The 144,179-nt window shown below is 39.6% G+C and overlaps 2 protein-coding genes across 3 annotated transcripts; one reads left to right on the plus strand and one right to left on the minus strand.

Moving 5' to 3' along the window:
* Window positions 1-12,410: 12,410 nt before the first annotated feature.
* Window positions 12,411-19,643, minus strand: LOC145991653 (uncharacterized). The gene is made up of 3 exons (XM_083127717.1): window positions 19,543-19,643; window positions 13,884-14,010; window positions 12,411-12,732 (listed from the first exon to the last, which is right to left on the minus strand). The coding sequence occupies exons 1-3, from the start codon at window positions 19,558-19,560 to the stop codon at window positions 12,524-12,526; spliced, it is 354 nt and encodes a 117-aa protein (XP_082983843.1). The 5' UTR covers window positions 19,561-19,643; the 3' UTR covers window positions 12,411-12,523.
* Window positions 19,644-42,367: 22,724 nt separating this feature from the next.
* Window positions 42,368-97,756, plus strand: Nt5c (5' nucleotidase C). Of its 2 annotated transcripts, XM_083127291.1 has the most exons (10): window positions 42,368-42,487; window positions 46,805-47,032; window positions 49,594-49,608; window positions 60,188-60,322; window positions 61,406-61,563; window positions 74,577-74,763; window positions 85,142-85,282; window positions 86,143-86,294; window positions 88,563-88,787; window positions 94,542-97,756. In XM_083127291.1, exons 2-9 carry the CDS (start codon window positions 46,889-46,891, stop codon window positions 88,765-88,767), a joined length of 1,137 nt encoding a protein of 378 aa, XP_082983417.1. In that variant the 5' UTR covers window positions 42,368-42,487; window positions 46,805-46,888; the 3' UTR covers window positions 88,768-88,787; window positions 94,542-97,756. The 2 variants fall into 2 exon arrangements, with proteins under 2 accessions (XP_082983417.1, XP_082983418.1); XM_083127292.1 differs by lacking the exon at window positions 49,594-49,608.
* Window positions 97,757-144,179: the final 46,423 nt, after the last annotated feature.

Here is a 144,179-nt window from a genome sequence, read left to right on the forward strand (position 1 = left end):
CCTTTTAAGGAGAATATATAAAGCTTTTTTTCCTTTCTAGATGTCGCCTGCTAGATCAATTCGAAGTTCACTGTTATTATTTATTTACTTATTTATTATAAAACGTGAATACAAGCTCAATGGGTGATTTGCTGAGTGAATTTTCTGCAAAGCTACATACCTTTCCAATATTAAAGAGTGATTGTGTGTGAAGTTTATTTTAAATCCACTATTATGCACAGGTAGGGGGGCCTACAGATTTAAGTGGGATCCGAACCACTGTGCAATGTGCCTCCACAGGGTATCGAACCCGGAACCCCTTCATTACAAGGGCCATGATACCGCTACGCCAGTTGCCCTGTCTCAGGGGGTGATAGCTTCATTTTTCACGTCACAAGGGTTGAACATTATTTACATTTTGTTAATTGACATTTAATGTTGGATTTATATGTCTGGAAAGGGGGCAGTCGCTAAAATACCTTTTATCAGTCAAAATGGATGCCTAGAATACTGCCTGCTCTCCCCTCCCTGCTAATCCTCTAGAACCGCCTTTGATGTTCACATAATGTGTGTGATTTCCCACCTAAATATTAGGCGCATCCAGAAAGTAAGTTTCCCACTCGCCCACATGTGGCAGACCATACGTATTGAAACAGGTTTTGCCCATGCGTGAGAGGCACATGCCCTGGCTAGTGAATGTCCTAGAAAACACTTCCCGAAAGTCCTCAGTAGCGTCGCGGCAGCGAAGAAACATGGCGGCTCTTATTCCATCTCCCGCCGCGTGCGAGGTTGGTTCGGTGATCATGCTCTTGAACGTACAGAACATACAACCGATCGAAATTCATCGTCAGCTGTGCCAGGTGTAGGAGGGGCCAGACGTCATGAGCAAGCAGATGGTGCGTCGTCGGTGCAGGACATTTACTGAAGGCCGGCAAAATGTGCATGACGACGAGCGCAGTGGGCGGCCATCGGCCGTTATGGACGAGCTTGTGGAGCAGGTGAAGCAGCGCATATTGGAGGATCGTCGCGTCACGATTACGGAACTCAAGCAGCCATTTCCTGCAGATTTCTCAGTCGTTGTTGCACGACATTGTTACCAAACGCCTCTTGTTCCGGAAATTGTGTGCCCGGTGAGTGCCTAAACAACTGACGCCCGAACACAAAGGAAAACCCATGGGCACGGCGCTGACATTTCTGCAGCGTTACCATGATGATGACGATTTTCTCAACCCGATCATCACAGGTGATGAAACGTGGGTTGCATACAGCATCCCAGAAAGCAAGCAGCAGTCCATGCATTGGCGTCACAGTGGATCTCCATGCAGGACGAAGTTCAAACAGACTGTGGCGGCGCGAAAAGTGATGTGTACAGTGTTTTGGGTCAGACAAGGCATTCTGCTCATCGAGTTTCTGCCCAGAGGTGAGACTGTGAACGCTAACCGTTACTGTGAAACACTGGGGACATTGCGACGAGCCATTCAGAATAAGCGACGCGGTAAGCTCGGTGCCGGAGTGATCTTGCTGCACGACAATGCGAAGCCGCATATGGCTAGGCGCACTGCAGACCTTCTGGACAGGTTCGGTTTTGAGGTGTTCGATCATCCATCGTACAGCCCGGATCTGGCTCCCAGTGATTACCACCTGTTCTTGCACAGCGACGAAGAGGTTGAGACGGCTGTCACACCGTGGTTCGGCGCCAAGGCGGCGGACTTCTACGACGCAGGTATACAGAAGTTGGTCCCACGCTATGACAAGTGCCTGAATTCCGGCGGGAATTATGTTGACAAGTAACTGGACAAGTGCTGTATCTGTGGCAATGAATCTTTGAATGCGCCTAATACTTTATATGCTAATCCCTGTGTCCCGAGAAAAATATATTGCACACAGCAATTAACACGGACAAGTTTATCGTTAATGAAGCAAATTAGCTAATTAAGATAGCTGACAAGAGCGCTCCAAGCGGCAGAAACCTGAAACTTGTTTACAAGAGATACATCGAGGGGTGCGGAGGTAGGTTGTTTATTAGCAGTTGTAATGTTAAGAATGATAATAACATACTCCACAATTGCTGTCCCGATATATGAAATAATATTTCTTGTTATGGAACAGAACTAGAATGCATCGCCGTAGGAATGTTACCATTGAATTCCAATGTTACGCAATAATTTCGGTAGGCCATATTGTGTCCTTGGACCGTCCTTGTCCCGTCCAAGCTAGGAATTAAACTTGCAGTGAAAGAGTAGCTCCATCTATACTTGGCCGAAATCAACGAAGCGTTACTTCATCGCATGGTAACGGTAACAGAAGACAAACACAGGTAATTACACTGGTCTTGCTCAGACAGCCATTTGTTTTATGATTATTATGAACCGCCCTATGATTTCGTGCTATTTGCGAAACTGGTTGGCGCCGGGGCACGCTGCCAGGCTTTCTTTGGAACCTCTAGTCCATCTATCGGTTGTTCGTGGAGGAACAATGTTGGTGTTTTGGGAATGATAATTCGAGATTCAAATTAACACTTTGGCGCTAGCGTAGCTCCCATTGTGGCCGTTATATGTGGGACGCATCTGCATTTGTCAGTGAAATGGAGGAAATTTTTATTTTGTGAATATTTAAGTATATTCAATGGCGGCCCGAGACTTGTGTGCTTGGGCACTAGTGGTTTGTCAACCATTTTAATGAACCATGTCTTCAAATAAAAGCGTATTTTGAAATTTGCATTATTATTACGGGATCCAAAAAGGAAGTTTCCCATTATACCAATCATTAGGACTGATGGGTCATTGGCCAACCTTGGTTCAGTCCCAGTTCTATTGTAAGTGACCAGTAAGTAGGGACGAAATATTTTAAGCAGTAGCAACGATTGAGTGCCAAAACTGGGGGGTGGGGACAAGAACAGTTTACTTTCTCTTGGTGTACTGCGAGCGCAAAAGTGGCAAAAAGTGGGGGGCAACTGCCCTGATTGCCGCCACTAATTTTAAGATAAGCTCTGTTTCGGTCGTCATGGATACTGAACTTCTTCTTTCTGTCTCCTCTCTGACTTTATCTGTTTCTGTTCGTTTCCTTCTCTCTCTCTCTCTCTCTCTCTCTCTCTTTCTTTCTTCCTTTCCTTTTTATACATTTTCTCCGTCTGTTTATCCATTTCTTTCATTTTCTCTCTTAATTTTGTTTCTCTCTGTATCTCCTCTTTCTTCCAATGTTGTTCTAATTCTTCCAACTTTACCCTGTTTGCACTTAAGGCAACTTTAAGACCGATAAGAAAAACGATACTGGCCTCCCCGATGGCGCAGTGGTAGCGTCGTCCCCTTGTAATCAAGGGATCCCGGGTTCGATACCCGGTGGAGGCACATGGTGCTTCGGATCCCACTTTAAACTGTAGGCCCAGTCCCGATTAGCCCTACTGTGCATAAAATAGGACTTAAAACACCAACTCAAACGAAACAAAGACAAGCGATACAGGTATTTCACACAGTGACAAGCAACTGTAGGCCCAGTCCCGATTAGCCCTACTGTGCATAAAATGGACTTAAAACACCAACTCAAACGAAACAAATACAAGCGATACAGGTATTTCACACAGTGACAAGCAACTGTAGGCCCAGTCCCGATTAGCCCTACTGTGCATAAAATGGACTTAAAACACCAACTCAAACGAAACAAAGACAAGCGATACAGGTATTTCACACAGTGACAAGCAACTGTAGGCCCAGTCCCGATTAGCCCTACTGTGCATAAAATGGACTTAAAACACCAACTCAAACGAAACAAAGACAAGCGATACAGGTATTTCACACAGTGACAAGCAACTGTAGGCCCAGTCCCGATTAGCCCTACTGTGCATAAAATGGACTTAAAACACCAACTCAAACGAAACAAAGACAAGCGATACAGGTATTTCACACAGTGACAAGCAACTGTAGGCCCAGTCCCGATTAGCCCTACTGTGCATAAAATGGACTTAAAACACCAACTCAAACGAAACAAAGACAAGCGATACAGGTATTTCACACAGTGACAAGCAACTGTAGGCCCAGTCCCGATTAGCCCTACTGTGCATAAAATGGACTTAAAACACCAACTCAAACGAAACAAAGACAAGCGATACAGGTATTTCACACAGTGACAAGCAACTGTAGGCCCAGTCCCGATTAGCCCTACTGTGCATAAAATGGACTTAAAACACCAACTCAAACGAAACAAAGACAAGCGATACAGGTATTTCACACAGTGACAAGCAACTGTAGGCCCAGTCCCGATTAGCCCTACTGTGCATAAAATGGACTTAAAACACCAACTCAAACGAAACAAAGACAAGCGATACAGGTATTTCACACAGTGACAAGCAACTGTAGGCCCAGTCCCGATTAGCCCTACTGTGCATAAAATGGACTTAAAACACCAACTCAAACGAAACAAAGACAAGCGATACAGGTATTTCACACAGTGACAAGCAACTGTAGGCCCAGTCCCGATTAGCCCTACTGTGCATAAAATGGACTTAAAACACCAACTCAAACGAAACAAAGACAAGCGATACAGGTATTTCACACAGTGACAAGCAACTGTAGGCCCAGTCCCGATTAGCCCTACTGTGCATAAAATGGACTTAAAACACCAACTCAAACGAAACAAAGACAAGCGATACAGGTATTTCACACAGTGACAAGCAACTGTAGGCCCAGTCCCGATTAGCCCTACTGTGCATAAAATGGACTTAAAACACCAACTCAAACGAAACAAAGACAAGCGATACAGGTATTTCACACAGTGACAAGCAACTGTAGGCCCAGTCCCGATTAGCCCTACTGTGCATAAAATGGACTTAAAACACCAACTCAAACGAAACAAAGACAAGCGATACAGGTATTTCACACAGTGACAAGCAACTGTAGGCCCAGTCCCGATTAGCCCTACTGTGCATAAAATGGACTTAAAACACCAACTCAAACGAAACAAAGACAAGCGATACAGGTATTTCACACAGTGACAAGCAACTGTAGGCCCAGTCCCGATTAGCCCTACTGTGCATAAAATGGACTTAAAACACCAACTCAAACGAAACAAAGACAAGCGATACAGGTATTTCACACAGTGACAAGCAACTGTAGGCCCAGTCCCGATTAGCCCTACTGTGCATAAAATGGACTTAAAACACCAACTCAAACGAAACAAAGACAAGCGATACAGGTATTTCACACAGTGACAAGCAACTGTAGGCCCAGTCCCGATTAGCCCTACTGTGCATAAAATGGACTTAAAACACCAACTCAAACGAAACAAAGACAAGCGATACAGGTATTTCACACAGTGACAAGCAACTGTAGGCCCAGTCCCGATTAGCCCTACTGTGCATAAAATGGACTTAAAACACCAACTCAAACGAAACAAAGACAAGCGATACAGGTATTTCACACAGTGACAAGCAACTGTAGGCCCAGTCCCGATTAGCCCTACTGTGCATAAAATGGACTTAAAACACCAACTCAAACGAAACAAAGACAAGCGATACAGGTATTTCACACAGTGACAAGCAACTGTAGGCCCAGTCCCGATTAGCCCTACTGTGCATAAAATGGACTTAAAACACCAACTCAAACGAAACAAAGACAAGCGATACAGGTATTTCACACAGTGACAAGCAACTGTAGGCCCAGTCCCGATTAGCCCTACTGTGCATAAAATGGACTTAAAACACCAACTCAAACGAAACAAAGACAAGCGATACAGGTATTTCACACAGTGACAAGCAACTGTAGGCCCAGTCCCGATTAGCCCTACTGTGCATAAAATGGACTTAAAACACCAACTCAAACGAAACAAAGACAAGCGATACAGGTATTTCACACAGTGACAAGCAACTGTAGGCCCAGTCCCGATTAGCCCTACTGTGCATAAAATGGACTTAAAACACCAACTCAAACGAAACAAAGACAAGCGATACAGGTATTTCACACAGTGACAAGCAACTGTAGGCCCAGTCCCGATTAGCCCTACTGTGCATAAAATGGACTTAAAACACCAACTCAAACGAAACAAAGACAAGCGATACAGGTATTTCACACAGTGACAAGCAACTGTAGGCCCAGTCCCGATTAGCCCTACTGTGCATAAAATGGACTTAAAACACCAACTCAAACGAAACAAAGACAAGCGATACAGGTATTTCACACAGTGACAAGCAACTGTAGGCCCAGTCCCGATTAGCCCTACTGTGCATAAAATGGACTTAAAACACCAACTCAAACGAAACAAAGACAAGCGATACAGGTATTTCACACAGTGACAAGCAACTGTAGGCCCAGTCCCGATTAGCCCTACTGTGCATAAAATGGACTTAAAACACCAACTCAAACGAAACAAAGACAAGCGATACAGGTATTTCACACAGTGACAAGCAACTGTAGGCCCAGTCCCGATTAGCCCTACTGTGCATAAAATGGACTTAAAACACCAACTCAAACGAAACAAAGACAAGCGATACAGGTATTTCACACAGTGACAAGCAACTGTAGGCCCAGTCCCGATTAGCCCTACTGTGCATAAAATGGACTTAAAACACCAACTCAAACGAAACAAAGACAAGCGATACAGGTATTTCACACAGTGACAAGCAACTGTAGGCCCAGTCCCGATTAGCCCTACTGTGCATAAAATGGACTTAAAACACCAACTCAAACGAAACAAAGACAAGCGATACAGGTATTTCACACAGTGACAAGCAACTGTAGGCCCAGTCCCGATTAGCCCTACTGTGCATAAAATGGACTTAAAACACCAACTCAAACGAAACAAAGACAAGCGATACAGGTATTTCACACAGTGACAAGCAACTGTAGGCCCAGTCCCGATTAGCCCTACTGTGCATAAAATGGACTTAAAACACCAACTCAAACGAAACAAAGACAAGCGATACAGGTATTTCACACAGTGACAAGCAACTGTAGGCCCAGTCCCGATTAGCCCTACTGTGCATAAAATGGACTTAAAACACCAACTCAAACGAAACAAAGACAAGCGATACAGGTATTTCACACAGTGACAAGCAACTGTAGGCCCAGTCCCGATTAGCCCTACTGTGCATAAAATGGACTTAAAACACCAACTCAAACGAAACAAAGACAAGCGATACAGGTATTTCACACAGTGACAAGCAACTGTAGGCCCAGTCCCGATTAGCCCTACTGTGCATAAAATGGACTTAAAACACCAACTCAAACGAAACAAAGACAAGCGATACAGGTATTTCACACAGTGACAAGCAACTGTAGGCCCAGTCCCGATTAGCCCTACTGTGCATAAAATGGACTTAAAACACCAACTCAAACGAAACAAAGACAAGCGATACAGGTATTTCACACAGTGACAAGCAACTGTAGGCCCAGTCCCGATTAGCCCTACTGTGCATAAAATGGACTTAAAACACCAACTCAAACGAAACAAATACAAGCGATACAGGTATTTCACACAGTGACAAGCAACTGTAGGCCCAGTCCCGATTAGCCCTACTGTGCATAAAATGGACTTAAAACACCAACTCAAACGAAACAAAGACAAGCGATACAGGTATTTCACACAGTGACAAGCAACTGTAGGCCCAGTCCCGATTAGCCCTACTGTGCATAAAATGGACTTAAAACACCAACTCAAACGAAACAAAGACAAGCGATACAGGTATTTCACACAGTGACAAGCAACTGTAGGCCCAGTCCCGATTAGCCCTACTGTGCATAAAATGGACTTAAAACACCAACTCAAACGAAACAAAGACAAGCGATACAGGTATTTCACACAGTGACAAGCAACACGGGTCATTACATTCAGGTATGACTCATCGCACGCAAGTCAAACACCTTCTCGGCCAAGCGCCGTATTTCACCTGACGCAAGCACGGAATGCTTTCCTGGTTAGATTAGGCTTGATAGGTCAGAAAAGGTAATCGGAACTGGACCTACGGTTTAAAGTTGGATCCGAACATAGGCGCCGACTCCATGGGGCTTGGGGGTGCTCGAGCCCCCCCCCCCAATGTTAATTTTGTGTAGGCAGAGCCCCCCAAATAATTTTGCTTAGAGGTTCTAATGTATTGTTTTGCTTCTCTCGTAAAATTTACTCTGAATTGTGCCACATGAACTTAACTTTAAATACACATTTGAAATATTCTAGAATCTAGACCATCAACTTTGGGGAGCTGAGACCGCTAAACCATCAACTTGGGGAGGGGGGGGGGGCTATTACCAGAGACAGCAAAACACATGACTTATTACTAGGGAGACAAATTTATGGTAAATAAAAACTGAGGAGAGCGGTAAATAAAATGTTAGATCAGCGGTATATACCAGCGGTGGAAAAAAAAATTGGCACACACTTCTTTGATTGTGATAGGAAACAACATAGAAAAGAGCTATAAATTGATAAACTACTTCATTTTTATATACTGTACACATACACAAGTACTTAGCTGTCCAACCAAAAAGAAATCATCAACAGAAAATCACTTCATTTCTAAATTGCAAATCTCAAGGGATTTATTCTTTGTATGTGTTTAAAGGATATCCTTGCTGTCCAACAAATAAAATAATCACTACTGCACATACACAAACACATGTTAAAAATCACATGATGATAAACAAAATTCATTCATGACTGAACACAAATGACACCATTGTTTCCCTTGATGTGCGGGAACAGACTAATCTTATCGTTGCTACAGCTAGCAAGTTCAATGAAACTGGAAGTTGAGTAGACATTCGGGGGAGGAAAGGAATGCAGCTTGACATGAAGCGAAGTTTTCGAACTGAGATTATGTGCATGGGAAATCCAAATTTGCAGCATCTTCCAGATGTGATCGAAGATAAAACGTTCTTCAGCTGCGAGTGGTAGGAAACTTTAGGCAAACGTTTCGTTACAAATCGACAGTTTTCGCGCAAAACCTTGATTGCCGGTTTTTGAGTGTTTTCTACTTAATTTGATGATATTTCACGGTTATTTCGCAAAAAAGCGTTCATTTCGTGGAAAAGCACACCTTTCGCATTACTTCGCGAATAAAACTCATGAATATTTCATCATTGGGGGTGTAGTTACGTGCAGAATGTTCAAAATTGCATCTTTTATTCACATTTCGCGATTTCGCGCATCGCGAAAATTCAGTGTCCCTACTTATTACTGTAATTATGAGTATTGTTAAAATTTTAACTATAAAGTGTTTCAAAAGACGATGTGCGTGAACTAGGAGAGTGGATGGGACGTTTGGGCTACAAAAAATGGCTATCACGTGACATTCAGAACGAGAGCATTGTTGTCATCTGTGAGTTTATTTATCCTAAAAGAAACACTAACATAAACACTATTAGCGAGTTTACAACTTTATTTTCACTACTGAGAACACGAGCGGCTGGAGCTATGCCCCATCGACAAACGCAAATGCGCGTTCGAGGTGCGCGAGTTTCAGTACTGTATATTTTGGCTCACCGTATTAGGGAGATCTGTTTTGCGCTCCGTGGTAGCAGATATTAAAAGTCTGGAATATTTTGCTATTATGGTTGACGAAACTTGTGACATATCCATCCGTGGACAATTAATATTCTGCATTCGAACTGTGAATAAAAATTTTGATATTTTTGACGAATTCATGGGCTTTTATGAGATTCCGAACACTGAGGCCACTGGATCCGAACCACCATTTGCCTCCACCGGGTATCGAACTCGGGACCCCTTGATTACAAGGCGATGACGCTACCACTGCGACATCGGGGAGGCCTACTGTGCAATGTACCTCCGCCGGCTCTCGAACCCGGGATCCATTGACTACAAGGCAACAAACGTACCACTACGCCATCGGGGAGGCTTTGTGACGAATTTTCGTCATCACAGCCGTCGTTATTGCTAAGTTCGTCAAAGAAACTTGTGGTTGTGTGGAAGAGAAAGGAGAGGATTATTGAGGTGACGCAAGTACTGTTTCATTGCTTGGTAAAGTAATGAGAGTATTTCGGGAAGACATTCTTTTAAATGCACATAAATACTTATTTTTCCTTGTTTTTTGGGAGAGGAAGCGTCCGTCCCTAATCTTATTCTTTTACCTTCGCCCGACCCTGTGGCCGAGTGATGTCGACCTCCTTGGCGGAGTGGTTAGCACAGCGCGCTGCAACGCCAGGGGTTCCGGGTTCGATTCCCGGGTAAGGCATGGGTATTTGTGTTTGTCCAAAAAAACGTGAAAAACTGAGAATACTATAAAAATTGAAAAGTGTAAAAGTTGAAAAAGTGTGAATGACGGGGGATACCACCGCGTAGGGGTATTCCCTTTGTTAAAAATAATAAAAAGTGGTTAGCACATCGCGCTGTGACGCCAATGGTCCCGGGTTCGAATCCCGGTCGTGCTTGGTTGTTTGTGAATGTCCATTCATCAATTTCATCATTTCATCACTCATCCCCATCTTCGCAAATTAGCCAAGAGGCACAAAACGCGAAGTAAAATAAACTAAATCAATCAATCAATCAATCAATCAATCAATCAATCAAATCTTTTTGCCTTCACCCTCCTGTCCGGTATCGTCTCCGGCGGAAACTTCGAAAAACTCAACTGAAAGGCCGACGGTCCACCTCTAAGGTTCGTGTTAAGAAAATTGGCCGCCAGATGGTACTAAAGCTTGTATCTCGTAAACACGTCCATGGAGAACCATAACGATATTTGCACTGCAGTGCGCTCTATCGAAGAATTCAAGAACTGCTAGCACTCTTCAAAAGCACGCCAGAATCTTCTTTGGTATATTATATAAAAAATAATAATAAAATAAAAGGAAACCACCTACATGTGATTATATCAAATAAATGCATACACATACGTACATTATCTTATTTGACAGTGTATAAATAGTTCAGGTTTGTTGTAGGTGATATGTTGAGTCACTATGTACAAGACTAAATAAATATATACATCAGAGTGTTTTACATGAGCTGATATTGCACTCTTATAGCTCGCCCTGCAATACACATGCAGCTTTAGATCAGGCCATGAAAACCCGCAGGATTGTTTTCCAGAAAGGGACAAAGCAAGGTATTTTTTTCCAGGGGTGGAGCAAATAAAGCACATTTTCCCTCCAAAATAATGTTGTCCCATAAAACAACATTGCTTCAATTTGGAGTTATCATGTTGATGCAATTATTAAAATATATTATTGTGGCTGAAGTGAAATTATATGTATGAAATATATAATTTTTGTTTGACTTTAATTTTCCCCTTGCCCCCCCCCCCCCTTTCCGGACGTCCATGGATCAGGTCCGTAGTGATGGGTAGGCTGGGGGAGCTGAGACCTAGGGCGCCATTCAAAGTCTTTAAAAAATACAACAAAGTGTGAATATGCAACGGAGAAATTTACACTTGGCAGAGGAATATACTCTGCTAACACACTGCGGTAATTTTCTGCTTTCCAAGGTATTACTCACAATACGCTTTTAAAGATATTCTTCAGACACTAAGACATAACTGAAATATTGTTAAATATTGCAAAAAGTCTTTGCTTTTATAAATTTAGCATGCAACGAAGCCTAGCTTCCTTGCAGTTCACGATTCTATAACCCTTTCACCATAGCATCCAGAGAAGTCACATAATTGAAAACAAAGTTTCAAAATTTAGCTCTTCCCCTATGTAACAGATTGTCATGGTATCAATTAAAATATTGTATAGTAATTGTTGATAACGCTGCTTTTGTTTAAAAAAAAGTAATTATGTTACAGCTACTTACTGTTAACAGTAACTAGTAACAAAATTTATCAAAAGGTAACTGTTAATTGTAACAGTTACAAGTACAGTAGAGCGTCGATTATCCGAAGTAATTGGGGGACATGGGTGTTCGGAAAACTGGTTTGTTCGGATAATCGAACTGTACATGTTTATTTGCCAAAAAGAAGTACTGTACAGTAAATTTATTCATAAAAACAGGCATCTCTTTAAGTATGTATTACAAAGTAACGTACAAAGGCAACTTTGGTAGGAATATATAGTATGTGGTACAGTTTATTAAACAAAAATATGTACATATTACATACGCATTTTGCATGAACAATACACACAGTACACAAAATTAACGTTTAAAAAAATCCTTTATTTTGGTCTGTCTAAGCAAGCCTACACGCTCACGAGCAGCTAAGTCACGTACTTTTTTCATTACAGATATCTGAAAGTGAGCGAGTACACAGTTCGGTTAAGCGGTCGTTCGGTTGACCGACGTTCGGATAATCGACGCTCTACTGTACCTAGTTTGCTTCAAACACTGATCTACAAGATATCTCAGTTTATACTGTAGCATTTATGGCTAGCATAACTGAGTTAAGAAATACCAGTGAAATGCTTCCGGTTATTCCGAAAAAAAGGCTACATTACAAAAAAAAAGAGAGAATGTTAGCAATGTTTTTTTTTTAGATGATTTTTATTTATAGATTTTGCACAGCAAGAAGCTACTGGATAAAACAGACAAATGCACATCGAATGATTACAGATCGTGCTATAAGGCTACACTCGTCTTCTCACTTGTCAGATTGCGGATGAAGACCTCAACCATAGGCCTGTTGCGACTGGCCTCCATACCCTCCGAACCCGGTAGAATAAGGGTTGGGGTTGCTGGCACTAGCGGGGTATTTGTTGGCTCCTGGGAATCCCCCATAAGCTGCCGCCGGTGTGTAGGGGTTGTTGTAGGCTCCGTATCCTACCCCATGTTGTCCGCATGGGCAGTTTGAACCGTAGGGTCCGTACGCCCCTGCAGCTACAATGAAAACAGCAATGGGTTAAATAAACATTTTATCAAATAAGGTAAGCATTGGCCGTCTACACATCAAAAAAGTAGCTAAGAGTACTACGCATTTCAACTGTAAAAAATACCCATGGGCAGGATTTTGGCGGAAAGAGAGGGCAAAGGATATGTAATGTGGCACGTCTATAATGTAAAGTCCACTAAAAATTAATTTATGACACTGTTCTGAAACATAGTGCAATTTTTCAATTCTGTTGGTTCATAACTGGATGATTACCATCCTATTTAAAATAAATACTTCTAACAATCTCTTTCAAGCTCCATCTGTTGGGAAAAATTATATTCTGGCGTACATTCTGTTTGACGCAGTAGGAAATTCTTTGTAATTGTAGAGAAGAGTACAAGGTACTTTTTACACTTCTTCAACAATTCAAGCGCAGGAGAATTCTATTCATTTCCACAACGCTCACTTTTCGCACCAGTTGTGCATTTATTTCAATATCGTTGGAATTGGCAATGCTACTAAATATAACCACGACTATACAACACATTATAAATTTCTCCCCATGTTAAAGGTGGAAGCGGTTTCTCAAATTGATTGTTAAGTTAGACACGATGTTTGAAAACTATGATGAATATATATGTTCAATCCCATGCATTCCTTATGAATGAAAACCGATAAACCGAAAAACTTTTTCGATTACAAATAAAATCTTCAACGTGTCCTCTTTCCGTTCATGTGTTTTTCTTCGCCATTGGAAATTTGATATTATAAAGAGAACAAGTAAAATAATACTCCCATAAGCATAATGCTAAGTGTGATTTGAAAAGTCTTTTGGCCGTGCAAAGAATCGAGATTATTACAGATAAAGAATACGATAGGGAGAAACCATAATACATATAATTTTAAAACAAGATATATTGTGAGAATAAAATTTTTCTCTATCAAAATAGCTTTATTAAAGCAATAATATCGTCAACTTTTGACGAGACTTTAGTGAGTCAGCCTGAAATGCTGCTGATTAAATTTTTTTTGCGTGTTTTAGTGAATTTAATGTTAGTTTTTTTAATGAACAAAGCGCAACAAGAAGAATTATTCCAGTAACTTCAAAACATAGTATGGTTATTTGAATTATAGGCTATAATTAATTGTTGTAACTTACCATAACCACTGTGGGTATTGTAAGGGTTGTTGTATCCCTGCAAAGCGTTGTAGCTCGCTGGCTTGTCCTTGCTAAATACTTGAGCGTCGGCTACAGTAGCGACAACTACAAGCAATGCGGCGAAATGCTAAAATACAAATAAAAATATATTGTTTAGACGTTGTGTAAAAATATATCAGTGAAAAGTATTTGTATTCTTTCAATACCGATACGAACGGCGGCCGGGGCTTGGTGCTGATCACATCACATCCAAAATGGCCGAGATCGATAGAATGCCTGGGGCCCTACCCTCACATACCCCTATAGATGCCTCACGGCATAGTGCAAAGGAACTTTATACCTTTTCTTACATACAGCCACAGGCAGGGCTGGATTATGGTGGGTGCTATTTATGCTGCAGCATTAGTCCCATTCCTGAAATAGGCCCAGATGAAAACGGACGAGAATTTTCCGAAAGCTGAACAGTTTTCTCTTGCTATATTAACCTGAAAATAAATCTTAGAATGAAATTTGGAGCCCTAATTTCGGACGCCTAGACACAGCGTTACTCATTATACAGTTACTATTATTCTTTGCGCTGTGACGTAACTGCAGGGTGGCTCAATAAGTCACTTAACACCCCCAGTACAAGGCCACTGTGGCATGGAACGTAAAAATGGCGATGACCAATCGTTGCCTGGCCAAGGGGGAACCACATTGACGTCACAAGCATGGTCGGCAGCCATCTTGATGTCCGCCATCTTGAAATTAACTTCAGAAATTTAAATGGGAAGGGGGTCGTGCGATATATCAAAATGGCCTAGATTTTAACCAGGAAAACAACTGTGACATTGGTTTTCACCTAACTTTAAATTTAAGGGCGATTCCCGCATGGGAGAGTGACACGTCCTTTCCTTTTTGCTTAAATGTTTATTGTTCAAATTATCGTTAGTATGTGATTATGTGGTATTTATTGTTTAGACCAATCACTGAAAATGTCCGTATATTGACTTGCCGGTATGTACATATCTCGTAGTATTGGTTGACATGGGAATTACGATTGTGTTTTTTCTTTACATAAATGTTTAAAAGAGTAATGATGTGAATTGATCGTGTCAAGAGTAGCACATGTCCTTTTTCACTGATCTGAACGAAAATGCCACTAACACGTGAGGAACGGATTGCCACCATATTGATGTCAGGGGAGAGAAATACGCGTGACATTGCCGCAGACTTCAATAACCACAATCCTGCAAGACAACCGGTGTCACATGTGGCCGTCAGCCAGTTGCTGGCAAAGTTTCAAGATACTGGATCTGTGGACGACAAGCCGCGACATGGACGTCCGAAAACAGCCACGGATGAGGGTACTGTTGTAGCGGTGTTGGCATCATTTGCAAAGTCCCCAACCCGTAGGACACGGAGACTGGCGCTGGAAAGCGGTGCCAGCAGGGGTTCAATTCAAAGGATTGTACGTGAACACCGCTGGCATCCGTATAAGATACAGCTGCAGCAGCACCTTAGTGAGGACGATCCAGACAGGGGTTTGCAGTTTTTTGAGTGAACTATAGAACAACTGCAACGTGACCCTGTGTCGATAGCAAGATTCTGTTCAGTGATGAGGCTAATTTTTATGTGTCGGGGGAGGTGAATAAGCAAAATCTGCGGTACTGGTCATACGAAAATCCACATTGGTCGGATCCCAGCAAGGTGACGGGAGGCGGGAAGCTAATGGTGTGGTGTGGTACTTGGGGTTCCCGACTTGTTGGTCCATTTTTCGTTGAGGGCAACTTAAATGCAGAGGGCTACGGGAGCAGATCTTACCATCCTTACTGTCCGAGGATGGGAGCTATCCTGAATTGTTCCAGCAAGATGGTGCTCCATCGCACTATGGGATGATAGTCCGTCAGTACCTGGATCAACAATTCCCTCACCACTGGATTGGTCGCAGAGGGACTGTGGAATTGCCTGCACGCTAACCTGACCTGACACCATTGGACTTTTACCTCTGGGAACACCTGAAAGCCATGGTGTATGCTACGAAAATCAGATATCTGGCCCATTTGCGCACACGCATTGTGGATGCCTGTACTGCAATAACTCCTGAGGTTCTTCAGAATGTGGTAAGGTCATGGGAGAGACGATTACACGTGTGTTGCGCAAGATGGACGTCATATTGAGCATGTGTTATCACTTTGTGGTACTCTTAACTCTGCAACAATTAAAGTTAGATAAAAGCAAATGTCACAGTTGTTTTCCTGGTGAAATTCTAGCCCATTTTGATATGTCGCACGACCCCCTTCCCATTTACATTTCTGAAGTTTATTCCAAGATGGCGGACATCAATATGGCTGCCGACCATGCGGGTGACGTCAATGTTGTTCCCCCTTGGCCAGGCAACGATTGGTCATCGCCATTTTCACGTTCCATGTTGCAGTGGCCTTGTACTGGGGGGTGTTAAATGACTTATTGAGCCATAACTTTGTGGTATTGTTAACTCTGCAACAATTAACGTTAGGTGAAAACAAATGTCACAGTTGTTTTCCTGGTTAAATTCTAGCCCATTTTTATATGTCGCACGACCCCCTTCCCATTTGAATTTCTGAAGTTGATTTCAAGATGGCGGACATGAAGATGGCTGCCGACCATGCTTGTGACGTCAATGTGGTTCCCCCTTGGACGTCAATGTGGTTTTCCCTTGGCCAGGCAACGATTGCTCATCGCCATTTTTACGTTCCATGCCGCAGTGGCCTTGTACTGGGGGTGCTAAGTGACTTATTGAGCCACCCTGTATAACGTCGTTGTGTTTATTGTTCACCGACGATTTCAAGCATCAGGCCCAATTTCGTCTTAATCCGGCCTTGGCCACAGGGCGGGCATATGGTACAGTGTCTCTCCAAAGTTTTAGGACAACGACATTTTAAACTAGGCAACCCAAATTACCTAAGGCGCTGGTGGGTTGCGTGTAGCCTTAGGCTCAATTTCAGGGTTGCCATATGCACAATAGATATTTATGAAATACGCGGAAGGAAAAAAAAAACAAGTATTATTGTATAAAACTCAAAAAAGATATCAGTATTACATTTGTCGCAAATAAGAAATAGTTTCTGAAAGATTAAAAAAATCGATTTTCTAGTATTTCATTGCTGATGAGTCTATACAAAGGAAAAAAAGAGAGAGGAAACGAAAAGGGACAACAAATGAGAGGAGAAAGGAGAGAGAGCGAAAGGGGAAGAGGAATAGTAAAGGCGGGAAGAAAAGATAGGACAGATGTGGATAGGAGAAGTAATGAGAAGAAAGGGAAAAGATGCGAGGAGAGATGAGGAAAATGGAGCAAAGAGGAGACGAGAGGAGGGCAAGAGAGGAGAGGAGAGGAGGAGACGAGAAGAGGGGAGTTGAGAGTAGAGTAAAAGAGAGAACATGAGAAGAACGAAAAGAAGAGGAGAAGAGTGCAGTGATGTCGGAAATCTAAGTGAGGAGAGAAGATGAGAGGAGTGGAGAAGAATGGGATGGATACAAGAGCCGAGAACAGGAGGGAAGGCTATATGACATATAAGCAGAGGAGAAGAAGGGGAGAGAAGAGAAAGGAGACGAGAGGAGATATGAGGTATTTGTAGAAAATATCTTCTCAGCGTCAATAATTGAGGCATTGATCAAAATATCGACATGAAACATTCAATAATATTTTTAAATGAATTGGAGAATGTATTAGATCGGTGCGAAATGCCTTTTGGCTGAGATCAGAGCGAGATAAAATTTACCACGTAAGATCTTTGATTTTACCTGCGATAATACCACTAAAAACATGAATGTAATTTTCATATTTATAAGAAGTATCCAATTTTTCTTCACTTCTCAGTTCGTTGAAATGGAACTTTTGTTATTTAACATTTCTCCTCCCCCCATTGTTAATTCGAAACAGCATCATTCCGTTTCACACTGCGTGGACAATGAACACAATGGGATAGGTCTAAAACTTACGAAAGTTTTCTGCCACCGGAGGGGTTTGAACCTACGACCATCAGGTTGACAATCTACAATGGTAACCAATACACTACAAACTTTAGTTCTTGAGAATAGCTAGGAGGAGCTAACCAGTGTGAAATGTAGATGCAACACTCCTCCAAAGAATACTTGTTTGTAACAAAGGGAACGAAGGTAGTACGAATCGGCTTAAATATTATTAATGGAGAATTGCACATGATGAAATCTTTTCATTCGATATTTTCGGAGGTATCCTTGCATTGAACTGGAGTGAGTTAAGAGGTAAAATTAGTATGTCCTGAATTACCACAAACATAAATAGTTATTTCATTAATATTTGTCAATGTCTTTGAAGCAGTACACAATTATCGTTAGAGTATCATAATTCACGATCTTATACGTAAAAATATTCCTTTGAACACGTGTCAATTCATTTATTTATTTAATTTCTTTTAGTAAATTCCAGATGCAGAACAATGTAGCTACTTTACACTGCTATTACAAATAATGTTACAATGCTCTTGTATAATAAAAGGAGAATTAAAAAAACAACACGTCGTAAGGAGACTCGAACCTGGGTCCGCTAGATGCCCAGTCGAGAACTCTAAGCACTACACCACGCCTTTTCAAACAACAATTTTTATATATTCAGTCACTCCAATATTGTAAATGTCGTTGGATATTCATTTAGTTGAACTTTTACTTTAATTTTGAATTTCTTTTCTTGTATTAGCAGCTATCTTCGAGAAAAAAAATCGAAGTGATGAAGAAAAACTAGAATATTGGTACCTGTTTTGTAAATGCGAGTTATTTATTCTAACTTATTATTGTGATTAGACATTATTAATGGAAAATATCTAGAGGCTTCTACACTGCAGGACGATGTCTCTTCCTGTGATACTGCAACAGACGAAATGCCTTGTGTACTGACGAAAGTATCGTGTTCAGCACAGAATTATGAAATTTATTTGCTGTTGCGTAAGGAAACGCAAAACAAAGATATTCTATATAATAGTTATAAAGTGCGCATTTCATTTTTAATAAAACCACACAACAATTTTTCCATAAACCTGTACGTTAAGTAGGTTCTAATTTATGTTTCGCCTTTTATCATTCTTTATAATTATCATTCCAATTCATCATAAACATACATATGCCAGTTGATTTTTAATTTCACGAAAACGAGAAAAGCAGGCACTTCTACACATGCTGTGCAGGTAGTTTGAGGATTCGCAGGTTGAAATAAAACTTACATTATTTATAAACATTCAAATACTTCGAAGCCTCCCAGATGGCGTAGCTGTAACGTTGCCGCCTTGTGATCAAGGACTCCCGGATTCGATACCTGGTGGAAGCACAATGTAGCCACTTTAAACTGTAGGTCGAGAGCCGATTAACCTTATTGTGCATAAAACGTACTTAATGCGTCCTGCAATGTAGAAGCATCTAGATATTTTCCATTAATAGTGTCTAATCACAATAATAAGTTAGAAGAAACAGCTACCAATATTCTCGTTTTTCTTCATCACTTCGATTATTTTTTCTCGAAGATAGCTGCTAATACAAGAAAAGCAATTCAAAATTAAAGTAGAAGTTCAACTACATGAATATCCAACGACATTTACAATATTGGCGATTAGGTCCAATAGTGGCAGAAAAGCGAAGTAAAATGAACCAAATCAAGCAGTATACTTACAAGTTTCATTGAAGCCATGGCTAGTGTTTCTGTGTCCAGAGGAGCTGGAGAGTATCAGTCGAAATGGGTTATGATATGTCTTGAAACAATCGACTACTTTTATACGATTCTCTGCTGCTGCCCCCTCCTGCCCCCTTTCCGCCCACCTACTCACACCTCGGACGTCTTCATCGGGCGTAATCTCCCCTTGGCATGTTTGCTTCTACTTTACAAATACATTTCGCAGAAGCGGAAACGTTGTGAGGCAACCTCGGTCGTGATCCGAGTTCTTGGAAATTATCTCGTTATAAACTTCGAGGTTGTCCTTTCCCGGGTCCTAAAAGATGGAGTGCTAAGTGTTGCCAGTGACGGGATTTTGAAAAATATGTAATTTTGGGCCATAAAGGTGCATCAGTAAACATTTGGAGAGGATTTATTCTCCAGGGGGCATGGCCAGCGAGAAAGCCGACGTACCTGTCAACCCTTTGGGTAAGATTGAGACAAGAGGGCATCCAGGGACGTAGTTAGGTTATTCACTTTTGGGGGTAGGCGAAATCTGAAATTTTGAAATTTCTTCCTATGAAACTATTAGCAGAAACGAAAGCTAAACAAAACAACAATAACTATTGTTGGCGCTAGTATGATTTGTTTTGGAGCGAATTGACAATATAGAGAAAGTCTCCAATTTTGTTAATTTTCGGTATACTAACTAATTTTGGCCTCCTAATCACGAATCTGTTGTAAAAAACCGGGGGTCACGTCTGGAAATTTGAAAAAAAGCCGATTGACTTTTTTTTATATGTAGGTGTATATGCGTAGTTTTACGAACGAAAATGTAATCTCCTGTCATTGTTTCCAACCACGCCGTTGTTTTACAAGAAAATGATTTATGATGTTCAATTCTAGTACGAACCCTATTTTTTCGATGAATTTAGGGGTGAAATGAGTGCTAACCTAACCTAACAGGCCTAACCTAACCTCGTGTGAATGGTTTTTTGGGCTACCCGTGGATGGTTTTTGGGGCTAACGTCAATAGTTTGTGGGGCTCCCCGTGGATGTTTTTGGGGCTAACGTCAATGGTTTGTGGGGCTACCCGTGGATGGTTTTTGGAGCTGACAAACAATGTTTCATCAAAATGTACAATTTCCAGACGTGACCCCCTGTTTTTTACAACAGATTCATGATTAGGAGGCCAAAATTAGTTAGTATAACGAAAATTAACAAAATTGGAGACTTTCTCTATATTGTCAATTCTTACCTTTGTTTTCAACAGCTCCAAAAAAATTGATTGTTATGTAAAAATCACAAAAAAGGGACTTTATCCGTTAATAATGGAGACGTACTACAACACTTTAGAACTACACATTGATCGCACCCACGGCAACTCGAGACAAGATACTTGCAAGAACACAAAGCTCCGAAGTTGAAGCAGGAATAAATTTTAAATCTCAGAGCATTATCAGTTATTGGAGAACCCCATGTATCACTCGATCCCCTACTGTTGACCGCTCAGCAGAGAGTTTCATTCCATCTGTAAGGGAAGGGTCATTTGTAACGTAAAGTTCGAATCTCTGGTTTCTGAGAACTTGGGAAAGGGTAACCTCAAGACAAGCAGATTATAATACAAACCAGCAAGCAACGAAGGAATGGAAATTTTGGTGTCCTACATTTGCTTCTAAAGATTTTATTCAGAATAGCAAGTTTGTTTCCTGCGCAGTGCTCCAGTTCTGCTTCTGATGCAAATTTCCCTGAAAATTTTATGTAGTATTAATGAATTTTTAATCGATCCAAATTTTGTTTGTGGGGGGACACAGTTGCAACTGGTGGGGCAAGGGGCACCCTTGCCCCTCCCCTAATGACGTCCCTGGGGGTAGCTATCTATAAACATTTACACGCTTCCTCGCAAATAGATAATAGTTGGGCTGGATACCCTAACATGTTCTGCAGCGAAGCACTGGTGTGATCAGGGAGGTATTTGTAGGGGAGGTGAAAATATTTTAGAGCATGATATAGTCCACGAGGTGGAAGGACAGAGCTACAGTCACCTGTAACAAATAATTTCATCGCATAAAAATAGCATCCCGGTCAATTTTGTTAAATAACTGTCATTGCAGCCATAAGAATGTTTGTTCTCGGCTTCCAGGAGGTTAACAAAAAATATTTAATTTGTACATGTTTTGAAAATTTCTTGAGGGGTGAATGCCCCTTTGTCCCCTATAAGGCCTATGGTTTTTGATTGATGGATGGATTTGCATTATTTTACTTCGTCTCTGTGCCACTTTTGGCGATGAGTGATGATGTGATAAAATTTATGAATGGACACTCACGAACATCCATTCTCAGGCCGGGATTCGAACCCGGGACCCCTGGCATCGTACCGCGATTAAGACCTAAGGGTCGGTAAGGTGTTGTTACTTGATTGTTTTAGCCTCAGTCATGTACAGGGTGGTATTTGAAGAGTGGATGAGGCGGAATTCACTAATTGTGGTTGCTAATTTTTGGTACTTACTCGTTATTATTAAATATATAACATCTACCCTTTATGGAGCTTTCAGATCGAAGTGACAAGCGACATGTGTCATTTCGAAACGAGCCTTCATAAATAAATGCAAAAATTTCTTACCGAAGTGAAAGGACAAATTGCATATGGTTCTCGTCGCTCGGACTGGGGCGTTTTATCAATATCGTGCATCGTGTCGCCTCGGTCTGTTGGTCACGCATGCGCATTGGATGTTTTTTTTACAGGATGATATGATATGATTTATTTGCATCCAAGGACTATAATTTTGTACAAGTAGGTACATCTGTAGTATAGGACATGTCAAATAGAAATACATGATAATAAAGTTTGGTAATTTTAACATAAGATACACACATATATATTCAAAATTATTTGGGGGGGGGTTCTGATCACTGAAATAAATTAATGAATGACTCACTCTCACCCTTTTTTAAGTTTTGGCCTCAGTGTTTGGAATCTCATAAAAGCCCATGAATTCCTCAAAAATATCAAAATTTCTATTCACAGTTCTAATGCAGAATATTAATATTGTCCACGAATGGATATTTCACAAGTTTCGTCAACCATAATAGCAAAATATTCCCGACTTTTAATATCTGCTACCACGGAGCGCAAAACAGATCTCCCTAATATATCAATGATCTCGTTCTGAATGTCATGTTTGAGCCATTTGTAGCCCTAATGTCTCATCCACTACCCTAGTTCATGCACATCGTCTTTTGAAACTCTCTTTAGTAAAAATTTTAACAATACTCATAATTGCATACTTAGTAATATAGTAATAAGTCATGAGTTTTGCTGTCTCTGGTCATAGCCCCCCCCCCCCAAAGTTGATGGTTTAGCGGTCTCAGCCCCCCAAATTGATGGTCTAGAACATTTCAAATGTGTATTTAAAGTTAAGTTCATGTGGCACAATTCTGAGTAAACTTTACAAGAGAAGCAAAATAATACATTAGATCCTCTAAAGCAAAATTATTTGGGGGCTCTGCCCCCACATCGTTAACATTGGGGGGGCTCGAGCCCCCCAAGCCCCATTGAGTCGGCGCCTATGTATATATTGGTGTATCATAACCCTTGCATATAAAGATATGACAATTTCAGTTTGATGTGCAACAGCAAGCTGTGCATGTATGGTAACTAACCATACCTTTTAACATTTATTCTGATTACACATACGTGGCTTGTGTCTCACTTTGGTATGAAACCTTTCATCGCTTGTAACTTTAGTCTGAAAGCTGACAGAATCATTGGCATGTCTTATAACCACATAGGGAATCGGCAAAACCTTTACAGCGATAAAATAATATCTGTACAACTATTCCCAGTAAAGCTGCATGAGTTATGTAGCAAGCAAGATTTGAATTTGTTAATCGAAAAGAATTTGCAACGTGAACTCTGTATGGAGTCTTTTCTGATCTGATATAGTTAATTCTCCTACTTGTTGTTGCAAAGGGTTTATTTATTTATCTTGAGAAAAAAAACACATTAACTTTGTAGAGTTGATTTAAATATGTTACTTTTGGTTAGGTTATATGTGGTTCCCCAATTCCCCAATAATTAAGTTTATATTTTTTCATGAAGAGAAATGAGTCGGTGAACCGTTCGATATCCGGTGGAGGCACATAGTGGTTCGGATCCCACTAAACTGTAGGTCCAGTCCCGATTAGCCTTACTGTGCATAAAGTGGACTTAAAACACCAACTCAGTCGGTGAACATTTTTTTTTCTTTTGAGCTCGAAAAGTGCTAATCCACCTTGTACCTGCAACGCTGCGGAATAATCCTCGTGATCGGTCAATCATTGGAAGCAAGCGCCATCTGTACCCATTCCCTGGATGCAATCACTCGCAGGATCCCATCCTTGAGAGCAGAGTCGTTAGCAGTTCTCCCGCACCTATGGATGGCGCGGTCACGACACGACAATGCGCCGCCGCCTACCGTGGCAATTAGTAGCGTCCATTCTTCCATCAGACACCCTCCCATAAACCCTCCCCGGGACCTAATGATGGTAGAAACTCGTTTCTCATTCACTGCGAAGATTCCGCTTCCAGTTTTTGAAGGTTTCAACTTAAACTACGCAAGGACAATGATTGATTGCGTAGATCCTTGATTTTTTTTTTCACGGTCGTGCTACAGGGTACGTTATTGCGTTTCATATACATGACCTTTCGTCCTTCCCTTTCTTTTCCTATCACACGTTGCAGGATGTATAGACACTAATTATATTTGCAAAGGAACAAAATGTGGAGTTAGGCAACATGGGAAAATATTCGTCTCGAGTTGTAAATGCCTCTCTCATTCTAGGTTTCTTACCGGGTTTGAACCCCGGCCTGGGCATGGGTGTTCTTTGTGAGCGTCCCTTCATATCATCACTCATCTTCATCTTCGCAATTATCCAAAAGTGGCAGAAAAGCGAAGTAAAATAAACAAAATCAATCAATCATCTCGATTAATAAGCGTTAGTCTTGTTCTTGAAAGGCAAGTCTAAGTCCAGGGTGCGAAATCCTGGGAGACAAGGGGATTTCCCCTCCACCAACAATCATGGCTTAAATAATCCTCCCACCAAAGAAATCCAGAGGGCGAGAGTTTTTATTACTCCCTCTGTCCTATAATTATTGTCCGGTATGCCAAAATGGTAGTACAGGAATTACGGACGAAGAGACAGATGGAAAGCACACGCATGAGGAGAGGCACAGTAGATCAGTCTTCAAGATTGTGAAGAGAAACAACGTGACCTTATCGCAACGAGCAAGAAATACCGCCCAGACGATTACCAAAAGGAGGCGCTGGGTTGCAACACACCGGTACGTGTGAGAAGAACAGCCATGAACACACAACCCATGACAGGAAGCGACAGGGGTAGCAAGAACCTCACGGACAGTAAACGACAGGCAGTGTACGAGTTTCTCTTTGAAAACAGTACGGCTGGCGTAGTGAAGAAAGGTGCCATGACAAGTGCGGCTGAGAAATTGCATGTAAGTACGAGAACAGCACGTCGCATTTGGCAACAGGGGCGGCAATCGTTGAAAAATGGGGCCATTTGTGCTGCGGTTGCATCTCGGATGAAAGGCAAAGTCGGATCAAATCAAAAAAGAAGGATCTCGCCCTACAACGACTACAGCACCTACCGCTGCGAAAGCGGCAGAATATTCGTTCAATGGCAGTGGTGCTAAATGTTGCTAAGAGTACCCTACACAGGCGTGTGAAGGCAGGAGAGATCAGAGTTCATACGAATGCGCTGAAGCCATTATTGACCGATAGCAACAAGGCGGAACGTCTAAAATTTGCCTTGTCAATGCTGGATCCTACCACAGTCGCTTGTCCTGAAAGCGGAAATCCGAAGTTCAACATGATGCTGGAGACAGTTCATGTGGATGAAAAATCGTTCTACTTGATGAGGATGGTCAGAAATTGTATTTGCTGCCCAACAAACCAGGCCCCCAGTGAACATGTAAAAGCAAATGTTTTATTCCCAACATGTTTCTGGCTGCCGTCGCCCGGCCTCGTTCGGAGTAAGTTAGGCATTTGGCCGTTCGTCAGCAAGGAACCTGCCAAGAGGAACAGTAGGAATCGTCCTGCTGGTACAATGGTCACCAAACCATTAACTGTTACCAAAGATGTTTACCGGAACATGCTCCTCAACAAGTTAATCCCAGCAATAGATGCACAATGGCCCCGTGGGAGAATCCAGGTGTCCGTTCAGCAGGACAATGCGCGTCCGCATATCGTTCCCAATGACCGCACCTGGATGGATGCTGCAGCGGCCAGTGGAATCACTTTGGATCTCGTATGCCAACCGCCAAACAGTCCGGACATGAATGTTTTAGATCTGGGGTACTTTCGGGCAATTCAGTCTCTCCAGCCTCAGGCAGCTCCACAAACTATTGATGAGTTGATCGCCGTCGTTGAAACATCTTTGTCAGATCTGACACGCGACAAGCTCAACAACATCTTTTTCACTTTGCAGTCCTGTCTCATTGAAATTATGCGCCTCCAAAGGTGGGAACAACTACAGGATTCCCCATATGAAAAAAGCACACTTGAACCTCCGAAACGTCCTGCCATCTCGCTTGGAGTGTCCTCGAAACATTTTCGACGAGGCTACAGCAGCACTGCAGCACTAGATCTAGCTCGTTGATGGGATGACAACCTTCTTGGACCAACAATCTCTTTCGTCTTGATGTTTTATTTTGTCGAACTTCTTGGTCACTTTGTATTGATCCTGGATTGATTGCTTTTTATTTATGTTCTTTTGGATACTTGATCGGCCAATTTGTACTGATCCTTGAGTAATAAAGTTGTATGACTCATTCCCGTGTTTCATTTTCTTCTTCTGTATACACCAATGTCACATTTTGAATATCGGATAATTATTATGGGACAACAAACAAAAGTGTACCGGACAATAATTATGGGACAGAGGGAGTATAACAACAGAAGGTGAGAAATTATATTTTACTTCAAATATACTTTACAAAGGATAATATCGAAAACACATACAAAGTAGTGGGTTTGTGAGTGTTGCATTCACTCATTCTCTCTCTCTGTCTCTCTCTCTCTCTCTCTCTCTCTCTCTCTCTCTCTCTCAAGATACTCTTAACAGATCCACACCAATAACAATGCAAGACAAATATAACTGTGAAATCTATGTGATTTATATTAATGGAAAGCAAAAACTTAAACATACCTAATAAAAATATTTCAATCATTTTGCAATTTATTGACATACTTAACCAGTTACTAAAGGAATTATTTGCTACTTTAGAAATATCTGATGCATATAAAGGTACATATTTAATAATAATAATAATAATGTATTTTTAAATATTTATTAATTTACTTTTATGTTATTATAAATTATACATTTGTGTGTGTATGTGTGTGTAGATTATAATCTTTCTTCCCTCCCACCAGTCTTCAATGATTTCGCACACTGTCTAAGTCTCATGTACAGGATTTGGGACGTTGAGGGACGAGGTCCTCCAACCTCCTCTCGCCTCTCTCACAACTTCACCTTCTCTCTCAGATTTTTTTCTTCGTTGTTTGCATATCGAGCTTAGTTTTTTTTTTTCTGAGAGCGGTTTCGTCCCAATTATGGATTATGGAAATCAGAAAGAGGTTATTCATTATGCAGGTAAAGAGATTTACAGCTTGGTAAATAGGTGAGGACAGGGAAAGGAGAGTGGGTTCTATACCTTGATACCTATGTTATAAACCAAGGTGTATGTACTAATTAGTTATGACTCAGAAAGAGAATATATGAATGAAAAGAAAATAAGCAGTAAGTTAAGATGTTCAAAATGTAATAAGTATTTACTAAATTAGTCCTTAGACTAAGTGTTAAGTCTTCTAAATTTATTTGACTGTGTAATCTAATATATATTAGATACACTTTAATAGAGAAAATATTATAATATAATAATATGATAGATTATGTAAAATACAAGATATAAATATATACAAGAAAATAACAGTGTACAGATAAATAGATAATATATATGCATTACAGGTCCTTGGACCTAAAGCTTCCCGAAAACAAGGGAATTACCCAAGGAAGGACTTTCCCGAAGTATGGGAAGTTCCAGTCTTGTAGTCATCCTGGCTTCTGGTGGCTTCTTGGCTTCTGGTAACTTCCTTCTAACCTGGGTGGCACACAGGGAGCCCTAAGGCACCATTGGCATTGGAGCTCTGGATGGATCATTCGGCTGTGGATTCAATCTGGCTTCTTAGTGTAACCTTAACTCTTGAGGGTTCCATAATTTCTTCTTCATTTTCAATCTACTCCCTACTCTTCAAGGCAGTGGAAGATGTTTGGAAGTCGGACTTCTTGAATAGATGATATGATAAAATTCCTTATCCTTTCACCTTCGGCTTCCCTGAGGGAATTTCCAAGGGAAGAATAGTTCCCAACAAGGGAGTTCTAAGTTCTTAAGTTGTCTTTGTCCATGACATTCATTCAAACTTCTTCCGTTCTAATACAGCACTTGAATCCCTCGAAGATTTATCCGGTTAAATCTTCAAAAGGGTCTAGAGCCAAGTTGGCAATTCCACACTCACACGAGCCTCAATCTAAGAGCACTTTGCATACAGTTCTTCCAAATCAGACTTATCACTTAAGATCACTTAGTTCCGTTATTGTCTCGGGGCCAAATAGTCCGGCACCCACCGATTTCACTTTGATCTACTTGACGTAATATAAAATTTCCGTCTGTTTATGCAAGAGGGACCTTCATAAAATCTAGTCTAACACTGTTCAGGGGATTCTGTCCTGAGTGATCTCCTTGTCATTGATCTTGTATTGATTGTTCTCACATATGTAGGAACAGACGAAACTTCATTTTGTTGCGACGAGGATCTGACACTATAATTAAGTTCTTCCATATATGAAATTTCAGCAGATAGTTTATTTAGAATATTAAACTTAATTTGGCTGTCAAAAATTGTCTCCTTATTGAACTGGCCTAGGTTACGTCTAAGTTCACTCACATATCTTGAGGCGTGTTCCTTACACTTTAGCACCTTATGTTCGGGTGTGTCCAATTCGCCACAGTTATCACAGGTGTCGCTATTTCTCAGGTTGAATCTCCTGAGATACATTTTAAAGGGCCCATGTCCTGTTATAAAGTGTGTGAGACCTTTGGATGGTTTAAAGTATACCCACTTGTTCCTCTTACCAATGGTCGTTATGAAATTCCTAGTACGTATTGAAGCATCTTGACTCCATTCGTGCTCCCACTTATTTGCGAAGAAGGCTTTAACCTCTTGTTTCCTCATAATATTAATATGATGGTTCGCAAGGAAGTTCTGTCCCGTTCCTTTGGTAATCCAATACTTGGTAGCCGCCTGCTGTACCTCAATGTCCAGGGGAAGGACCCCAGCAATCGCAATAAGTGAGAGAGTAGGAGTGGTTTTAAAACCTCCCAAGATCCGAAGAAGGACGTTGCGCTGCGCTGATCTAAGTTTGGACTTCACCCGTTCTTCAAAAGCTATATTAGCCCAGGTGCTGGCAGCGTATGTTATAATTGAGAGAAAAATCGCTTTATAATAAATCAATGCGATATCAAAAGGAACCTTGAAGACTGTATTCCCCATGCTCAACGTTCGATGTAACTCCGTCTTTGCTTTTTCTATAACATAGTCAACGTGCGATCTAAATCTTAAACCGGAGTCAATATATACTCCTAGGTATTTAAGGGACTTAACATTCCGAATTGGTCTACCATTAAGTTTTACACTAGGAGATCTCATAAGCTTCCCCTTTAGTAATACTGAGAGAGTTTTATGAGTTGCAATGGTAAGTTTTGCCTTGCAACACCAAGCATCTAACTGTGTTAAAAGATTCATAGCCTTTAGTTCCAGTTCTCTTCTATTGTTGGCGCCTACCATGATCATCAGATCATCTGCGTAAGCAATTGCTCCAATGGACAAGGGATTCTCATTCAGTTCTTCCAGCAGCGGTTCTATGGTGATGTTCCATAACTTGGGGCCTAATACGGAGCCCTGGGGACATCCTTTATTGACTTCACGATGGACACTCTGATCCTGCCAAACGTAGTTGACCCCTCTGTTATTTAGATAATCACTGATCACGTTATAAAGAGCTGTTGGGAGATCAAGTTCCCTCAATGTAGCGAGTGTAAAGGGCCACCATACGTTGTCAAAAGCTCCTTTTATATCAGCAGCTATTCCAAGTACGTACTTGTACGTGGATTCATGGACTGTTCTCTTAACATGGTTAATAGCATCCTCCGTTGACAGTCCTCTGCTAAATCCATATTGCCTTTGTGGTGTGCCTCTGAGGAGCTCTCTTTCCTCTATCCTTTTAAGCAGTAGTTTTTCTAGGATCTTCCCAAAAGTGTCCAGCAGGCATATTGGTCTATAAGATTTGACGTCAGTTCGATCTTTATTTTTATTCTTCAGTATTAGGGTTAGATTGGCTTCTTTCCAGCATTCTGGAAAGACACCCTTTATTAAACATAGGTTGTAGATCTGTTGAAGATGATACGATATCTCATTCTTAGAAATCTTAACCAATTCATTCGGGACTGCATCCGGCCCAGACGCTTTCTTCGGCTTTAATTTATCTATAACAGAAGCCACCTCCTCAAACGTAAAGGGTAACAAAAGAGTCTTTGATGTATATATTTGATTTCTTCTTCTGCTTCTTATTTCAGCTTGTATATCATTATCATCTTGGGGATAATCCAATGGAAGAAGATGTTCCATGAGGTAACTCACCGTTTCCTCCCAATCTTTAGTATACTCACCATTTTCTTTCTTAATTGTTGTGAGTATTATTGATTGCTTTAACTTGCCAGTCACCATCCTATAAGGAAAACTCCACGGATCTCGAGCCAATTCTCTTTTAACAAAGTTCGCCCAGGATTTCTGCTTATGTTGTTTTAGCAAGTTATTATACCTCCACTTGGAGTCCCTATATTTCTCTAGGAAAAACTGCTTATCTCGGAATGTCTTCGCCTGTTGATATGATTTCCTTAGTTTTCTGGTTGTTTGTCTCCTTTTTAACAAGTAATCAGGCCACATGTTAGTGTTTTTGCGGTTTCCAATCTTAATTTTTGCTACTTCCATTTTTAAGATGGAATCCATTACTTTATAGAGTTCTTTGATTCCTTCTTCCAAGTTCGTTAATTCCTTCCGGGGCAATTCTGAACTTATGTGTCTTCTTATATTTGCCCAGTCTGTCTTCATCCAGTTTACTCTATGGTATTGTGTGTTCCGCTTTTTACGACCTTTATTTTGTATTGTTATTCTAATGAGATTATGATCGCTTACAGTCTCATTATCAAAAATCTTCCAGTCTATATTATTTACTGCTCCTTTTCGATTTGTTATACTGATATCAATATTAGATTCTGCACCCTGTCTATTCTTAAACGTAGGTATGTTTGATTCTCTGTTTAATATTATTAAGTCTTTTAATGCGATACTGTCCTCCATTAGTCGACCCTTATCATCAGTTGTCTTACTGTGCCATAATTTTGATTTGGCATTACTGTCAATTGCTATGAGTATCTGATTTGTTGAGTAGCAATCAATTATTTGTTCCATGACGTTAAGGAACGGGATAATTGGATCTTTGTATTGACAGTATATACTGAGGAAAATCCAAACCGAACTCCCAGTGTCTATTTCAGCCACTTGGCAATGTGTTGACGACAGGTTTTTATTCCAATGCACTCTGTAATTATTATTAAGTACAATTATCGCTGCTTGCGGTTCATTTCCATGAATTAAGATTTTAGCTGTCGTTGGGAATCCAACTATTGCACCTTTGACCTGATAAGGTTCTTGAATGAGTATAAGATCGGTATTTGTCTGTTCACTAATATGTCTAAGTTCTTCGGTAGCCATCCGAGACCTGCCAGCATTTAATTGTAAAATGTTTATGGCTTCACTGTTGTTCCTATAAGATACATTTTGATTGCTAGCCATAGTTAATTTTACTGATTGTCCTTTCCCACAAATCATGAAACGTTGGACAGGCCTCTTGATTACAGTTACGCCTTCTATACTTGCAAGGTATACATCTCTTGAAGTTCTTATGTTCCTTACATTCTTGGGTTCTGTGGCTTTCTCCACATCTTTCACATGCTGGTTCCCTCTCGCAGTGCTTATTAACATGACCAAGGTCATGGCAGTTATAGCACCGCGGGATTGAAATAAAATCCTTGGTATTGTGTATCGAGAATGGAAGATAGATCTGCTGTTTGTTCTTAAACATGTTTCTAAAAGTCGGAGTTGTCTCAAGCACAATATGGCTAGCAACGCCATCCCTCCTACCAGTCCTAAAAGCAAACTTGACATTTTGTTTGAATTCCTCCAGCGAAGTTGATGTTTCAAAGTTGAGAGTATGAATGTTTTCGATTACTTCTTCATCCTGGTAGGACCTTGGCACATCATAAATGATGACCCGAGGATTTATTTTCTTAATTGGTTCTGATGTGATGCCTCTTGACACCAGTTGATTATGTGTTTTCAGTTTTGTAGCTTCTTCCTCGGTTGCCACATCTAGTATTAGAGTATTCCTATTCGATCTTACATTTCCAATCTGTATCTTTTCTTTAGCTGGATCGATATACTTGGTAACGATTTCTTGTATCTCTTTTGGAGATTTATCTTCAGATCTTAGGAAAAGTGTTGCTCTTTGCGTCTTTTTGTTTTGAGCTGGAATGTTCTTTGGAGTATGAGTACTCTGGACAATATCTGTATACAAGGGCTGGTTATTTATACCACTTGTGCTTTGTTTTGTTAGTGCTTCTCTAGTAGTTCTTATCTCTCCCTGTAAGAACTTTTTGTCCTCTTTTATTTCCTTGTTCACAGCATTCAGGGTTTCAATCTCCACTCTGCTGTCCTCATAAATGGCCTCTAGTTTGGACAAAATAGTTGTAAACAAGGTCTTGCTAGATATTGTCAGCTTTTCTCTTGCAATACATAGTTGGAGTTCATTTATCATAAATCTAAAGGTGTTAAGTTGATAAGCAGAATCATGAGTGATTGGAATCTCTCGCTCTCTCTCTATCTCGTCTCCTAACACACCGGTTCTAAACGTTTGGTTAAGTTCGGTTCCGATTTCCTCATTCACCTCTCCCTGGTTCCTCTTCTTAGATTCAGGCCCATCAAGGCTCATCCTTCTCTTATTGGAATCCTGTTGATTCATCTTGACGATTACACAAAGACAGATTATACAATATCAAACATACATTTAAGACTCTAGAAATATCGATTGAGCACATTTTAGCGACACACTTTAAAACCTCTCGGGAGAACACAAAATTCAGACACTAACCAGATAGTATTGAGTGGGGAATGATGGTGAACAAAGATGTATTTTAGGGGAGGTCCAGGGGGTCCTGACCCCCTTCCCCGGTAGAGTATTCGGATAATACCTAAGAAATTTAGCAGCTATGTTCCATAGGCGGGCGCAGTCCCTCTGATATGGTGAAAAAAGATACGATACATAAAATATAGCCTGAAATATACTGAAACAATGTGTTTTAGTCCAGATTTCTATAATTTTTCTTAGCTGAGTTACCATAATTATCGCAACTGTCTGCATAGGCCAAAAATGTTGTAAGTCTGGAAACAAAACTGGCCGCCATTTTCAAACGAAGTCTAGTTTTAGAAAAATAATGCCTGTTTTAAACTACCCGTGTACAAGGGTTACAACGACAAACAAATGATGTTTTAAAAAATGTTCGAGTAACCAGTGCTGGAGCATTTGGTACGGATTGACCTTGAAATTTTACGCAATGTTCAAAAAACGTAAAATTTTTATTAGGAGTAAACAATTTTGTGTAGAGAAATGGCATGTCTTTGCAATGATTTTCAACATGAAAAGCTTTTTGTTCCATCAAACCTACATGATGAAAATTCGGATTTTCGTAACCTAGTTTTTCCACCACAAAAATTAGGTTACAAGTCCATTATTAGTATTTTTATAGGCATTTGTAAACTTTCTTGAGTGCTGATGTATTTTTCTCCGAAATCCTCATTATTTCATTGAACTTTGGGTAAAATTTCAAAGAGATCTGATGATTGGTTAAGGAGGAAAGAAATAAAATGTAAGGAAGGGTATCTTGTGTGGAGGGTCTCAAGAGTGACAGACAACACTGATTTGATGACATTTCAAAGTGCTGTAAAATGAAAATCGTTTGAGATAGAGTGAAAAAGGTTTAGGGTGTTTCTTTCAACCATAAAGGAAAGGTGTATACCAAATTTCATCTAAATCGGAGTTGGTGGGTGTCAAAATCTTAGTATTTTACGTTGATTTGATGTGGAATGACCCATTGCTAGCTGAGTTAAATACCAATGTGATTTTCGTAACGTCACCCTGGGAACATGGGCTGGGATACCTTTAGCTCACATGCCTAAATCAACAAGGGATCAAGGCATGGCAAACGCTCCTAACAAATTTACCCATAGTCCACGCAATTGAGTGCCTTGCATAACCGGGTATTGTGAGCAAACAAATGCTCCACGCTCAACCTGTTGACGAACGCACTCAACAACACAAGGGGGTGCTTCAAGCTATTTGCTTCTGATTCTTGAGGTGACGTTCGGTCATCAGACTGCCATATTCAATTGCAAATCCGCATGGACAAGTCTTTTCAGCTAATCTTGCATGCACATATGCTACGGCACTAATAATATCCTTGGCTCCATGGCTTAACACTTCCGAGGGAAAGCATGCATTTTGACTGGTAAGTTGCTCAGAAATGTAGCGTGTTACACTTAACGTTTCTTAGCTTCAAAATGTAACGTGTTACAGTCATGGGCGTCCAGAAGGGGGTGCAAGGGGGCCGTGATCCCCCCCTGGAAAACGAAAGTCAACCAAAAATTACATATTTCACACATATAATTTAATTTCAGCCACAACAATGTGTGTTAATTATTGCACGAACATGATAAATTCAAATTTAAGCAATGTTTTTTGAGGGATGAACACTATTATTGGGGAAAATATGCCATGTTGGCCCCCCCTGGAAAAAATACCTTCCTTGCCCCTCCCTGGAAAAAATCCTGCGGACGTCCATGGTTACAGTTAACGTTACTCAGCTTCAAAATGTAAAAAGTCTGTAGAAAAGAGATCGCTTTGGAATTTCATGACTGCCGTATTGGGTGTTCGTTGAATAAAAGATGCGAACACATCTTACCTTGTATATATTCCACTGTAGGAAACAAGGGCGTACAGGAGAGGGATGAAGCCCCCTACTCTCCTCAATACATAAGCGTAAAAACATTGAGAAAATATGTGGACAGTTTGTAGGAATACTCATTCATACCTTGAGAAAAGTACAAACTAAAAAAGTATCAACCAGCGTGTTGAGTGCCATCATCTACGTTGCGTGGTTTTCTAGAGCACGGGTTTCCAACAGGCGGCCCCCGTTGCCTTTTTCTGCGGCCCGCGAAGCCAGTTTGCAAAATACATTAATTTTTTATTTATTAAAATACGTTCTCTTTTTTACTGAAGGAACGGATGCTCTGTGAAGAAAAACAATATCACAGGCAGAATTGATTTTGCAGTCAATAATGATAATCAGAAGAATCTAAAGTGTAATTTTCTCTACACACCATGCATTCCACCCCTTCGCTACGTGGAATGAACCAGGCCCGTAGCTAGAGGGGGGGCAGGGGGGGCAACTGCCCCCCCTGAGAACCTGCTTTGCCCCCCCTGTGAAAAATACAGAACATATTCCTACTGGAATTCTTACTAATCTTTCCAATTATATCCTCTATTAGGCTACTCTAGCAACATAACAAAGACACTTATTGATTTTGTGATTTATTAACGTGTGTGGGATTACGAATAATGTCGTACTAGGATTAGGTGGAGAAAATCCCTTCTAGGTTCGACTTTGGGAAATGATTTCGTAATTTTCAGTACCTAGAACAGTTGTGACATTTTGAGAAGTCTTGTATGAAAGGTACCTAATGTGTTTGGATGTTTTTGTTGGATGTGTTGTTATGAAGTTTGAACTGCTTTATCTTTTGTTTCCGAAGTCTACCTATTGGTAATAGTGATTCATGTGGGAGAGAGAGGGAATGGATGTTCGATTTTTGTTACTTAGCGTTGCCTTTCTGCCACTTCGAGCTAAACGTGACAATGAGTGATGACGTGAAATTGATGAAGAGACACTCACAAACAGTGCTGCAACCACAGCGGGGGACAGGGGCATTATCACCCCCCCCCCCAATTTTAGTCGGAAGTCTAATCTAGGGGGGGGGGGAAACATTGAAGTAAAGAATCATGACTAGCAGAGTCTAAGAATAGCAGTACAAATGGATATTCAAGATGGAATTAGTTTTCAAGTTTTTCTTGCATTTTTCTTCCAGACGGCCAAGAGCAGTTGCAGGGGGCACAGAAGGGCAATTGCCCCCTCGCTTTCAAATTTTATACAAATAAAAATACATTTCGTAAAATTTTCTTGCTCGCTTCGCTCGCGATTACACATTTTCCTATTCTTATAGTCCAAAGCCCTGGGAGCCAAAACGATCTAAATAAAAAAAAAGTTAAAGAGAATGCCATGGCACCCCGTGAAATTATTTGCGCCCTGTTAAATCAATATTGTTTCAGTTTGCATATATTTGGATCTAAGATTTTCCTGCTCGCTTCGATCCCAAGATGATTTTTCTCTGTAATGCATTCTAAATTACCCGAGAGAGAAGTAAAAAAAAAAAAAAAGTAAAGTGCTCCCACACTTTCTTCATCCGGTCGTGAGTGGGGGTGATGTGATTAGCATCACGCCCCTGACCGCCTTTAGCCCCCAGGGTTTCCCTTAGGTATCCATGTCATTCGACGCTGGGTGGGTGCCGGGGCCGTTTCCAACGTTCCATAGAGAGAAGTAAGGCCATATATATACTTCAGATTGTTGCTGCTTAAATGAATGAACAATTCTTTTGAGGAAAAAGAGCGTGCACATTTGAGAGAAAATTTGGCATATGAATTGATCACGTAATGTATTTTCATAATATATATACCCCCACACCCCCTATACACCTTCATGGCGTGGTGCTATGCACAGGGGCGCACTTTACTTTTTTTTTTATATATATATATATATATATATATATATATATATATACAGGTTTAGTCAAAAGTATCGGCACAGGCCAATAATAATGAGATGCGTGGACGGAGGAAAATCACATGTTGCAAGTGGGTATTGGTGCGGAAACTGCATTGAATGGGGGTGTGGCCATCATGGCAGCCATCTTGGATTCTGCCATATTGGATATCACAGACTATTTTCAAATAGAAAGGGATATGTATGACACATCAATTTAGGCTACAATCGTCCCACAAACGACAATCCGAACTCATTTTGGACCTATCGTGGAAGAGATAGTGTGTGCTACGTTTGACTGCAAAAAATTAGATTTGTCTGAAAGAATTGTTCACTGTATTCTTGTGGGTAACTGTACACTGCAAATTACAGAGAGCATGAACAAGAAAACATGACATTGACTTACAGAATGCCTCAAAGCAAGTGCTCACTCTGACAATGACAAATGACAATTTTCCACATAAAAAGATGAATTGAGAAAAAACTGATCATTGTATGGAACTTATTTCAGCGTTTTCTGATAGCTAACAAATAAGTGGTTCGTTGAAAAAAAAAGTTTTTCCCAAATAACAATCACATGTAAGTAACGGGTAGGTCTAAGCCTACTAGTGATGATAAAAAAATGCACTCTTACTTTACTTGGCAACGTATTAATAACAAAAATGGTATGACACGAAGCATACAAATTACTTAAATTACTTCCATGTGTCATCTGCTATCCAACAAGGTACAAATGTTGCTAACATTAACATTTGTGTACAAGAAATAATACTTCATTCATCTTCATGTGAATGGAATCAATGAACAATACAATTAAAGAACATTACACGTCTTGCTCAAAGTTGGCACCTCCGTTACGAATGCAGGCACGCAGGTTTTAACGGACATTTGGTCTCTTAACTCGTGATGTGATGGTGTCCTTGATGTGTTGACCAGCTGTTAAGATCCTCTCCCTGAGCTCTTCTTGCGAGTTTACCGGTCGCTTGTCATGTGGCTCCAAATGTAAAAGTCGCAAGGCGTCAAATCCATCGGGGGATCGAGCTGGGCAGTCATCATGCTTGTAAATCATGTCACGTCTTGTAGCTAGAGGCACATCCTCCAACAACATTGCCATCCCGTTCCTCAAAAAATGTTCATAAGTGATGCCATTTAAGATTTGGGGCAGGAAAAATGGCTCGATCAAATGATTGTTGATTACGCCCATCCATACTTCTGCCTGGGCGTGCGACAGTGGCTGGATGAAAATTACCCAAAGAAATGGATTGGCCGAGATGGCCCGATTTAATTAATTCGATTTTCCCTGCATAACAACACAATGGTGGTGTTGGCTTCTCGTTAGATTCCTTTGTGCGTAAAAATCTTGCATACTGGAAACTAGAGGGAAACATTATGAAGCACGATTTATAAAGGACTTCCTTAATCAGTTCTGCAGAGAAGCCCAAAACTGTTGGTACATATTAATCGTCTATTAACCTTTTCGACCTGTAAACATAAAGTCGATACAGTCGCTATTTATGTTAAACTTTATCTTTGTATTCTTTGGTATTCCGAAGAGTCATTTTTTTGTTTATTGGAGTTTAAAGATATCATCTCTTTCCTGTTACATATCACTTTTGGAGGAGGGGGACAAGTGCCCCTCTGTACCCTACTATATCTGCCAATGCAACACAATATATTAAAAATTTGCCCCCTCTAGGATTGAATTTGCCCCCCCTAGTAAGAATTCCTGGCTACGGGCCTGGAATGAACTCGCCTGCTTCCGCGAAGGCTTCACTCTTTGTGTTCAGAAACAAACTGCAGAGCGGCGCTATAGAGATCTGTTTTATTACGCACGAAGTACGAAGAGATTTCCAGTGTTCCAACTCGGATTGTACTGTGACTGATTGTTAAAGTTTGTGCAAATATCGAAATGAGCAATATCTCCAAAAAACGTAAGATTGAAAATTAAAATAGCTTCTCTCCAACTTGAATTGCGTGATTTACAAGGCGATGTGTTCCTTCAAACTAGGCAAGAAAAGGGGCCAGAGTTTTTCAAATACCTTTCAAAAGAACGGTTTCCAAACCTTCTTAGTTTTGGGCAAAGAATGACATCGATGTTCGGCAGCACATACACGTGTGAAAGCGTTTTTTCTTCAATGAAGTTCATCAAGAACCGCTACAGAAGCAGACTGGCAGATTCTTCACTGCTTCACCTTCTGAGACTTTCAAATACAGAAATTCAAATACAACTTTAATAAAAGAAGTAGATCCGGCTCAATTTTCACATTGAACACTTACTATGAAGGATTCTTATTTGTATGGTGTATCTTTAATTTCTTTCAATTCATCAATAAGTATTGAGTTTTTGTGACATAAATTGTAATTATACAATTTTGATTTGTAATTCCATTGTTTTATTGCCTCACTTTAGAAATTTAGGTCATGCGAAAGTACTACATTTTCAGTTCATTACTTACAATTTTTGTAATTTTTAATCCCCCCTCCCAAAAAATGCGGCCCGCCTGTTAACTGCTGGATATAATTTTGGCCCTCGGACCTTTTGAAGTTGGAAACCACTGTTCTAGAGCATGGAACAGACGCACACGTACACTCTTACTGTGCACTTAATGATTCAATGGATGTGGCAATACAGATCCGCCCACAGGCACAACCAAAGGGGAAACGAGAGGAGAAAACAAATGACTGTCCAATTTAGTCAGCGAGTTTGCCAGGGGCCTTTCTCTGCTCGAAAGAGCAGTAGCTGTGTGTTTATAATAGTCGTGATCAATGGGAGTTCTCACTTTTTTCTAACGATAGATAGGCCAGCAGCAGTTAAGGAAACAAAAACCTGATTTCGATTTTCGAAAATATATATTGCTGCAAAGTGAAACGGAGATGAACTCTTTAATATATTTATATAAGACAGAAACTTTTGCTTCACAGCCATGAAGGACAAAAAGTGAAAGAACAAATCAGCGGGTGGCATTGAGGCTCTTATGCTGTTTTTTTATTATCTTCTCTCAATATTAACAATGGGTAATTGCATATTATTAATATTTTAAGTACTGTTATTATAATTATTATTTGAGTGTGAGGAATGGTCATTATATGAACCTTACATGAGAGAAGGAACATCTCATTCCCCTGGAAGTCCACACTAGAGCCAGAATTTCTCGGTACAAACAGTTTGTACTACTATGCCTAAATAGATAAGCAAAAAAGACACACTGAAACTAAAACTAAGGAAAGTAAATAATATGCATGACATTAACTTTTAATATGATCACAAAGCCTAAAATTCAAAATCTCACATCCATAATTTAATACGTTCATAACGATAACCTTATTTTTTTAATGTGGTAGAGGATTGTATATTTTTTTGCATTATCAGAAACAATATTTTATATTTATACGTTATTTATTGGTTTTCAAAAGAGAAATAAATATGTTGAGAATTCTCACTTCTAAAATCTTCTAAAATAATATTAGAATTGTGACGTAGGGAACTACTCCAATCTATAGTATTCTGCAGACGTGAGATTAATGCAAGTACCGTTACAATTACTCATATCACTTCGTTAAAGCGTTATTAAGGCAAGTACGAAAAAGGTAAAGCGTTCAGTGGCGCAACCACAGGAGGGCAGGGCATTGCCCCCCCCCCAAATTTGGACGGAAATGAGTTCTAGTGGGGCAAAAATTGACGGGTAAAGGTACCTGCAGGGGCAAATTACCGTCCCTAATTTTATCAATTTCAGACCCGTAGCTAGAGAGCGGCGGGAGTCGGCTCTGGGCGCCGAACGATCTAAATTTAAAAAGTTGTACAAGAGAGAATGCCATGACGCCCCTTGAAATTATTTGCGCCCTATTAAATCAATATTGATTTCAGTAAAAAAAAATAGGATCTAAAAAATTTCTTGCTCTCTTCGCTCGCAATGTATTCCTGTTTTCTGTAATGCATTGTAAACTACCAGAGAGAGAGAGAAGTAACACTTCTCTTTATTGAATTGGTCTTAAATACACATGAGCAATTCTTTTGAGGTAAAGAAGCGGGCACATTTTAGAGACGATTTATATAAATTTAGCTTTTGGTTTATTATGAGGATTGTCCGGGAACTTTTCTAACGCTGGAAGCGGCCCCGGCGCCCACCCAGCGTCGAATAACATGGGTACCTGGGGGAAACCCTGTGGGGTAAAGGCGGTCAAGGGCGTGGTGCTAAGCACAGGGGAGCACTTTACCTTTTTTGTTGTATGTATATGTATCATACGTATTTTCTTATTTCACGTCGCTCCATGTTGCATATGTGTGAAACATATATCGTGCATGAAAGTTATACATGTTAATGTAAAAACAACAATTATATTTGGATTTCATTTCTCAAGCATTTTCTGTCTTTCAAAAATAATTTGTGTGCTTGATTTCCATTATTAATGTGAAATCGGAGGTGTTGAAATATTAATTCAAATCGTTTGTTCGAAAACAAATGCTTTAGCACCTACTTCTACCCCTTTTTTTGCGTAATTTACGAGGATAATAACATATTTGATACTACTACTAATAATAATAATGTTATAATAATATTATTATTATTGATACGTTTATCAAGGTACTTGCCCCCCCGACAAATATTCGTGGTTGCGCCTCTGAAAGCGTTACCGAAAAAGTAACAGGTGACTCCCAACTCGGGATTTATCTTTATCGATGCAATAGAAAGCCACATTGTTCTATGTTGATAATAGTTTCAAATATACTCGGCCTTGAAATTATGTCAAATTCCTTGGGATGTATTATGTAACATCATGCGTAAATAGAACACTACAGAGCACAGAGCTTACGCACGGGATGTGCTCTGCTATTGTTACATATCTTGGTGACATCTAGCGGCAGTTCTAGAAATCAGCTGCTGCTATGTGCTGTAGCGGTGCGTTCGCAAGGTTGCGATTGGGTCAAATATTATATCAATGTTCAAATGTAGAAGTTCCAAAGTCCATTGCTTCGTGTTTTCAATTACAGAAGAGATGTTTGTCGCAATCCCTTCTGTCAGAACAATACGAGAAAGCATTACGTTTATGCAAATGTGAGTATTTTCTGACGTTGTTAAATACTTCGCGTAACATGTTACAGATTCTGCTTCTTTTATATCCTGTTTTTGTAAATGAATTATTGTATGCAAATATTTTGTTTCAAATAAAATCTATTAAGCACTAATGTTCATGAAACTTAAATGTTATGTACTATCTGTAAGTGGTTCCATCTTTCATTAAAAAATTGAACCAAATATGTCCTTAACATAGTTGTTACAAGTATTAAATTTCATATCCTGCAATTTGACAGCTGTAGAGAGCTAAATGCATTATTTGATGGTAAGAATTATTTATTTACAGTGTGGAATAAATATAGTAAATAGTGTTTGCAGTAAATATAAATAAAAAAGGCTGATTTCATAATACATCTCTCCACCTTCGATTTACACATTTTGCATTTTAACTGGAAGCTAAAGGTGTATCAGGTTTATCATGGGCTCAAGTTACATACTTTTAAAGAATGTAAAATTTTGCATCTTTAAATGTTATCATTGACCCTGTGTGTGTCTTGTCACTTGAAGCTAATTGTATAAATATGTGTATCATAATAAATTTTGGGGCTATCAAGCTAACATTAAGATCTTGTTTAGAAGATTCTGTTTCTAATATTTCATATGTCTTCCAGCAAAGAAACTCCCACCTGATGTCAGTGTCAAAGGAGTGTTCGCCTGCAACGAGCTGGATCTTCAGGAGGTTGAAGTTTATGGATTTGACTATGATTACACTCTGGCATCTTATAAATCTTCCCTGGATTATCTCTTGTATAATCTTGGAAGAGATAATCTTGTCAATAAATTTAAGGTAGGAGTACTTCAGTTTGTATGATTACTAAATTGAAAATTACGGTTGTCATTTCTACTGTCATGTTTTTAAGTGAATAATTCACATTTTTCATATTAATCCAGTACCACACTTCATAGTTTATGCTGTCACGTCTTTTTTTTTAACACAAATGGCAAGACTCTCATTACAAAATGTGATATCTATATCTGCAGGGTCTAATATATGATTACTATCTTCCAAAGAGTGAAAATATAGATAGCTCTTCCATATTTCACATAAAAATTCATGATAAAGCCATTATTGTTAATGTATTATTATTTAAGAATCATTAATATTTTGTTAATTCTTATTGTGTGTTTGAGTATTTAATATACAGGCTGTTTCTGTGACCTCAAATCAAACTGGCAGGGTAGATGGAGACTTACCCAAGTACCAATATGAGATCAGGAACTTAGGTCCGGAAGTGCATCAATAAAAAGTTACAAGCCAAAACTAGTTGGGGCTGCCTATGGCAGTTCCTAGCAAGAATCCTTGCTGCCCATGGCCGTAGACAGGAAATGTTTTCGGGGGGGGGGGTTCATCCATAATTGTTCCCATGGGCGTCGCGAGAAATTTGAATAATAGTAATAATAACAATAATTATACAATAATAATTAAAATTTCATAATAATAAAACAATTTATTCCATAATGATAATAGGCCTAATAATAATAACAATTATTATTATTTTTATTATTGTTGTTGTTGTAACCGCCCCTGTTGTTGTTATATCCTTGATGGGGCTTACTCAATCTAGCAGACGAGTGAATATGCAGCACAAGTTGTTGTTTTTTTTACGTTTCATACAGTGTGTACTGAAATCCACAATTATTATAGTTTGTTATTAAATTTTAGATACCTTCAAGAAAAAGCTTTAAAAGTCTGATGAAAATTTTAGTCACAATGTTTTTGTTGTTTTACCTTAAAACTTAATTTTTGGAATTTTGAAAAGTGTGGAACCAGTTATTATTTTTAAAAAACTTAGCCTGGTGCATGGATTGTCTCAATCGCGAATGTAATGCGCTACAAAAGTGGAGATTCTAGGTTTGAACTCCTATCAAGGGGATTTTCAACTTTATCGAACAGGGAATTACAAATTTGGAAAGGGAACTTTGGGACAATCATAAGTGAATTTTCAGTCTATATTCCTTGTGAAGCAGGAACAAGACTGGAAAGAGGACAGCAGAAGTGAAAATGGAGGGGTCGCAGGCGAGTTTCGATTCCGGGAATAAATCCTGTTTCACTCAAGTTTCAGAATTCCAAATGTATGAAAATTCTAGCTTGATCGTTTCAACCTTGTCTCCTTGTATTTTGTGATGCTTTGGAAAAAAATTTGGAAAATGAGTTACAGATTTTGGTCTCTGAACTTCCATTAATACAACATGTCAGAAGGTTGGGGGGGGGGTTTCAACCCTAGAAACCCCCCCTCTAAATACGGCCATGTTGCTGCCTGTTATATTGTTTGAACAACTCCAGGGATGTTAGAGTTGATGCGATGCTGTCATGCCTGCATCAACATCGTAGGGGCCATTTTGAATACCTACTGTAACGACTTCATCATAGAATGCTAGGATACACTGTAATAATGTTCGTAATACATCTTTTAGTTGTCATATTCCGCAGTCATAAGCAGCCACAACTAGTTTTGGATTATTACTTTTAATGGGGTGTTTCTGGACCAGGGTTCCTTATTTCATATTGGTGCTTGGGTCAGTCTCCTTCCACCCTGTCAGCCAGTTTGTTTCAAGGTCATGGAAGCACCCTGAATAGTACCTGATCTATACACCAAGGCTTCAACTGCATATTATCCACTAGTTAGACTTTTAATCATTTTTCTTATAATTAAGTGTGCAAACACTTTATTTAAATACATTTAATGATCAAATTGTGATGCAAAATAACCTAATATAGTTATTTTTATTGGTTTATTATTATTTTTATTTCCTTAGAAGTGAAAAACTAAATATGCTGACCAAGGCAGTAATTTATTTGATTAAAAACATAAACTAAACGTAACGTTTCAACCTTCTAGCAAGGTCTTCTTCTGTATCAAGTACAAAAGTAACAAGATACAAAAACGGGGCATTATTTATACACAAACATTACTCCCTCCAGACTATTTAGAAAGTTGTTTGGAACTTTCTAGCAGGTGACTTTCACTTTCCAAATTTACTTTCACCTAAAGGGCTAAACACAATTACTTCCATATAGAATGTGGTTGGACTTTTAATCTCACGCTCTTTTCCCTTCATTTTTCTTCCTTCTCCTCTCCTCTTTCTCTCTTGTCCTTTCCACTCTTTATAACATCTTCTTCCATTCTTTGTTTAACTTCAATCCCCCATTCCAGTTCATTGTGTCTTCTTCACCTTTCTTCTCTATTTCCTTGGCTTCCTTCCATTTTCTCACTAGCATTCTCTTCTCCCTTCCTATCTGCTTAGCCTCATCCCACTCTATGTCATGTCCTGTTTCTCTCGTGTGTTTGAATATTGCATTTCTTTCTCTCTTAAGTCGTACATCATCCCTATGTTGTTTCAACCTGTCTTTCAGCCTCTTTTTCGTTTCTCCTATGTACACACTCTGACATTCTTTACATTTCACTTCGTAGATAATCCCTTCCTCTTCCTCTTCTCTGTTTTCCTTTTTCTTGTTTGCATTCCTCGCTATTCCTAAGATGCTTCTCCCTCCCTTCCTGTAAGTTTTAATTCCCGCTTTCTTAAGCACTTTGCATACCTTTTCTGTGGTCTTCCCCATACTCCTTATTCCAAACCTTCTCTCTTTTTCTTTCTCTTCCTCTTTTTCTTTCTCTTCCTCTTCCAATTCTTCCCTGCCCGTTTTCTTCCTTCTTCTGTTTATGTCCAGTCTATCCTGCTTCTCATAGCCATTCTTTTCCAGCTGTTTCCATAGGCTATTTATTTTGCCTTCTTTTTCACATTCTTTCATGCATATTTTCTTGATTCTGTCCTCCATATTCTTTATAAAATTTATTTTTGTCACCTCACTTACATCACTTCTTTTATGGCAGAATACCCCTGCTGCACACTTCTTCTGATGCCAAGCGGTTTCAATTTCTTGTCCTCTCTTCCTTTTCATCAATATATCTAGAAAGCTTAACTTGTCTTCTTCTTCTATTTCAAGTTCCAATAATATCCCTCTTTCTTCATCCTGTATTTCTTTGGCAAATATATCAAGCTGAAGACCTTGCTAGAAGGTTGAAACGTTACGTTTAGTTTATGTTTTTAATAAAATAAATTACTGCCTTGGTCAGCATATTTAGTTTTTCATAATCATGGAAACAAGGCTTAATGGTGTTATTCCTTAGAAGTGTAGAGTGACTGGCCATGTGACGTTGTGTGTAGTGTGTGCAAGTTTATCTTGGTGTAAGGTTGAAAAAGTCCTGGGAAACTAGGACGAAACATTTCAAGAAAAAGTAATATAGCACTAAAAATTACTGTGTTATATTATGTTACGGGAATTGGAAAAGTGCTTTTTGTATTTGAAACTGAACCCCCCCCCCCCCAACAAGACATGATTATTAATTTGTCCCCTTCCTACAGCAATTTCTTCTGCCTCCACTGGATAATCTAAATATTTGAAGACATATTATGTACCAACCAGAAGCACAAATATAATGCATGTAACTCTTCATATATTATTTTATTCCAATTAATGATCATCAGGTGTATGTAATTGTTTGCAAGAAAATTTTCAGCACAAAGTAACTTACGGTTACTTTTCAAAATGAGCAACTGTAACTCTTTCTGAAGCAAGTAACTGTAAGTAGTTACTTTTAAAAAGGTAACTTTCCGAACACTGGCCAATTGTAATAGTCTGTGCATAGCAACCATTGTGATCTTTGTATTGTTGTACAACTTAATGTCTATCTTTAATTGTTAGTATGTAAAGCCACCTTGTTATAAGTTCAAATATATTTATTTATTTATGAAGTTCTACTCTTGATATGTGTATTTCTGTTTGTCATGAAGATTAAGACATAGCTAACAGTTATGCGACCCTTTAAGAAGATTATCAAACTTTTGCTGAAATCTATTAAAGATTGAATATTTTTCACCAAAAGTGAACTTGCCAAAGAATTTCAGCATAGTTATTTTCTATAGATTTGTAAAATTTATTCCAAACTACAATGGTTTTTATTAATCATATTTGGTCACATGGAAATTTTATCTTGACTTGTTTTCAACTAAAGTGAAATAAATCTTTAAATTCTTTGCATTTCAAGCATTTTTGACTGTATTTTTGAAAATTGGAAATGTGATTCTAACATGTTATGGATTACAGTACCCAGAAGGAATTTCCAAATTGGAGTATATTCCAAGTTTTGCAGTTCGAGGGTTGCATTATGACATTGAGAAGGGCCTTCTTATGAAGATAGATACGTTTCTCCAGATACAATTTGGCAGCGTTTATCGAGGCCTGACACCCGTTTCCGACAAAGAAGTTATGAAGCTTTACAAGCATAGGATACTTCCTCTGGCATACGTAGAATCTGAAATGAGAAACGGACAAGTAAGTATTTTGGTTTCATGCACTTGTATTTGCAATATTCATGGTGAATGCGTTCATCCTGAAATTGATTTAGGTAAAATCTTTTGGATGGGTTTTGAATTCATATTTTGTTTCTGCCAATAGTTTATTTTGAAAATGTCTTGCGTTTTATTGTTTCTTCAGAAGTAATTGCTGTTAAATGCTCTCAAATTATCTATGTAGTCACATTCAGAGTAGCACTATGACGTGAACTATGGACTGGTTGAAGGACACACAATTAAAAACATAAAGCTTTACAAATCAAACTACAATTGTTGTTTGTAGTTTACAGAACAGTTGAGAAACAGAAATGATGTCGACAATAAAGATGAATACTTAAGCAGTAGTAAAGCTAATATTTATAACACCTTTACTGGCTAAGAAATGGAAAATATTCTATGTTATAAGTGACAACTTGAAAATATAATTATTCCTATTGAGTTGTATAATAGTTTGGTTGTGATTATTTGTGTAACTGTTATTGCATATCATTCTTTCTGTAACTATTGAAAAGAACATGTGAATTTTTGTCGGAACCAGTGCTCAAAGTGAGGGGTCATATGGGGTGGATGGTATCCCCCCCCCCAGCTAGGAAAATTTTTGCAAAGCATCCCTCCAGTTGTCTCACTGTTGCCATGTTAAAGTATATGAGCATCTCCATCCCCCAGCTAACCCCAAAGCTCGACCAAACATTTCGTCAGCTAACATTTTCCACTTCAAGCGCTGGTCAGAACATTGAGCAAGCAAGAAAAGGTGTAGAACTTCTGCTTTTATAGCAAAGATTAGAGTAAATTAGCTAACATGTACCATGTGATTAAGTTACACACACACAAAGGCAAGATTCTACTAGTCTGTTATCAATATTCTGTATTGATCATTCTCAGCAAATATTAATTTTAGTGAAATTGTAAGTATGCTCATTGCATTTGTATTTTGCATTACATATCTGCAATTTTTTATTAATTACGACGATGAGTTTGACAGGGTTCCCACAGACCTGGAAAAACCTGGAAATTTGAAAGAAGTAAAATTCTCAGTGAAAATCACCTAATTGATCAATGAGTCACATTGAAGACATCTGAAGTGCTAGAATATGCTTTCTTCATGCAAGCTGCATTGAAAACATAGGCTTGTAACATATGTTTATTTTCCATTACAGATTAATTGATATTATGTCCATTTGTAAATTTCTGTTTCTCAAAAGTGTGAAAATATTTCTTCTACATGTATGTGGTATGTTTGGAATGTTATTTTGTGCACTGCAATACAGTTGGAAAAGGTACTAAGACAAATATCTGTAACCGTAGTCCTTGATTATATGTGCACAAGTATTCTTCATTTAGTTTGATTTCAGAAAGTGAACTGATATGAAGTATTTCCTAGTACTGATAAACTACTGATATAAAATTTACTGATTCCGATAACTTGAGCCAATCCAAAATTGAAAATGATTCGTGCAGAACATTCATTCACCTCCTCAATTAATTATGTAACCAAGTTATTCAATATGATGTACTTTAATTGTGAACTGGCTTATTTAGACATTTACTTCACAAAACCATGACATACAAATTGTATTTTTTTATTCATAAAAGTACAGTAATAAATAAATCAGGGAAGATACATTCCAAGTTTAGATGGGATACGTGATTTGAGTGATGATAGGATGAAAATGATGAATGGAATTCACAAAGACCATCCATGTCAGGCTGAGACTCAAACCCAGGATCCAGAGGTCTCAGGTTCGATTTCTGGACTCTGTGTGAGTGTTCCTTAAGCAGTTTCATCATATCACTCATCCTCAACGTGGCAATTAGCCAAAAATGGCAAAAAATTGACACTAAATAACAAAAATGAAATTAAAATTAAACTCAGGATCTTTGGTTGCAAGACCGAAAGTCAGCCACAGAGATGGTGAGTATGCTTATTGGCTTAAGTGTTGAAAATTTTATTAATTAAAATATTTGAATGTATGCACATTTTTAGAAACTTTTGTTATCTGATGTCTAAAATCTGGCAGGGTGATCAAATACTTTCCAGTTGCTTTGCTATTTTCCATGGAGACAAATTAAACAGATCTCAGTGCTACTGGAAATAAATTCCTTTCAAGTATATACAGGGTGCCCCATAAGTCTGGACCCATTAGAAAGACATGTAGAATTACAGAGTCAGTTCAAAGTGTCTGCCATTGTATAGCATACTCAGTTAAGACTAAATCTGCAGCACTTTATGGATGACGATCTAGAAATTTGCTAACATGCCTGCACAGTGCATTCTTTAAGATGAAGAATACTCTGAATTTTGACCTTGCGCACAACGCCTTTCAGGTAGCCCCACAAATAAAAATCTAGTGCAGTGAGATCTGGGCTCCTTGCAGGCCACTTCATTCATCCTTGCTTCATGGATCATACATTTCTGTCAAGAGGCTTTATTCCTGACTGTACAAATGACCTTGTTGTAGATTTTTGTTATATGTAGTAATGCACATCCTTTTATTGCACATGAATACAATGTTTGATGCGAAGTTCTGTTTCTAATGGAAGAGGTTTAATGGCAAGGTGAGAATCTTCTTGTTTGTGTGTAATCTGAGTGTTGTGTTTGTGTGTGTACTTTGCAGATAATTTAAGTGAAGTTTGCACTCTCACATAAGATTAAGTAAGAGTTAGAGCAGGATTATTTTCATAACATCCCTTGCTGTTTTGATATTGGCAGCTACAGATGAAGTCTCATAAGTTGCTTCCTGAGATCAAAGCAACCATGCCTTGCCTTTTTGTTCACTCAATGCACTGTTGTAGTAGATTAGGCAGCCCTAAAATATCCCTTAGAACACCAGGACGTCTGGTGACCCTACTTACATATTATTGTTCAGTGAAGGTCATTCAACATTTAACCCTTTCTGGATGGCCAATGGGCATAGTCCATCGTACACTATAAAATTCTATTGTGAATGAATGTTGGACTATAATCGCACTGCCTCTCTTGTGTACATGTGTTGTAACCATTTCTTTCAAATTTCAACCGCTAGATGTCATGTTTTCTTGTTCCTGAATTTTACTTGTACTTGTGTTGAATTAATATCAACATTGTGGAAATTTCTTACTATGATTCCTTTTCGGATTATGCAGTTAGTGATGATTTCGATCCTAATAGGAAGTTTTTATGTTGTTTTCATGTCTGTAACATTTATGCAATGTTATAATTTTTTTACTCTAAAAAAAATGTTACAGAATTTTTTTTAATATAAAATGTAACATATTATACAGGGTGTATCATAAGTGATGGTCATAAATGAAACAAGAGATACATCGCGTCAAACACAGACGAAAGTTCCTCTTCCACTTTTCCAAGAGATGCTCAGTGTCGGAGCTAGACACTACCGAAAGTGTGGGAAAGTACAGTTCACACCTCTGTAGCACGAGTACTATGGCAGTTAGAACTGACAGTAAATGAAAGCAAAATGCTCATTGGCTGATGAATGTCATGGGAAAACAGTGTTTAGCTGTGGTTGGTAGTTTGTAAAAGATGGAAAGATTATGATGTGTGAAGGGAGTCGACGAGGGCCTATGAAAAACCTCCATCCCACTTTTGTAACTTAAGAAACACCTGTACAAAAAAAGAGAATACATAAGATGAAAGAATCAATACCAATACCTACAGTGGTAAAATGAATTGTGTTTTCCGATGGTCACTGGAGTTGAACCCTCAACCTACTGAATGTAAGCCGAACACTTTACCACTTGGGCACTGTGAGACAGTGATGTTGTTGTGTGAATGCAGGATGTAGGCACGATACCTATGTACATACGTACGTATTGTTAATTTAAGCTAGAGATGGTATCGAGCCTGAGACCAGTCTCGGTCTCGAATTCGAGACGAGAGCAAGACCACCACCCTCGAGACGTGTTCCAGACGAGACTGAGATGGCCACTGAGTACACGAGATGAGACCGAGATCACCCTTTTGAACTCGAGACGAGACAGAGACCAAGGAAATCTCGTCTCGTCTCGATACCATCCCTAATCAAAACGTACATGACATTATTGGAAATCACTGTACTTCATACTGTAGGTGCCTTTGAATCACGTAAAAAGGTTCGACATATTCTTCTAGTATTATGTAATACGTAATTTGCGTAGTTCCTATCCTTACCATCAGGTTGCAGCGTGACTTGCGTCAAGGCTAGAAGGCACACTGAGACGTAGTTGAGTAAGTGTGTCTATTCGAGATGGAATATGTACAATTGTCTGTCAGTGAAGTGCATGTACTTCGCAGTTCAAATGGAACGTGTGTACACTAACGAGGAATATACGGACATGCATTTCTTCTACGGGAAAGCAGACTGAATGCAGTGGAGGCTGCATGCCTGTACCAGGAAGCTTTTCCTTCCTGATGGCACCCTAATTGCCACGTGTTCATAAGATTACCCTAACGCCTCCGAGAACACAGGAGTTTTGAATATGGAGAAAGGAGCGGTAAGCCAACACGTATCACAGTGGAAGAAGAGGAAAGTATTTTACAACACGTTGAAGAAGCACCAGTAACGTCAACTAGGAGGTGCGAGGTGTTTCTCACAGCAGGGTGTGGTGCATTTTACACTGCCAGTTGCTCTACCCATACCATCTCCAACGCATACATGGTCTCCAAGCAATGGATTGTGAGGCCAGGGTTATTTTTTGTGAGTGGATGTGCAAAAACTTGCATTCCACCCACACTTTTTAGGTGACATTTTGTTCACAGAAGAAGCTGGATTCACTCGTGACGGAATTGTGAACTTTCATAATACTCATGTGTGGTGTGACAAAAATACATAATACTCACGTGTGGTGTGACGAAAATCCCCATGAAATGTTTGAGTCACGACATCAGCAACATTTCACCTTGAATATGTGGATGGGTGTAGTAGGTGATTTCATATTTGGACCTCGCATCCTGCCACCCAAACTCAAACACTATGGTTGACACTAGATAGGTCGTGCAGGGCCTGTATTGTGGGCACCACGGTCACCTGATTTAAATCCATTGGATTTTTGTATTTGGGGTCACATGAAGAGCATGGTGTACAGTTCTCCTGTTGATAATGTTGCCGAGTTAGAGGAACGTGTGATTGATGAATGTGCACAAATACAAAATACACTGGGGATATTGGAAAGAGTGCAGAATTTACTACACCGACGGTTGCACTGTTGTCATTTTGAGCACTTGCTGTAACTTCTTGTACAGTGTTCTACCTGTGAAGTAAAGTGTATCATACGTGTTCAGGGTATTTCTTTAAATACCTTCCTTAAATACCTCAAATAAACTGATTCCCATGGGAAGTCACATTCAACCACAATGTTTTCTATGACATTCGTCAGCCAATTGAGCATTTTGCTTGCATTTACTGTCGGTGTTGCTATGCTCATTGCCCCTCCGGCAACGCAACCATGCTAAAATTATCCCGGTTTCATCTATCGTGTTTCCGTAATTGGTTGGGTATCTGGATATCATGTAATTGACGTCCACCTGCTTCCTCAGATACCCCTTTCACGTATTCTTTCTACGGGAACCCTATTTCCTAAGGGGAGTCCCTTCCGCATAGGTCCCACAGATCTCCCATGGTGCGTTTCTGGTAGAGCGCATAAGATTCCTTTATGATTTCTTTGGAACCGCCTTTCTAACTGCCATAGTACTCGTGCTACAGAGGTGTGAACTGTAGTTTCCCACACTTTCGGTGGTGTCTAGCTCTGACACTGAGCATCTCTCGGAAAAGTGGAAGAGGAACTTTCGTCTTTGTTTGTATCTCTGGTTTCATTTATGACCATCACTTATGATACACCCTGTATATCTGTGGAAAGAGAAAGTGTTGTATATTTTAGAAAAGAATGTTAAATAATAGCACACTTAACAACATATTTTCTATGATTTTTTTAAAACATCAGGAAACCCCCATCTCGTGGGGAAAAAATATATTCTAAATCCCATCCGGAAAGGATTACTGATTTCTCACAAGATTCTCAAGGAACATAGTGGTTATTTTTAATTTTTACTTTCACTGAAAAGAATGCAAAAGGCCAAGACAAATATTCTGCTTTGTTGGTCCCAAATGATGCATTTATTCTTTCCCACTTTTCAATTTCATCTAAAACACCAGCCAAGACCATAATGCTCACCAAAACTTGCTTTTTTCTTCACAGAAGGACAGGCAGTCAGTGTCTGCATTTGTTTGTGCCAGTGCTTTTGATCTTGGCTACATCTCCAGTTTATTACTTTGACCTTTCTGTAAACCCAAGAATTTTCAGTTTTTAAAGTTTCTATCTAATGTTCTCCTTCCTTCCTCTTTTTATTATGCACATAACAGTAATCCAATTTTACACTCTAAGCATAATACGGTGAGTCGTAAAGTATCGAAAAGAAACATAATATATCTTGGAAAGTATTTATTATGTGCTGCCAGTTCACACCATTGTATTATGAGGAGAAACACTTTTTTTCATTGTCCTCTTTTATGTACCAGTTAGTAATCTTGGTAAAAGTTCTTTGTTTACTTACATTCTCAACAATGCAGGAGGAAGTTGTAAGCCTGCTGTGGATAGTGGACTTGGTTGTCACAGTTTTATTTTTCCTGGGAAGAAAGGTTCTGATGCACTTCATAAGTATTTACCATTCAATGTTTTCTGTGCAGACACGTACCTTAAAAACAATCCAAATTTTCAAACCCACATGGGGCTTCTTTAGGGATTGAGAAAGGAGTAACTGCTTCATAGGGTAAAACAGGTAATTAGTTAAAAATAGATTTCTGACACATGAAGTTATGTCCAGTCAGTTCCTCCTTCACTCTGAAGTATGTGGCCTGAAATTACTGCTTTGTAGTGTTCATTATGCTGCGACATGTGGGATGAAGTTCAACATTTTTTTTATGTTAGGTTTTATAGTGCCCCAAGCTATTGATGGAAATTTTATGATATGAGCTACTGAAAAATACTGGAGTATATTTACACATAATGATACATTTGTACATATTTAAGTTAGCCCACACAAAAAAAAAAAATTGCCTCCTCTGCCACTTGTGCACATTGAGTATTGGGCTCGCTATGTTACCTGGTTCAAGCCCTGGCATGGACATTACTTTGTGAGAGCCCTAATCAATTTAATCTGGTCATCATCATCAGAATTTACCTAAATATGATGAAGAGCTCCATAGGTTAAAAATACAATGTGAACAAATGTTAGTTTTTATTATCATATGCAAGAGAAGGCATCCATATGATATACTGTAGTATCCTGCCAAACAATAATAATAAAAAAAAAAAACACTTGTTTATGGATGTTTGCAGTGTCTTTTTAGAGTACAGTATTGGAACCTTCAACGTGGAAAAGTGTTTGATTGTGGGATCACAGACTGAGCAACATGGAATCGGATTAAATATAGTCACCATTGCGCTGCCACCAAAGGTGCCCACACTAAAATTTATTGAAATGTTTAAAACAAGACAGATGTTGCACACTTTGATTTTGTGGTGGTGTGAACCATAAAGTGTACAATAAATGCTTTCCAAAATATTACCTTCCCAGCCTCAGTAAGATGACACATTCCAATGCTTTAACTGGAAGAAATATTAAATGTCTTGCATCTTTACCACTTTTCTAGTTGTTGAAACTTTGATCTAGCTGTACTGCGGTCTTATATGCTAGCTTTAATTTCACAATTGGAAAAGTGATAATTAGTGTTGGGCGATATATCGTGATATTGAAAAAATATTGTCCAGGCGATATCAACTAGATGATACATCATCACAATATTTTGGCAATAAATATCGTGTTGGAGATATATATCGTGTAGGTGATATATCATCATGATATTTGGCGATGTTGGCGATATATTGTTACAATATTTGGTGATATATATCATGTTGACGATATATCATCATGATATTTTAGCGATAAGAAGATATATCGCCGATATCACGATACGGAAAAAATATCATATATTGTCTGTGACGATATTTTCTTGACCATATATTGTGATATCAAATTTCCAATATCGTCCATCCCTAGTGATAATGCCAAAAAGACTTTTTTTTTCACTATTTGACATTTACTAGCCTTTTAGGGGATTTCAGTTCTTTTATGTTTACGAGCCTATTTTTAATCCCATGTGGTTACTCTAACTTTGTAACATTTGTTATGTAGCGGATGTTCACACAGAAATCATAGTAGTTTGAGTGTTGCTTCAGTAGATAGAAGATGCACCCTAGAGTAGTTTTCAAGTGTTTAGCGTGAGTTGTGTGCTTCTTGTATCTGTAGGTGATGTAGTAGTGCTTGCACCCAGGTTCCAGTTGTGTAATTCTGTTACAATCAAGACACACATATTTTCTACATGAATTGAGTTCCGTGCATGTTTATAAGCACATACAGAATGGATTTTGTGATATTATCCATTGTCTGGTGATTTAAACTATACTTATTCTAACACTAAGTTTAGTCTTCAGGCGAAATTTCTCTTGCCAGTGGTGAAAATTGAACCTATGAGAGACATGTGATTTTTGGTAAAAATCTGTTGCTCTAACCAACTATTCCAAAGTGCCCCCCCAGAATTCTGTACTAATTTTTGCTCCAATCACCTGAAGATGAGAGAAGAGGTGCTCTTGAAACAAGTATAGTTCAAAGCACTAGACAAGGGATAATGTCCCATTAACATTGCATGCTAATGCTGAACCATTGTCACTAATGTTCAGAGAATTAACTGTTTTTTGTGCAGAACATTTTTTCTACCCCCCACCCCCATATGTTTACATCATCAGATTAGGTGAGTCAGGCTCAGTTCTCTTAACATTATAATTATGCTCCTATGTGCTACTGTGTTATTATTTATGCATTGTAAGTACTTTAGGATTATTAGATTTGATTGCTTTAGTATTTGCACACTTCAGGCAGTGCCGACTTACGAATGCAGTGAATGCACAACCTAATTTTCACGACACAGTTGATGGCAATGTGTCTTTAAAATATATAAATGAGAATTCTTTTTCTAGTTAATGGCTGTTGTAAGCATTAAACACACATTTTGATTTAACGTTTTGGGAGAACATGCTCTCTTTATCAGACATTTATTTGTAGTAAATATATCAAAAACTAAAAGAAACACTTGTACAAATAATCTTTTCAATAATTTTACATTTCCCTAACTGTAACATTGATCAAACTTAAATGTCGGATGAAGGGAGTGTGTGTTCTCCTGAAATATTACATCAAAAAATATGTTTAAATGGTTGTAACAACCATAAACTGGAAGAGGAATAATTCTACAATGCAAGCAATATATACATACAAGATGATAATAATCCATGGTGCAACAGCCCATCGAGGGCCAGGGCCTACCTACCAACTGCAGGCCTCACTCCCACCTGATTTTATTCACTCACTCACCCAAGGTGGTAGATCATCCAACCAGTTACGGGGTGATGTGTGGTCAGCACGATGAACCCCCAGTCGTCGTTGTAGGTCTTCATGACCAGGTTACGCCCCTCGTTCATAGCTCCCCAATTTCCTCACGATGGTGGGTGGCCACCAATCCCATACGCAGGCCGAAATCTCAGGAGAAAAGTTGTTACGCTTCCCCCAGGAGACTCGAACCTGCATGACTTTTTAGACCGCACGGCCATGGTGTGGGACAGTACATGCAAGAAGAAATGTAAAATTTAGTTGATCCAATTTTCAAAAACTTAATTTACAATCATTACACAATCGGAACCATGTCTGTGCTTGCTAGCTGAATGTTGGATTTTAATACCGACATTCAGCATTTAGTAATTCTAAACATATGTTCATGGTTTTGTTCAGTAGTATTATTGCATGTGAAAGAAGACAAGACTTCTGTTTATGTATTACAATAGATGTAGAGTATTTTTTTTCATTTGGTTAATTATGACATCTTCTACTTTCCAAGGTTGATAAGATATAAAGAGTAAATTATGAGCTAATGGAGTTGACAAGAGGAAAGGCACAAAGTAACCTTTGTACCTTACTTGAGTTTTAAAGTCATGAAATGCGTGTATTACAGGCAATATATGAAGTTGTAATATTGGTAATTCTCGGTGTGCTATTGATTGGTAAATTTGTCTCTTTTTATTTTAACACTCACAAGAATAATTGTTGTAATACCATATGTCATAAGACATGTTATAACTGGAAATTCAGGGTGGCACATGTTGTATCTACGAACTTCGAATGACAACGGAAAGACGGTGAGCGCTTGTTTACTTTCAGATGCGAGGTGTCCGTTCATTGGAAGATACGGCGATGACAAAGCAAAATAATAAAAATATTGCATTGTAAATATTTTAGAGAAGAAGTAAAGAATAAGTCAGAATTTTTGCATATTTGTGTGAAATTTGTCAAGTGACACACCATGAAACACGCAAGAGATTTGCAAAGTTTTAGCGAATCGAAATGAGAGCCCAGTTCTACCTCCCTTGCCCAACCATCTCGCTGTATTTCCTGTTGAGTGCAATGATGTCAGGCAGCTCAGCTCATTGCAGAATGTTGTGAATCCAAGGTCAGTCGACCACCCGCTCTTGAAAGAGATTTTTTTTCTATTATGTGTACAACCCCAGCAGGGTTTCTGTGATGTCATAAAGATGAAACTTCTCAGAGTGTCTGCTATTTGTAGCACTGTAAAGCATTCAACACTCTTGTTTTAAAGAGGAAAAATATATTGAAGAGCATTGCAACACAACTTACATACAATACATAAATGTAATGATCGATAGAAAAAATGTAAGTAAGCAAGAGCATAAATTTACCCACGGTGAGTGCTGAGAGCAACTCTTGATCCATTGTATTTCCTTCCTAGTGTTTCTTCTTTTAATTTTTTGGATCCTGTGGTTCAAATCAACAGAACCTTTTTCCTAGCACATCTTACCTTCACACTAGGGATAGCCAAAAATATCAGAATTCTGGAAAATTTAAAATTTTGATTCGGAAATTTTACTATTTGGAGTTTGGAGGCAATCCAAATTTCGAACAGAGAGGTTTAACAATTTTTCCATGTTTCAGGTAGAATTTATTAACAAAGTTTCGTCTTCCTCATATTACGATCATATACACCGTAGAAAAAAAATTCCGGATTTTGCCATCCCTACTTCACACGTCATGTACGAACACTGTTATCATCATTATGAATGTAGGAATGGCAGCTTTATTCAGTCTCCTCTTTGGTGTAATTCCTAGTAATTCAGATATTAAATCACGTTCGTAATATTATAGTAAAAAAATGTGAGCAACCTGAAATTTTGTATTTTCGATAGGATTTGCTCTCCCAATTTTTCAGAACTTCTCATCGGATGAAAATGTATGGTAAACAATCTCAGAATTTGCTTGAGATAATGTGGACATGCGCTTACAGCACCGTGAGATATCACTTGGATACTAGAATATAAATCACATTGCATAACTCATGACCTTGACGTTTACCATGGAGAAATATTGCCCTCCCCCCCACTCCCCTGCTGGTTGAATGATTGGCCCTGACGTTTGGAAAGCCTTGCGATGACTATGTAAAAATGTCATGCTTTGCCACTGGTAACGTTGCATGGTTATGAAATGAAAATACACACACAGCCATTTAATACTGTGTATAATATGGACAATACAGACATCAGTGCATCTTGAAAATTACGTCCTCTAAATGTTCTGCTTAGATACACTGTTCGAGGTGATGCAGCAAGGCTTTCAAGACGCATGTCTCAACATGTCCTGTTTAATAGCTCAAATTTCACGGCGACTGAAATATTACCCATGGCTCTCCACTGTCCAACCCACCTTAGAATTCTGGAACAGGTGCATGGCGATCTTCATTGTTTTGCCGCAGGGCCTGGTGCCTTTTTGGAGGAAGGCTTCCACCACTGCAATCTGTGTCTGCACTGGCCAACGCTTAAGCCCAGGGTATATTAATTGCCTAACTTCCTACTCTCCACAGACGTAGGTATGCCACACATGCGCACATGCATTCTGGCAGGGTTGTGAACTCAAATTGGTAGATACAATATGAGCCACCCAGTGTGTAATATTAATCATTTGCACATACATACAATGGAAGTTCGATTTTATGTTTTGCAAGGAACCAAGCTACATTTTGCTCTATTGGGACCAGAAATATTTAATGTATAATGCAGGAAAATGTATCATCTAGAAATGTAAAATCGTAATCCACTCTAACCAGCAAATCAGATTTCAAATTTCATGGATGAAATTTATGCTTGTGTAGGGACCTTAACTTTTTGCATTTTAATATCACTGAAAAAGTTGATTATTGCAAGAGAGTGGTGGATAAAATGTTGTGCTAAACCCATTTCTTATGCATAGTCAGTTGCAAAATAATGCAAATTTGGTGTCTTATGCAATATGTAGTGTTTCTTGTGAATTTCAGCAATTTGTACTCATTGTATATGGTAGATCTTTTGCTTGGCACGCTCTCATGGTTGTTGCTCCACACAGTTTAGTTTAGATTTCATGTGTTGGACATACAGTAGGCCTGAGCCGATACCACTTTGAACTGATATTGATGCCGATACTCTCACAGTTTCCAACGGATACCGATATTTGAAAATTTTAATCATTAAAAGTTGTTCAAAATTTTGATTACACTCGAATTATATGAATCAATTTACCAAGAGTTTTGCTTTAAAATATTCAAAAGTTACACCATAATATTAAATTATGTTTCAAAAAATTCATTGTTTCATACCAAAATGCAAAATAAATAGAAAATTGGAATTTTGCATAATTTTCAGGATAATTAGACTCTGTGAAAGTGTAGCGTGGCATTTTTGGAGTCCGTGAAAGACCAAAATGCCTGGTAAGTATCAGTCGGTATCAGTAAATAAATCCCAGACGATACTTTCCGATACTGATAACATCGGTATTGGTCAATACAGATAGATCGGCTCAGTCCTATTATACAGTTAGTCTTTTTAGCAGACAAATCAGGTAATGATAAAAATCAAGAGACAATACATGATACATAATTATAGTAGGGTTTAAATTAAAGGAATCACAATGTTTTTCAATAAATCCCTAGCACACCTGTTAGTGAAAATATTAATTGTGAAAATGCTGTAATTTTGGGTTCCTAATGACATTATTTTTGTTAATTTGTAGAGAGAGCAGAAGAAGATGGTTCAGCTGGCTGACCTCTTTTCTGTGCCTGAAATGTGCCTCCTTTGCAACATTGCTGAATACTTCGAGCGGAACAACATAGATTACCATCCAGAAATCCTATTTAGGGACGTAAAGGTAGGTAAGCTATTAGGTGACGTTAGTATTGATCCATTTAGTAGCTACCTCCTATTTATTTAAATGTTTCAGTCCACTTCATAGTTATCACTAATTGTCTTTTTGGACTAGCATTTCTTTATGTTAACAACTGTTGAAAGAGAAACATGTGAAATGAATGTGAATGGAGATGTACACCAGTATTTGGAAGTTACTTTTCAAAAGTATGTGTATTACAGTTACAGAAGTACCACCACGTGGCTTCATTTCACACATCATTTCTTGAAAACCACAGATGATAATTCAGCTGTCTTTTTTATTTATATATATGAAGAAAAAGAAAACTAGTTCACACTGTGCATCAAAACTGAATTTTTAGTTTTATTTTGTGTGTGTGCATATTATATGGAAAGTGAAATTTGTACCCACCTAGATCAGAAAGATTCCTGCTCCACTAAAGGACAAGATTCACTACCGTAGGTACCAGTATGCTTTTAACCATGAGCATCCAGAAGGAGCAGGAGGGTCTTGGCCTTCCCCTGGAAAATGAAAGTCAACCAAAAATTATATGTTTCACACACACAGTTTCATTTCAGCCACAATAATATGTGTTAATTATTGCACGAACATGATAAATGCAAATTTAAGCAAAGTTTTTTGAGGAAATAACACTATTATTACAGAAAATGTGCCTTGTTTGCCCCCTCTGGAAAAAAAATACCTTCCTTGCCCCTCCCTGGGAAAAATCTGCAGACGTCCATTCTTTTAACCTTCATCATTTACATGTAGGATAACATTTCATAAGCTTTATATGAATACCTATTTTTAATACTTCAAACACTGCAGTCTCTCATATAAGTGTCCCTGTTTTAATATTCCTGAAGAATCCAATTGAACTTGGTGAAATATAGGATTTTAACTTTATAACATGCAAAGTGATTAATAGAATAACAAGTTTTGTTATGGTGACAACGCAAAAAAAATTGTATAAGCTTTTTTTCTGAAGGAAAATGTAGCAGTTAATGGTGTGTTACTGCAATATAGATTCTCTTCTTTCTCATGTGAGACATTTGTCTATTTTTTAAATTCCATCATAAATTTCAGGCTTCTGTGCAGAGCTGCCATCCCATAATGCACTCAATTGTGGAGAGCAATGCATCAGAATACTTGGAAGAAAACAAAGATTTGCGTGAATTTTTTGATTTGCTGATAAAAGCTGGAAAAAAGCTTTTCTTGGTTACGAACAGCCCTTTTAACTTTGTGTAAGTAGCTTAACATAACTTGTGAAAGGCATGCAAAATTTGGTATTACTAATCCGTACAACTTTGCTGTAATAAATTGGAGTTTTATAATGCTTTGTGAGAAGAAAAATTGAGCTTATGTATGCATTTTTGTTACTGCATGTTGAAAGGGATGTTGTACAATTCATATTTGATTATTATTGGGTGCTGACATGCACATGTATTGTTTTTCACTTTGAATTTGAATTTTATTTTTCTTCCGTTGACCCTTGTTTAAAAGGGCATGGAAAACGTCAAGATACATAATGAAATAATAATTAGTTAAGTACATCATAACAAAAAAGAAGAAACATTGTGTAGTACATTACATCACTACACCAAAGTAAAAATGAAAAAATACACTTCATTACACTACAATAAAAATAAAAAACACATTATCATTGTTGCATGATTGAAATAAGAATACAATTAAAATACATATTTTTTAGTACATTGGCCTTGTATTGTCTTGTTCCATGAATTCTCCGATACTGTAGAGACCTCTATCTGTCAAATATTTTTTTATTGTTTGTATTTGTTTATCTTTTGGAGATATCAGTTTTATGTCATGAGGCAGCTGGTTGTAGAATATTTTTCCGGGATTCATTGGTGATTGTTTTGAGATATTGAGTCTGTGTTGGTTCTGGTAATAATTATCTTTCTCCCTTGTATTGTGGTTGCGTAATTGGTTATTTTTAGTCATGCTTCCAGTATTTAGAACAAACGTTAAAGCCTTATAGATGTATAGGGAGTATATTGTCATTATTTGTTTTTCCTTGAATAACTCTTTGCAAGATTCCCTACAGCCTAGTTTGTACATTATTCTAAGTGCTCTCTTTTGAAGTCTCAGTATTCTGACAGTATTATTATAAAATGATCCACCCCAAGCTATTATGCCATATTCAACATAGGGAAAAGTAGTCCATAATATATGCATTTGTTAATTTCTGTTAAATTATATTCAGCCATTTGTTTTAGCAGGTATAGATTAGATGATAATTTACTGCAGATGTTGTTAATTTGTTCTTCCCACGTTAATTTTTGATCTAGTGTTATTCCCAAAAACTTTACTGAAGATACAGTTTCTATGAGCACATTGTCTATGCATAGTGTTTGTGACTCAAAATCCATGTTTCGGATTGTATTGAATATCATAAATTTTGTTTTATTGTTGTTTATTATTAATCCATGTGAAGTGAAGTATTGTGCCAGTTGGTTTATGGTGATAAAAGTGTTTATTTCAAGCTTCCTAGGGTCGATACCTCTGGCAAGAACAGTTGTGTCATCTGCATAGGTGACAATTTTTGTGTTTGGGTATTCTGGTACATTGTTTATGTACAAAATAAAGAGCAGGGGCCCCAGGATTGATCCTTGGGGTACCCCCATTAACACTTTCCTACTTTGTGATTTAAAGTTAGTGACTATACCATGCATGTTGTAGCTTATTTGAGTAATTTGCATTCTGTCCTGTAGATAAGATTGTATAAGTTCATAAGCTATCCCTCTTATTCCTATATTGCTTAGTTTGACCATAAGCAGCAAGTCATGTTTTACCCTATCGAATGCCTTGGAAAGATCTAGATATATAGATTTTTTTCAGCTTCGTGTTTCTCTAATGTTTCAGTTACATAATCGATTAACTGTGCTAGAGCTGTGTTTATTGATTTCCCTTTCTGGAATCCATGCTGGTTTCTGTTTATTATGTTATATTTGTTACAAAACTTTATAATATAATTTGATAAATTTTTTTCCAATATCTTTGAAAAAGCAGATGTTAGGGAGATAGGTCTGTAGTTCTCAATGTCTGTTGCAGCTCCTTTTTTGAATATGGGTATCACTGTGCTGTGTTTTAGAACTTTGGGGAATGTACCAAATTTTATTGAATTGTTGACTGCATACAGCAGGGGTTCTAAAATAGATTCTGAGCAGGATTTAATAAGTTCAGCTGACCATTCATCAGGTCCGTGTGATTTTTTGTTTTTTAAACCTTGTATAACTTTTTTTAACTCATTAGCACTTACTTCTGGGATATATATACTGTTTGGCCGATATTTCTCGATTGGGATCTCTAGTGTTTTGTCATTATTTTCATTCTCTCTGTTTGTGTTGGTTAAGTTTATAAAATATTTGTTGAATAAGTTACATATGATATTCGGGTCAATTACTTCAGTGTCATCCTTGATGACTTTTATGTTTGCTTTATCATTGTTTGTATTTGATACACGGTGATTGTTTACTATTTTCCAAATGGCTTTTTGTTTATTACAGACTTTTTTATTTGTTTACTGAAAATATTTGATTTTTGATTCTTTATGGCTTTCTTGAATAGTTTTTTTACATTTTTGTACTTTTTCTGGTGCTTAGTGTCTTTTGTAATTCTAAATTTTTCATATTCTATTTTCATATTACTTTTCAAAAGTATAATTTCTTCTGTTAGTGGCACTTTCTTCTTATTAGGGTATATTCTTTTTGTTGTTTTGGGACAAGCTACATTTAAATAATATGTTAAGTGGCTTATTAGCAATTCCCAGATATCATTCGTGTCAGTTAGTTGGTAAAGGTCTATCCAATTTTCCTGATGTAAGAGGTATTTAAGATAATCTATATTTTGCTCACATGTATCCCTACATTCTATTGTGTAACTTTTTGAGTATTCTAACCTTTTCCCTTGTATTGTAATTTTTTGAGACGTGCGGTCAGAGATAAGCGTATGTAGGACTTCAGCTTTAATTGTGATTTGATTGTATGTTTGTTATTACATGGTCAATCAGGGTTTCTGTACTTTCTGTTATTCGAGTTGGTTCTTGAATTATTTGAGTTAGGTTGTTTGACTTCAAGGTATCCAAGTATTGAGCACAGTTTGTGTCTTGTTTTAGAAGATCTATGTTTATATCTCCAACTATTAATAGTTTGTTATGTTTTTTTGTCAGATGGTTTAGCATGTTGTCCAAAGCATTTACAAAGAGATTTATGTCACTGTTTGGTGATCTGTATACTGCTATAATCTTAAATGTATCTAATCATATATTAAGCTATACACCACTAACTTCTAGTATATTTTCCATACAGTATTTGTCAAGGTTTAACACTTTTTTGATATTTTGTACACTATTTTTTAAGAAGATCGCAGTGCCACCACTTTTTTGAATTGACCTGTGGTAGACTGCATGTAGATTGTAACCTGTAATTGTGCATAATTTATAATTTTCAGACCTGAGACCATGTTCAGTAACTACAAATATATCTGGTGTGCACTCACTTAGCATTATTTCCAGTTGGTCAATTTTGTTGGAAATGCTCTGTACATTGTTATGGAGAACTGTAATCGTTCCTTCTTGGTTTCGCAAGCTGTTTTTATTGGGGATTTGGTTATCATAAGTATGCTTATCACTTACCATAAAAAATCGTTTTTCAGTTTACTGGGTGTACACTTCTTCCGTTGAGATGACCGTACATTTGGAGCATTCACTTTTTCACTACACTTTTCACTGCTATCTTCGGTGTCGTGACTGATTGTAGCACAATCCCTGTTTTCAGATTGTACTTCTACCATGGAAGAATGTGTTTCTACCTCAATTTCCCTTTGGTTTATGCCATTCTCCTCACTTTCTTCACTTGATTTCCGCCCTTTCTCTTCCATGAAACCAATATCACTCACAGTTTTCATAGCAATGTCGCTAGCTTCTACACCCACCCTATCATTTTCCTTGCTGCTCTTGTTGTTTGTCTCAGTCAAAGTGTTCTGTGTTTTTCTCTTGTTGGATTCAACTAGCGCTGCTCCACTTATCCACTTCCTTGTGTCAGTACACTTTTTCCAGCAGAGTGGGATGATTTGATTTTCCTGTGATTTTCTGTTAATAATACCATGGATCATTTGACATACATACTGTTTTACTTTGTGGTTCAAGTGCTGTCCATGTCTTGTATGATATTCTCTGCTCATGGTGTCAAGGTCGATTATGGTTACATTTTTGAAGTGTTTACAAGTGTTCTTCATCTGTTTATTTATTTTTTGTATTTCGATGTTTACACACGACTGAGGAATGAGATAATATCTGTGGGGTATAGTAGTTACAATTACATTTGTATGAGTCAGTGAACCTAGTGAGTCACGTACTGCCATTATTGCATCGCTGCCCTGATTTGTCGCAATATCATTGGAGCCAGTGACTATAATAACATAGTCATTTGAGCTGAACCTCGAACAGTCCTTCCTTGCTGCTTCTAGTACATGTTTTGACTTTGCCCCGGGTTTCACTGAACCATATATATTCATTGCTGGTAGAAAATCTTTCATATTGGTGGCAAGGTAGCGCCCATGGCTGTCGGCGAAGATCACTGCTTTGGGTCTCTTTTCTTTGATTTTCAGTTTTGTAGTACTTTGAACTTTCCCGTCTCGAAGTTCATTGATTGGGTCTGTTGTATGGCTCTTTCTTCTTTCTTGGTATTTAAGCTCCCTACACTGATTGTGTGCACTTTCGATTTCACCAGGTTCATTGGTCAGTGCTGCAAAAGGGTTGGTATGCTCGAATGAATTATCCAAGCACTTTACTTTTGGGGCATTAGTGGATGGATAGTGCCGATTGAATAGAACTCTCCCATGTTTCACTACTTCACTCCAACTATCTTGCTTATTTGTCTCGCACAGATTTTGGGCAATCCTTCTTTCTTCTTCTACATCTCAAATGTCCGATTTCAGAACTTCGATAATTTTTTCCTTTGACGCTAGTTCCAGTTTCAGACTCTCACACTCGAGGCGTAATGATTTACAGCTGTCACAATTCGGCATCCTGTTTTGGTTTTTTTTACTTTTGTGATTCGTTTGCCACAATTTTGTGCACAGGTTCGATCAATACACCACACTCACGTCAAGGTCGAGAAATAGAACCTACACTGAATTTCTTATACTTTCGTTTTCACTGCATTTCCTCACTCCCGAGTTGGGAAACACGCCTGACAATGGTGTGAATACCTCATATGGTTTATGAATGTGCTTCGTAAACAAATTACTTACTGCCTAATTATTATTATTATTTTTCACTGTTCACTTAAAGGACCCGTTCTTCCGTATGCATGTATGTCTTGCTACTCGTTGTCACTGTTCACTTAAATGATCCGTTCTTCCGTATGCATGCATGTCTTGCGACTCGTCACTGTTCACTTAAAGGACCCGTTCTTCCGTATGCATGTATGTCCTGCGACTCGTTGTCACTGTTCACTTAATGACCCGTTCTTGTGAATCAGGACCAAAACATATCGCTGTCTCTGCGTCTCAGGTGGAAAAGCCACAGACAGACCTCGATGTGCGTAAGTGAATTGTTCTGTAACCTTGTACTTAAGTTCAAAGATGTCATTTTTCCACTTCCTCTTGAAGGGTCCCGGGTTCGATATTCTGTGGAGGCACATGGCACAGTGGTTCGAATCCCACTTTAAACTGTAGCTCCAGTCCCGATTAGCCTTTCTGTGCATAAAGTGGACTTACAACAACAAAACTACAACTTCCTCTTCAATAAAGTTTCTGTGTATCTTTTGTTATTCTATAATGTTTTGCAACTTGTAAGTCAATTGTAACATTACAATTGATGCAATTCTATATTAAGCATAAATTTAGTAAAAACAAACCCAAAATGGTCCCGCACTGTAGCCATGCAGTCTAAGGCACAAGCTTTGGGTTCCAGTTATGAAACGTGTGCAGGTTTGAGTTCACATGAGAATGCATAACAACTTTTCCCACCATCGTGAGGAAGTTGGGGAGCCACAGAAAACCTACATTAATGACTGATGGTATGTTGTGCCAATCACACGTCACCCCGTAACTGGTTGGATGATCTCTCACCTCCGGTGAAGCCTGTGGGAGTGAGGCTGGTAGTCGGTAGGTAGGCCCTGGCCTTCACGGGTTTTTAGTACCCGAAATGACTGTACCATGTCTCTGCTTGTCAACTACTACACATCAGCTCAAAATGTCAGATTATGTACGAGGCGTAATTTTAAAGTAAGTACCATTTTGATATGTACGAAAAACAAGTAAACTTTTTGTAACAATTTTATTGTTACATGAAAGACCACACTTTTATCTACTTTTCCACATAATTGCCATCAATATTAAGGCACTTATCATATCGAACAACAAGCTTTTGTATTCCGTCATCATAGAAGTTTGCCGCCTGATTTGACAGCCACTGCAACATGGCCGTTTTGAGGCTATCGTCGTCATCGTGGCGCTGACCTCCGAGATGCTTCTTCAGATGCAGAAACACTTGGTAGTCACTGGGTGCTAGATTGGGGCTGTATGGAGGATGATCAAATTGTTCCCAGCCAAATGATGCGATGAGATCTTGAGTTTGATTGGCCGCATGTGGACGGGCATTGTCATGCAGCAAAACGATCCCTTTACTCAGCATGCCGCGCCTTTTGTTTTGAATGGCACGGTGCAGTTTTTTTTAAAGTCTCACAATATGTTTCGGAATTTATTGTGTCACCACGAGGCAGAAAATCAACAAGCAACACCTCCTTCCTGTCCCAAAACATGGTACACATGATTTTCCGGACTGAAATTGTCTGCTTAAACTTCACTTTCTTGGGTGATGTTGAATGCCGCCACTCCATGGTTTGTTGTTTTGTTTTGGGTGTAACGTAGACCACCCATGTTTCATCGCCTGTGACAATTTGGCTTAAGTACGCGTCACTTTCAGCTTCATAATGCACAAGAAAAGTCAAGGTGCTACCTAAACGTTTGCTTTTGTGCACCTCTGTTAACATTTTTGGTACCCATCGTGAGCACAATTTTCGATAGTTTAAGCGTTCGGTAACAATTTCGTAGATAACACTTCTTGAAACTTCAGGGAACTCCTCTGATAACGAAGAAATCGTGAAGCGTCTGTTCTCTTTCACTTTTTCGTCGACTTTCTGCACCAAATCGACAGTGATCACTGAGGGTCGCCCACTCCGTTCCTCGTCATGAACATTCTTTCGGCCATCTTTGAAAGCTCTTACCCATTTGCGTACCATTCCATCACTCATAATGTTTTGTCCGTACACTTCACAAATCTGACTGTGAATTTCAACTGCTTTCATGCCTTTAGCACTAAGAAAACGAATAACAGCGCGTATTTCACAGTCGGCGGGATTCTCAATCGGCGGAGGCATTTTAAATATGCAGAAGCAAATGTATACACGATCGATTGTTGCCGCAATGGCGTCTGTGGCTTGCCAACAGATGTAGGTACACAGTGCTCATTCACGGGACACCGACCGCATCGCTGCAGCGGCGGAATTTCAAAACGGTACTTACTTTAAAAATACGCCTCGTACACCGATGTCTGTCTATGCATTTTTAATTGCTGGATAAATTATGTACGTTAATTTATTTCTCTGCTCAAATGGAGCAGAGATTTTATTGTTGTGATGAAAAGAAGCATGTGGTATTATTAAGGTGCATTTTGAAGAAATCCCTCTTCATTGACTTGTAGAGCTTCAGAGTAATTTTAGAGTTAATAAAACAAATATAAGCATATGTATTCTTATCCTTATGTTGCCATTTGTATATATTAGGGCTGAAGAGGTACCAGTACTGATGCCCATGCTCTTCTCAGTTCTCACTGATGCTAATGCTAGAAAATTGTAAGAATAAAAAGTTGTTCAAAATTCATATTCAGTAATATTGATATGTAAGTGTTGTTGAGAACTTTTGTGTACTCTGAAAAATAGCAAACTCCAAAAAAGTATAAGGAGAGCCACATAGTGGTTCAGATTCCACTTTAAACTGTAGGTCTAGTCCTCATTAGCCTATCCGTGCATGAAGTGGACTTAAAGAAAAACTCAAATAAGTATTCACTGGTATCAGTAAATAAATTCAAACGTATACTTTCTCATCCCTATACATCGACATTGATATTGGGTGAGCCCTGATATTTATGTATGTCCTGATGTTTCCGTTGAACGTGCAGCAGACCTCTGACTTTCTAGTATTGTAGAATTCTGAGTGGTAAGGTAGAGTAGAAGTTTTCTTTCTGAGTCAGTAAGTTTTACTGCAGTTTGGCTTCATTGTTTTTTAAGTTTACTTAAAAAATCAGTGTTATTAATTTAAAATTGCATTGTTTGTATTATTTCTAGGTCTATAAATTTTCACATACAATAAAGTTGTCTAGGTTAGAGAAGTTATAAATTTTATGCTTGCTTCAGTAATATAATAATATTCACTCACAGTAGTTTCATACACAGTAATTTGAACAAAAACTGCAGTTCAGTCTCGTATGTTACTGTCACTCCTTAGCAGGGACGTAGCTAGGTTGATCAGTTTGGGGGGGGGGGGGCCCAAACGTAAGATTTTTCTATCAAACTTTTATAAATTAACAAACTATTTGTACACCATATAGGCCTATGCTGTATACATACATTATATATGTATGTGTGTGTGTGTGTGTGTGTGTGTGTGTGTGTGTATATATATATATATATATATATATATATATATATATATATACCAGGTGGATAAGCTTAAATCTGCTGTTTTGTAGTCAGAAAAACACATGGTTTATTTATAGAAAGCAACAAGAAATTTATTCCAAGTACTTGCCTTTGCGAGCTACACATTTTGCCCACCTTTCGGGCAATTTGTGGATACCACTCCAAAAAAAGTCCTTCTCTTTCGAGGCAAACCACTCATCAAGTCATTTTCGGACGTCTGCACACGTATCGAAGTGCTGCTCAGCGAGGGCGTGGTCCATGGACGAGAACAGATGGTAGTCGGAAGGGACCAGGTCTGGTGAATAGGCGGGATGGAGTAGCACCTCCCAGTTGCGTGTCTCCAAGTAGTTTTGGACCAGACTTGACGTGTGCGATGGGGCGTTGTCGTGGAGGAAAATCAGCTTGTCATGTCTTTGTTGATAATCCGGCCTTTTGTCACATAGAGCATGGTGCAATTTGATCAGTTGTTGGTGGTAGCGGTGGGCAGTGACAGTTTCACCAGGTTTCAACAGCTCAAAGTAGACGATACCCTGTTGATCCCACCAAACACACAGCATCGTCTTCCGGCCGAAGCAATTTGGTCTCGAGGAAGATGTTGATGGTTGGCCGGGATCAACCCACGATTTCTTGCGTTTAGGATTCTCGAAATATATCCACTTTTCATCGCCAGTCACAATCCGATGCAGGAAAGACTTTCTTTTTTGTCTGGCAAGTAAGATTTCGCATGTGTTTTGGTATCTCTCCAGCTGCCAATCGGTCAATTCATGCCTCACCCATTTTCCAATCTTTTAAACCTTTCCCATAGCACGTAGACGCATGGAAATGGCTGCTTGAGTAACACCCAATTGCTCGGCAAGCATCTTTTGCGTTTGGGTATCGTCCTCGTCCAAAAGAGCCTGCAATTGATGGTCTTCAACCTTCCTGGGCCGATTTTCACGCTTCATGTCGCTCAGGTCAAAATTGCCATCTTTGAACCGACGAAACCAATCCCTGCACGTTGTTTCTGATACATCACTGTCACCATAGGCCTCCAAAAGCATTCGATGCGATTCGGCAGCCGATTTCTTGAAATGGAAGCAGAAAAGCAGAGCTTCCCACATATGCTCTTTTTCTGGCACAAAACTAGACATGCTTACCACAGGAACACTGTCTGTTGTTGTCTGCACGTGCTGACGATGTGCACTGATTCGTGTTGGCACATGTCCATCTCATACAAACACCAGGTATGGCGTGCCCATGGTAGCTTCATATGCTCACTAATGCCATCTATGAGCAAACAGCAGATTTAAGCTTATACACCTGGTATATATATATATATATATATATATATATATATATATATATATATAGTCTTGGAAAGAAAAGGATCAAGGGCCTCCTTGGTGGCGCATGGTAGCATCGTCGTGTTGTAATCAAGGGCTTCCAGGTTCGTTACCCGTTGGAGGCACATAGCTGTTCCGATCCTACTTTAAACTGTAGATCAAGTCCTGATTAGCCTTACTGTGCATAAAGTGGACTAAAAAAGAAAGTTCAATGAATCAATTAATCGAGAGGTTCAAGGTTCGATCGCTGGTCGTCAGGCCGGTAGCCAGAATTTGATTTCGGAAGGGGCTTATCCCTTATCGGCAGCCACCATCTAAAGACGAAAAGGTTGGGGGGAGGAGTAAATGCGCTGAAGATGAATTTCTTGGTATGTTGCAACTTACCGTAGCTGTAAAAGATGTTTAATCCTGTTAATGAAGTAAATTTAATTACTACTACACATTATTAAAATCAGATATTTGTAGGATTTCGGAAAAGGACTGCAGCCCCTGATACCCTTCCCTGGGTATGTGCTTGCTTGTATTAGTTCCAAAATTTCTGTGCTGCAATATGGAAGCAAATTCTGCTCTCGAAACTATGGAACTCGATGTGATGACCACGCGCAACCGAATGAAAGAACTCTTCGCAGGCATTGTCCCTCAATATTAATTTTACTGACTAATTGTAAGTTTTTCTCGGCCTCCTCGATGACAAAGTGGTACCGTCACCGCCTTGCAATCAAGGGGTCCCGAGTTCGATACTCGGTGGAGGCACGTAGTGGTTCGGATCCCCGATTAGCCTTACTGTGCATACATGGACTTAAAACACGAACTTGATAATTGGAAGGTTTTAGAAGAACTAAACATGGCTTTTTATGCATCGTACAACTTTGCTTCTTTCACCCTACTTTTACAGTTTTTCTTCCTAAGAATTCCACTGAGTATAACACGCTACGAAACCAGAGGTCCAAGGTTCGGACATTGGACAGGTATGGTTGTATCATGTCTGTCCCATCACCATTCCTTCGGCTCATCATTCATCCTAATCGTCGCATTTGACCCAAGAGGTAGAAAAGCGGCGAAATGTAGAAATATATAAATGATTGATTTGGTTTATTTTACTTTGCTTTTCTTACACTTTTTGGCTAATCGTGAAGATGAAGATGAAAATGAGTGATGTGAAATTGATGAGAGGACCATCATAAAAAACACAAAAGCCCAGTCCGGGTTTCGAACCCAGGACCCCTGGCATCGTAATGCACCTTGTTAACCACTGCACAACAAATAGAAACAGAAAATGCTTGATAAGTTATTTGCTTCTCCATAACTCATGATTATATTATAAGTATTATTCGCTGCATGACTAGGGATTAATTATATTTGTATGTCTAGCCAACCTAGCCACCTAAGCAGCAGCAGCTTCCGGAGGCTAAATGAAGAAAAATCATAGAAAGTCAGAAGTATATACAAATTCTGTAATATGATACTTATAGAGCATGCAGATGGCTGTAAAAACAATTGCTACATACCTAGTTTCTTTCCTTAATTGAAACGTGGTTTATTCTTCATTATACATGAGATCAACCACCCTGGGAGTCGAACCCAAGATCTTGTGTGGTAGTCAGACTCTCTTTTAGAATGCCAATATGTTGGATAATTGGTCGTTCAGTCGATCCTGATCCATTGTTTCCAGAGGAAGACACTCTGGCAGCTTCTCATTCGACATTTTACTCGCGATGTAGGAAAACGAGATCACAAACACTTCGAAATGCTATCTTCTCACGTTTACAGAAGTTTACCACCGATCAGACAAATCCTACTTCAAACTGACAGATATCAACTGTTCACCAAATCAACAGATGAACCGACCGCTTCTATGTTTCTCCGAATTTTCAGAAAGTGGCCTTTCCCTCCTTGCAGGGCAGGTCATTAGCAGGAGGGTTGAGTGCCTGTGAGAAGAACCGCTATGTCATTCTATCCCACGCCGAAAAAGGGACAAGCAATAGAATTCTGTTCTTTGAATTTGAAATGCATGGGGATATCTTTTCTGAACCATAAAATAATTAATGCAGAAAGTTTTAGCCACCCGTAACTAAATCTTCCTGTTTGTGTCATCCTTTCGGTGCCCATAGTGCCAGTGCAGGGCCAGATGAAGAGAAAGTGCAGGTTTTGGGGGGGATCCTGAATCTGGTGTGCAGCAGAGAGGAAAAGTGCATTTTCAATAGGTCTCAAGACTTCCCTGACCGGGGCGGACCACAAAAACCATTAAATGCATCCCTCCCAATACATCTATTTGTGTTCAACAAGCAAGAAACAGGGAAATAAGAAAGAAATGCCTTGCTTGGGTTCGTGCTATTGAAAAATTGAATAAGTGTTTCAAACTGCAAGCAGAATTTACTGAAGAATTATTTTGCAATATTTATCATCAAAGTAAAATTTCCAGCAAATACAGAACAGTTTCCTGGGGCCACGTGAACGTTTGCCAGGGCCAGTGCCCCCACATGCCCCCCCCCCCCTAACGACGTCCCTGCTCCTTAGAAGACAGTGCCTAATTTTCTTTGGAAAGATTTTGCCATCTCACTCTAAGTACATTATTGTACACATTTTATTGTATTGCATTTTTTTAACTTCTGAAATACCAGCCTTTTTTACCTGTCCAAATATATTCATGCATGTAATTTTTATGTCTCCCTCAAATTTTCAGTGGTATTGTTAACACAATAGAACTTACATTCCTGTGGCAACATTCAGACCTAAGTAACGGGTGGTATGCAACACATGGGTTTCACACCAAAGTGACAAGCAGCATGGCCACTATTGCATGCACAAGACACTTTTATGTCCAGTTTGTAGAAAGCATTCACTGTGCATGACACCAACTGACCAAGGTGAAGGGATACACGGTATTGAGAAAACTGTTCAGTCTGAGCGACATGCAAGAGACAAACTACATGAAGAACTTATAGTTTTATAGTGGTGTGAAATGTTCCATTTATTTCTGTATGTTCGTTTCCAAGTGTCATTTGCAGCCTGTCACTTCTGTCTGAAAGCTCCCTGTAATGTCACTCAAGTCAGTCACAAGTTCAACTATGACCATCAGGTAATTTTGGTAGCTATGTAAGGTGATAAATGTATAATACAGGAATTTTTGTGGATTATTCTTAAAGATGAAGATGAACGGTATTGCTTTTGAAACATTTCTTAGTTCCGATTCTCATTTGTCTCTAGGAATAAGGGATTGGAGTTTCTCATAGGAAAAGACTGGACGGATATGTTTGATGTCATTATTGTACGAGCAAGGAAACCACGGTTCTTCACAGAGGAATCAAGGCCTTTTAGAATATATGATAAGAAAAATCAGACTCATCTTTGGGACAGAGTGGTGTCTCTGGAAAAGGGTGTTATTTATTACGAGGTTTGTGTCCTATGTTATCATTGCATGCAATAACTTAAAAGTAGCATGCCATCATGTAGTACTGTGTCAAATGCTTACACAAACAAAATATTGATTGAGTGGCAAGAATTTATTTACATCAGGGGAAGTAGAACGTTCTTTTTCAACTATAAAATGTGTAGAGGGATCAGTTTGCTAATATTAGATTGATTAATCAGTAGTAGTAGTAGTAGTTGTAATCAATATCAGTATTGTTATTGTGTATTAATAATACACAAAATCATACTCCCTCTGTCCCATAATTATAGTCCGGTATGCCAAAATGGTGACTTTTTATTTATGTTCTTTTGGATACTTGAGCGGCAAATTTGTACTGATCCTTGAGTAATAACGTTGTATGGTTCATTCCCGTGTTTAATTTCCTTCTTCTGTATACACCAATGTCACAGTTTGCCTATCGGACAATTATTATGGGAGAACAAACAAAAGTGTACTGGACAATAATTATGGGACAGAGGTAGTAATTAGAATTATATCCTTTTTTCATGTTTTTTTTATTATTATTATTGCATTTTAAACCTTTCTTATGGCTTCATAAATGCATATTACTGTTTCATAGCTATGTGTTGCATTTTAGTTGTATTTACTTCTCCCAAAATTAACAAGTAACATTTCTGTCACTTAATGAAAAATTCAAGCGCACATTTGAATATCCAAACTAGCTGTATACAGTCATTTTATGTCATTATTTTCGAATCTTAATTATGAATGTAAAATCTGAACTCAAGGGAGGGGCAATTGGCCCTGTTTGCCCCTCCATGTTGTCACCCTTGGTATTCTTGGACATTCTTTCTCTGTTTTTTTTTCATTTACTTTACTTTCTCCTGAACTTAAATGGAATGTGGACACTAATGTAAGATTGTCAACATGTCTGTTGAAGGGGGCATGTATTCTGAAACAATGCATCAAGAAACATGTTTAAATGCTTCTAACAACTGTAAATGCAAGCAATACCCATATATACATGAGAAAAATGTAAAAAAACATGAAAGTTTTAATTTTCTCTGGAAATTAATATCTATGGTACACACACACATAAAAAATTATTGTTACCAATATTTTTCATTTATGAATTAGAAATTAAATAGTTTTTCAAATGTATCAACAACGTAAATCATCAAATATTATTTTGGAGTAAGGAGAGGATAGGGAGGGGTATCATGTAAGGAAACACATTTGTATAGTGTTTGATTTGATTTATTAGCATCCGTTCAACTTTTACAAAGTTTGGAATTGTCACATTGTACATGTACAAACAGAATACATCTATAAAACTACAGACATAATACATATAAATTACAAGAGATAAAATAGAATTTGTGTTTGTTTCATCTTCTACAATATTATACAGTGCGTCCATTTCGATCTTCAGCCAAGAGATCGAAAGAAGCGTGGCGGGCGGCGCTGGCGGAGATGCCGACATTTGCGGCCTGTAATCCCCGCTTATTTTTATGGACATATGCAGACATTTATATAAATATTGCAAAACGAGCACTAACCTGTGTTATAATTTATCATCTGTAATTCATCCAAGTTCTGCCCTTATATACAAAAAAAAATACGCTTTAAAAAACAATGTAAAGAGCCACAGATAATAAAACATTTTAATCATAGTTTTGACCAGTAACGTCCTGCTTAAGTTTATATCCTTGAAAGAGTTTTGTGTCGATGGGGATCGTTTGGAGGTTTCGAATGTGCAACACTGTATCAAGATTACGCTGTAGACGAAACCGTTAAAAGTCAATGGTGTTTGTGAGCTTCCTTGCAATCCGAAATTTCCGAGCTCGAGTTTTTTGTTCCTTTGCGACAGAGCTGTGAATATAGTGGCGAGCAGATGTAAACCAAGAGCGTGTTAATTTCGTACTGTGCGCAAGAGTGCTATTATTGGTTACTTGCAGTTACTTGTTTGTGTTATTGCAGTGTGTATGTGTGTTGTGTCGGTAAGAGGATTGGAATGCCAGCCGCAAGGTTCACGTTACGAGGGTGGCTGATAAGTTCTCGGCCTGACCCAGAAGGACTTTAGCTACAGGCACGAAAGTTTCAGGCTATTCAATGTATTCTCCCCGAAAGTCTACACACTTGGCACTTGGTGGATATCAGTTTGAACAACTCTTATAACACATGTTAGTGCTCGTTTTGCAATATTTATATAAATGTCTGCATATGTCCATAAAAATAAGCGGGCATTACAGGCTGCAAATGTCGGCATCTCCATCAGCGCCGCCCGCCACGCTTCTCCCGATCTCTCGGCTGAAGATCGAAATGGACGCACAGTACAAGAGCATCAAATAGTCACCTATATTTACATCTAGATAAATGGAACCAAACTGCAATCAGAGCTACAAAGGAAAATAAACTGTAAATACCGATGATAGTGCATGCAGTTTCATTTTATATTACTGTTGTTCCTACCACTTATGGTATCGATGTACTCTTGTACTGTGTAATGTTCCCTTAGGAATTTTTTTAGATTTAATTTGTATACTGGTCAATGGTGCATCCCCCTCAAAATCATGTCATGTGTCCCCCCAATTCATATCATTCGCACCCTCCAACCATATACCTAGGTAGTAATCCCCACAAAGTATTTAATTACGACAGCGTGTCTACCGAAAGTAACTTTTTCTTAGCTTTACTGAACACTATACTTGATATGCCCCTTCTCCCTAAACAGGGGTGACTGTCACTCAAGGCCACCCCTAAAATCATTCATCATAATCCCCCCAAAATAGTTTGGATGAATACGTATTAATTGATGTCTATTTGAATGAAATACCATGTAAAACTGTCCATATTTTTTAATTGTTTGATTTTCGAAAAAAAACTTAAAGCTAGCACATTGATTGGTTAAATGTACTAACTAACTCTCTAGCCTCTTTAAGCCCGAAGGTTCATGGCTGCAGCAACACGGGCCTTCCATATGTCCCTATCCTGAGCAAGATCTATATATATTCTTTTCCATCCCTACCGATTTCCTTTAGGTCCATCTCAACGTTGTCCCTCCATCTTCGTCTTGGCCTTCCTACAGGTCTCTTACCATCAAGTTTCCCAACAAGAATCCTGTTAACTCCTCTTTCCTCTCCCATTCGTACCACATGGCCTGTCCACCTAAGTCTTCTTGATTTAATCATTCTAATAATATCTGGACATGAATACAAATTATGTAACCTTCTCCACTCACCTGTCTCCTCATCCCTTTTAGGTCCAAATATTTTCCTAAGGATCTTATTTTCAAATACTCTCAATTTATGTCCCTCTTTCAAAGTAAGGGACCAAGTTTTGCATCCATATAATAATACAGGCAAAATTACTGTTTTGTATATTTTAACTTTTAGTTTCTTAGATATTAAACGAGAAGACAAAAGTTTATGAAGAGAAAAGTAACATGCATTTCCTGAATTAAGCCTGCTTTTTATTTCCTCTATAATATCATTTTCATTTGTTAGTATTACTTAGCATTATTCTTAATTGTATTTATATCATCCCCTAATAAGTCTACATCATCTGCATATGCTAACAACTGAATCACACAGTTTAATTCTAGTCCTTCGTTAGTTTCTTGTACCTTCCTAACAGCATATTCTAAGGCAAAATTAAAGAGCAATGGAGATAATGCATCTCCTTGTTTTAAACCATCATGAATTGTAAGTTTGTCTGACTCATTAATACCCACACGAATTTTACTTTCTGTTTCACTGGTGCACACTTTTATCATACTAACAAGCTTCTTAGGTATTCCAAACTCTACTAATATATTATATAATTTATCTCTTTTGACCGAATCATATGCTTTTTTGAAATCAATGAATAGCTGATAGACATTTTGATTATATTCCCACTTTTTTCAAGTGTCTGTCTGATGTGAAAAATTTGGTCTGTAGTTGATCTATTACGTTTAAATCCACATTGATAATCACCTATAATTTCATTAGCATATGGGATTAGTCTTGTTAAAAGAATGTTAGATAATATTTTATATGTTGTTGAGAGTAGAGAAATTCCACGGTAATTATTGCAGTTCATTTTATCACCTTTTTTAAACACAGAAACAATTATGGATTATTTCCACTGTTGAGGTATTTCTTCTTTATTCCATATTAAACAAATTAATTTATGAATTTGACATATTAATGAATTTCCACCATATTTAATTAACTCAGCTGGTATTAAATCAATGCCAGGTGCTTTGTTATTCTTTAGCCTTTTAATAGCATCTTTAACTTCATTGAAGTTAGGTTCTGGAACTAAAGGTTCTGCTGTGTGCACTTCATTTACTTCTGATTTATTTCCTACATGAACATTTAAAAGGTCATTAAAGTAGTTCTTCCATCTATTTAGAATATCACTTGGGTCAGCTAGAAAATCACCGTCTTTATCTTTTATCAAGTTTACTTTAGGTTGCCACCCCTTTCTAAATTCATTTACACCTTTATATAAATCTCTGATATTTTTGTTTTTGCTGTTTGTTTCAATGTCGTTAATTTTGCTTTTCAAGTAATCTCTTTTTTTACTTCTAAACGTGCTGTTAACTTCTTGCTTTATTCTATTATAATTGCTAGATTTGTATCATCAGAGTTATGTAACCACCTAAGTCTAGCCTGATTTCTTATTTCTATTAGATTGTGACATTCATTATCAAACCATGGCTCTTCTTGGTTTATGGTATCCCATACTTTCTTTAGCTGCTGATTCTATTGCATTACGTATGTGCTCCCAATTCTTATTTACGTCTGTTTCATTTATAATTTCATCATCATTTAAATCCTGCAAAACATCAAATCTATTTGACAGTTTAATTTGGTAATCTTTGTTAATTCTTTCATCAGCAAAATTTTCCTGTATAAAATTTTATAACGTTTATATTTTGTTGCTTATGATTTATCACTGCGAGTCTTTCTCTTAATTTAGCAATTACTAAATAATGGTCACTGACACAGTCAGCACCTCTATGTGTACGAACGTCAATTATACTAGTATATTCTCTTATCAATGAGAATACCAGATATATATTTATGGATATCTTTATGTTTAAAAGTGGTACTTTTCACAATTAAATTCTTTGAGATTGCAAAAGTAATTAATCTTATACCATTATCATTACTTAATTCATGAAGACTTTCTTTACCAATCGTGGGTTTAAATGTCTCTTCTTTGCCAATCTGTGCATTACAGTCACCTAACAGAATTTTTGTATCATATTGGGAAAATTTATCAAAGATCTGTTCTAACTCTGCATAAAAATCATCTTTAGTAGTATTATCATCTTTATCTTCCGTTGGTGCATGTATGTTTATTAAAATAATTTTACACCACCTACCCTGTAAAACTGCATATGATATCCTATCATTAATAAATTCTATTTTAAGAGCTGAGGTAATTCTATTATTTATGAAGAAGCCTGTTCCAAAATTATGATTTTCAGTACCACCATAGAAAAATTATAATTTTTAGTTTTATAATTCCCTTCTCCTGGTCACCTAACTTCCTGGACAGCTACTACATCTAATTTATACTTAACTATCTCATTAACTGTACACTGAAATGCCCCATGCCGGTAAAAATTTAATATCCTTATTCCTAATGTAGATCCCCAGCCGGTTCAAATCCGGGAACTTTTCTAACGATGGAAGCGGCCCCAGCGCTCACCCAGCGTCGAATAACATGGGTACCTGGGGGAAACCCTGGGGGGTAAAGGCCGTCAGGGGCGTGATGCTGATCACATCACCCCCAGTCATGACCGGATCAAGAAAGTGTGGGGCGTTACCCCCACACCCCCTATACGCCTTCATGGCATGGTGCTATGCACAGGGGAACACTTTACTTACTTTTTTTCTAATGTAGATCTTATCCTTAGTCCAGGGATCTCTCAAAGTAGTCCCCGCCCGGAGATCCGAACGGGAGACTAATTTACCTCCAGAATATTTTACCTTGGGAACATCCATGGCCTCATATTGCTGATTCTTGACATGTCTTTTTACAGTGCAGAGTTGTCAATATGAATGGACCTGTCATTAGTCATTAGTGAGCGGATCCCTTGGATCTAGCTGGGAGGATCACTTTGTAGTCCATCAACCATACCCCACTTCTGCCGATTGTCACTCTGTTTGTTGACTAACTGTAGTGAACAAGTCACTGGGCAATGAGGTCGTCACATTCCTACGCAAATTAAATTATGTAAATATGCATATAAGTAGTGTTTGTGAGTGGGTTCATAAAACTCATAATTTGAGCATTTAACACAAATTGTTACACAACTTAAGAAAGATAGAAAATTAAACCTTGGCAAACCAAATAACATGCTTTAGTCGTATCACCGATTCAATTATTTTTTCACGAGACATTACAGAACCATAGCTAGAAATTATTAAGCTCAGGCTCCTCTTTCAAATAACTCCCCTCCCCTCATTTTCTTGGGATAAATATAATTATTTTAGTAACCCATAACAATAATTATGTGGATTTTATCTTCAGTGCAAATTCTCCTGTGACAAGAAGTTAGAAATGCAGATTCAATATATTTTTGTTCCAAATTATGCACTTGCTTTAAATTAAGCAGAATTCAAAAGCATTGTATTTTTAAGAAGTGATCTTATTAATGAATATCGAGAATATTGCTTATGTCTTGTATTACAACTATAGTATAAAACTTCACATTCACATCAGTAAAGTGCCAAACACGCATTCTTGCAATACATTATTGCGAGGGAAGTGAGCAAGAAAATTTTTGCATCCATTTCTTTGCAGGCTTTCAAGAATTTTAATTTAATGGGGTGTCAATGCTTTCTTAGGATCCTGAGATATTTAGTCTTTTCCAGCTTCTCTTTTGGCACGTTCTGGGTCAAAAGCATGTGGATGCCATATTGCTAAATACAGTCTCCAAAATTTAATGTTCGAACTCTCTCTCCAATAAAGAAATCCCTTGACAATCTAACATTTATCACTTTATCAAGAGCTTGATATCTCCCCCTGTAAATTTAATACTCAATCCTACCACCAACATTTTCATTCCAATTTTATACTTACTGTTGATATTGAAGAGTGGATATTGTCTCCTCCCTGCCATAATTAAAGACCTAGAGTTGGATACTGCCCCCTCCCCCCAATGTTTAATTCGGAATCCCCCCCCAGAACCCATGTGTCAATTAAGGCCTAATATGTAAGAGTTGGATATTTCTTCACCCTCTTCGATAGTACCCTTAAACACTTTCTTTTTTCATCTACAGAGGTTGTTTCCGATCTATGGTGATGATTTCAAACTGCTCTTACCTTAAGAGAAACCATGTCGCCACCATCAAGAGTGCTCTATTTGGTGGCCCTGCATCTTGGCAATTGCCCGACAGCGAAGTTTCCACTGTAGGAGACTGGCACGAAGTGTAGTCATGCCCAGCCTCAGCCACTCCTCCTGACAGGCTTTCCATAGCCCTTCAATGGTGCAGGGTCTTCTCTGAGACAAGGCTCGTTTCAGTAGGCCGAAGGCGCAAAAGTCCATCGGTGAGGCATCAGGTGACTTCACTGGAATGTTTATGAAAGGAATGGCACGAATTCCAGTTTCTTCTGCCATTTGTTGGAGGAAGAGGCAGGTTGAGCGAGATGTGTGACTTGACGCCTTGTCTTGATGCACCCACACACGATTCTGATCCCTCCCGTGGAGATGGGGAATGTCATGGCGATAAACTGGTGTCAGGACGTTATCCTGATAATAATCGGAATTAACCTTCGTATTTTTGGCAACACAATGTATGGTCAGCTTGCCACTGTATACGAGTATCCACAATGATCATGAAACCTGTCCCAAAACTTTCCTTACATTAAGTGAACCATCTTTGAAAGTCCCTCGAACCTGTCGATCGATAAAAAAAATGCTTGTGACAGTCATCAAGATAAACATATGCCTCGTCCAATGTAACAATGAACTTCCACTTTTCACCTGACAGGTGCCGCTCATAAAGCTTTTGACAGTTGGTGCGAAGTTCCTGGATGTTTTTTGGCAAGAGCTTATGAACATGCCCATTGTGTCGCTTTTCCAAAACCAAATCGCAGTGAATGATGGTGTGCACTCTTCAGTAATGTTTGTAGCCGGTTTGCGATTCTTTTCTGTGTGGCTGGATTCTCCCTGGTGACCAGCACCCTGACATCCCGAATTGTAGCTAGTGGCAGGCCGGGAGTTGGCCTGTTTCTACCCCCACAGGAATCATCCCACGCCTCGTCTTACCTGCCCCCTTTCAACACCTGTGATATGCCATTTTTGGACACAGTGAATCCACGCTCCTTGCACAGTTTTATAATGGCATTATAACTAGTTTACATCGGAAAGTGCACATATGTAACCCTCCCAATATGCACTGATTTTCGGCGACATTCTTCCCGATACGCAATGACCACACCTGTCACGCACAGTCAATGGTCTAGCGTGCCCACACGACTGGCAGATTCGTTCTCTTCATGCTTGGTGGTGCTGCAAAAGGTGTGCAATTTCGTCACCATTGATCGGAAACAACCTCTGTAATGGATTAAATATGGTGCATTTAAGGTGCAAAATTTTTACATATATTTTGGGAAAATATATATATATGTTGAATTTTATATTATTTGAAGGGAAAAAATCCCCCCCAAAAATCTCGAAGGGGAAAACTGCACCATAATCTGCTCTTGTGGGCACCCCTGATACTGGCAATGAATTTGTGTCCTTGATTGCATTTGGTAACATGTTAAATAAGCATATTCCATTATCTGTTACCCCTTTTTGGTAGAATGTGGTATTGTGCAGTTCCATGTGTAAGTCATTCTTCCCCCTTGTGTTGTATGTGTGGTAGTCCCTATTTGCTGCGTATATATTTTGACCAATTTTCATGAGTATTAGGATTTCATACAGGTATGCATGGAACTGGAAAAATCTCTAGTTGTGTGAATCAAACGTGAATAATAGAGGTGTACTCACACCAAAGAGAGATCTTTATGGAAGTTTGAGTTTTGTTTTAAGTCCAATCTGAACACAGATAGGCTAATCAGGACTGAACCTACAGTTTTAGAGTGGGATCCAAACCACTATGTGCCTCCACCAAGTATTGAACCTGGGACACCTTTATTGAAGGCGATGATCAGTAAGGCCCTAAATATTTGTTATTTACCAAAAATGGGAAAAGCGAACCTTCAGTTTGCAGCAAAAAGCACTTTTCTATTCATGATGAAATTAATTTTAAAAAAACCTATCCAATTGTGCAGCGCAGAAACACGAAACTTCACGTACCTAATACTTTTCTATTGTGTCTAAAGAAGGAAGCATGTGTTCTGCATAAATATAATGTTATTTTTGTGTTTGTAAAATTGTAGTTCTGATACAGAAATAACTTGTTTATTACAAAAGAATATTGCAGCAAATGAAATAATTACATAATTACAAAGGTTTCTCATGAATTCAGTTTTCATGAGTTAAATTTTTGTAGCTGGAACAGATGCATTGTGCAGAGGAACATGAAGTTCACCATGAATGTTTTCAATGTTAACTGAAACATGTTACAAATGAATTTCATAACATCAGTATGCTAACCCAAGTAACCAAAAGTGGTTTCAGTGGTACTGAAAATGGTTCGCCAACGGTTGGCCCAATGCAAAAACATACCGTTGGCCAACGTACTGAAAACTAAAGAATGGATAGGTTTGTTTTCTGATATATACATAATTTATTATGAGGCCAAATGTAAACAATAGTTAAGTTATTTATGAAAAAAAAATACACAGTACTTTCTCAGTCACATGGTATCATTGTTTTCAAGGCATCATACCTTCAAGTGGTAGCAGAAAAACCTTCTAGAGTTTATTTATTTTTCCACCTTTCATGGAATTTAGTCTGCACATAACATTGCTTAAGCATCTTCACAATAATACCTGTAAGAATGTTCTTGTTCTACTACATCTAAAGAGAGAAACAATAAGCAATCCCCAACACATCTTTCATCCATGGCACCTGACAATGGACTGTTGAGTGACTGCAAGTTAAAAATAGCTTCTACTTTCATTAAAAATATATTATATTTCCAGTATGTGTTGTGACTGAAATATTCGAAAAGAAACACTGTTACATGTCACTTATTTTACACTAGAATTTTCAGCATTCTCCTGAAAGTTGTCTTAGCATTAAAAAGTTGTTTTTAAAACTTATTTTGACTCACGTTTCCATGGTTGGGCAAATGTTGGCAACCACCGTTGGCCCAACATAAGACCATCGGCAATTTGCCAACCAACGTAAAGCCAACCTTTCCCACGTAAAAACTGAGGTTGGCCCAACGGTGGTGGTTGCTTGGGAAACCTTAAGTAAAAATTTATGAAATTATATTTTTAGGGCACAGTGAAGCAGCTGCAAGAAATGACTGGATGGAATGGCCAGCATGTTTTATATTTTGGTGACCATCCTTACAGTGACCTTGCTGACGTAACATTGGAACATGGGTGGCGAACAGGAGCCATTATCAGGGAACTAGCAGTAAGTTTTAAAACGTTAGCTATACTTATTGTAGGTGAACTTGAACAGTATTTTGCCTTTTTTCGTACAATGTGTATATCTTCAGTTACTTTCCCTTAAGTCAGTGGTTCCCAAAGTGTGCACCGCAACACCCCTGGGACACCGTGAAATGTTCCAATATTTTCACTGAAATTCTCCATGGTGTGATTGTTCCAAATATGTGCTTATTTAGTACTTTTACACATAAAATGTTTCTGAATTTGAAATATGTGTTTATTTTTTTACCTACGCAAGTAACCTAACCACACCAGCTGAGCGTTGCAAGTGTTAGATGGGCCTACATTCTGATTTGGACACCTTGGAAAAATCTTGAAACACTAAGGGCACCGTGAAACGAAAAACTTAGGGAACCCCTGCCTTAGGCGAAGTACACAGAAACTGGTCATGCTCCATGTAAATAACAAAATGAATCAATCTGGAAATTGTTATCCGTTTTGCAAGCCTTGGCCCTAAAAGGGCTATTGCACTACAGAGTTTAGTTTTTTTCCTCCTCCTTCTTAGAAATCATCAGGAAGACGGAAGGTCTTCCGTTCCATTCCCAATGCTATCACCAATACAAATCCATCCCATGCAAGCAGGTGTAAAGATAAAACTATTGAAAATAGTCACAGGTGATTTGCATCTTTATATCTTTGAACTTTACTCTGCATAACTATTGGTAACTACCATAAATCTCAGCTGTAAATCATTCATCCTTTACTGCTTGCCATTGTTTCTCTTCTCATTTGCCTTATCCTCACATATAAACAAATTGTATTGTTTTTTTATGTATGTTTTTCTTTAATCTTAGATGTGTAACATATGGTATTTTCATTTAACAGCATGAGATTGAAACTTTAAACTCTGAGGAGTTCAAATTCAACCTCAACTGGCTGCAGATACTGACACAGCTGATTGAGGACTACCAGTGTCGCTCTGGACTAGAGAGCGAACCAGTCATTGAGCAGTGGATCAAGGAGAGGGATGAACTCAGGTGAGAAAATGCATTAAAGAAAGTATACTTTGTATTACTAAGGTTCTTCTTTTTCCTTGGTGTTTGTAGTGTTAATTCAGAGTGACAGTGTGCTTCATGATTGATTGCTTTTCCTCGTTAGCTACACTTAGACCAGACATGTAAATTGAATATGTGCTATTCCACAAAAATTGGTCCTACACCATGTTAACAACAAATTGAATTAATAAGAAAATTATTATGGTTTTTAATTGCATTAAGGTTTAGATGTTCATGAATGCATATAATTTGCACGTTTCACCAATAAAAGTTACTAGCATCTGCAGTCTATATTCTTCACAGACAAATGAAGTCAATATTTGCTACATTTTTAAAGCATAGCACACAACACACTTTTGTTAATGCTTTTCATGCATTCAGCCTATCCCATCATACTCAAGTTTTTTTCACTTGTTACCAGACACCATAAAGCACTTCATAATTCTATGACATTAGTTCATTATGAATATTTTAATCCAATCTCTTGTCTACGAGGGTTGTTTGGAAAGTTCTAAGAATCGGTCAGAGATGGCGTTGCAATTGGAACAAAAGCATGTGCATTAGAAGGCCACATCTGCTCTGAACTTGCAGGAAAAATTTCATCGCTACTCTTCCAATATTCTGGTTTCCATAGACACGTGAAGGAGCAAAAGTGCAAGTGATATAACAACAGGGAACAAAAGGAAGTTCGTGTGGTCATCAAGTTTCTGGTGAAGAAGGAATTAAATGCGACAGCTATCAAAGCCGAATTGGACACAGTGTTGGGAGACTCTGCCCCATCATTTCCCACTGTTAGCAAGTGGACGACGCTGTTCAAGCTTGGACAGGACAGCGTTGAAGATGACTCTCGCAGTGGACGTCCGCCAACTGCCATCACACCAGAAACAATCGATATAGTCCATGATATTGTGCTGACTGTGCAAAGATTGAAAGTGTGGGAGTTAGCTGATGAAGTGGGTATCTCAGTGGACCGAGTACACCACATTCTCACTGAAGAGTCGGGTATGAGGAAGCTTACAGCGAGATGGTTGCCGTGCCTGCTTACACCGGAGCAAAAACGCATTCGTGCAGTGACTTCCACTGCATGTTTGGCGCTTTTCCAGAGGAAGAGTTTCTGCAGCGTTATGTCACTATGGACGAAACTTGGGTTCACCACTACACGCCTGAAACAAAAGTGCATTCCAAGCAGTGGAAGCATGCAGATTCCCCACCACCAAAGAAGGTAAAGGAGGTTGCGTCGGTAGGCAAGGTGATGGCGTCAGTTTGTTGGGATGCGATAGGAGTCATCTTCATAGATGACGATGAAATTTTCCCTGCACATTCAGAACAGATGTGGCCTTCTAATGCACATGTTTTTGTTCTGATTGCAACGCCATCTCTGACCGATTCTTAGAACTTTCTGAACAACCCTCATAGAACCTTAAATTTTGTGGGTAAAATGTCACGTAACGCTGGAATGCCACATATACATTCTCCATACAATAGAGATTATTCCCAGAGCTGAATCTTGCTGGTAAAGCTAGTCATTGTGACAGTTAGGTTTTTCTGTACTAGGTATCTTATCAGTATCAACTGATGATATGCAATTTTACTGATTCACTGATCACATCACCCCCACTCACGACCGGATCTAGAAAGTGTGGGGCGTTACCCCCACACCCCCTATACGCCTTCATGGCGTGGTGCTATGCACAGGGGAACACTTTACTAGTTTTGTAAACTACTGAAGTCCATACTTAATGCAAAATTATGTTAAGTTTATGCACATAAACATATGTATATAATTCATATGCTGTGGTTTTGTAAAGGATGTGTCTAATTTACAGTTTCTTTTTCAAAGGCAAAACCCATTTTTCACCTATGTACATACTTGTTGGATGATGAAATATGTGAATTTGTAAATGGTGCTAAAAAAAATATCAATAAAGCATAATGTATAGTTATTAATTTAAAAATATTTGTTACATGTAACAGCATTTCAAATATGGAAAACTAAATTCTTTGTTTGAACTTTTTGTAATTAATTTACATAAAAATTGCACAATGGATAATTTAGAATATTTCACAAATATCAGGACAATATTTTTAAAAAGCTTGTAAAAACCATCATTGTGTGAGACAATGCATCTTATTATTGCAAGTTTCAGAAAGGGGAAATCCATGTTGTTTAATAATATAGATTTTAAAATAGTAAATTTTTTATCTGTATTTTGCTGGAATCTCTACATTTCTCCTTTTTCTCATCTGCAGATTAAAGACAAAGTGTGTGTTCAATGAGCAGTTTGGGAGCGTTTTCAGGACACATCACAATCCAAGTTACTTCTCCAGGAGGCTTTTTAAGTTTGCAGACATCTACACGTCCAACATAACGAATCTTCTGGGATACTCAGTGAACCACACGTTCTACCCTCGCCGCGGAGTCATGCCTCATGAATACACTTCCTTATTTGTGTAGCTGACGATAGATCTGACAAGGTGAGGCAATTTTTACTTTCTGTGTAGATTGTAGCTTTATGTTAGGCTTGAGCAACTTGCGAAGACTCATGAGTACCCCATGAACTGCAGATTTTCTACCTACACAATGCTACAGCAAAACTGCTCTCTCGGTTGCATGCATGTACATGAGAACTCTCTTTAAAAAAAATGCAAGATGCCCAGGCTTGCTTTAACCTTTTAGTAGATGGCTGGTTTCAAATTAGACTACCCGAAATATGCACTTCAGAATGGCTGGTTTCAAATGGTAGAGCGATAGTACAATATTCCAGAGAAACAGTTTCCAGTCCTCGACAAGCCTGCATTTTATTGGTAAAATTTCTATAATATATTATTTATTGGTGCTATTTTTAACAAAAACATTAAAATGTCAACAACACCCCCCCCCCCTTCAAATTATGTGATGTAACATATGAATGTGATATATTACTCTTATTACTCTTCAACTACAGTTTTTTTGCTGACATACTTTTACATTTAAATTATTACAAAACAAAAAAAAAATACTTGTTTGCAATGTGCAACAATTAGGGGTCCAGCAGCAAAAGTTCAATTTTCAAAATCATCTGAAAATTATGATTTTCTATTTTTTTCTTTTGACCCAAAATTGGGGTACAGGGATTACATATCTTCAAATAGTGCTTCTCTGCAAATTTGGTCCATTCAGCATCTGTCGGGCCGATGTCAAAATCAATATTCCAGATTTTTTTCTGTAAGATAGCAACACTGCTTTTATTATACATTATTATTTTTTTCCCCAAAGAAGCATCTGCAACTTTGCATAGCTGTAGAAATATGCCACTGCTACATACTTCTAAAATTTTTTGTTCACTTCGGTCTATTGTGGTGGATGCAGGGACATGATGAATATGAATTTTTGTGTAAAAGTTCAATTTTCTTCTTCTTCTTTCTTTAAATTTCTTTTTTGGGAGGTAAAATGTATAACTTTCATCTCCGCTAAGAGTCCAGTCATTCCAGAAAAAAAAAAGATTGTCTTTTCCTCTGACTAATACATGGGAGAAGCTCCCATTTGCTGAAGATTAAATGGTTAGCTACGATTTAGTAATAATTTACTGAGGTATCTTAATCATTTATGAAAATTGTGGTACATATTAAAAATCAAAATTTGTGTGAAACTTGTTTGTTTTGACTTTGTTACCAAGAATTATCAGGACATTACACACTAGTGTGTAAATGTGTGAACATCTATCACCAGTTTTACTGAGTGGATTTCACAGATTTTCATGGGAAATGCAGCCCATTTTAACATGAAATTATTGCAAACAATAAGTGGTATAAATTCAACATCAAGAGTTATACCACAATATTTGAAATATTCCACTAATTTTAATTTGTATACATGTATTAACCATTAGTATTTCGTGATATTACAAAAAAATCCAATAATGTGATAATTTTAATACTAATAATTTCCAACTGCTATCTATAATTTACTTATAGAAGAAACTATTTTCAGTAAAATATGTCATTATAAATATCCCATGCATGTAGAATACAAATAGGCAGTGCCTGTAACCATCACACTGGGAATTTGCACTTCCTGCATCTATATTTGAAACAGTACTAGTTCTGGAATTAGTGGTGGTGATTAGTGGGGCAGTTGCCCCCACCAACTTTTGGCCCTGCACTATAGCCTCTTGACATTAAGCCTTGTCTACCAAATAATTAAACTGTCCTTGCCCCACCAGTTTTGGCACCTAATCGCCGCTACCATCATGAATTCTCATGTTCATTTTTTTTCTTTAACCCATCTATGGAACTCAGTGCCATTGGTCATTTTTGAAATGGGTTGCATTTGCAATGAATGTTGTCACTTGAGCTTGAAACTTGAGAAATTTAAATTATGATCGCTAATTACAATCTTTTAATCCCCACCTAACATACATGCATAATACAAGTAGGCAAATTCGCTTTTTTAACTGTGGTTAAAACTATTCTAAACTATGTACAAGCATACATTCAGAACACCACAGGATTTAGGTTTTGTCTGCAACCCTTTCAATTTCTCTCCAGGATTAACTAAATACAAACATTCACGTCTAGCAGATTGGAGCACAAATAAACAAATCACCCAATGGCACGGTATGCCAGAGACCCGGGTTCGAGTCCTGGTCGAGCCTGCATTTTTCGCTTGAAACTTCTACGTAAATCACCCATTGTCAGCAGCAAATGATGGGCACTGTTACTGTTGCCATATCGGTTTAAACTCACCTGCTAGAAAAATTTAGAACATATTAAAATATTTTAAAAAGTTTTGTTGGCAATATTTACTCACTTGCAGTTCTTGTTTGTGATATATGTGACACAAAAATTTAATTGCTATTTGTTGGAAAGGTCTGCTATTTCATTGTACAAAACCGTATTAAATAGTTGAACTTGTTGGAATTTGTATATGCACAGAGAGGCCAATCAGGACTGGACCTACAGTTTATAGCAGAATCCGAACAACAATGTGCCTCCCATGAGTATTGAACACAGAACCTGTCTATTAGAAGGTAACAGCGTTACCACTATGCATCAGGGAGGAAACCTTAATTTATGTTAGAAAAATTATGACAAACTTTTAATTTTTTCTGAGTCTGGGACTGTGTCTGCAAGAAAGTTGTAGAGAATTGTTCAACCCTGCCTTTTATGTTTAGCTGGAAATGTGTGTGAGCCATTTTGAAGAAAGATGCATTCATAGTTATTTTCTCACTTTGCTTGTATATTTCTGATGCCTCACATGATTTTATGCCCCAGCCTTGAAGTTAGTATGGCATTGGTGACCTCATTATAATTATACTAATATGCCATTTGGGAAAACCTTCAAGTTAATGAGAGCAACTAAAACATGCCATTGTATATTCATATATGATCGTATGTTGTACATATGTACAGTATAATCTTTATATGGTTTTTATATCATCAGGTAGGATAAAACTTGTCTGTACAGTATACTGTTGAAACTACCAGAAAATAGAGCACTTTATATGCATTTATTGTGTAATGCAATATTTTATTTGCCTTTGTGTAATAAGAATTTTGAAAAATGTTGCTAGAAATTTACTAGAAATAGTGTATGCCTGTGTACTTCCACACATACTTATATCACCATGAATCATATGTTTTTCATTATTGTTTTCTAAGGCTGGGTCAAGGAAGATGTATCGGTATTCACCAGTACCAATGGTATCAGTATTAGTTGGATTTTGGGTACTGATACTGGTCGTTATTTTTCTGTCATTTTGGTCTTTTGTGTGTTTAAGAATGTCACGCAACACTTTTGGAGAGTCTAATTATCCTGGAAATTATTTCAAGTTTGAAGTTTCCATTTATTTGGCAACAACATTGTGTGGCAAAACTGTATTTTGTGAATAGATATTTTAATTAGTGCTGAACCGATACCAATGCTGATACTTTCACCGATACTCATCGATACTGATTCTTGAAAAATTCGAGTACAAAATTTCAAAGCTAGTTACTTACTTATCACATCACATTCCATTAATTACGTTAAATAACTCCCAAATTGGAGCATTATACCACTTTAAAATGTCTTGTGACATTTGGTGTTTCTTTCATGTGAAATTCTCTACAGACCCAGAGGATGCAAGCCACGGGTCTCTGCTATTTCCGGCTGTGTCCTGGCTTGACAATTGTGCCCTCTTGTTTGAAGCTCCCCCGTGGTGCACACCATGACCCTCCGTAACACTTTTCTTCTGGGAAACTACCCTTTCCTGGTCGTTAATCTCTCGTGATCCATCAATCTGCTGCCACCAGGTTCGCCTTTGTCCCCAGTTGCTAGACATTCGTCCTTCATGTCCTCGCCGATGTTGTCCTAACGCAGATAGTGTGGGGGCAATAATCGTTTGTGACGTAGACTTGGCCATCAAGTATCAATTTATTGTAGCTAATGAAAGCCCGTCTTCCCTCTCTCCTGGCATCCCACATGTGCTCCGTCAGAAGTTGCCTCTGCCTCAGGATCTGCAGTGAGAAGTCTTCTCTGAAGAATTCCACCCCTTACACAGAAGGGAAGATTACAAGAAGAAATCATTGAATCTACAACCCTCCCTCCCCGCTTGAATGTAGATAATGAATTGTGACCTTCACCCATCCTTTCCAGGAACTCCACAATCATCTGACCTGGAAACAGCCCAACATGATAGTAATGCTGATTTTAAAAATTCCCATCTTTCTTACCATATGAGTTTGGAAATGAATGATTTATTTTATTTACACACAGCCTTTACCAGGTAGTTACATGCCTTTGAGGAGTTTGGTTCCAACTTTCACTAAGCCCTTACCTTTGATCTTGTCATGTGCTTCCCGATAGGGTGGGGGTTTGTCAAGCATTTCTAGGAAAAACTCCATGCAGAACTTCTTGTATTGGCCTACCAACCTGTCTCAAGGAAGGGTGAAGGAACTTTTGAAAAGGACAAATTTTGCTCTTAGTCGCGGTTCTTGCGACTCAAAAAAATGGCATCAGATGGTATCGGTAGATAAATTTTAACTGATACTTACCGATACAGATACATCGGTATCGGTTCAGCCCTAATTTTAATATTCTGGTTAAATTGTTGACTATTTTGAAGGAAAACTCTGATAAATTGATGCTTATAATTTGAATGGAATAAGCAACAGGGTGGGTACTCACCGCAAATTCCAGGAATTCTGTGCGAATTGCTCTGTGTACATGAAAAATTGCAACTTTTATTAATCCAAATCCCATTGAATTTATACATATCTATGAATGCCGTGAGGCAAGTTTTTCACAGTTTAACTGTGTGGAAAATAAAACGGAATTCTCTCAATCCATTTACTTTGTTAATGTCCTTTGCAGAACAATCTATCTGACAGATGGGAGATTATTGCAAGATATCTCAGAATTGATTAATTAAATTTGAAATTATTATACAATTAACAATTTTACATAGACTAGGATATCCCATAACATTTGTGACTTGTGTTTGTAGATGTATTTCGAGTCTGCGCATGCGAAACGGCAAATGTGAACTTCGCACCTTAAATTAAATATATGCACTGTTTAATTCAATTGAATTATAATTTTTGGATGCATTGGAATCACATGGACCCTTTATATTGTTAATATATGTGTGTGTGGGTGGTGAGAGGCAGTAATACATAAGGTTGAAAGAAAACATCTGTTTGCACCCTTGATTTTTATTTTTGGAAAGTTTGCCTTGAAAACTGGGAATTATACTTGAATTTTATCATAGTCCTAGAGTGGCCACCGTGTTATAATTTGAATGTAATAAGCTACCACTATATTAGTCAATATGTTCAACTTTTGTTACAATTTTTCAAACATTAGTATCGGTGGGAATCGGTAAGGATATCAGAATTTGTATGTGTATCGATTCAAAGTGGTATTAGCTCAACCATATTGTTTTCTCAATCAGATATATAGTTTTGTTAGTAATTCTGTGTAATAATGTGTGTGTACGCAATGACCACCACATCCTAGGTTGACCACTCCTACTGTTGCTGCTTCTATACCATACTCACTCACTCTTCAATCTCCAGTCACCATGGTTACCACTCCATTACCTTGTGCAACCATCACCTTACAGTGTTATGATATGGTCATTTTTGAACTTCTCTCACCAACCATTGTCCTATGTGTGGATCTTGAATCCTCGTTGAGAATATAGTCCAAATTTTATGGTATTTCTGTTCCAAATTTTCAACAACTTATGGTAGTTTTTCGTTTTTCAGTTCCATGGTCCTTCACTCAGCTGGCTGATGGCATGTAGCATAGTTCAAAACGAAGAGAGTATTTATTGATAGCATTTGTACATGAACTTATTTTTGTAGTAATTTTAGAGAATATCCTTTTGTTGACAGGGAAAGTTCATAGTTGATGGTTTGTTGTAGAGACTATTACTCTGAATGACTGGTTGGTTGTGTAGCGAAGAATCTTTTCATAAGTTTTTGTAGTTGACAAGTTTATGATTTGAGAATCCAGTGTATGAAATGTATGTTGTGACATACAAGTAGGACTCGGAAGTTGACAATCTGAAAAAAGTCTAAAAAAAAATACCTATAAAATTACTTTAGATGTTAATATGCAAACTTACATTTTTCATAAATGGAAAAGAGTTGAGTACTTCTGAAAATACTTGAATAATACTGGCCACCAATGATTTTGTTAAATGAATAATTTTCACTGATTCTCATGTTTTTTGGTTAGCTGATTCTGAATATGAAGTCAGAATTTCTTTATCAAGCTCCATTTTTTTGTAACACGTTCTAATTTTTTTTTGAGTTGTAACCCATTTTTATCATTAAGCTCTATTATAGGAGCAAGAGTGAGTTCCAAAACATGAATAAAACTGACTTGCTTTGCTTAAAATGTTTCTGCGCAAGCCAATCACTGATGACAACAATGGCATTGTTGACAACAATGATAAAATACTGATTTATTGTCATCAGGATAAACAGCAATGGTAATATTTCAGTTGATATCTGGTTCCCTTATGTTTGTGACATAAATAAGTTTGTTGACACTAATTTGTGCATATTTTGTGTAATTTGTATTATTTTTTCGGTGATACAGAAGTTACAGTTGGGAGGGGAGAAATTCAGTGGGGTACCTCACCGAGAAGCTTTTCTAACCTATATTTGCACTGTTTTGTATAAACAGTTAACCGTACTGTAAAAAGGAAAGAAGCTGACTTCCATGTACTAGAGAAAAATAACCCTGGACACCAAACTAGATTAGGCCTACATATGCATATTTTTCTGGAGCGTAAATATTTATTTCTTGAACTTTTTGGATGGGCAGTCAGGGGGAGAAAGCTATTCTCAAGGAGTGTTGGGTTTGATCCCATTCTGAGGCACATTGCACCATTGTTAGGATTAAAATTTAAACTGTACGTTCAGTTGCGATTGACCTATCTGAGGATAAAGTTGATTTAAATCAAACTTAGAAAAATATTCTCGACATTAAACGTGATAAAAGAACATTTGAGCCTTCAAAAACATTAGGTATAATAATATATCCAAAAACCTGCCAGTTGGGAGAGGCGATAATACCTATCGCCCTCCCCATGGATCTGCGTCTGCTGTGAGTCAACTTCGAAAAGAAACATAACTCAATTGATTAGATTTTTGCATTAAAGAATCTCTGGAATACCATGATATTACTTCAGCTAGAAGGCCTGTGCCTCACATGTTTGAATGAAGCTGAGGTGGCAACAAGGGGATCACTCCAAGAGGTTTTAAAGAATTTCTTCAGAAATCACAAAACAGATAACTACAAAGAACTTGTTAGGAAGAGTCTTGATAACTACAGAAAGTAAGATGTAATATGCTCCTAAAATTCCATTTGTTGGTCTAACATTTGGGCTTATCACCCTCCAAGTGTAAGTGATGAACATGGAGAACGTTTCCATCAGGAAATATACACCATGGAAAACTGTTACCAAGGTAAATGGAGCCCACAAATGTTAACTGACTACTCCTGGACTCTCAAGAGAGATGTTCCTCAAGCTAAATACAGCAGAAAATCCTTTAGAAGTAAATTTTAGGTCAGTATACAGAATATGTAACTTGTATTAGTATCAATAAAGTAATGCTATTTCATTCCAACAAAAAATCTGAGCCCGATAGAGAAGAACAGTAAACATATTTGAAATCAGCAGAAAAAATGCTATTAGTATCGCCTTTTCTTTTCCATTTAAGAGAAAAAGTTAAAATTTGTTGTCCAGTGTAATTAGTCACAACTGGATGTTTGGTGGTTTAAACTAGTGAAGTTTAGAGAAAAAATAACTATTAAGTGCAGTTTTACATTTTATGTTCAGTTGCCCCCAATTATGAGTCTTCTCGTTCCCAACCTCATTTTGTTATCTGGTGCCAGACACTGAGATGATGCATGCTCTCTGTTTTTGCACTTTGAACCGAAGTAAAGTAACTTCCTGTTGTAGAATTTCTTGAGAGAAAATACAACCGGAATGCATGAAATGGTTGTGAAGAGGCCAAATAGAAAAGAATAGAAATGTCTTTATTTATTAGGTGTGTTACAACAAACCCTTGTTACCAATATAACAAACCAAAAAGAAAACTAATACAGTGGACTCAATTTTACAGTTTTCAACAGACATTGATGAAAAACCTTAAAATGTGGGAAACTTTATAGCATTTTGCTATTAAATGTATAATGTCAAAAGCAATAACAGTGTTTAACAGAAGATACTGTCTTATGCCGGAAAATACATTATTATTCACTCTATATTTATAAAAAAAATTGATTATTTTGTAACATGAAAAATTTCAAGTTTTTTTTTCTTCCCTGGGGTTGACCTCTGTAGCAGAGTGGTTAGCATAACATGCTACAATGCCAGGGGTGGTGAGTTCGAATCCCACCCTGGGCATGAGTCTTCAACTTTATGAGTGTCCCTTCATCAATTGCATCACATAGTTACTCATCCTCATCTTTGCAATTAACCAAAAGAGGCAGATAAGCAAAGTAAAATAAACCAAATCAATCAATCCTCCACTGGGTATGATGATGCATACAAATTTGTGAAATATTACCTGTTATAAAATAATAAATGTGATGTTTAATAATATGTTGTGAATAATAATAACAAATGTTGTCAGGTTCTAATTGAAAATAAATGTTTTAGTATCCTCTTCAAATGCCCCACCCCCCTCCTTTAAAATCAGATATGACACATCAACTTCCGAGGCTTACGTGTAAAGTATATACCTGCTTGTGCAGCAAAGGTTCAGTGATCCAGTTTTGTGAGTACCCCACCGAAAGATCACATGAACCATTTGGGTGTTTGAAATTTCACAAAAGGTTTGCTTGTTGTAGTATTAAAAGGAACATGACAGTGACTTACTTAATGCATTCTAGCTTGACACAGAATTGTATATCCAATAAAGGTAGTTGACTCAAAATTATATGTGACACAGGAAATATAGTTTTGGACAAACTTACTACTTTGTTTTTAATATTTCCCTCTCGACGGTGAAGGTCACTTATTATGGTGAAACTGGGAATTTATTTACAGGGTGGTCCATGGTGATGGTGTGTCACACCAAAAACTGAAGCAAATGCATCAAAATGAGACAATGACACATGTAGCAAAGGTTGCAACTGCACTAATGTTATGCAAAAGTATATTAGTTGGCTGCAAGGTACACAAAAGGACAAAGTGAACTGTCCTAAATTTGTAAGAAGTAACTCAATATACAGAATAGTATCAATGGGGTTTCTAACATGCCACCAGACCAATGCAGGGTTAAATTATCATCCAAAGCATTATATTTTGCATACTCTCATACTTCAATCTGGAAGTCCAGTCTCGATTAGCCTATCTGTGCATAAAGTGGACTTGAAAAACAACTCAAACAATTTAGTTATGTTCAATATATACCTCCCTGGTGGTCTAGTGGTAATGCCAACGCCTTGCAATCAAGGGGTTCTGGGTTCGATACCTGGTGCAGGCACATTGCACAGTGGTTCGGATCCCACTTTAAAACTGTAAGTCCAGTCCCAATTAGCCTATGTGTGCATAAAGTAGACTTATAAACAATTCAATTCAATATATAACCAGAATTTCGCAATAGAGTTACTCACAGTTGGACATAACTTAGGTACTTCATTGTTTTTATGTTTCAATATAGTTCCCTTGTCTATCCATGCACATCTGCTAACATGCCTGTGGAAAGAAATCTCATGTTTTCTGTCTCAATCCGAAGTGTGTGTGTCACCTTCTCAACTTCTTTATCAGATGTGAAGTGTTTCCCAGAAAGAGCCTCAAAGAAGCACAAATCGGTAGAGGCTAAATTACTTGTAAGTCAACATTAGTGTGAACAGTGACAGCAGGAGTATGTGGACAGACATTGTCATGTTTCAATCAAATGCCTATCAGAGTTTAAGCAAGTTCACGATATTTTCATCTTATTGCTGGCATCAAGCGATCCCACAACAAAGCACTATAAGAAGCACTGGTCATAGTTGTTGCCTTTGTTGAGGTAGCCCTCAAGAATGACCCCATATCTGTTCCAAAAAGGCTTTTCCTTAGGATGGTTGCAATGTCACTTTCTTGGGTCTAGAAGATGGATGGCAATATTCCATGCTGGCACTCATGCTTTCAGGGTTAAAGTGTTGTTTCCAAGATTCATTCCCAGTGATTATCTGACCAATAAAGTAATTCTCATCAGCTCTGTAGCATTCCTGATGATGTTGACATGCATCCACATGTCTGGCTTCCGATTGTTGCATCAACAGAAACTTTTCTGTAGTCCAGCCTTTGCTACAGTGCTTCCACCATTAACACGGGGGTCTCAACATTGGTTATATTTCTAGGTAAACAAGTTGGCAAAAGGAATTGAAAAGAAAACATTTATAGTGTGAGTATTGGTGTAGATTACAACAGTAGGATTGTGGTTCATAATTACAACAGTAGGATTGTGGTTCATAAGTAGTTATTTCATAGTTGTAGGTAGTGGGTAAATGCCCCCAATAAGCATATCGATATTGCAAAAGATACTTTCGTGGCCTGCAGGATGTAATGGTAACATCATCACCTTGTAATGAAGGGGTCCCAGGTTCGAAACCCGGTGGAGGTATATAGTGGTTCGGATCGCACTTTAAACTGTAGGTCGTCCTGATTAGCCTTATGTGCATAAAGTGGACTTAAAATGCGAAACTAAAAATATATACTTTGAAAAGTAACAGAGTTCCAGTTAATTACTGTGCTCAAAAATTAACTCACAATTTCAAAATATAATCTAGTCACTTTCACTGTTGTTGGATATTTGTAATTTTTTTAAAATTGTATTTATAGGCATTGAAAATATTGTAATTGCTAGTTATTCTGAGGCCCACTGCACACAACTAAAGATCTGCGGCAATGCTACTTTTCAGGGATATAGTGGAATGTCTGCAGTTATAACAGGTTTATTAAAATTTACAAATTATGGGTATTTTTTGTTAACCTTGAAGGACCAGTAGTTCATGTGGCTTGGATGTTCTTCACAAGCCGTACTTTCCGTTCTGTTCAATATCAGTTCTCTCATGGAAACATTACAAAAAATATACACATTACTTTAGCAAAGTAATGATTGGGCTTGTTAATTTTGAATAAATATTTAATGTATTATGTTTAACACTACTATCATGGAAGCAGTCAATTTGAGCATTTTTGTATGATTTTGGGCATTATCTCTTTAAAGAATTGACCTGTCTACTTAAGTATAGAGTCATTTTATGAAATGTATTTTAGATGGAGACATAAAACTTTGAAACTAATTTGTAGCAAATGCGGGAAGATGATTTTTCCCTTCCACCTAGAATTACTGATTTTGGTCATTTTGGCTGCCATCATCACTTATTAGTTTGAGAGGCATTTTCTACTTATTGTCCTTTGGAAATCAAATGAAATGCAACTTTGTCATGCGTTTTATTTTTTTGCATTCATCAGAATTTCAATGTAACTGCCATATTTCTTTCATTCATCTTGCTTTGCAAAGAATGGAAATATACCATTGCCTTTTTATCAGGGGAAGGTATAGAAAACAGAAGTTTCTGAGCTGTATTCACCTGACTGTTGTGAAACAAGTGGGGCAATCTTTTTCAGAAAGAATTAAATTTTGCAACAATGTATGGCATTGGTATTTAAGAGTCCCGCACAGTGGCTGTACAGTCTTAAGATTTCAGCCAGTATATCGGCAGAGGCGTCGCCTGAAGGGGGTTCACGGAGCACACGAACCCCCAACTGAAAATGGGAAAACTTCAATTTCTTTCTTCTCTTCTTTACAAAACACTACATTTCAAGATACTTATTTTACAAAGCAGCTTTTTTCGTTCATAAAGTCTTCACAATGCTTCAAATTTACCAATTTCCTCCGACTGTTGACAAGAGAAGCTCACCAAATCAGGCAGCAAAAGCCCCGGGGCACATCTGGCGCTATGAACTCCCTCTGCTGTATTCTTCCTGTGTTCTTCCTGCTCCACCGAAGAAGCCGAGAGAAACCAAGGGGGGAAACTGGAAATCGGAGCACGTGCTCCTTCCGAAAGAAACTGTCAACAGATGGCAGCAACTGTTAAATGTGCGGATAGCGTCAGAGGCACGATTTTTTTGCGATTCCCAAGTATTTTATTTTTCGCTTCATTTAGCGTTTGTATTGGAGAAAAGTAAGCAGTATTTAAGATATAATGCAAGCACTGTTTGCATTGTTATAGTAATTCCTAAGGTCTTCGATGCTTTTTCCTAATATATTTTCTTTACAGCCCATTTCGCCAAAAATTAAAGCCGCAAACTTCCTCAACCACTCCATTGCAAAAAGTTGTTGCGCACCCGCCGAAGCTTGCAGTCGCATGGCAAAGGTTTTGTTTTCAAACACTATATCACCAAAATGAGCAGATTTACACTTACATCGACATTTTAAATGTGTTGCTTTAACCTTTAGATAATGTAGACGAGTCAAAAAGAAAGAAGACGAAGACACTGCTAGTAGAAAATAATATTTATCTTGGTACACATATATGCAAGTATGGATATCCATTATATCTTTATTGAAAATAAATTGTAATCGTTATAAACTCCTACAGGTAAACTTTAAAACAATAATTTTAATTGCAAATTGCAATTCGCATCATGAAGTTTGAGCATTGCCAGAGACTTACCAATGAATTGTAGGAAAGCTGCTGTGAAATTACAAATAGCTATTGAAATTGAAAATAATAATAATAATAATTCGTTGGTATCATGGTTAGTAGAAATGGTGGTGGGGTTAATTATTAGGAATAGGTAAAATAATTTCCAACACTAAATAAGGAGAGAGGAAGGCATTTCAATATATCAAACTGTTTTTGAGGGTATTGACGGGCGGGGGGGAAGTTAAGAGGAAACGATAAATCCAAACAGTGGCGGCGAAGGGGCAGTCGCCCTCCCACTTTCCCCCCGCACTATACCAAACCTTAAGGCTGGTTTACATTGGTCGAATAAGCGGGAGAGTTACTAACTTGTCTACTCGACTCGACCATTATGTGGCGAGAAGCTGTTTACACACTTTCTATCAAAGTTTTATAGTGGCTGCAGCTGTTTGGTGATCCTTTGACAATATGAACACGTTGACGTAGTTAACGATTTTTTTTAAAGAAAGCTCTACAACAGTTCACACATTTTTTTTTTACGAGAAATGAATACAATAATGCACGAGAACAAGTCTAGAAGAAAAATAATTTACTTAAATTTTCTATTTTCAATTGTTCTTGGTTGTACGAAGAACCAGGGACGTCGTTAGGGGGGGCACGCGGGGGCACTGGCCCCGGCAAACGTCCACGTGGCCCCGGGAAACTGTTCTGTATTTGCTGGAAATTTTACTTTGATGACAAATATTGCAAAATAATTCTTCAGTAAATTTTGCTTGCAGTTTGAAACACTTCTTCAATTTTCAGTAGCACGAACCCAAGCAAGGCATTTCTTTCTTATTTCTCTGTTTCTTGCTTGATGAACACAAACAGATGTATGTGGTCCGCCCAGGTCAGGGAAGTCTGAGACCTGTTGAAAATGCACTTTTCCTCCCTGCTGCACATCAGTTCCAGGATCCCCCAAAAACCCGCACTTTCTCTTCATCTGGTCCTGCACTGGCTCCATGGGCGCCGAAAGGACGACACTAACAGGAAGATTTAGCTACGGGTGACTAGAACTTTCTGTGTTAATTATTTTATGGTTCAGAAAATATATCCCCATGCGTTTCAAATTCCAAGAACAGAATTCTATTGCTTGTCCCTTTTTCGGCACTGGAATGAATGACATAGCGGTTCTTCTCACATGCACTCAACCGTCCTGCTAATGACCTGCCCTGCAAGGAGGGAAAGGCCACTTTCTGCAAATTTGGAGAAACATCGGAGCGGTCTGTTCATCTGTTGATTTGGTGGACAGTTAATATCTGTCAGTTTGAAGTAGGATTTGTTGTCGGAGCGGTGGTAAACGTCTGTAAACGCGAGAAGATAGCATCACGAAGTGTTTGTGATCTCGTTTTCCTACATCGCGAGTAAAATGTCCAATGAGAAGCTGCCAGATTGTCTTTCTCTGGAAACAATGGATCAGGATCGACTGATCGACCAAATATCCAACATACTGGCATTCTAAAAGAGAGTATGACTACCACACAAGATCCTGGGTTCGACTCCCAAGGTGGTTGATCTCATGTATAATGAAGAATAAACCACGTTTCAATTAAGGAAGGAAACTAGGTATGTAGCAATTGTTTTTACAGCCGGCTGCATGCTCTATAAGTATTATGTTACAAAATTTGTATATATTTCTGACTTTCTGTGATTTTTCTTTATTTAGCCTCCACCTGCAAATGAAGAAGCTGCTGCTGCTTAGGTGGCTAGGTTGGCTAGACATACAAATATAATTTATCCCTAGTCATACAGCGAATAATACTTATAATCATGAGTTATGGAGAAGCAAATAACTTATCAAGCATTTTCTGTTTCTATTTGTTGTGCAGTGGTTAACAAGGTGCATTACGATGCCAGGGGTCCTGGGTTCGAATCCCGGACTGGGCGTGTGTGTTCTCTATGATGGTCCTCTCATGAATTTCACATCACTCATTTTCATCTTCATGATTAGCCAAAAAGTGTCAGAAAAGCGATGTAAAATAAACCAAATCAATCATTTATATATTTATATATTACGCTGCTTTTCTAACTCTTGGGTTAAATGCGACTATTAGGATGAATGATGAGCCGATGTTATACTCAGTGGAATTCTTAGGAAGAAAAACTGTAAAAGTAGGGTGAAAAGAAGTAAAATTGTACGATGCATAAAAGCCATGTTTAGTTCTTCTAAAACCTTTCAATTATTGAGTTTGTGTTTTAAGTCCACTGTATGCACAGTAAGGCTAATCGGGGATCCGAACCACTATATGAATCCACCAGGTATCGAACCTGGGACCCCTTGATTACAAGGTGGCGACGCTAGCACTGCGTCATCGAGGAGGCAGAGAAAAACTTACAATTACTCAGTAAAATTAATATTGACGGTCAAGACCGGCGAAGAGTTCTTTCATTCGGTTGCACGTAGTCATCACATCGAGTCCCATAGTTTCGAGAGCAGTCCTTTCCCGAAATCTTACAAATATCTGATTTCAATAATGTGTAGTAGTAATTAAATTTACTTCATTAACAGGATTAAACATCTTGTATATGGTAAGTTGCAATATACCAAGAAATTCATCTTCAGCGCATTTACCCCTCCCCACAACCTTTTCGCCTTTAGATGGTGGCTGCCAAAAAGGGATAAGCCACTTCCGAAACCAAATTCTGGCTACCGGCCTGACCACCAGCAATCGAACCTTGAACCTTTCGATTGATTGATTAATTGAACTGGTGTTTTAAGTCCACTTTATGCACAGTAAGGCTAATCGGGACTGGACCTACAGTTTAAAGTGAGATCCGAAGAACTAGTGCCTCCATCGGGAATCGAACCCGTACAGGTTGTTGAACCTGCGAACCAAAGACGAGAGCGTAATTATTTGAGCGTGTGGGAACTTTGTTTTATCCAGTGCCATCATATATTCGGTTTTCCACACAAAAATAAGATTGATTTTAAGAAATTAGACGTGTGCATATAATTTCTTATCGTCATCATTTCCCAAGTGAACAATCAGATGCCATAGAAGACTCGGGCCCACCCTTGAACTAAGAGATACCGGATTCGATTCCGGTATGAACTGTATACATAGATGCCTAGCTTGAACTCATTACGAACACCTTTCATATTTTCACTGTTGCCAATACTTGTAAACCTGGTTCCAGCACTATATATCTAAAACCACGGAAAAGGATTTTATCTACTTCTCAATTTTTTTCCAGAAAATTTACAAATCTAAAGACTAATAACATTGTTCTTGGTGTATAAGCCATTAAGCTAATGAGTTCATTCTGCATTTAGTTTCCCGAGTAATGGCTGTGTATTTCGCGAGAGTATATCCGTAGACTGTTGGGGCTACAGAAGAAAATGATGTTCCTTTCCAATTTATTGATTGATTGAGTTGGTGTTTTAAGTCTACTTTATACACAGTAAGGATAATTGGGACTGGTTCTACAGTGTAAAGTGGAATCCGAACCACTATGAGCATCCACCGGGTATCGAACTCGGAACTCCTTGATTACAAGGTGGCGATGTTATCATGCGCCACCGAGGAGGCCGTTCATCCTTTTCTTTCCAAGATTATATATATACACACACATACATATATAATGTATGTATACAGCATAGGCCAATATGGTGTATAAATAGTGTGTTAATTTATAATAGTTTGAAAGAAAAAGCTTACGTTTTGGCCCCCCCAAACTGATCAACCTAGCTACGTCCCTGCGAAGAACGTAAATTCTTTATTTTCAATTTTACTTCTCCTATGTCTCTACAAGTCCTCCTCCGTAGCCGAGTGGGTTAAGGCATTCACTCGTCTTAAGATCGTTCGCTGCGGAACGGCGTAGGTTCGAATCCGGCTCTGGTCGGAATTTATTCGGCCTACGTATAGGGCCGGTGGCAATCCACCATCGTGAGGAAATTGGGGAGCTTCGAATGATTAAGCGTAATCCGGTCACGGAGACCTACTATAACGGCTGGGAATACGTCGGGCTGACCCTCCGACTATTCCAATTCTGATTGCAGATCTCCACGCTTAGAGGCGACGAAGGAAAGCGTGGGAGGGAGACTGGCAGTCGGTAGGTAAGCCAAGGCCCTTCAGGGCTGTTGCACAAAGGATTATTATTATTATTATGTCTCTACAAACTTTATGTTGTCGGACTTGGATCACCTCCTGTTCATGGTTGAATTTTTTTTTAAAAATACAAATACAGTTAATATGCAAAATCACAACACAGTACCACCGTACAGACTCGATACTCTCCTCAGAAAGTGTTTACATTGATTGAGTGGTCTGTCGAGTTCACTTGCGAGTGAGGAAAACAATGGGGAAGGAAGCAACTCGGTCAAGTTGCTGTCCTCCGTGGACAGCTACTCAACTGTCCTGACTACTGGAGTGAGTACTGGCTCCAGTACTCTTCCCAGTTGTTTACACGTGGAGAGTAGCTCGCCCCAGCTGCTCGACCAATGTAAACCAGGCTTTATATACAGAGGGAAATATACTGTCTTTACCCCCCCCCTTTCCGGTTCTGGAACTCAATCGCCGCCACTGAATCGAAATAATGAAAATCCACTTGGATTTTCGCTGGGTGCTCTGGCAGAGTGGCTAGCACAATACAAGATGACAGGCTCGTATTCTTTGTAAAACATGCATTATTATATTCATATCTCTTGTTTTACTTTATTTTATTATTTTTTTCCTTGTACTCTACAATTTGTTTACTTTTTTGTATGCTCACTTAATCAGTGTCACTCCAACGATTGATTTTCTTGATTTTCTATGTGTTTGTAGCCCATCTTGGTCTGGGGGGGGGGTTAAAATGTTTTTTTTTAATTTAGGCTGGGTGTGAACACACAACGATTTACTTCACGTGACGTCACTGTATAAAGGACCAGCAGTCACCCACCATCGTGAGGAAAATGGGGAGCTACGAATGAGTAACAAAACCCAGTCATGCGAACCTACAACAACGAATGGGGGTTCTTCGTGCTGACCACAGGTGTAACTAATTGGATGATCTCCCATCTCGGGAATACATTGAGTGAGTAGGATGAGGTGGGAGGGAGACTGGCAGTCGGTAGGTAGGCAGGCTGTTGTGCCGTGGGTTGTTATTATATTTTAGATACGATGACTTTCAAATACTCTGTCATGTCTGCATCTAAGAGATGAGTTCATGTTTTCTATGATATTCTAGATATTTCTGGAAGAAATATCTGGGTTCTGTACAGGTATGTAACTGAGAAAAACTTACATATCATTTGGATATTATTTTGCTCTCTGCATAGAATTTCAGGAAAGTTTAGTAGTCACTGAGAATAAAGGGATGTGTCTGAAGTATCGTATCAGAATAAAAGAGGGTCCCGGGTTCGATACCCGGTGGAGGCACTTAGTGGTTCGGATCCCACTTTAAACTGTAGATCCAGTCCCAATTAGCCTTACTGTGCATAAAGTGGACTTAAAATACCAAATCAATCAATCAGTCAGAACAAGAGAAATGCAATAATTTGGCCAGGCTGCTTTTTAAAATTCCTAATTTCTAAAATTCTTACCTTCTGTAAGAGTGAAATCAAAACTTTACAGGGCGTCTCCGATGGCCCAGTGGTAATATCATCACCTTGTAATCAAGGGGTCCATGTTCGATACTCAGTAGGAGGCACATAGATTCCACTTTAAACTGTAGGTCCACTCGATTAATCTTTCTGTGCATAAATTGGACTTAAACCCTGACAAAACTTTATAGGGTGGCAGAAAACTAAAAATGTACCAATTGCACATGGAATTTTAAAGTACATTATTTCCTTTCTTCACAAATTCAATGAAACATAATGGTGATAATGACTGCTGTTACTGATTCTGTGTGTTCCCAAGTGTTAAATCTGTATGCAGCACTTGAAGTGAAAGATGTTTGCTGGAGGGGATGCTTGGTCGAGCCTTGAAGAAACTTTGTGAGGTGTTAAACTATAGAGTTTAACATGGTGACAATGAGACAGGTGATGCTTTGCAAAAACTTACCCCCTCCCCCTCTCCTCACCTTGAGCGCCGGCTGTGTTAAAAATATCTATGTTACTTAGTAAAGTCATTTTTACTTTATTGCAAATGCACCAGGTATTTAGCAAAATAGTCCTGCCTGTGCGTGGCCAGGATTTTCGAAAGGGAGGGGGGTGTTTTTCAATTGTTAGTAGTCTGCCCATTATTTTTCCACATTTACAGGATTAAAGTTATTTATTTTAGATATGCTAAGCCAAGGGGGTGGGTTATAACACCCACGACCCCCTTTGGGCTCGCCACTCAGTCCTGGAACTTATTTTCGTTGGGACTCTGCTCCCCCAAAGTTAGGACCCAAGTTGGAAAGTCGACTGGCAACGCTGCAGTGTCGTTTCTCTTCCGTTATCGCTTCTGCGTCTGGCCAGTGACAGAAAAAAAACTCCAAGCTGTCTGCGGCGACAAAGTCTGTTGGTTTTTCTCACGTGTCTCCCCTTCCTCCATTTGACCGAAAGCGTCCGTCAGTTTTATCTCGGTCCACAAGAATCCACCACGTGTTCCTTTCGTGGCCCTCGGTGAGACCCTGTAACGCGGACTCTTTCAACCGTCGAACTGGACTACAAATTTTGACCCCGTCACGGGCAACATGCGTGTGCTTCCGACTCGCAGCGTGGTGGTTTCCACGAACCCTGTTTTCTGAAATGAAACGCAGCCAGATCATAAGTTTTTACCAGTCGGTCAAATGCTTTTTAAATGTAACTGGTAATAAATACCATTTTAAAAAAAGAAAAAGTAAGGTTCCCCGGGCCATGAGATTACCAAAAAGGGGAACCAGAATTTTATTTCGGTTGGGAGGGGCTCATCTCTTAGCAGCAGCCATCTTAAAGCGAAAAAGTGGGAGCACGAGCCTTGAAGATACATTTCTCAGTATATTACAACTTGTATGCAATATCAATGCTGAATCCCTGCTAAGGAAGTAAAATTATCACTATACATTATTTCCAGTTCCAACGAAAAATTTGTAGGGTTTGGGGTGCGGGGGCTTCAGCCCCATGATCCCACACTTGGCTACGTGCTGATGTGGAGGTAGGGCCACATACATTCTCCTCGATCTCGGCAAATTTTGGACGTGATGTGATCAGCAACATACTCCGGTCACCTAACCTCCCTGGTATCAATTTAACATGTACCATTACTTTGCCAAAAAGGACTGAAATTCATAGTTATTCAATTTTCGGTATTAATCTGATATTCCCCGGACAGATTTCTTCATTTTTACAGAAGAAACTACTTACGGTAATAAGTTCCTGTAGCATTGTCTAACATCTGGAAGGTGTTTTGTGTGATGTGGGAATGTTTCATAGCGGAAATTCAACCATTGACGCATAACTCCACGAACCATTTCCGGTAAGGTTAGGTTAGGTAGGGACACGTATAGGTTACAATAGTTAAAAATTGGTTTCGAAAAAAATATGCGTAGCCCCACACACCATTCTCGCATAGCCCCACGAACCATTGACACATAGAGCCACGAACCATTTGCGGAAACGTACGTTCTTCAGTTACAAAAACACTTTTTTTTTTAAAAAAAATTGCAATTACTTTGATCAAAAAAAGAGAGAATACACGTTAAAGAATGTTCCGCGAAGCAGATAGGTAAGTACAAATGTCAAAAATTGACAAAACGAAGAAGTTATAGGTGTCCGGGGAATATCAGATTTTTACCCAATTTTCTTATTAACGTTTACATACCTCCAAAAACAAAAGCTTTGAAGTTATGGAGGAAATTTGGTCATACGTCTACTCTGTGCGACCTCTCACATGAAAATCTATTTTTTGGAATTTTGTAAAACAATGGAATCGTTTATTCATTGAAATAAATGGATATGTTGATTTCTGCATTTTTTTTCGATCCAACATGCTTTTTTACTTTGTTTATTCTGTTCGATTGCTGTACTGATCTTAATTTCTGTTGTTAACTGTAGAAATAATATGCTCTGCTCTGTTGTAATTTGAACGATGCTAATTTTCAGGAGGGGTGGGGTCGACGAACCGGTTCGACTCCCCACCTGATGCCCAAGCGGGGCGGGTTCGATACCCGGTGGACACACATTTCAAAGATTTGGATTTTGATATTTAAATTTTAAGACCAGTCCCGATTAACCTATCTCATCATAGAGTGGACCAAAGTAGTGCAGGTTGACCGGTTCTGCGCCATCTTCTGAGGATCGCCTTACTGGATTTGTGTCGTAAGGCAAAATCCTCACTCTTTGGCGCAGTGTTGCCAGCTCCTTACTCGAAAAAATCACCAAGGTTTTTGGGGTAAGCTAACCTAAAGCAAGGAGCTGGCAATTTTTGCTCGCAGTGTTGCCAACACTGCGCCCGAAAGTAAAGCTCGGTGGGGCTTGCCTTAATGGTTTGCTCTTGTAAGGCATAAACCCCCCCCCCCTATTTTCGGACACAGTATTACCAGCATTTTACTCGAAAAAATCACTAAGAGTTTTTTGTCTAACCTAACCTAAAGCAAGGAGCTGGCAACCTTGCTTGAGGCTTGCCTTACAGTGCATAAAACAAGGTTGCCAACCTACTGGTACTTTTACCATGGCCTTTTACAAAAAAGAGAGAGGAGAGAGAGAGAGGGAAGAGTTAAACAACCGACAACCTACCTACAGCCTTTTTTGTCTAACCTAACCTAAAGCAAGGAGCTGGCAACTTTGCTTGAGGCTTGCCTTACAGTACATAAAACAATTTTTACTACCCGAAAAAATCACCAAGGTTTTTGGGGTAACCTAACCTAAAACAAAAAGCTGGCAATTTTTTTCTTGCAGTATTGCCAACACTACACCCGAAAGTAAAGCTCGGTGGGGCTTGCCTTAATGGTTTGCTCTTGTAAGGCATAAACCCCCCCTATTTTCGGACACAGTATTACCAACATTTTACTCGAAAAAAATCACCAAGGTTTTTTTGTCTAACCTAACCTAAAGCAAGGAGCTGGCAACCTTGCTTGAGGCTTGCCTTACAGTGCATAAAACAAGGTTGCCAACCTACTGGTACTTTTACCATGGCCTTTTACAAAAAAGAAAGAGGAGAGAGAGAGAGGGAAGAGTTAAACAACCGACAACCTACCTACAGCCTTTTTTGTCTAACCTAACCTAAAGCAAGGAGCTGGCAACTTTGCTTGAGGTTTGCTTTACAGTGCATAAAGCAATTTTTGCCAACCTACATATACTAAACAAGGAGAGCCGGCAGTGCCGTAAAAGAGAGAGAGATAGATGGATGGTAATACTGTACGGGTTCAACGCCGGAAAGTAAAAATCGCCTTAATGGTTTTCTCTTGTAAGGCATGAGCTCTCAAAAAAATAAATGTGTTAAATTGTTAGAGGAAGACAGGAAAAATAGAGGAGAGTTGCGTGTTTTTGATATCTAGTGGAAGTACTGATTGATTGATTGAGTTGGCGTTTTTTTTAAGTCCATTTTATGCACAGTAAGGCTAATCTGGACTGTACCTACAGTTTCAAGAACCACTTATGTCCCCACCGGGTATCGAACCCCTGATTACAAGACAACGACGTTATCGCTACGTCATCGCAGAGGTTAGTGGAAGTACTGATTGATTTGATGTTTTAAGTCCACTTTATGTACAGTAAAGCTAATCGGGACTGGACCTATAGTTTCAAGAACCACTTATGCAGGTATCGAACCCTTGATTACAAGGCTATCGCTGTGTTAACGCAGAGGTTAGTGGAAGTACTGATTGATTTAATGTTTTAAGTCTATTTTATGCACAGTAAAACTAATCGGGACTGGACCTACAGTTTCAAGAACCACTTGTACGGGTATCGAACCCTTGAATACAAGCCTACCGCTGCGTTATCGCAAAGGCTAGTGGAAGTACATAGTTATTCGAATCTTATTTATTTAAAATATTTAGTTTTTTTTTTATGCACGCTTATTGATTTTAAACCTAAAATTAAATAAAATCCGGCAATTATATCTAATTATACTTATGGCTACAACGAACATTTGCAAAAAAATAGCTTGAGATTTTTTTTTGCCACGTAAACAAAATGGCTGACATGCCAAATATGAACAGGCTATATAAATTTGAGAGAGAGAGAGATGGATAAAAAAAAAGTTAATTAAAATTTAATTTTATGATTACAACACGGAACTTAATGATTGATTTAGTTTATTTTATTTTACGTTTTGTACCTCTTGGCTAATTTGCAAAGATTGGGGGTGAGTGATGAAATGGATATTCACAAACAACCAAACCCGACCAAAATTCAAACCCGGGACTCTTAACGTCACAACGCGATGTACTAACCACTCGGCCACAGGGTCGGGCAAGTGCTGGTATATACATAGATCAAAGTTACATGGTTCTAGGCCCCATAGGAGCCGAGAAAATCAATGTCTTGGAAAACGTCTTAAGACAAATATCTCAATCTTTAAGAAAGTCGACTTCCGGTATCTCAAGATGTTACTTCCGGTCTGTCAAGAAAATTTTCTTAAGACAAAAATCTTAAGGCGTTTTCCAAGACATTGATTTTCTCGGCTCCTAATTGAGCTAGGATGATGATTTTAGGTTTGTTGGATAGGATTCGACGAGAACTATTCGACTAGCAAATAAAATCGATTCCACCCCCTCGAAGTTTCGGAAATACAGACAATTTTTTATTTTTTTGAAAAACTTGATTTGTAGGCTTAGTTTTTGCCCTAATTCGAAAATTTTAATAGCATTCGATGCAAAATTAGAAGTACTCTACAACTTATTGGAGGGATGATGACTACTGTCTGCTGTTTTCGAGTTATTTTGGATTAAAATTTCAAGATGTAATTTCTAAGATGTTTTGTAATTCATCAACTATGGGTTGTAGGAAAACGATTCTTGCTCTATCTGCTATTGCTCGACGAATACTATAAACATAAATAATGCTTATGGTTTGATTTTTAAAATGGCGACCGGAAAATAACTATGTTTTTTTTCTGAAATTATGATTTATACTTCATACGCCAAGAGGGCTGAGGGTTAGAAAAAAAAGATTGTTTGGCAGAATTATGTACACATAATATTTTTGTGTTTTCTATACACAAGCCTAATTATTTTTTTTCCAATTATTTACAGGATTCATTAAGAAGCAAGAAGTATCATATACATAAATAGCACACTCACACCAAACCCAGCACCATTGTGAATTATTGCACAGTATTTATTTTGTGGTACTCCACTATATATATATAAAATAACATACCCCCACAAATATTTTTATTATAGCGAATTAGCCTTCCAAGGTTTTTTTTTATTGTAAAACATTTATTTTGTGACACTCCTCCACTATATATATTAAATAACATACCCCACAAATATTATTTTTTTTCAACAAAAATGCAATCTGTGAAAATTTGCCCCACTTGTGAAACTGATGTTCCAGCTAAAAATTTCCAAAGGCACTGTCGTACCTGCGCACCTGGTAAGCGTGTGACCGCTAAAAAATCATGTCCCAGGTGCGGTATACATATTACCATTAGTAATTTGAAGAGGCATATAACATTATGCAAAGTTGTCGTCGGAGCACCTGTTCCACAACCGTCGACCAGCTCGACCAAGAGGAAAGCGGAAGCCGACTCGCCACCATCCGCCAAACGCGTCAAACCTATGACGAAAGCGAACCAGTCTGCTTTCCAGCGTTTGTTAGAGGACTTTGTCATCACTTCGGAGGGCTCATGCGACGTGCGTAGCTTTTTGGAGAACGTGCAAGCCAAAATCATTTCCATCCTCGGCGATGCGCTTGCAACGCACTCCACCAAATTCTACGCATCGCTACGTTGCCAGTACAAGAAGCCGTCTGATGAAATTTACAGCTTCTGCCACAACACCAAGACGAAGACGCTGCATCTGGCGGATGTCGGCAACCTCGAGGTTATCTACAACAAGTTTGCAGAGGAGCTGGTGACCAAACAAGAGGAACATCAAGCTAAAGGCTCGGGGGGTTCGCTGTGCGGTGAACCCCACGAACTGTGCGTCAAACTTTGCAAGTTCATACCTCTCTCCGCCTCCAGCTATGTCCCCTTACCACCTACTATTGTGGCAAAGAAGGCCGTCCTGAACATTCAGAACAGTGACGCCAAGTGCTTCGTATGGTGTGTTCTGGCAGCATTACACCCTGTCCACCGGAAAAACCATCCACACCGAGTTAACCACTACCTACCCTACGAGTCAGAGCTGAAAGATGCGATGGTTAGGATCGACTATCCCGTGGAGGTCCCGGACATTCGAAAGTTCGAGGCCCGTACACACAACCCTCGGTTGGCCATCAACATTTATGGCCTCACTGACAAAAATATGGTGTACCCCATCCGGGTGAGCGACGTAGACGACGATGATGCTCGAGAAATTCACCTTCTGCTCATCAAGGACGAGACCCATCACCATTACACTCTCATCCGTTCTCTCTCTCGGCTTGTTTCGAGCCAACGGAGCAGTGAAAGTCACCACGTCGAGGTGTGTCGCAGGTGCTTGTCCACTTTTGATAATCGAGAACAGCAGGATCATCAGCACATCAGAGGTCCCAACATCGCTGCCAAGAAGCTTGCTAGCCACAAGATGTACTGCAGTAACAACGAGCCTGGGGTGGCAGTCTTGCCCGAATCTGGCGTCGTGGAGCGTTTCCGCATGCACGGTGCCATGGTAGAGCACCCCGCTATCATCATCGCGGATTTCGAGGCCTTCCTCAAACCCCTGTCCACTTGCGATCCCGATCCTGAAGTTTCCTCCACCACCCCTTACCAACTCCACGAGGCGTCCAGTTTCGCATACGTTGTGGTGCGACGTGACCAGCACGTCGCCCCCGAGCCCTACGTGTACCGTGGTCCCGACGCAGCCAAACACTTCCTCGAGAGGATGGTTGTCGAGGCCATCGAGATAGGGAAGGTACTGTTGACCCCCAAGTCTATGCTCCCACTGTCCCCCGACGATCAACGTAGACACGACGAGGCCATCGCTTGCCCTGTCTGCGTCAAGGAGTACACCGCCAACAACCGTAAAGTCCAACACCACGATCACTTTAACGGTAGGTACGTTGGTCCTTGGTGCAACGGATGCAACCTCATGGCCCGGGACCCGCACTTCATCCCTGTGTTTTTTCACAATGGCTCGGGATACGACTTCCACCACCTCGTCAAGCATCTTGGGTACGACGACATGCGAATCAACGTCCTGGCGCAGAACGAGGAGCGTTACATTAGCTTGAGCAAGTGGGTTCGAATCCCAGGATCACACTCTACCGTCGAGCTTCGCTTCCTCGACTCCCTGAGGTTCCTCCCGGCCAGCCTCGATGCTCTCGCAGGGAAGCTTAGCGACGAGCAAATGCTCATTACCTCCGGAAACTTTCCGAACTTGGACGCCGGCCTCTTCAAGCGTAAGGGGGTCTATCCCTACGAATACATCACAGACCCTTCCAAGTTCGCAGAGACGTCGCTACCTCCCCAGGCGAAGTTCTACAGTCAGCTACGCGGCACGAACATCACCGACGAGGAATATCACCATGCCCAGTCCATGTGGCGCGAGCTGGGCTGTCGAACTCTCGGGGACTACCACGACGCCTACCTCAGACTTGATGTGACGCTCCTCGCCGACGTGTTCCAGACGTTCCGTGCGACCGCAATGAAGATCTACCAGCTGGACCCTGCCTACTTCTACAGTCTCCCCGGACTGGCGTGGTCAGCCATGTTTCTGGTGACGAAGATCGAGCTGGAGCTTCTTTCGGACGTGGGCATGGTGCTGTTTGTGGAACGTGCCGTGCGGGGTGGAATGGTCCAGGTGTCGCAGCGACACTCGCACGCCAACAATCACCACATGGCCACCGGCTACGACCCCTCACAACCGTCCAGCTACATCATGTACACGGACGTCAATAACCTCTACGGACACTCCATGATGCAGCCACTCCCCTTTAGAGGCTTCGAGTGGGCTGGCCCCTCCAACTTCGACGTTGAAGGTTTCGACGATTCGGAACATGGGTTCTTCGCCGAGGTGGACCTAGAGTTCTCCGAGAAGCTGCAGGATTTGTTCAGCGATCTTCCCCCTGCACCCGAGTTCAAGTGTCCACCCGATTCCAACCAGAAGAAGCTCGTCATGGATTTCGAGCCCAAGAAGAATTACGTCCTGCACTACCAGAATCTCCGGTGGTTGATGCAGCGAGGGGTCGCGGTCCACGCAGTTCACCGCATCCTCAAGTTCGAGCATTCTCCGTGGTTGCGTCCATATATTGAAGTCAACACCAAACACCGCACCGCAGCCACGTCCGAGCTTGATAAGGATTTCTTCAAGCTTATGAACAATGCGGTGTTCGGGAAAACCATGGAGAATGTACGGAATCGTGTAGATGTGAGGCTAATATCAAACAAAGCACAATGTCGCAGGCTCGTAGCAAACCCGTTATTCAAATCGAGGACTATTTATAATGAACAGCTTGCTCTGGTGCATATGAGGAAGAGCGAGGTGAAGCTCAACAAGCCAATTTATGTTGGCGCCTCAGTATTAGACCTGAGCAAGCTGCACATGTTTCAAATATATTATGGGAAACTACGCCAGCACTATAACGACAATATCAGCCTACTCTACACGGACACGGACAGCTTGGTGTACCACGTTCGCACGGACGACGCGTACGGGGATATAGCCACAGTTCCATCTTTGGTCAACCTCTTCGACACCTCGGGCTATCCCCAGCAAAACAAGTACGGTATCCTGGCCCGCAACAAGAAGGTGCCTGGCAAACTCAAAGACGAGAAGGACGGTGATGTAATTCTCGAGTTTGCAGGTCTTCGCGCCAAGGCCTATGCCATCAAAGCCGAGGGCAGCGTTACCAAGAAGGCCAAGGGTGTCGGCAGACAGGTGGTTCGGGAGCATCTCACATTCGAGGACTTTGTCGATTGCCTCAAGACCAGGTCGTCGGTTCTAAGAGCAGAACAGCGCATCCAGAGCGTCGACCATATCATCACCACAAACAAAGTTAGAAAAATTGCCCTGGATCCCAACGACGACAAGAGGTGCGTTCTCCAATGTGGAATCCACACACTCCCATGGGGACACTATCGCTTAGCAGAAAGCAAAACCTGCAACATATGTCCATCTTCAACAGAAGATTCATAAAAACAAAACAAAACAAAAAAAAACACTTTGACTGTCATTACAAAAAAAACTTTGACCGTATTCTTAAATAACCAGCATGCCTATGAATTTGTTCGGTTTCAAAAAACAGATCATTATGGAAACCATACCAGATCATGAAGTCTTACCTTCCGTGTTACCTAAACTCAACGGTCTGTTGATCATTCACCTCAACAGCATTTGGACGAAATTGGATGAGGACGTGGGCAAAATTTTTTATGTTTTTAATAACAATTTACATTTCTACGAAATTCCGATCGACGGGAAACTTCGGATCACCGTGAATCCGGAGAACGTAGGCGAAATCAAAATATCTACCGGCAAGAACATTTTTCGAATGAAGCACGACAAAATGCTTTCTAACATGGCATACGATGTTTCTGCAGGAGATTACCTTTACATGGAACTCCTCGGAGATTACGACAAACTCATTCCTCTCTTCGTAGAATTACGAATCGTCTATCCTATTATAAATAACCGTTAACCAAAAATGCCTAACGACATTTTCGGCAACACCAAGCGTGTAGACCACGCAGAAGAGATTCTCATGTTGGACATTCGAGTTAAGAAGTTGAGGACCGATTTGATCGCTTTGCAGGAAACCTTAAACAAAAGTTTAGAGTCGGAAATCGCTACGCTCCAAACGCAATGTCTCGACCCCATTCTGAAAATCGATTCCGAACTGAAAACGCTTATAAAAAATTATGTCGACGTACCTTCTTACGACAGCGTTCAAAATATACAGTTGAGTGTGGATTCGCTTCAAAATGATTTGGCCAAATTACAGCAATTTCAATCGAAAAATGAAGATTTGGAAAAATTGAAACTCGAAATCGAAGAACGAACTTCCGCAATAGAAAAGAATTTCTCTGAACTTCAAACCGTGGTGAACGATATTGATGTAGAACGCTTGCACGTCGTCGTTTCCAAATTACAAGAAGAATTCACCGGCACGTTGGAAGAAATTAAATCCAAGTTACAGACTTTGTAAGATACTATGACGAACCTACCATCGTCGGACGAACTGCAGGTCATCGGTAACAGCGTCGCGAACATAAAAATTCAATTGGAGGCGTATCGAGATTTCGAACACATTCAAACCACCATCGCTACGCTTCAGGCGTCACTGGAGTTGATCAACGAAGAAATTAAAAATATTCACGCTGAAGCGAGCGCGCTGACGAGCATACAAGACACGTTGAGCACGGTTCAGCATAAAATCGAATATTTAGAAAATTTAAACGTCGAATCCAATCTTGCTCATTTTCATCACGTACTGGACAACATACAGGGTGACTTGGAATCGTTACGGACGAGCGTGCCTTCGAGCGAAGATTTGGAAAAATTGAAAACGGCGGTGACGGCACTATCCGAATCGAGCGACATCAAAAGTTCATTGAGCGATCTCGAGAGTAGGGTGGCCAATCTCCCCACCTCCAAAGAATTGCACGCTTTGAAAAGAAACATATCTCGAATGCTGAAACGACTAGAAACGGAAACGGCGAACGTGGAACAGATTCGAGACGAAATTAGTTCGCTGGTGTCGACGCTGCCCACTTCGCAGAGCGTCGCCGACCTTCACACGCAGTTTACAGAGATGCGAAGCATCGTGAACGATCTTACCGAGAAGAGCTCGAAATTGAATCAAGTCGAGAACCTTCAGAACATCGTCGTCAACATCAGAGATCAAGTTGGAGTGCTGGAATCCACGCAGGAATCGACGCTGGCCTCTTTCGGTGCCAAGTTGCAAGAACTCAACGAAAACTACAAGCAGTTGAACGTGGAAGTGAAAATCAAACCGTCGTTTTCTGCCGTAACGGATGCCATAATCGAGCATTTGCTGCCCATCGAAAATAAACTCGGACAAGTTCACAGTAATCTGCTCGGCGTCGACACTAAATTCGCCAAATTGTTCACCTTGCAAGCCATCGAAATCAACAGCGTTCCCAATCAACAGAGAATCTCCACGTTCGTCGAAGGTAACAAACTGTACATGTTACATCCTTATCATCCGTACTACAAGTTTCTCCTCGATGGCACGATTCAGATAAACGAATTTTCGTACTGGTCTCACGGCAGAAAAGCTAGCGTTCCCACCATGACTTTGATATCGAATCGTGGTGTCCAGAAAGCAGGAAACATTCCTCTGGCACGTTGGAACGAAACGCGCAACATATATGAAATACACGAGGACGAAGATCTTACCGTTTTCGACGTGAGTGCCGGCGATAAGCTGATCATTCAAAACACGAGCGAGGTGCCACCCTCTTTGAATCCCATCACGCTGGTGCTTCTCTTGAAACGTAATCTCTAAAAAAATGTCTAGGCAAGCCATCGTCGAAGAATTGCATAAACCTGCACGCCGTAACTACGAACGTTTGGCTGTGGTAACCAAGGGCATCGACGACCTCTGGCAAAGTGACCTCGTGGAGATGAGTAGCGGCAATTTGAAAAACGTACATAAATTGAACAAGGGCAACAAGTACCTTCTCACCGTCATAGACACGTTTTCGAAATTCGCATGGGCTCTACCTTTGAAGGCGAAAACGGGAACGTGCGTCACGGAAGCATTCAAATTAATTTTTCGCGAAAACGGCGGCAGACGACCACGGTTTCTGCAAACGGACAATGGTAAAGAATTTTACAACGCCGTATTCCAAAAGTTTATTCAAAAACATGGCATTCGACATTATTCGACCTTCAATCACATCAAAGCCAGCATCGTGGAAAGATTCAATCGAACCTTGAAAACACACATGTGGAAACGATTCACGCTTCGGGGAAATTACAAATGGGTCGACATCCTGCCGGAACTCGTCGACACCTATAATCACACGGTACACAGAACGATAGGCATGAAGCCAGCCGACGTTACCAAGTCCGACAAGCAGCGTTTAATTTCTACAGTTTACTGTCCAAAGTACACACCCACGACAAAAAAAGCTAAATACAAAATTGGAGACCAGGTGAGGATCAGCAAATTCAAACGCACCTTCGAGAAGGGGTTCACAAAAAATTGGAGCACGGAACTCTTTACGGTGGTTCGAGTTTTACCTGGAAACCGACACACGTATATAATAAAAGATAGTAGCGGCGAGATTTTGAAAGGAAGATTTTACGAAGAGGAACTCTCTAAAACGAAACACCCCGACACGTACCTCATCGAGAAAGTATTGCGTAGGAAAGGTGACAAACTGTTTGTCAAATGGCTGGGACTTCCGGAAAAGAGTTGGATCGACGCGAACGAAGTGATCTTGTGAGTACGTGGAACGTGGTGAAGCGTCTACCGGATCCGGAAAGTCAAACGAGAAAAAGAAGGAACGGTGAGTTGCTTCCCGACAGCATCCGCTGTCTGATCGTAGGTCCTTCGGGGTGCGGGAAAACGACACTGCTCGTGGACAATTTTCTCCTCGCACCGAATTGGTTAGATTGGAAGAACAGGCACCTGTACGTGTTCTCGAAAAGTTTGGAGCAATCCAAATACCAGCAACTGATGAAACTGTACGATGGTCTGGACATTGCAACGTTCGCCTCGGAAATAAAACCACTCGACGATTGTCGTGAAAATTCAGTCGTCGTGTTCGACGACGCCATCCTGGAAAATCAAAATGAAATTCGCAACTTTTTCACGCAAGGTCGTCACAAAGGAATGAATTGCTTTTACCTAGCTCAAACGTTTTCCAAAATTCCAAAACAGTTAGTACGCGACAACGCTAATTTCATATGTTTGTTTCGTCAAGATCACACCAACCTCAAGCACGCGTACGATGACTACGTAGGCGGAGACATGAACTACAATCAATTTTCGGAACGCTGCTGCTCTACTTGCTGGAACGATGACGATTTCGGATTCGCGACGATCGACATGACGAGGAAACCCAACGATGGAAAATACAGAAACAAAATCAACGACTTTCTAAACGTTGCAACGTTGTGAGAAACGATGTGTATAAATAACGTCATGACGAAACGAAAAATCGAAGACGAAAATCTCAAGCTTCGCGATTACCTCGCGAAACGCTTCAAAGGTTGGAAATCCGAGAATCGCGGATTCTACGAAGAGAAGAAACGTCAGGATCAACCTGTGATCGATGCCATCAGCGGTCTAGGTAAAGAAATTAAAAGTGTCACGGAACAAAATAAAAATTTGATCAACGAACTCGTACCGCTCGCAGCTAAAAGTTATGCCGTACCCACGCCTATTTCGAGCATTCCTTCGACGCCGTTCGAACTGAAGGATGCACCGGCACGACGTCGAGCCATAGGCAGCACGTCGTCGTCTTCGGATAAAATCGAGTTGGGACCTTTGGCACGAGACTACCTGAGTACGGGGAAATTCGACAAGGATGAAGTGTTCGGATTGTATCCTAGCATGGAAACCAGCGAAGGCGGCGGTGTGGTGTGGAAGATTGGGAAATCGAAGGTGACCTTCGAAGGCAACGACATTAAAGTCAATTTAGGCGACAAGGATAGTTGGAACAGGTATCCCGGTACGGTGGGACTGTGGGAACTCGTCGCCAAAAAGCAGCCGAAAGATTACACCGACGAAGATTACCAAAGTTACAAGGAAATTTTGATCATGACGGATGCCTTGTACCAGAACAACGATGCCTCGCAGAATAGGGTGAAATCGAGCAGCGGCGAGAAGTACAGGAATCTCATCAAACCGATTTGGAACCAGGTCAAAACAGGCAGCGGCGTCAAACGCTACAACACGTTACCCAAAGAATTCGTTTGGGTGGACAACGTTAGGAAGCTCGTGGACCGATTGTTGGTGATAGCCGGCGAAGAGAATGCAGGCAATCGTAATTTCTACAACGAGAAGGTTGGCATCGTGGACATGATCAGCACGAAACTTTCCAACTTCATCGTGAACGACGACAAGGGCATAGGTTACCTGATCAAAATCATCAACACGCTGCCTCCGAAATTTTGGAACGTGGCCGAAGGAAAGGGACTCGTGAACGACATCATCAACAAGTTACCTTTCGAGATGCATCTACCTGGCTATCAGTACTGCGGACCGGGTACCAAACTCGAGAAAAGATTGGAGAGAGGAGACAAGGGTGTGAATCCGTTGGACGCGGCATGCAAAGATCACGACATCGCCTACAACACCACGCAGACGGATCTGGATGCACGTCACGAAGCAGACAGAAAGTTAGAGCACGCAGCTTTCGAAAGGTTCGTGAGCAGAGACGCATCGCTGGGTGAACGGGTCGCCGCACTGGGTACCACCATCGCCATGAACACAAAACAAAAATTGGGGTGGGGTATATAAATAACATACAGTAAAAAAAAACAACATGGCTTGCATAACTGATTTGCCGCACGAACTACTATCTAAAATATTCAAAAAGGTAGTTAACGGAGATGTTAATAAACTTGTGATCATAGCTAAAACGACGCCGACATTTCACATGGGATGCGAAATAGTTCTCAAGGACCATCTTCGGGAGATCAGCGGCCTGAGGTGCGGTGATCTCAACATTCTGCTTTTGGCTGCAGGGGAAAAATTAAACGATAGGTTAGATGAATTGCACGGGGCAAGGCAGGGAAGAAGACGGTACACAGTAGATTGGCGCAAGTCTAAGCAGGAGACGGAAGATATCATTACGCACATCATCGCGTTTTCCGAAGCACGGACTTTCTTCCTCTGTTAAAAAAATAATAATATATATACGTGTCAAAAAAAAAAACTTGATATATAAATAACACACATCGTGAAAAAAAATAATTTTCGGTATATATAAATAACACACATCGTGAAAAAAACAATTAAATTTCTCTCTAACACTCTGAAATTTTTTTTGATATGACGACTGAAAAAATGAGTGATCTCCAAGCATTAAAACAAATGCTAAATTTGTCAGTCGAGTATGTAAAAATTCGGGAATTGGAAGTTGGCAAACCTTACACGATAACTTCCGGTTCAATCGTTTCTACCCAGTATGGTCCCAAGGTACGCCTGTTGCTCAACGCACAATACAGTCTATTTTTACCAGATCGATACGCTAACATGTTATCCGACGAGAAGCTATCTATTTTAATCGAAAACAAAACTCGAATCGTGTACAAGGGGACAAAGGAACTTCTTGGCAAGAAAACGAAGCACGTAATAGAATTTGTGTAACGACTGCGAGGCCTTGAAAAAAAATCCCAGAACATTTATATATAAATAACATACCGTAAAAAAAACTACACAAGAAAAAATCTCAGAATATATATATAAATAACATACCGTGAAAATAACACATAGAGCATCAACATGAAGCCCAAGGGTGTCGTGTACCAGATACCATACTCCAATCTAAAAAATCTAGGTGCTCTCGATGGGTTACTCACCAAGAAACAACGCGAGAAGAAACGTTCTTGCTTGTCGAAAGGACACGGAATGAAATTACTGCTCAGCACACCTCAATTGAAAAGATTGCAGCGTTCGCGGAAACAGCAAAAGATCGGAGGTTTCATATTCAGTATCCCCGCCATCCTGGCAGCATTGGGGGCCGTTGGAAGTTTGGCTGGCGGAAGTGCCGCCATCGCAAAAACCGTCATCGACTCGAAGAAGAACAAGGCTGAGTTGGAAGAACAGAAACGTCACAACCTGGCCATGGAGAAAAAAGGAGGAAAGGGCGTGATGAGAAAGTTTAAAAAAAAGAAACGGCAGCACTCACCAACCGAGACATTGAATCTCTGATCGAACCGTTACGAATCAAACACTTCAGAGGAGTTTTCATGTCCGACTCGCTACCTTCAACCGTCAAAAGAAGAGAATGTGGAGTAGTCAACTTGGACAATCAAAAAAATCCAGGCACGCATTGGATATGTTACCACAAAAACAACAATAACAAAGTATTCGTTTTTGATTCTTTCGGAGGTGTTCCACCTACAAATTTAATTCATTATCTGAAAACGAACAAAACCTCTATATACTACAACGACGAACGCATTCAAGATTTCGGAGACGTGAACTGCGGTCATCTCTGCCTCTCCGTGCTCGCGTTTCTCTCTAAAATAAATAACCCTACGATCGAGGATTTCCAGAAAGCATTGTGGAACCTCAAACAGCATCACTAGGATGGGCGTGTTCCACCTCACGATCGAATCTTCAATCTTGAAACTCACGCTGCACGACGACATCGTCTATCCTAAATCCGTGGCTCTGCGTGCATTCTACAGCATGTACCTCATACCTAACGTCACGCATCACAACAACAAAATTAGCGTCGGAAGCGAACACATCGTCGTCACGCCAGGACAATACAATCTTTCCACTTTGCAAGCTCAATTACCCAAAGGCACGTACCTTTCTCAAAATTCGGTCACGCACAGAGTGGAAATCCTATCCGCGACGGAGACCGTGGACCTGGGCACCATGGGAGAACTTTTAGGTTTCGAGAACAACCACCCAAAACTCGAAGCTGGCATCAAGCACGTAGCAACCAACATTCCTAAATTCTTGGCCATAGAGACTCTGAACGTACACTGTAACGTGGCGGAAGGCATGATCACGAAATCTTCGGACGAATTATTAGGAAGTCACAAGCAGACGGGAATCATAGCCACGTTCAAACCAAGTTCCGAGTTCATGGAACCGATCATCTACACGCCCTCTTCGCCGATCTATTTTCCAGTATGTCGCAACCGCATAGACGACATAGAGTTGGTGGTGACGAACGAGAAAGGAGAGGTGGTGGATTTCGCAGGTGCAACGACGACGGCCATCGTGGAGATCAACGTATAATAAATAACACACATAGTGAGAATGGAGCAAATCGAAAGTTACGAATTGCAATCTTTCCCTCCCAACCGTCGCACGTTCGCCAATCTGAACGAAGCGAACAGGGAGATCGAATACGACGTGGACGTAGGCGATGGGTTCGTTCATCCTCACAGAGCGGACCTCTACCTTCAATTCGACGTGGTGAAGAAGGAAAGCGGAGACGCGTTTCCCGCAGCAGCAAACTTGATACTCGTGGACAACTTCGTGCCTCACCTGTTCTCGCAGGTGGAGGTGAGGAAACACAACACCGTCATCGACAGAATAGATTATCCAGGCATCATGTCGACGGCAGTGGCAAACGTTGAAATTATCCAAAACGGACGCAGCGTACTACCAGGCCGGGGGATTCGAAGCCGGGACCAAAATATCGACGAGAAGTCACACGGTGCTCTTTCCCATGCGTCTGCTGCCTGGTTTCTTCTCGGACTACAAGGAGATCATGTGGAAGGGAGGACTGAGGATCACGTTTCGAAGAGCGGCCAACGACAACGACGCACTGATGCGATACGCTACTTTGGGTCCGGACGGCACCACGCCGATAGCCAACACTTTACCCGAAGCAGCGAAATGCGTCATCCGGAGCATGGAATTGAGAATGCCGGTGGTGGAATACGAAACGAATTACGCCCTCAAGTACAAAGCGGAGATCTTGGAAAGTCCACAGGTGCCGATTCACTTTCACGGTTACCAGTGCGTACAGAAGGTGGCATCGGGAAGTCACATGGAATTCGACGTGACGACGCAGTTCAACAACATACAGTTCGACATGCCAGATTTCGTCGTAGTGCTTTTTCAGACCGGGAGGGACAAGAATCAGGAAAAAGATTCCAGCAAGTTCGACGACTGCAAGATCAAGAACGTTTATCTGAAGAACGGTAGGAACGAAGTGTTCCCGCGCGAGAATTACAACCTCGACGTGACCAAAAACGATTACCTCAAACTTTACGAAGCGTTCTCGGCTTACAAACGCGTGACCGAGGGAAGCGTGGACATGTACTACACGCCCAGCGAATTCAAAGCACGGAGACCCATGACCGTCATCAACACATCTAAGAGAAAGAAGGTTGTGGTCAACGATCGAACCAACATCAAGGTCGTCTGCGAGTTCCACGATGCCTTGCCCGAGGATACCCTATGCAGTGTCATCCTGATTGCAGAGAAGTCCTTCGCCTACGACGTGAAGAACGAGAGGGTCACAGAGCAGTTTTAACAGGCTTTTTTTACATTTTTTCTTGCACAATAAGAAATTTTTTGTACTAGCCTAATCAGTTACAATAGCACAATACAAATTTCACTAGTTCAGATCAGTTACAAATGTCAATTTTATTAGTTATCAGTTACAATATCTTTTTTGCACTATAGCACGAGAGACAAATCAGAAAATTTGCACAAAATTTGTTGTTGTTTTTACACGTGAAAATTAACAATAAAATTCTTTTTTTTATCGTTTCAGATGCTGTCGAAACATCAAAAACACATACACACACACTAGAAAAAAAGCATGCAACTTTATTTGTAACACACACATATTCTCCATCTTCATCAAGAAAAATATTATAATAAACATAATTATTTTTATCTATATCTCACAATAAAACTCTATATCCAAAAATATCACATCAAATAACACTAGAGTCGTTAGTACGCGTTGCATGCATTACGGAGGTCCTCTGTAGAGTTTCATGGAAGTTTGAGAAAAAAAAAAAAAAACACGTGAAACTCTACAGAGGTGCGGTTGTAGATAACCGCAGCCGTTAGAAAACCTTTACTTTTTTGGCTGGGCACCACGCACCCTGGCGAGGTTATAGGGGCCAGGTATCCTAAAAAACAACAATTATTATTTTGTTTGTTTGTTTGCGTTACAATACACGCGCGCGCGCGCGCGCGCGTGTGTGTGTGTGTGTGTGTGTGTGTGGCACATCGTTCCCCCGAGAGAGGTTTACAAAGGTCACGATATACAAACATTGCCAGAGTTAAAAAATTACGATATGGCGCATTCGCTCATTACTGTTGCCAGCTATAAGTTTTTCTCTCTCTCTCTAGCCCTTGCCAAGTAAAAAAAAAAGTGTAGGTAGGAGTTGGTAACACTGCGAGAAAAACCTATAGCTGGCAACAGTAATGAGCGAATGCCTTACAAGAGAAAACCATTAAGGCGATTTTTACTTTCCGGCGTTGAACCCGTACAGTATTACCATCCATCTATCTCTCTCTCTTTTACGGCACTGCCGGCTCTCCTTGTTTAGTATATGTAGGTTGGCAAAAATTGCTTTATGCACTGTAAAGCAAACCTCAAGCAAAGTTGCCAGCTCCTTGCTTTAGGTTAGGTTAGACAAAAAAGGCTGTAGGTAGGTTGTCGGTTGTTTAACTCTTCCCTCTCTCTCTCTCCTCTTTCTTTTTTGTAAAAGGCCATGGTAAAAGTACCAGTAGGTTGGCAACCTTGTTTTATGCACTGTAAGGCAAGCCTCAAGCAAGGTTGCCAGCTCCTTGCTTTAGGTTAGGTTAGACAAAAAAACCTTGGTGATTTTTTTCGAGTAAAATGTTGGTAATACTGTGTCCGAAAATAGGGGGGGTTTATGCCTTACAAGAGCAAACCATTAAGGCAAGCCCCACCGAGCTTTACTTTCGGGTGTAGTGTTGGCAATACTGCAAGAAAAAAATTGCCAGCTTTTTGTTTTAGGTTAGGTTACCCCAAAAACCTTGGTGATTTTTCGGGTAGTAAAAATTGTTTTATGTACTGTAAGGCAAGCCTCAAGCAAAGTTGCCAACTCCTTGCTTTAGGTTAGGTTAGACAAAAAAGGCTGTAGGTAGGTTGTCGGTTGTTTAACTCTTCCCTCTCTCTCTCTCCTCTCTCTTTTTTGTAAAAGGCCATGGTAAAAGTACCAGTAGGTTGGCAACCTTGTTTTATGCACTGTAAGGCAAGCCTCAAGCAAGGTTGCCAGCTCCTTGCTTTAGGTTAGGTTAGACAAAAAACTCTTAGTGATTTTTTCGAGTAAAATGCTGGTAATACTGTGTCCGAAAATAGGGGGGGTTTATGCCTTACAAGAGCAAACCATTAAGGCAAGCCCCACCGAGCTTTACTTTCGGGCGCAGTGTTGGCAACACTGCGAGCAAAAATTGCCAGCTCCTTGCTTTAGGTTAGCTTACCCCAAAAACCTTGGTGATTTTTTCGAGTAAGGAGCTGGCAACACTGCGCCAAAGAGTGAGGATTTTGCCTTACGACACAAATCCAGTAAGGCGATCCTCAGAAGATGACGCAGAACCGGTCAACCTGCACTACTGACCAAGAAATAAAATTCCATTTTATTACAAAGTTCTTTTTCGGCACTTTTGGTACCGGGTTCGAGTGCCGGTCTGGATTAATTGATTGATTGATTTGCTTTATTTTACTTCGCTTTTGTGCCTCTTTTGGCTAATTTGCGAAGAAGGAGATGAGTGATGATATGATGAAATTGATGAATGAACACTCGCAAACATCCATGCCCAGGTCGGGATTCGAACCCGGGACACCTGGCGTCGTAGCGCGCCGGTCTGGATATGGGTGTTCTTTGTGAGTGTGCCTTCACCAATTTCATCATATCATCACTCATCGTCGCGATTAGCCAAAAGTGAAAGAAACCCGACGCTAAGAAACAAGAATCGAATCAGTTTGGCAACAGTCTTAATAATTTGTTTGAGTGACGGTAAGATTGAGAAGCGAAGTGCTTCGTTATGGGGAATATGACACTTCTATGACAGTTGATGATTCAGAAGAGTCAAGAATCTGAACCCACCCCAGGAAATTCATTCCAAAATATAAAAAAAGCACGTGCTGCTGCATGATGGATGCATGCTGCATCACTCTTTGTGATAATGATGAGCTACAATGTATCACGTGCATGGGAAGCGTAACGGAGCAATCAGGTTTTGCTTCCTGTCCTTGAGACTCTTACCTTGTAACTTGAGGAATCGTGTACGCTTAGCACGTTCTCTTGGTATGCTCGTCTTTTGCGTCTTTTGTTGATGAAATGCAGGAAAGATATCTAGACAAGACTTGGCAGTCTCAAGTTTAATTCCACTATATGCTCAGATAGGCTAATAGGAACAATGCATTTGCGAAGGATTTGTTCCAGGGAGGGGCAAGCAAGGTATTTTTTCCAGAGGGGGGGACAGCGAAGCATATTTTCCTCTATAATAGTGTTGCTCCCTCAAAAAAACACTCATTCAGTTTGAAGTTATCATGTTCCTGCACGGAAAATTAAAGTCAACCAAAAATTATATATTTCACACATATAATTTCATTTCAGCCACATATGAATATGATAAATTCAAATTTAAGCAATGTTTTTTGAGGGAACAACACCATTATTGGGGAAAATTTGCCTTGTTTGCCCACCCCCCTGGAAAAAGATACCTTCCTTGCCCCTCCCTGGAAAAAATCCTGCGGACGTCAATGTTCCTGCAACACCCTCGCAATAATTAACATATATTACTGTGACAGAAGTGATATTATTGTGTGAAATATATAATTTTTGGTTGACTTTCATTTTACAGAGAGTGTTGTGCCTCCCGCCCCCCTCCCGGACGTCCATGATCGGGACTGGATCTACAGTTTAGAGTCCGAGCCATTATGTGCCTCTACCGGGTATCAAATTCCTGTTATTACTACGCTACCGGGGAGACTTGCAGCCCTGTAGCTAGATATTTTGCCACTCTAGGCAGGATTATGGTTTGCCTCCCCCCTTGCCCCCACTGTACCAAACACCGACATTTTATGTGGGTCCTTCGATGCTTTCTTCTTATGGCATTATTTTGTGTAATTTAGATCTTAACATTTTTGAAATAAGGAAACAAAAAAGAAAATATCATTACATTGCATTTCTCTTTAAAAGAGAAATATTTGCAATATTTAAGAATATTTTTTAAACGTACTATACTAGAAAATTCAAGTAATGTGTTACCAGAATATAAGGATACAATCAAAACAAGAAAAAAGGGTTAAGAATAATAATTAAAATAATTAATACAGTAAATGGAAAACGATTTATGATAGAGATTCGTTCGTGACGTGGTCCAACAAGGAACGTCATGTTCCGAGTAGAATGGCGACATGTATTTTCACGTAACAACCCTAATAGTTAGTATTTAGGGGTCATATGATTACTTGAAAATCTTCAATGGGAAGAAGGGTGGAATAACACCTTGTATGTGTTCCTTCTCCCCTTACCTCTGGCAAATGTAAATTTCTCCGTCGCACATTCTTTGTCGGCTTTTGATGGCGCCCTAAGCTTCAGCCAGTGGTCAGAAGTAGCGAGCTACTTGTAGCGTCGCTACTCTAGCTAGCTACAAAATTTGTAGCTGTAGCTGTAGCAACGCTACATTTTGAAAATTGTAGTTGTAGCGGTAGCGAAGCTACAAAATTCCTGTAGTTGTAGCGAAAATTTCGCTACATACAGCTACATTTTTTCTTGGCATTTTGAGGTGAATTTTGAATGTGGCAACAGTGTCAGAAAAAATCGACAATAACCCTTAATGTTGCAGGAGGTTCGTAAAGACAGTCTATTACATGGAGACACAGATTATCTAGATTGTAGATTATAGATATCTGCGTAATTTATTTAATTAGTATCTGAAGAATTCAGATATCCAGATAACTAAGTGACGTATATGAATATATTCCTGCTAACAGCTATGTTTTTTTAGCTGCATCGCTATTTTGGGGAGAAACATGCCTCGTTTGCTGCACCAATGGAAAAAAGTGCCTCGTTTGCGTCACCCCCGGAACAAATCCTGTGGATATTCATGGTGTAAGAGACACCAAAATGTCATTAATTGCTGTGTAAGAAAAAACTTGCAGTGCAAAAACGAGCGATGGAATTTCCACTGCACTGAAAAGGGAATAGTGCCAGCAATAAATGGCTTAGTACGTTAACAGCATTGATCATTGTCAGTATATAAGATCTCACCACAAGAAATTATTGTTACAAGAATGATAGAGTTTCTGGAATTACAGTTATTTTCGAGATAGTATTTGTTCACAAATTTTAAAATTACAATACGTTTAGAACACTCAGGTTTACGCGACAGTTTCCTCAATAATTTGATCATATTGCAAAAAGTACGTACAAGTTATTGACTTTCCTGCAGAAACGACAATTTTCTTTAGTTAATATACATAGTTTTCAAATTTATGTATTTCTCCTACTTTTGCGTCACTTTTCTGTAACTTTTGCTAATCATGACATCATCATCATCATCCTTCGCTGTTTCCTGCCTCTGGCTGGGTCGGCATAGAAGTCAAGCCTCTCCATTTTTTTCCTGGTCTTTCACAACTCCTCTCTTTCCATGGTGTTCCAATCTTGTCCTCTTCTCCTAACACTCTCCACTACCTACTCTTTCCACCGACATCTTAGTCTCCCCCTTGGCCTTATTCCCACTCCTTGTGCATTGTAAGCTCTTACTGGTAGTCTTTCTGCATCCATCCTCTTCATGTGTCCGAACCATCTCATCTGTGCCTCATCTATTCTGTCCTGAAACTTCACTACACCCACTGTCTGTCGGATCTCCTCATTTCTCATTCTATCCCTTCTAGTCTTCCTCACAAGACTCCTTAAAAAATTAATCTCCCCTGCCTGCATCTTTTCTTTGTCTCTCTATGTAATTGCCCAAGTAGCTGCTCCATACGTAATTATTGGCACATAGTATGTGTTATATATTACCTTCTTGCATATAACACATACTATGTGCCAATAATTACGTATGGGGGCGTTACCCCCACACCCCCTATACGCCTTCATGGCGTGGTGCTAAGCACAGGGGAACACTTTACCTTTTCTTCTTGCATTTCATAGGTACATACCTATTCCATATTAATCTTCGAACGCTAGGTATGGTATTCTCAAAAACTATAGTAAAAATAAGTAACTGAAGTAACATTGCTATCAAAATTATCAAATGACTGGAATCATTATAATGAATAACAGAATCTATTTACCAGTAGTAGGGGATTTTTTTAATACCCATATCGTTGTTTTTAAGGTTTTATTTATGCAGAAGTAGCGCAAAAAGTAGCGAAGTAGCGAGTAGCGAACAGGAGTAGCATAGCGAGCTACTTTTTGGTAAATGTAGCTGTAGCTGTAGCGAAGCTACATTTTGGAGGAGTAGCTGTAGTTGTAGCGAAGCTACTTTTAAAATGTAGCGTTCTGATCACTGGCTTCAGCCCACCTTTCCCCTCCCTACGGGCCTGGCGTTTAGAGGCCATTGTGTGACCATACGTCCCGTTTTGACCGGGACAGTCCCGTTTAGGAGACTTGTTTCGTCCATATTTTAAATATCCTTAATAGGTCGCGTTTTATAAAAATATAGAAGTTAGCTAGAAAAGTAGATCTAAATTTGAGACATTTCATGCTAAAAGAAGTCTATGGCATATTTTAAAGTAGTGTCATGGAAACACTGTTTCAAGTAATTCATACAAAATTTGTTATCTTTTATATTTAGCGTCGCTTTTCTGCCACTTTTGGCTAATTGCGCATAACAATCTAAATGCCACAATTTCATCGAGAAGTTTCGAGCAGGCAGCAGTGTACTGTTTAAGTTATCCCGCGTCGCGGTTTTTATTGTTTTGTGTGGGTTCTGTTATTTCTAGAGCAGTGAATAAATCAATGCGGGCCTGCACGAATAATTTATATTCCTGCGTCTCGACACAAAATCAAAAAACAATTCCTAATGAATTGGTGAATGCTAATATTAGGCTCATCCAGAAAGTAAGTTTCCCACTCGCCCACAGTTGGCAGGCCATGCGTATTGAAACCGATTTTGCGCATGCGTGAGAGGCACATACCCTGACAAGTGAATGTCCTAGAAGACGCTTCCCGAAAGTCCTCAGTAGCGTCGCGGCAGCGAAGAAACATGGCGGTTCTTATTCCATCTCCCGCCGCGTGCGAGGTTCGTTCGGTGATCAAAACGCACAAAACATACAGCCGATCGAAATTCATCGTCAGCTGTGCCAGGTGTATGGGCCAGACGTCATGAGCAAGCAGATGGTGCGTCGTTGGTGCAGGACATTTACTGAAGGCCGGCAAAATGTTCATGACGACGAGCGCAGTGGGCGGCTATCGGCCGTTATGGACGAGCTTGTGGAGCAGGTGCAGCAGCGCATATTGGAGGATCGTCGCATCACGATGACGGAACTGAGCAGCCATTTCCCGCAGATTTCTCGGTCGTTGTTGCACGACATAGTGTTTCCAAACGCCTCTTGTTCCGGAAATTGTGTGCCCGGTGGGTGCCGAAATAATTGACGCCCGAACACAAAGGAAAACGCATGGGCACGGCGCTGACATTTCTGCAGCCTTGCCATGATGTTACCGTTACTGTGAAACACTGGGGACATTGCGACGAGCCATTCAGAATAAGAGACGGGGTGATCTTGTTGCACGACAATGCGAAACCGCATATGGCTAGGCGCACTGCAGCCCTTCTGGACAGGTTCGGTTGGAAGGTGTTCGATCATCCATCGTACAGCCCGGATCTCGCTCCCAGTGATTACCACCTGTTCTTGCACCTGAAAAAGTTCCTGTTCGGTCAACATTTTCACAGCGACGAAGAGGTTCATACGGCTGTCACACAGTGGTTCGGCGCCGAGGCGGCGGACTTGTACGACGCAGGTATACAGAAGTTGATCTCACGCTATGACAAGTGCCTGAATTCTGGCGGGAATTATGTTGACAAGTAACTGGACAAGTGCTCTATCTGTGGCAATAAATCATTTAATGCAATATTGTTTCGTTTTTGTGCACGACCCCAGGGAAACTTACTTTCTGGATGCGCCTAATATATTTTCTAGTTTAAGTAGTTTTACGATTGCTTATTTCAAGCGGGTATAAACTGACTTCCTTCACTCGTTTTGGGTCAAAATATTATGGTCACCCTACCATTATGGCAACAAAAAATTCTTAAGGTTTTGCTGATTGATGCCACGTTATGATGGCAGGAACCCTCGCTTGCCTGCAATGTGTTGTGTGTTGCCTAACTTCACGGCGTTGGCGGAACTTGCCATTGAAACTTTGCTATTAAAATCCACTCATCGCCGCAGAGTTGGTCAACATACTGCCTTGCAGGGAAGCGAGTATTTCAGGATGAAGGTGTCCTATTTTTATTGCCGGCGACGGTACCTCCTGAACTCGGATCCCGGAGTACGAGGCGACAGCTTTACCACTGCGCCATCGGGGAGGACTGACCCCAATAACCTAGATTCGCAGATGAGCGACGTGAAATAACAAAGACATACTTGTTACCTTTCCTACAGTTTTTCTTGGCTCCTTTGCGGCTTTATATAGTACTGGCGTACCACTGGGCACCGCCACAAAAGCTTTGAAGGCGTTATACAGAGAGGTTCAACAACCTAGGCGCACGGTGTGTCCAAAGTCCGGTGGCAGCTGCAGAATTCAGGAAGTTGGCTCGGGGAGGAAAAGGCCCAATGTATTCTCGACTGAAGGAGACAAACACAAAGGCTCTTTAATTCTCTGCGGGTGTTTTCTCCTTCAGCAATTAGAATGCGAGGCGTTTAGTGTTTGTTTGCTTCGCTCTTAATCAACAGTGTGCGATTGTTGACTCCCCAGATGGAATTTCGTCTTCAAAGAGCAATGATTTGCTGTGGATCGCGGAAAGATATGTCCCTCTCAGAATTCCCTCAGGTTTGTTTGTTGTTACTGGAACAATAGTGCGGCTGGAGTTTTTTATTGCTTTGTTAATTAATCTGCAATTAAGTGCAATGTACTAAAGGCACATTCGCTGACCCGACCTGGGCATGAGTGTTCTCTGTGAGTGTCCCTTCATCAATTTCATGATATCATCACTCATCCCTACTTGCGATTTGCCAAAAGTGGCAGAAAAGTGAAGTAAAATGAACCAAATGAATCAATAGAGGCACACAGGCTTCTTGGTACGTCATCGTCGTGTGTTCAAGGGTCCCGGGTTCGATATCCGGTGGAGGCACATAACTATTCTGGTCCCACTTTCAGCTATAGGTCCAGTTCCTATTAGCCGTACTGCGCATAAAGTGGACTTATAACAAAAAATCATGTCAATAGAGGCACAATCAGGAGGAACCTGCCCTTGTTACTTAAAACCCTGAAACTCGTACAACTTACACCCTATTCTGAAATACAAGCGTGCATTATGTCATGGGCGTATCCAAGGGGAGCAAGGGAGCATTTTCCCCAGTGGGAAATTAGTTGCCTAAAATTTTCTCTATAATGGCAAATCCAACTTCACGATTTTGACTGCTGGTTTGAATGCCATTTTTTGTTTAAACATTAAAATTGTAGATGTGATTCTGGCTGGAAATAGTTATTGGAAAATACTAAAAAAAGGTCTTTCTTAGGATTGTTTGCCTTCCCCGGAAAAATATCTGGGTACACCTATATATTGTATATTGCTTCTTGGTTTGGCTTGTCTGCCAAAAATGCATATAAATTATAGGATTTGATTTTTAAATTTTTGTTATATACCGTTGCTTTTCTGCCACATTCTACTAATCGCAACAATGAGAATGAGTGATATGATGAAATTTAATGAAAGGACACTCACAAAGAACTCCCAGGCCGGGATTCAAACCCAAGACCCCTGGCGTCATAGCCCTGTGATAACCACTCCACATAAATTATAGGAGAACACCCTGCTTTTCAAACGGTAATTCCATAATAACCGCAATATTCTCGCGACTGTGCATGTAGCCAAGGATTTTTTAACAATACCAGGACATAAATGATACGAAATTATTTGCATGTTCGTATTATGAACAATACAGAACTTCCGAACAAGAATTTCAAAGTTTACATCTAAAGAGAGAATAATTTGCTTTCTTTTAACAGGAAACTAGTCTCTGTACACTAATTGGATATCGTGTTACATAATAATCAGTAGCGAACTTAGTTGGCTTGCTCTACTCATAAACTGCATTTTTCTCAAAAGACACTTTCCAAACAGGTTTATATGTTACAATACAGCAGCGTGCGTAATTGTAGTTTTTTACTTGATGAATACAATAGATACATGCCCCATTAAAATTGATTAGACATTTTCTGATGCACAGTTTTACTGCAGGTTTTTCCCGTAAATCGTATTTCCTTTCTGGCCTTCAACACTCGCAGTATTGCCATCTCGGTATTCGCGACTTGCTTTCCTCACTGTCTGTAAAATCTCGGTGAGATTTGGGTTCGAATCGTGGCCATCCGCATCGGTGTTCTTTTTTCCATCTTTGTTTCAGTTAATTATCAATCATGCGATTCACCCATAGAAGCACAAAAATCAAGGCTAAGTAACAAAATACAAGATTTGACTATTTTTTCTACTGTATCCGATTTTTCCGATTTGACAGGAAATTTCCAATTGTTTCTCGAATTTTGCATGTAAGCTCCTGGTGCATTGTTGTCAGTTCTCCCCCTTCTCTTGGCAGACTGTTTGTTGAGGTTTGTTTTTAAGTCCACTTTATGCACGGAAAGGCTGATCGGAACTGGACCTACAGTTTGAAATGGGATCCGAGCCATTATGTGCCTCCACATGGTATCGTACTACGAGCGTACTACACCCTCTCTCAAAGATATTGGGAGTACAATTGTACCCCTGCGTCACTAGTTATTATGCTGGAATATCATTTAATTGCACTTAATTTCTGTTGTCGATTCTGAGTAATAAACGCTTTGCTTATTTTTTCTAATATCAAATGAACGGTTCGAATTTCTATGGGGCGGGGTCGACAGACCGTTTAGACCTTCCTCTCGACATCCATGCTGGGGTGTGTGTGGGGGTAGGGGGGGTAACCTTCTCAGAGGGCACCCAAATGTCAACCTCACTTCCACGTAGTACAGCCCGGGAACTGCAATGTGGCAAACCAACTATATAATCCCTTGTACCTGTAGGGCTGTGTGCTGACCAGTGTTTTGTTCTTATATGTACTGGGTGACCCCTTACAGCCACGGCTTTTAACCTAGGCAAGGAGATTAGTATTGGTTTTACTTATGATAAGATGTTGGACCCCGTATAATGTGACTGAGAAAATAGTCTAAGTGCCGAAGCACCCAAAATTTATATTCCAATCATTCAATCAGCGTACATGCTACATTGGGACCACAGACAAAAGAGCCTGTACAGAACCGAACTCGCGGGCGGAGGGGAGTGACGGACAGATGAAGCATGCTTCCTTATCACACAGATTAGAAATAGCTTCCTTATGGCCCAAGTTGAACGGATGGAGGGGAAGATGCGCGAAGGTTCGTTTGTTTGTTGTCGCTCTATAGTGAGATTTGTGAAGATTTACATTGCCGCCAACTTATATCGGCCCGTGTTGCTGCTGCCATGGACGTCCGCAGGATTTTTTCCAAGGAGGGGCAAGGAAGGTTTTTTTTCAGGGGGGGGGAAAACAAGGCACATTTTCCCCAATAATAGTATTGTTCCCTCAAAAAACATTGCTTAAATTTCAATTTATCATATTCATAGAATAATTAATACATATTGTTGTGGCTGAAATGAAATTGTCAAAAATATATAATTTTTGGTTGATTTTCATTTTCCAGCCCCCCCCCCCCCTTCCGGACGCCCGTGGCTGCTGTTATTATTATTATTATATTTGTTATTTTGATTTCTGGAGGAGTGCTTATAGAAATCAGTAAAATATGTATATATATTTTTTTAAAAAAAGAGGATGCATTGTTGGCGTGCATTCATATCGTCACATATGAATTTTTGAGACTTTTTGTGAACTTAATAACTCAAGTGTTTGAACCAATAATTTTAGAAAGTTGGTGCCCCTGATCCGTGATTCGCGTTTTCCTTCTCCATCGGTGCGTCATCGTCAGTTTATATACACCGGGTCTCTCTCGCCACGAGGTGGATTCGATCAGCTTCGTGGCCATCACGTGAAGCCTGCTTGTCCATTGAGATGTGACACCGTGTTTCAAGATAAGAGGAAACAAACATTTGCGGAGCGTGATACTCTTCAGGCGAACAGGTACTCGTCTGGGTAACTTATCCTTCCTCTGACGCACAGCGTCCGCGATAGGTGTGCATGGCAACGCACGCGATAAAGACACTGCCACCTGGAACTTCACTTCAGTCTTCGTGTGATGCAACCATTCTCTCTCGATTTCTGGGGTGACCCTTTCCAAAGACACCAAGCTGCACACAGAACCCAAAACATGTCAATTGTCACGCAGATTTTAACTCCAATAACACATTAATGTGCATAAACTGCAAAGATGCACTTTCAGTGTGCTAAAATACACACAGAAATACATAAAAGGGTATTTTTATCAGCTGATGTTCCGTGTGCACTAAAAATGCATCAACTTGGAAAATCAGACAAGATCATTTCAAATATAACAAATATACACCTTTAGCTGTGTCAATTGATGCAATTGACACGTTTTGGCTTCTGTGTGTGTCAACGTCACTTCCACGTAGTACACCGTAGACTGCATTTTTGCAGGCTAACGAGTCTCTGGCACCTAGCTCTACAGTCAGTGTAATCTTCTGTAGGAGTGTGTGTTGTGACGTCCATATGCGATATGCGTTTGTGATTGTTCCTTCATTCATTTTGGTGTGTAAGGGGTTACATCCTGATAAGGCACGCAAATGTCACCTTCGAATACGCGACCGAACGTACCACCGACAAAACGCATCTACCACCTGACCGGCTACCTGCGAATGGTCTAATGAGTCTTAAAATATTTGCGATGCGACAAAACGTACCATTTGATGGGATGGCATCAAAAATAATTTACCGATTTTATGATTTTCTCTAGTTTTGCTGATTTCCATCACACTTTATCCAGGCTTTGGACTGGCAAAATTACTATATAATATATATATAGTTATTTTGGCGTGTTTAAAATCAGCTGTGGTTAAGCTGTCGCACACATTTTTTTTATTTTATTTTATCTTTTCGTCTTTTTTTCGATCTTTATTTTAGTTATGTCAGTTCTAACCTTACCTAACCTAACCTTTGTCGTGTAGGTTGCCTACAGTATCGTTGTAAATTTTGTGTCTTCCTCTCGAACCCTTTTCTTCGCATCTTGCATACGCTTCTTCACACCTAACTGAGCATCATTCGGGACTCCATAAACGGGTGGCAGATAGCGCACCGTATTGGAATGTCTGACATGTTCAAGCGTTTTCCTTGAAGTGGTACGTTTTGTCGCTGGCGGGACACCCTCACTTCCCCGTAGTACACACCGGTAACAGATTTTTGCAGGCCAACGAGGTTCTGGCGCCTGGACCTACGGCCAATATAATCCTCTGTAGGGCTGTGATGTCCTGCGTTTCGACCTTGTATGTGCTGAGTGTCCCTTTACAGCCTCAGCATTTTTTTTTAACCCTGTTAAGAATATTTTAGTCGGACACAATTTTATTCTTGATATGATAAGGGGCTGGGCCCCGTATAATGTGACGGGTGCAAAATGGCTCAAGTGTTGATATACCCACAATTTTCAATTCATACATTCCTTCATCACTTCATCACTAAAGCTCTTTGCTCCCCCATGGGGCGTAACAAAGAAGAAACGGAACATGGAGTTGATATGTGATGTAAATCACATTGGCGGAAAAAGAGACCCCGGGATTCGAACCTGAAACAGTTGAACAAGCAGAGGAAATCCGTAACCTTTTTACGGGCCTTCACGTTCGCAGCGTATGTATCGTTGCCTCGAAATCGCGCTGAAAGAAGGAAAAAGGTCAGATGTTCCTGGGAACTCGAAGAAGAGTCACAAGTTCAAGACCTGCCGAAGGGCAACGTCCCATGATGTAATATTTACTATGCATGATCGGAGTTTCCTTACGATAACATGAGCTTCCTTGCTAAGAATGGTACAGTGATGCTTCTTAGATATGATATCACTCCCTTTTCGGGACGTTGACGTTATCTTCTATATTCTCCTCTGCTGAATTGTTATTTCACATTTGGCTCAGATCTAATTGAGTTTTCAAGTCTTAAAACATGTGCAAAATCGGTTTCATGCTTAGAATCACAGCCCATCCTCGCTCCTCTGGTATGGCCGTCCTTTTCCAGTGTTGTTACCGATCCAGACTGAAAATTCTCTTACAAATGTTCAAAAATTCTCTTTCTGATCATTAATTCCCTGTGTTGTTGGATTAGGTACTTTAACCCTCCCCCTTGACAAAAGTCACAAACATGGGACCTCTGGCTACGTATCACGTTAGTTAGTCTTTTCTCCCCATTCACCCCAGTGGTCGATGGATATACAGTGGCGTGCCCAAGGGAGGTTGTTGGGGGAGCGTATATATGCCAATATTCCTAGAAAAAAGGAACATCAAAGGCAGGAAGAGATAGTAAAATGAGGGTTGACTACTAAAAATGATATGCACCTCCCCCCCCCCCGCGATCGAAAATCCTGCGTACGCCACTGGATTTATCCTATATTCCTTCCTATAGAAAATGTTGATTTGATTTGAATTTAAAATTTTGGGTGCGTCAGCACTAAGGCTATTTTGCACCCGTCACATTATACGGGGTCCAGTCCCTTATCGTTACACATAACAACTCTAACGTTGCAGAACTAAAATCATAAAATATTAAAATCTTCTGACTTTCGTTAAAAGCTGAGGCTGTAAAGGAGCACTCAGCACAAATAAGAACAAAACACAGGACAACACAAACAAAATTGTACTGGCTATGGGGCCAGTCGCCAGAGCCTCGTTAGTCTGCAGTCCAGGGTGTACTACGTGGAAATGATGTTGACTATTGGGTGCACTACGTGGAAGGAGCACCCCTTACAACCCTCCTATAGAAAATATATGCTTGTATAGTGCATAGTGACTGTCAATTATTGGATGTTACACACAGAGAATATTGCAGGACCCTTTCACCTCGCCCCCCCTCGCATTGCGGGGGTTGCGGGGACGGCAGCTACGCCACTGCTGATGGTATTTGGAGAATACGAACTGACGAACTCAATAAAATAATACGGCATGGAAACATAAATTTAATTGTATCACAAAGATTATCTCTTTACAGGTAAATATAATTATTAAAGATTAGTAAAAGAAATATATAATTGGAAACCACTCAGAAACTGAGTCTTAGGCAGACCAAAGAAACGATGGGAAGATGAAATAATTTACGATTAAAGAGACATAAAAGTGAAAGATTGGAAGAAGGGCATCCAGGACGAAAAAAATGGAGAGAGATTGTTGAGAAGACCAAAACATTCAATGAAGTTGTTGTGCCTTAAGAAGAAGGGGAAGAAGAAGATTATATTAGACGAGAGGATCAAAGTTTATGAATAGAATAGTTACTGTATGTAACTATGCCTCAGCGCGTGCAATACCGGCCGATAATGGAGAATAGCCTGTTCGTCCAGTTCCTGCACTACTTCCTACAATTCTTCCTGATAATAGAAGAATTAATAATGGTGGAAGTAGTCAAAATCTTATGTTATTTATTCGTGGGAAGGCTATGTCTGGAAAAGTTAAAGAGTAAGATATTACATCACCTCCAACAAAATAACTAATTCCCTATACAACCAATCCATTTCATTATTTTATTAAAAATAAAAATAAAAAACAACCACAAGAAATGTAACTTCAACCTGGGATAATTTTAGACATTCTAACTCAAAACAGGGGGGAAAAAGAAACATTTCGAGTTCTAAGAAAAATTTATTGCCTCAATTGTCTACATTTTTCTCGTTCATGTTGTTTTCATTTGTTAACATTACTCCTAAATGAATTTAGAAATTCATTCAAATGTGCTAACATTTGGTTTCGACCTGTAAACACGTTTGTGTTGTTTTGTTCGCTGAGCATATTCTGTGCTCGTGCGCTTTTCTACACATTGCTTCGCTGGATATTTATTTATTCCTTATCTCCATCTGCAAAGGGCAAATCTATTTCGCCTCTCACAGGCTCTGTTGGCCCCCCTAGAAGGTTAGGCATTGGATCGCATGACGGCTTCCACCACATTGCTATCAGCTGATTGCTCATGTTGCAACATTAAAATGTGTAATGTTTGTAAGTTATGAAATGTAGGCCAGCAGGAAAGCAAGTCGCATCGAGTGACCTTTTATCATGGACTTCGCAGCTGGCTATTTCCACTCGCTCTTCCTTTAATTCTTTCTTTCTCTCTATTCATCAATTTCTTTATATCATTCTCTATTTCATTCCTTCTTTGTTCCCTTCTTCCTTGATTCTCTCTCTCCTCCTTACTTCTGTCTTATTTTCTTCATCTTTATTTCTTTCTCTCTCTCTCTCTCTCTCTCTCTCTCTCTGTTTCTTCCATCTCATTTGCTTCATGTATTCCTCTCTTCCTTACCTTTTTTCCACTTGTTCATTCTCTCTCTTTCTCGCTGACATCCTTGGCGGAATGGTTATCACAGCACTATGACGTAAGTGGTACTGGGTTAGAATCCCGGCCTGGGTATAGGTGTTCTTCGTGAGTCTCCCGTCATCAATTTCTATCATTTCTTTAATACATTAAGATGGGTAGGTTAGTAGGGTAGGTCTTTGTACATTTCAAATCGTTTATTTTATCTGGGCATTGATTAAATAACACATTCAGATGTCTGGCACACCACTGTTGCCAGTACACCTTGCAATTTCCAAAAAATACATACTTTTTTATGAATATGCCATAATTAACCCCATAAAATCGTCTGTAATACATAAAATGCGTAAAGATTCTATCGAACTTTTATCAGTTCGACAAATACCCACGCAGACCATCGATGCAAATCGAAAATGTTCGCAAGCGACTCCACAGCTGCCTTTTATCCATGTTTGTTTCTACTCCGCACAAAACTTTTTTACACCTTACTAACTTTTCCGTATACTGAACGTTCATGTAGAGCATGATTTTCTTGTTTAATGTTTCAAAAACATCCACATAGACACAGTTAATACCCAGTGTAAGTTACACGTCTCTATCCCTTTTTGTACAAAAGTTACGTACGTTCAGTCTCGCTTGCATGACTTTTCGGACACCCTATAGCTTGGCTCTTTTATCAGTCCACAGTGACAAAGTATTGCTTCAGATGAGGTTCTGAATATTGCGGTTCAGAACCGAAGAAAAATTGGTGTTCTGTGAAACTTGTATCTAGAGACATTCCATTAGTTGTATATACGTCTGTTTTACTCTACATCATTTACCTTGTATTTTCTTTGTTTTACTATATTTATATTGATAATGTATATTATATATACATTACATATTTTGTTATTCATTTCTTTTCAATATTAAATATTACATACAACCGATTTATTGTGTTTCTACGCTTGTGGTTGAGTGTTTGCATGTAAGGTTTAGGTTATGTTCTAGAAATTATTAAGCTATGTGCGTGCACAAGGATGGATATGTTCCATTTGTACAGTTGTATATACTTACTTAATTATATTATACAGGGTGCCTATAAAGTCACTTAACATTTCTGCATGAACAGGATTTATGGTACAAAATACAATATGTACTGAAACATATAACAGTAGGACACAAAATCAGTATAACTCAATGTGACCACCCCTCAAGTTTAGGCACATATGGCAACAATCCACCACAGCCCGAAACACCTCCAACATAGCTGGTGTAATCTCAGCAACTGCGGCCGTAATGCGTGGTTTCAACTGGGCTATGCTGTGGATCCTCGCCCCGTACACCTTACACTTGATAAACCCTCAAATGAAAAAGTCTAATGGGGTCAGATCGAAGGGGGGGGGACTCCCCGCTGCGAGACACGACCAATCCTACTACCGGTGAAAACTTCGTTTAGGTGATCACGAACGATGATGGCAAGATGGGGTGGTGCCCCATCCTGTTGGTGCATAGTAAGAAGCTTGGTGTGCCCCAATCCACCATGTTATGAGCCGCAGTTGGTAGAGGCTGGGATTATGGATACTGAGTCGCGTGGTCGATGCGGTGGGGCTACGTGTGATCGCGTCCTGTACATTTTCCACAATTTGTGGTGTTATGGCTGGCCTACCAGGACGTTCTTCATCCTCAACACTCCCTGTTCGCTTGAATTTGTTGAACAGGTTCTTAATGGCCAGCCTGGTGGGGCCTGGTTGTCTGAATTTCCGAGTAAAGTCCATCCGCATCTGTTCATACGTCATTCCACGCAGACGAGCACAAACAACGGCTATTCTCTCTTCTATAGAGTACATTTTATCAGATCACTCGGAAAAAAGAAAAGATTTGTCATTAGTTCACTGAAATGTTAAGTGACTTTATAGACACACTGTATATATTATATACTTTACTATTTGTGTGTGATTGATTGATTGAATTAAAATAGTTGGGTGCGTCGGCACATTAGGCCATTTTGCACCCTTCAATGTACACGGGGAAATATCCCCTTATCTGAATTTCTTACTCAAAAATTTAAAAGAAGGGGGTAAAAAGCCCCTTGGGGCAAAAAATGTGCAAGGTTGTAAAGGGGCCTGCACAAGACAAATACAACACATTAAAATGTAAGAATGAAGTAAAAGCTTCCTCATGGAGAGTGGAAGAGGCCAGCTCTTTGCAAAAATCTAAAAACATTTGTTAAAACACTGTTGTCATCTCCCAGCAGGGATGACAAACAGCCGAGAAGATTAAAAGTCAACCTGAGGAAAACAAAATCGGAACAATCAACAAGAATATGCCGCTTAAGAACAATATCACAAGCACGATACATCGGAGGGTCCAGCCCTTGCAGCAAGTGACCATGGGTAAGACGGTTGTGTCCAATACGCGGTTTCTGTATTACTATAAAAAAAGGTAAAATGCTCCCCTGTGCATAGCCCCACGCCATGAAGGCGTATAGGGGGTGTG

The sequence above is a fragment of the Lepisma saccharinum genome, chromosome 8, assembly GCF_977018435.1.
Source record: "Lepisma saccharinum chromosome 8, izLepSacc3.1, whole genome shotgun sequence".
NCBI classification, from domain to species: domain Eukaryota; kingdom Metazoa; phylum Arthropoda; class Insecta; order Zygentoma; family Lepismatidae; genus Lepisma; species Lepisma saccharinum.

Excerpts from the sequence above, each read along its gene's own strand:
- Nt5c (XM_083127291.1), top strand. The coding sequence starts at position 46,889 with ATGAAGATAGATACGTTTCTCCAGATACAATTTGGCAGCGTTTATCGA. Across the intron at positions 74,764-85,141 it reads AGGGTGTTATTTATTACGAG|GGCACAGTGAAGCAGCTGCA; the intron begins GTTTGTGTCCTA and ends TTATATTTTTAG. Across the intron at positions 86,295-88,562 it reads AAGGAGAGGGATGAACTCAG|ATTAAAGACAAAGTGTGTGT; the intron begins GTGAGAAAATGC and ends TCTCATCTGCAG.
- LOC145991653 (XM_083127717.1), bottom strand. Across the intron at positions 12,733-13,883 it reads CAATACCCACAGTGGTTATG|CTGCAGGGGCGTACGGACCC; the intron begins GTAAGTTACAAC and ends TTTTCATTGTAG.